At 38.4% G+C, this 144,179-nt stretch overlaps 1 protein-coding gene across 3 annotated transcripts; it reads left to right on the forward strand.

The window, feature by feature from the left end:
* Positions 1–618: 618 nt before the first annotated feature.
* On the forward strand, positions 619–55,088 carry LOC118984192 (zinc finger X-chromosomal protein-like). Of its 3 annotated transcripts, XM_037041963.1 has the most exons (8): positions 622–859; positions 27,162–27,255; positions 35,771–36,337; positions 49,469–49,618; positions 49,801–49,944; positions 50,293–50,433; positions 50,892–51,035; positions 51,526–55,088. In XM_037041963.1, exons 2-8 carry the CDS (start codon positions 27,195–27,197, stop codon positions 52,707–52,709), a joined length of 2,391 nt encoding a protein of 796 aa, XP_036897858.1. In that variant the 5' UTR covers positions 622–859; positions 27,162–27,194; the 3' UTR covers positions 52,710–55,088. The 3 variants fall into 3 exon arrangements, with proteins under 3 accessions (XP_036897860.1, XP_036897859.1, XP_036897858.1); XM_037041965.1 differs by lacking the exon at positions 49,801–49,944 and having other exon boundaries at positions 619–859; XM_037041964.1 differs by lacking the exon at positions 50,892–51,035 and having other exon boundaries at positions 620–859.
* Positions 55,089–144,179: the final 89,091 nt, after the last annotated feature.

The following is a 144,179-nucleotide window of genomic DNA, read 5'->3' on the forward strand; positions in this document are numbered from 1 at the left end:
TGAAGCACAAGCTATATATAACTATACATTAAAATATTTTTACGTTGAACTGTGTGAAAGCACACTGAAATTGCGGTCTTTTCCCCATACAAAACAGGTTCTCTGACATTAGTTTTAAAATCGAAGGGTTGCACAGTTGCTCTAGATTCCCTCCCCTTTGACACATAACCACTTGCACTTGGCAAGCCTACTTTCATTTTATTTCAAAAAATATATATATCTGAAATACATACACACATGACAGCAGGGGACTACCCAGGTTGCTAAATTTATCTTTGCCAGCCACGGGATGAAGGAAACACATTTATTATGAGGGAGCATCCATGGACCTGTAAATAATTTGAACTGGCAACTCGGCCAGGAAGGGGAAGTCAGGTCTCCCGGGAGTGCCCGGGCTGGCCACCGCGGCCCAGAAGAGATGGTACCATGGGCCCAGGACAGCCCAGGCCTAGCGCTGGCTCTATGCTCAGGCGGGGAATGCAACGCGTGTCCGGCAGCGGGCGGGAAAGCAGAGGACTAAAAGACATTTAAAAGAGGTTTTAGCCGGGGGAAACGCCATCGCGGCGAGGCTACTCGGTTTGGAATCGCCAGACCCTAGATAACCCACTGGGCGGAAAGGGTACTTCCAGCTTGCCGCATTTTCCTGGGTCTCTCTGCCGGGCAGTGACGTGACGTGCTGACGGAAGGCCCGGGCCGGGAGTTGTACCTTTTTCTGTCTGCTCTGAGCTCAGCCCCTCCTCTTTCCTTCCTCCCTCCCTCGCCCCTCCCGCCCCGCCAGCCGAAATTCTCCAGGCCCAGGACTGGAGAAAGGGAGGCCTGCAGCATCCAACACCGACATCAACCGCCGGTACCAGGTTTGGTGAGTTGCGGGTGCCGCCGTGGCTGCAGGGCCTAGCGCGCGTGCGGGGGCCTGGTTCTGGCCTAGTCCGCGGCCTGGTAGGCGCTGTTGCCCGATAGGCAGGACGGCTGAGCGCGTGGCGCCGAGGGCCCGAGAAGGCCGCAGTTAGGCCTGGGGAGGAGCTCGGCTTTCCAGAATGGTGGTGGTGTCACGCTTGTAAACGGGAGGGGGTTGGGAAACGGTTGCCTGATGGCTCCGCAGGCCAAAAGGGGCTTTGGCTAGGCGCCGCAGTCGGCCCCACACCGCGCAGCGTCCAGGCCCGGTTGTTTGGCTAAGGCTGCAGGCCTGAGCTGAAGGCCGCAGCCGGCCGAATTTTCGCTATGTAAATATTGGCGAGGGGTGGGGGAAGGATGGGGGACAAAATGGCGACTGCTGGAGGCTTACTGCTGAGGACCATTTATGGGATAGCCGCGCGAGGAAGCCGCCATCTTAAATGCTCTGTCTGAAGAGAAAATTCCGCGACAGCCAATAAGGGGGAGCGGCCTTGGCCGGTGGCGCGCTTCGGGGGCCTCGCGCAGCACACACTGTGTGGGTGCGAAGGGGGCGTGCTTGCTTCAGTGGCTACGCCATTGCCGTTGCAGAGGCGGTGGTGAGCTGCTGCGTCCATCGGCAGCGCCACCTTTCTCCCTGGGTGGCGCCGCCCAGTGACAGCTTGTTGCTTCCCCTGTGTTTTAATGGAGTTGAGGCACCCCCCCAGGTCCTTGCGCCGTCTCTTAGCGAAGAGTTGGGCTCTGGCAGCCAGGGGAAGTTTGGTTCCGCAAAGCAGATGGAACGATAAGGAGTTTCACCTTAATCTAAACAGTGATTCGTGGTTGATAGGGTGCCCCTTGCGCGGTTGTTTTTCAAAAGTTGCCTTCCCAAGTATCTGATTAAAAACAATAGAATTTTATGGAAAGAAGTTACCACCACCCTTGTTTAATAAGGGGGTAAAATCGCATTTGGCAAGGTTGAAAGCATAGGACTATGTGAAGACTAGTTCTTTTTTAACGGAAAAGTTGCATTGACAACCTATATTTATTTACTTTAATGATCATTTACTGAGATAATGGAAATTTTTTTTTTACTCAGATACAGCAAAATGTACATTGTTTACTCGTTAATGAACTTTGGTGCGAGATTTTCTGTCATCTTGAAAAATGTAAGGTACAGCTCTATTCGTTATACTAGTTTAGATTTCGTACTGTTCAACTTAGTAAACTCTTGAGGCCAGAAATGTGGATGCACTACTCGAAAGAAGAGATTCTTAAAGTGTACATCAAGTGGCTTAAAATTGGAAGATCAGGACAGGATTAGATGTTTTTCAAGTTATGTCGTAGTTTGGGAAGGTAAATTGAAAGAAGGCTAAGACTTTGTTGCACGGAGGAGGGAGAAGAGTGGGCATTGTAAGGCTGCATATTCAAAACGCAACAAAAACTTTACTTTGGCTGGAGCACAGACAGGAAAGTAGAAGAAATTTGGCTAGAAAAAAGGCAGATGGTGAAACGAGCAAAGTGATGGAGCACCTGAGCTAAACTTCAGATTCATTTAGCAGTTTTGGTCTGTTGGAACGTTTCACTGTTGACAAACAATTTCATCACTTTTTCGTTACTACAAATATATCAAGAATGCTATATTTCTTGAATGATTCCTTTCCTCTGTTCGCCTGTTCCTTTTTTCTGAACTGAATTCAAACACCAAATAAATCTCAGACGTATTTTTTTTCTCGGTGGACAGAATTTTATTTACCGCGGTTGAAAATTACAAAGATAATTTAGAAAGCAAGTTTGAAAACTAATGAGTAATTCCTAAAAACACAGTAGCTTTCAGTTGGCCTTATGTAAACCTCCTTTTCCCAGGTGAAAATATCTCTCGTGAAAATTTTTTTAAATTAATTTTTAAATTTTTTTTGAGAGATGAAGGCAGGGAGAGAGGCAGAAATGATTCGTTCTTCCATTTATTTAGGCATTCCTTGGTTGATTCTTATATGTACCCTGACTAGGGATCAAATCCACGTCCTTAGTGGATTGGGATTATGCTCTGATCAACTGAGCTGCCTACCTAGAGCATGAAAATAATCTTTTTTATTACTCTTCACTAAGCTAAGCTTTTATAGTTCATTTGTTCCTACACTGTAACAGGTCAATTAGTGATGCCCTAAGAGAGATTCTCATATTTATCACAAAGGGCCATGATTAGAAAAGTTTAAGAAACTGGATCCCAGAAAGCAAACTAGAAGTAAGTTGCTAAAGCAGTTTAGTTGTTGATGTAGTAAGGCTAAACATAAATTGTACAAGTAGTTGCTTTCTATCTTGACAGCTAGAAAGGACATAGAAGAGCTCTAAAGATAGAGTTGTATGCAGTATAGTACAGCAGCAGCAGGTGTTACAGTACAGCAGCAATAGATATTCAATATTAAGAGTAAATTAGACTCGTTTATAATTAAGACAGGTAAGTGTGTAATCTAAAACATTTACATAAAAATGGTCAAATGAAAACTTTTAACTTCTTTTGCTTAAGGGGGTAGGCTTGGATGATCTGGAAAATTGATAAGTAGAGTATTTTATTAGCCTGCTCTCTTGGCTAAATGAGATGTGTGTTTTTTGAATAAGTGCAGCTTGCTTTCTTTTTTTTAAAGTAAAGCGTACCGTGCTTTTTGTAATACTTACTCTCTGACCCTATTAGCATTTGAATTTTCACTAGTCATTTTCATTACTGTCACACACTAGCAATTAATTTCAAACATTATTATTTTTCTTAAACACAACTTTGAAATTTCTCAACCTTGTAATTACTGTTTAACTGAGAAAGATAAATGGCCATGTGATGTAAATACTTGATATTTTTAGCTTTTTCTCTATTTCTGCCTAGACTTTCTTTTTGCTGTAAGAATGCCCTCCTTCCAAGCCCAGCTGCTCTGCCTTTTGCTGTCCTCTGACACTAGTGACTCAGTTTTCCTTCTAAGTATTCATTGTTAATCTAATAATAATTTCATCTGTCTTGTCTTTCTTTTCATCTGTATTATATCTCATTATCTGATTTGTTTCTAAACTTATTTTCTGAATTGTGCAACTAATCTGCTTTTAACAGGTATGTGCCATAAAAATACTTTGGTTCCAGAAACTTAGAGTGTTCTCTAATATGGTTCGTTTTTTCATGATTTCAATGTGAGTACTCCTTTGAGTTCTCTGTCCTTTTTTCTCCAATCTTCTCCCCTGACATCAGTCTCTTACTATGCCAGCTGTGATGTCTTCTAGCATTTCCAGTCACCTACTGAACATTACCAAGATTCTTCTTGATTCCTCAAACTCAATATTGCTGAAATAAATTTATCTGACATATAGTAGGTGATCAATATTTATTGAAAATACTTTCTTTACTAAAGTTTCTAAAACACCTACTTTTTGATTTCTTCCTGTTTGTGGTTCTTTTTTTAAAAAAATATTTTATTTATTTATCTTTAGAGGGGAAGGGAAGGAGAGCAAGAGAGAAATATCAATGTATGGTTACCTCTTGTGCGGCCCCTGCTGGGAACTGGCCTGCAACCCAGGCATATTCCCTGACCGGGAATCGAACCGTGATCGTGTGGTTTGCAGGCCCCGAGCTCAATCCCCTGAGCTACACCAGTTTGGGCTGTTTGTGGTTCTTTTCTGTAGGCTTACTCTTCTGTCACATAGAAGTGATTTACATTATCTTTACTTTAGCATTAAATCTGTTAAGTTTTCACTAAACTTGGAAGATTCTAATTGTAGGCAGTTCTCATTCTGTGTTACCCCTTAGCAAAATGATTTGTCACATGGACATTGTTTCAATTTAAAAAAAAAAATAAATGAGTTGAGATTTATAGGGAGTTCAGTAGCTTTTCAATGAAATTAAGTACCTAAAGTGATACTGTGTTTTTGATAGAGTATATAAATATTAAAGCACACAACATACATTTTGTTATGAAGGAACCAGATAAAAGTAAGCTCAGAAACATCTGCCTTCCATTAACCTCCCCTAATAACAAATGAGGGCAGCCCATAATTATTACCAAGCTATATTTCAAAACATTTTATGAAATACAGATCTCTTATTACACAGCACAACATATAGAGTTACTATGTTATAACCTGCCTCAGTGAAAGAGAAATTTTAAGAGAGCAACATACCAAAGTATCAAAGAAAGAAGGTTTTTTAAAAATAGAGTAACATAATTTACATTAAATTAGTGACACTTAAATTATGAAATGTTTCATAGTTATACAAATACATCTTTTAGAGATGACAAATTATAACATTTTATTTCATTTTTGCTTTGTGTGTTTTTTAATTTAAAGAAATGAAATCCTACAGATGCAGTTAAAGGTTTTTTTACTCCATCCCAATTCTCTTTTTTCCCCTAAAATAACTAGTGTCAGGTTTGTACACCCAGAACTGTTTACAAATAGGTTATCACATTAAATGTGTCATTTTATGTATTTTACACTAAGAGTAGGATTTGGAAATACATCCATCTTATGTGTGCATCTAAATTTGTGGTTTTTAAAATGTGGTTCAAGAGTCCTGGGGTTCTCTTGATGCTTTAGGGTATCTGTGTGGGGAAAACTGTTTTCATAACAATTCTAAGAAGTTATTTATCTTTAGACCTTCATTCTTCCATTAGTATTATAGTGTACCCCATTGAGTTTTTCAATGGGTTAGTGACATGGTGTCAAACGAAATTGGAAGCAAAGTTGAATGCGTGCATTCACCTGGCCTTTAAGCTAGACATTAAAGAGATTGACAGAAATTAATTTTGAAAATAGTTTAATACTATGGTTATACTAAAAATGTTTTAAAATGAGTAAAAACTGTCTTTAAATTAGATAGCTTTAGTTTTATTTTTATAACATATATGTTCAATTTTTTAAAAGATTTTATTCATTTATTTTTAGAGAGAAGAGAAGGGGGGTGGAGAGAAACATCAGTGTGTGGTTGCTTCACGAGCTCACCCTACTGGCAACTTGGCCTGCAACCCAGGCATGTGCCCTGACTGGGAATTGAATGGGTGACCCTATGGTTGGCAGTCTGGCACTCAGTCCACCGAGTCACACTGGCCAGGGCTCAATTTTTTTATATGCACAAATACATATGTTATTTGTGTTAATTTATTGGACCATGATATAAAATATGTTGCTTCTTGCAGGTCAGGGTCAGAAAAGTTAGAACCTCTGCATTACAGTATGCTTCTTGTCAGTGGATAATATTCAAAATGGTAACAGTGTAACTTATGTTGTTAAAATCTTTTTGATATTTTCAAATTAAAGTGTAAAGGGAGTCCTATGTTTCAGGTTTGTCTATTTTGGTTCCATTGTACCATTGCCTATATGTGTACCCTGTTTATAAAACTATAGTTTTACAATTAAAGTTTTAGTATAAATTATCTCCCTTAGAATTGTTTCTCTCTCTTCTTTCGCTTATTTTAGAGTCACTTTTTTCAGTTGGGAGAATTGTTAGAGTTTGTATTTCCATGAAGTCTGTAAGATAATGTGCTTTTAATGAACAAAATATGTCTTATTTCTATAGCCTTTTATGTTTACTAACTGCCATGCTCTATTATGTAATATTTTCTTAGCATAGTGAATAGTAGGTTTAAAAAATTATAATTTCCAGTTATAAATTGCAACAAACTATTGACTTTTGTAGTGATCATGCAACTTTGAATGATTATATGCATAACCATATTTTATATGTTCTGATGTGCACTTCCCTCATATTTTTACATTTCCAAAATCTATGTGTTTTACAATTAATGGGGTCTGAGTATCATTCTTGCCCAGACAGCAGTCATGAGATACATAAATGTGTATCTCACAGCCTGCGGTAATTATGAACTGCTTATTTTTATCATTTCAAATGAGTCATATCCATTATTAGATTACATCTACATGGATTGCTGCTAATACATGTCAAACAGTACATCTGAAGGTAGAATAAATTGCCCTTAGAAAAGTTCAAAGATGTTGAAGTCTTTTCAGAGGCTTTGCAGAATTACTAATCATCATGCAATAAATACTTGCATTACCCAACTTTTCACCAGTTTTAATTTCCTCCTATGAAAACTTCTGTTCCGAATTTACTTCTCTTTAATTTCTACCAATTTGATACTTCCTGACTATATAATGTAAGTCATTGTTTCCTGAGTATGAATGATATGAGGAGAAAAACTTAAAGTTATAAGTAAAAGTATTAATGTATGTTTGGGAGACCAGAATCAGGAAATTGATTGTTGCATACATTTTATCAAGCATATACTTCATTTAAAAATAATGGTAAATAAGCACTGTTTTGAAATTTGCTCAGAAGAGATAACATAAGACTATTTAGGAATCAGGATTTATGAAATATAAATAACGGGAAAATTGTAGTCATTAGTATCTTTTTAAAAAAGATTCCATTCATTCATTCATTCATTCATTCATTCATTTATAGAGAGAAAGGGAAAGAGAAAGAGAGTTAGAGAAACATCAGTGTGTGGTTGCCTCTCACATGGCCCCCACTGGTGACCTGGCCTGCATCCCAGGCATGTTCCCTGACTGGGAATCGAACAGGTGACCCTCTGGTTTGCAGCCTGTGCTCAATCCACTGAGCTACATTAGCCAGGGCAGTCATCAGTATCTTAACAGATAAAGTATTGCTAAACTCTTATATGGATAGTGGTATTATTTTAAAGAATGGAAAATGTTTTTGCATATTTGCTGGATTTCTCATAATCCTTTATTTGCATTACAGCTATAGTTTTTTCCATGGTGCCTTCTCCCAGGAGTCTCATGATCTTAATTTTCAGAGTCAGTATTTTCAAGATGATAACTTTCAGCTCAGGCGTACATTAAACTGAGATTTAGGTAATACTAGGTTTGAGATAAAGTGTTTTCAGGGCTTTTGATAACATAACAGTGGGCTTTGCTCATCTAATCTTTAGACTTGGTTTCTTGATTTATCATGCTTACTTGAGTTTCTGTTCAGCTCATGTCTGGGCATAGTTCTTGCTGTAAATTATTGTCAATTTCATTGAAATTGACTTTAACTGAAGTGCTTTCAGTTAAAGCATCAAACCATAATTTTTCATGTTTATCACAGTTGTGGGTCCTCATTGGAATACAGTCTTTTTAAGAATATGATTTCCTAATTATTGAAGACAGTTGGCATATCTTTCCCAAGAAAGGTTGTTCAAGTAAGGTGGTCATCTTTGCAGTACAGGAAAAATTTTTTCCATATCTTAGTTTTTTTTCAGGTGATGTAGAGGGGAAAATAATTTATTAAGTACACTGTTGAACAATGATTGTTTTGTGCAACTGAAACAAGTATAGGTAGGCATCTATTGTCATATGCCAGACTATATCTTAGAAAATGCATATGATATGAAGTTGAAATTGACTATATTATTTTTTAATCCTCACCTAAGGGTAAATTCATTGATTTTAGAGAGCGAGAAGGTGAGAGTGGGGGTAGGGGCAGAGAGAGTCAGGTCTCAACTGGGTATTGAACCCACAAAATAGGTGTGTGCACTGACCAAGAATTGACCCCATACCTTTTGCTGAATGGGACATTGCTTCAGCCAGCTGAGCCACTGGGCTGAGGTTGACCCTTATTTGGAAGGTTTTCAGTTAGTAGCCAACTTTGCAGAAAGGTCCTAGAGTGCAGCTTGGAAGTTAGTGGTAGATTTTCACTTGATCTCTTTTTTATTTTTCTTTATTGCTAGGATTCAGTGATCTGTGGCTTATTTGGTTGACTCTGTGATATGGTTACTTTTTTTTAAATAAAACCTCAGTGACTCTTTTTTTAAAAATATTTTATTTATTTATCTTTAGAGGGGAAGAGAAAGAGAGAGGAAGGAAACATCAATGTATGGTTGCTCCTCGTGCATCCCCTGCAGGGAACTGGCACCTGTCGGAAACTGGCCTGCAACCCAAGTATGTGCCCTGATGGGGAGTCGAACTGCGATCGTCTGGTTCGCAGGCCTGCGCTCATTCCACTGAGCTACACCAGCCAGGGCTTGGTTACTCTTACAAACCCCAAAGTCCCTGATATCACTAGCTTCTTCCCACGTGTGTAAATATCTGTGTAGTATTGACTTGTATTTATTGATTCTACTTAGAGCAGTGGAATAGGCATAACTCACCTCCCAGTAAATTCCTTGATGTGAAAAGCCATAGAAGTGTTAAAGGAAACATGAAAGGCATGAAGTGTATGTTGGCCATTTAGGCTGCAAAATTGGATGATAGTAGTAATAAGTCTCTTGGGTTAATTTTGGTTCGTATTGTAGAGACCACTAAGTAATAAGGAAGTGATGAAGCATCTGAGCAGAGTGTCGTGATAGAAGTAGTGATTTGGGAGTGTTCGTCTTCCTGAAGATTGCATGAGTGCTTCTCAAAATTGACATCAGTTCTTTCTTATAATAGGGTTCCTTGTCTCTTGGTGTGTGTCTTGAGAATGTGTCCTAAAAAAGCAAGGCCTTTTGACTGAATATTTTCATCCAGAGATCAGGATATGTAGATATTAAATGGTGAAGAAAGAATGAACTAGATTATAGCTCAACTAACAGGGAGGAAAGAAAAAGATAGTGATTTTGCCAAGAGAAGTTGGGTTTTATTCAAATAAAAATAATTCAGCATACAGTCCAGAAGAAGTGATAGAGTTTGTGGATTTTGGAAATTATCTTTTTGAGCATGGTATTTGAAGCTGTGGGAATAAGGAGAAACAAGAAAAGCTGGGTAGATGTACAATCCTGGGCAACACTACAATAAGGGGTGAGAGGGGACAATAGCCTGCAGTGGGAAAAGGTGAGAAGAAAATCAGAATGTTGCTTTAAAAAAAGGGGGTGGAAGGAGAGAATTTCAGAGTTATCTTTTTAAATTCTAAAAGAAAAAGTAAAGATAATTAAAAGATTATTCTGCATGTCTCTCCCCTTTATTGAAATGTTAATGACACATAACGTAAGTTTAAGGTGTCATAATTTATCCCTCTTTTAAATAGAAGTTTGTACTCTTTGACCACGAGCTTCCCTTTTACTCTATCTTCCTGTCCCTGGGAATTATAATCATACTCTCTGTTTCTGTGATTTGGCCTTTTTTAGTATTTGTCTTTCATTTTGATTTATGTTACTTGGAGTAATGACCTCAAGGTCCATCCATGTTGAGCAAGTAGCAGGGTTTCCTTCCCTTTTATGATGAATAATACTCCATTTTATAGATATAAAAGGTTTACATTTTATTTTATAAACATTTTATATAAAATGTTCTATATAAAATAAACATGTATAGTGGAATAATTTATCTTCCATTCTATATGATATATACACATTTTTTATTTAAAAAATTTTTTTTTATTTAATTCTTGTTCAAGTACAGTTTTCTGACTTTTATTCCCAGCCCTGCCCACACCCTCCCGCAGTGTTCCCCACCTACCTTCCATTTCCACCCCCACCCTTAGTTATTGTCCATGTGTCCTTTATACTTGTTCATGTGAGTCCATCCCCTTTTCCCCTATGATTCTCTCCCCTCTCCCCTCTGGACCCTGTCAGCCTGTTCCGTATTTGAGTGCCTTTGGTTACATTTTGCTTGCTTGTTTGTTTTGTTTTTATATTCATGTTAACGGTGATATCATATGGTATTTGTCTTTCACCGCCTGGCTTATTTCACTCAGCATAATGCTTTCCAGCTCCATCCATGATGTTGCAAAGGATAGTAGTTCTTTCTTGATATATACACATATTTTACATAGTGTAAATATATATGTACTTATGTGCATGTATATTTTATTAATGCACACTTGGATTGTTTCCATGTCTGGGCTATTCTAAATAATACTTGGGTAAACATGAAAGTGCACATAATTCTTTGACATAGCAATTTCACTTTTTTAAAAATATATTTCCAGACTGAGATTGTTTGATTATATGGTAGTAGCATTTTTTTTTTTAGTTTTCCATAGAGGCTACAGCAATTGACAGTCATACTAGGGGTGCACACAAGTTTTATTTTCTGCATTTTCCCAACAGTATCATTTCTTGTTTATTTAATTATAGCCTTTTTAATGAATACAGGGGAAATTCTCCTGATATCTCACAGGGAAATTGTGGGTTGCATTTCCCTAATTAATGATATTGAGCAAGTTTTCATGTACCTATTAGCATAGTTTGTCCTAGTTGACAAAATTAATTTCCTTTGCCTATTTATCAGTTGGATTTTTTTCCGTTGAGTTGTATGACTTTATTTATATGTGTTGGGTATTGATCTCACAGATATATCAGATCTATTACTTGAAAATATTTTATTTTGTAGGTTGCCATTTTTACTTTGTTAATGGTTTCCTTTGCTGGTGCAGAAGCCTTTTACTTTGATGTACCCATTTTAAATGTATATTTTATTGATTATGCTTTACAGTTGTCCCAGTTTTTTCCCCCTTTATCCACTCTCTGCCCTGCAGCCTCTCCCACTTGGTGTCCATGGGTCATACATACAAGTACTTTGGCATTTCTTTATTTTTAATTTTTTAAAAAAAATTTAGGGAGGGAGGGGAAGGAGAAAGAGAGGGAGAGAAACATCAGTGTGTGGTTGCCTCTCATATTGCCCCCACTGGGGACCGGGCCTGTAGCCCAGGTGTATGCCCTGACTGGGAATCGAACTGGGACCCTTCGGTTCACAGCCCATGCTCAGTCCAGTGATCTACACCAGTGAGGGTGGCCTCTTTGTTTCTTAACCTCCCCCTGACTATTTTCTACCTACAATTATGCTTCTTATTCCTTATCCTTTCCCCTTGTCCTCTCCTTCTCCCTCTTCCCACTGATAACCCCCAGGTGATCTCCATTTCTGTGAATCAGCTTCTATTCTAGTTGTTTGCTTAGCTTTTGTTTTTTAAGGTTGGTTATTGATAGGAGTTGGTTGTCATTTTACTGTTCATATTGTGTCTTCTTTGTCTTAGATAAGTCCCTTTAATGTTTCATATAATAAGGGCCTGACAATGAGGAATTCCTTTAACTTGACCTTATCCAGGAAGCACTTGATCTGTCCTATCATTCTAAATGAAAGCTTTGTTGGATAGAGTAATCTGAGATGTAGGTGCTTGCCTTCCATGACTTGGAACACTTCTTTCCAGCCTGTTTTTGCCTGCAAGGTTTCTTTTGAGAAATCAGCTGGGAGTCTTATACAATCATTTGTATGTAACTCTTGTTTTCCTTTTGTTGCTTCTAAGATTCCTCCTCTTTAATCTTGGGTAATGTAATTATGATGTGCCTTGGTGTGTTCCTCCTTGGCTCCAAATTTTTTGGGACTCTCTGAGCTTTCTGGACTTCCTGAAAATCTATTTTTATGCCAGATTGGGAAATTTTTCTTCATTATTTGTTCACATAAGTTTTCATTTTCTTGCTCTTGTTCTCTTTCTGGCATCCCTATGATTCAGATGTTGGGATGTTTAAAGTTGTCCCAGAGGTTCCTAAGCCTCTCCTCAATTTTTTGAATTCTATTCCCCTTGTGTTTTTATTTTTTCCTTCTCCAAATTGTTTATTTGAGTCAGGTTTTCCTCCCTTTGCTGTTGGGTCCTGTACATTTTCCTTTATTTCACTTTGTTACAGTTGTCATTTCTTTCTTCATTTTGTGACCAAGCTCAATCATTTTTGTGAGCATCGTGATTTTGTAAGCATTAGTATTTTGAACTCTGCATTGGATAGGTTATCTATTCCTTGTTGTTGAACTCTTTTTTGGAGTTTTGAGTTGTTCTTTTATTTGGGACATATTTCTTTGTCCTGGCACACTTCTTATTTTGTAAGGGGGTGGAGCCTTAGGTATTGGTCAAGGCAGGGCAACCCTCTTGGCTGCATTGTGAGGAGGGGTCAGAGAAGGAACATTGTAGCAGGCTTGCTCTGCTGTAGCCCCACTTTCTAACTAACTCTCCTGTGAGACTGGGAGTTTCTGCTGCCCTTCCAGTGCCCACAGTATTTTACAGCTGGAGATTTTGAATCTAGTGTACCTGCCTCTGCCTTGCTCTTGCCAGATACACCACTTTGCCATGTTGTTGCAGCACCTCTTATTTACTCTATTGCTAGTCTCTGGCCCTCCTACCTGTCTGGGTGAATGTTTAACTGTCTGGTTGTTGGAGTTCAACACAGTTTGATTTTCTGACATTTCTGATTGTTTATTGTTTTTAAATTGGTTGTTACCAATTTAAATCTTTTGATTTTAATCTTTTGATTGTGCGAGGAAGCATAGAGTGTTTCTGCCTATGCCTCCATCTTTGCTGGAACTTTTAATTTTTACCTTTCTTGTTTATGCTTTTTATGTCATCTCAAAAAAAACAGTGCTAAGATTCATATCTGGAGACTTTTTACCTATTACTACTTCTAGGAGTTTTAAGGTTCAGGTCTAGTATTTGTCTTTAATACATTCCAAGTTAATTTTTGTGAATGGTTTTAAGAAACAGAGCCTACTTTTGCTCTTTACCTGTAATTACTCAGTTTTCCCACCACTGGTAAAAGACTCTTCTTTCCACAGTGGTATCCCCATCTTCCTTTTAAAGTCTTATTTGCTTGTGTTATGTATGAGCTTTATTTTATCTGGGCTCTTGATTCTGTTATGGCTCATATAAATTTTAGGATTGTATTTACTATTACTGTGAAAAGTACCACTGAAATTTTTAGTGGGAGTGCCTTAAATCTGTAGATGCCCCTGGTATAGCATTAGCAAAATTAATTCTTCCTACACATGAATAGGATATCTTTTAATTTATTTGTGTCATTTTCGGTTTTTTCAAACTTTTATAGTTTGAAAAAAATTCAAATTATTATTTTATTTTAAATTATAAAATATGATTATTTTTTTTTAAATTATACATTGTTAACAAAGAAATCCAGCTGTTTTTTGTACATTGATAGTGTTTCCTGCAACTCCCCTACATTTGTTTATTAGAGCTGACAGTTTTTTGGTTGAAGTCTGTAGTATGTTAAAATATTAAATTGTGTCATCTAAACATACATTTTTTGCTTTTTAAAAAATCTTATGCCTTTTTTTTCTTGCTGAATTGAACACTCTCTTATTCCAGGAATAAACATATTTAAGGTTTATAATCCTTGTAATTTGCTGCTTGTGAAATTCACTTTGCAAGAATTTTCTTGAGAAATTTGGCATCTGTGTGTATCAGAAATAAATTCCTGGGATGTGTCTTACTTTTCCTTATTTAGCTTTAATATTAGGGTAGTGCTAGCCTTGTAAAATGAGTTTGGCTATGTTCTCTTTATTTTTGGAAGAGTTTGAGGCGTGGCAGTAATTCATCTTCATATTTTTGATAGAACTTATTTATCCAAACTCTCTTGGTCTTGGGCTTTTTTCCTATGTAGGAGGTTTTATTTACTGATCCATTCTCCTGACTCATTATTTGTCTGTTTAAGTACTCTGTTTTGTGATGATTTGTTATTGCTAGGATGTGTGTTTCTAGGGCCATTGGTATTTACTTAAGTTTGTACATTTTGTTGATATTTAGTTGCTTGTAGTAGTTTCTGACATGTTATATTTCTGCAGGAACAGTTTTCAAGTTTACTCATTCTGTTTTGATCATTCGACTCTTTTTTTATTAGTCTGGCTGAAGGCTTGTTAATTTTCTTGCTGTTTTCTGAAAACCAGCTTTTAGGTTTATTGATCTTTTCTGTTGTTTTCTGGTCTTCATTTCTTTCTGCTTTCTTCTTTGCTATTGCCTTCCTTCTGCTAACTTTGGGCTTCGTTTGTTTTTGTTTTTTAGATCCGTGAGACGTAAGGTTGTTTATTTCAGATCTTTCTTTTTTCTCCTAAAAAGGGTGTTTATTATTATAAACTTTTAAAATTGGCTGCTGTTACTTTCAGTGAGTTTTAGGTTGTTTTGTTTTCTTTTTAAAATATTTTGAATTTCCATTTGATTTCTTTGATCAGTTGGTTTTTTGATCCATTGTAGGAGTCACGTTCATACAAATATGTATTATTGACACATTTTAAGCGTTCACCTTTCTTCCTGTTACCAATATTTTATTTTTCATACCATTATTGTCAGAAAGGATACTTGGTATGATTGTATCTTCTTAAATTAACCAAGACTTGATTTCTGGCCTGTGAAACAATTATTGGATGAAAAAATGCTATACTTGTCTGTTAGGTTCATGTAGTCTAACAATATGTATTGGGTTGCCTAAAAATTTTATTTGTAAAAAGATATTTTATTTACTCATTTTTAGAAAGAGGGGAAGAGAGGGCAAAAAAGAGGGAGAGAAACATCAATGTGTGGTTGCATCTCATGTATCCCCAGCTGGGGTCCTGGCCTGCAACCCAGGCATATGCCCTTAGTGGGGATTGAACCAGCGGCCCTTTGATTGGCAGTCCTGCACTGAATTCACAGACCCAAACTAGCGAGGGCTCATTTGATATTTTTCTGTTACATGGCTGTAGTAGCATTTAGTTGTCTTTAACTTCATTCAGAACAATTTTGTTAGATTGTATTGAGAACACTGTCATGCCACCCGCGTTAAAAAAAAGAGAAAAAGGAAAGAAACTTGCCCTGGCTAGTGTAGCTCAGTGGATTGAAAAGGGTTGCCAGTTCAATTCCCAGTGAGGGCACATGCCTGGGTTGCAGGCCATGTCCCCATTAGGGGGACACATGAGAGGCAACCACACGGTAATGTTTCTTTCCCACTCTTATTCCTTCCCTTCCCCTCTCTCTAAAAATAAATAAAATATTTTTAAAAAATAAAATGTGTAAATTAAAAAAAAGAAACTTATACCAATTGGTATAATATTTGTGTAGCCATTTTAATATTGAAGGTGGAAGAAAATAGGCATTTTAAAAAACATATTATGCTTGCTAAAAACCCAACTGAAATGCCAAAAAAGAATCTGTGCAGTGTGTGTAGAAGGTGTTCTCTTTGATTGATTGAATATGCCAATAATTGTTTGCAAAGTATTGTGCTAGAGATTGCTTGCTAAACAGTACTCCATAGTAGGGTATACCAGTGGAAGTTGATCACGGTCAAATCAAAACATTGAGAACAATCAACATTTTGGTACATGGGAAATATCTAACATACTCCAGATATCCAAATCAGTAGTGTTATTGGTTAAGTGTGTTTTTTTACTTTTTGGAGAAAACTCTGAACTATGTATTTGTCTTGCCCAATATTTTAAGTTCAGTGTTGCCTTGTACATAATTTGGGTCTAGGTGATCTCTCAATTGTTGAAAGTAGAATGTTGAAGCCCACTAGTACTATGTTATTGTTTGTACTAGACCCAAATCAACCTTCCTTTCTTCCTTCCTCCCTTCCTTCCCTCCCTTCCTCCTTCCTTCCTTTTTTTTTTTGGTCTTAGTGCTTCTATAATGTAGTAGGGGTTAGAGCTTTAGGTGATCACCAAGGCAGGCCAACCCACGTTGCTGTGTTTAGCCTCTGTATGTGGGGGAGGAGTCTGAGGGAACAGTGCCGCTTGCTTCACTCTCTGCCTGTTTTCAGTGACTTCTCCTGGTACTAAGTCCCCATGTACTCTGGGAGAAGTGCTTCCTGCCTCTAATCCTCTTAAGCCTGAATACCTGATGGGGAGGGGTGCAGCTCCTTGCCTTGCTAGAGAGTGTTGGGGAAAAATCTGGCATCACAGAGATTTCCTGATAAAACTATGAAATCTGCTCTGCTAAGAGTGCTTTCATTCATATGTTAAGGGTTTGAGCAGGAAACCCTAAAACTCTTCCTGACAGACTGACTCGGACTAAGCCCTCAGATTTCTTTGAAATGTTATCTACTGTTTGAACCTTGCTGCCCTGTATTCCTGTGTATTACAACTCAATAAAAGGCCCTGGAGGATTGAGCTCAACACGTTTTTCCCCTGAGAAACTGACCACTGCTCAAGCCTTTTTTCTCTGGGAAACTGGCCACCTCTCATCCCCAAGCAGATCACGTCATGTCTCAGTCATGTTTACTCTAATCCATGGTATACGGGGGCACTTTTGAGGAAAGTTGCCCACACACCTTTCATTTATTCTTCTTGTCTGATCACTGTGGCTAGAACTTCTAATAATATGTGAATAGAAGTGGTGAAAATGGACAGTAGTCATGGTTCCAAGCCTTTGCTTTTCAACACTTGGAATATTTCTTGCCCGTGCCATTTTGGCTTACAGTTTTACCTTTGAAAGATCAGCTGCTACCCTTGGAGCTCCCCTGTGTGTTTCTATTTATTTCTCCCTTGGTGCTTTTATGATTCTCTTTTGGTCTTTAAAATTTGTTATTTTAATTATCATGTGTCTTGGAGTAGACCTCTTTAGGTTCATCTTGATTAGGGCCCTCTGTGTTTCCTGAACGTGCATGGCTTTTCCCTCTCTAGGTTAGGGAACTTTCCTGTCAAACAGGTTTTCTTTCCCTTGCTCCTTTCCTTTCTTGTGTTCTTATGATGAGAATGTATTTTGTCATGTTTCCTGTTGTCCTGCGGTTTCCTATAGCTATCCTCATACTTTTTCATTCTTTTTTCATTTTTGCTCTATTTCGGTATTTCTTTCTACCTTTACTTTGAGCTCACTGATTTGAATCTCTGCTTCATACTTGTAATTTCTCCTAGTGTATATTTTTATTTAATATATTGTATTTTTCATTTCTTCCTCGTTCTTTTTATAGTTTCTCTTTACTTTTTCATGTTGTTTCAGTTGTCACTTAAGGTCCTTCTAGTATCATTGAGATACTTGAGCATCCTTATAACCATTTTTTTGAATCGTGTCTGATAGATTGCTTGTCTTAAGTTCATTTAGTTCATTACTGGGTATTTTTCCATTCCTTTTGATTGGGGTTTTTTTTGTCTCCCCATTTTAGGTGATCTTTTTTGCTTTGTTCTATGTCTTATGGTGCTCTTGCTTGCTTGCCTGCCTTCATGTGGTGGGCTTCCGTGGTAGAAGTTATGTAGGACTCAGTGGTGTAGTCTGTTTGATCTTCGTGTCTGGATCCTCTAGGGTGGCCCTTTCTTCCATTTGTTGGGTCTTTTTTGTTATACTTGAGCTTTTCCAATTGGTGGTTCCTTTGTTGTTGGATTCTCCCATCCAGCGGGCTTACTGGGAGTCACAGCTTTGTCTTGTATGTTGTCATACAAATGTTGGTTAATAAAGAATTATTACCAGACAACCAAATTTATTCCAGCAAAAAGAACCCCCCACTGCATCAGCTATCTTTTTTTTAATTTTAAAAGATTTTATTTCTTTATCTTTAGAGGGGAAGGGAAGGAGAGAGGGAGAGAAACAACAATGTGTGGTTGCCTTTCGTGCGTCTCCTGCTGGGAACTGGCCTGCAGGGAACTGGCCTGCAACCCAGGCATGTGCCCTGACTGAGAATCGAACCGCGATCGTCTGAGTCGCAGGCCCTTGCTCAATCCACTGAGCTACACCAGCCAGGGTCATTGTGGTTTTAATTTGCATCTCTCTGATGGCTAGTGATGCTGAGCATCTTTTCATATGTCTCTGGGCTCTTTGTAAGTCCTCCTTGGAGAACGATCTGTTGAGGTCCTTTGCTCATTTTTTAAGTGGGTTGCTTGTTGTCTTAGAGTGGAGTTGTGTGAGTTCTTTGTATGTTTTAGAGATCAAACCATTGTCTGAGGTATCATTGGCAAATATGTTTTTCCATATGATTGTTTTTTTATTTTAATGATGTTTCCTTTAGCTGTACAGAGCTCTTTATCATGATGAGATCCCATTTGTTTGTTCTTTCCTTTTTGTTCCTTGCTCTAGGGGAGGTATCAGCAATTGGCTATTGAAAATATTGCTGCATGAAGTATTTGAGATTCTCCTGCCCATGTTTTCGTGAAGGACTTTTGTGGTGTCATGACTTACATTTAAGTCTTTTAATTCCCCCACCTTTATTTTATTTTGGTGGATGGTGTAAGTGGGTTCTTGAGTTTCATTTTTTTGCACGTAGCTGTCCAGTTCTCCCAACACCATTTGCTGAAGAGGCTATCTTTACTCCATGTTATGTTGCTGTTCCCTTTGTTGAATATTAATTCACCATAGGTACTTGAGTTTATTTCTTGGCTCTCTGTTCTGTGTCACTGGTCCATATGTCTGTTTTTATGGCAGTACCAGGCTGCTTTGATTACAGTGGTCTTGTGATATAGTTTGATATCAGGTGTTGTGATCCCTTCTATTCTTTCTCAAAACTGCTGTGGCTATTCAGGTTGTTTATGGTTCCATATAAATTTTTGAAATGTTTATTCTATATCTATGAAATATGTCATTGGTACTTTTATAGGGATTGACTTGAGTCTATCATTTGCTTTGGGTTGTATGGACATGCCAGTGATGTTAAATCTCCTAATCTGTGAACAAAATAACAAGAAACAACTAGAACTACCAGAAAATCAAACTGTATGGCAGAATGACAACAAGGGCATTAAACAAGAAACATTGGTCCAGACTGCTAGGAGGGGTGGAGATAGGAAACTTGAGAGGACTAATGGCAAGGCTGTGTCTGGCAGAACTCATGGTCCCACATTTGTGTTTGGATAAGCTGGGGGGAACAACAACTTGGCAGCTAGACAGAAAAGACAACCCAAGTTTCCAGCTTGGGAAACCTAAGCCTCAGAGCTGAGACTGTAAAATTCTGTGGGGGGTTATCAGCAGGAATATCTCCCAGCTTCACATGAGAGTTTGTTGGAGAGACCCATAGGGTCCTAGAGCATATGCAAGCCAACCCACCTGGGTACCATCCACTGTAAGGGCCCAGTTTGCTTGTGGATAGTGACAGAAGTGATTGAAAGCTAGCTGAGAGTCTAGAATGTTGCAGTTCCCCCTCTGATCCGTCCTCCACATATGGCACCACAATGTAGTGAAGTGGGTTGCTTGCCTTGGCCAATACCTAAGACTCTGCCCTGGACAATGTAAGAGTTGCGTGGAGACAGAGAAATTAGGGCCCAAATGAAAGAACAATCAAAACTGCAGAAACAACTAAGTGACGAGCTAATTTATCTAATGCAAAGTTCAAAACACTGGTAGGCAATAAGGATGCTCACAGAAATGATTGAGTATGGACATAAAATAAAGGAAGAAGTTGAAGGCAATAGAAAATGATATAAAGCAAAATATACCAGGGCTCAAATCAATGATTGGGTACAGAAGGAAGAATAATCATTCAAGTGGAACAGAGTAAGGTAACAAGAATTCAGAAAAAATTTGGAGAGGCTTAGGAACCTTTGGGACAATTTTAAACACCCCAAGAACTGAATCATAGGGGTGCCAGAAGGAGATGAGGAAGAGCAAGAAATAGGAAACTTTGCCCTGGCTGGTGTAGCTCAGTGGATTGAGCGTGGGGCCTGTGAACCACACGATCGCAGGTTGATTCCCAGTCAGGGCACATGCCTGGGTTGCAGGCCAGTTCCCGTTTCCCAGCAGGGGACAAATGAGAGGCAATCATACATTGATATTTCTTTCTCTCTCTCTCTCTCTCCTTCCCTTCCCCTCTAAGATAAATAAAATCTAAAAAAAAAAAGAAAGAAAGAAATAGGAAACTTACTTGAACAAGTAATGAAGGAAAATTTTCCCCAATCTGGCAAAAGAGAAAGACTTTCAGGAAGTCAGGGAAGCTCAAAGGGTCCAAAAAAAGTTGGACCCAAGGAGGAACACACCAAGGCAAATTAGAATTACATTAGCCAAGCTCAAAGAGGAGAGAATCTAAAAGCAGCAAGAGAAAAGGAGACAGTGACCTACAAAGGAATTCCCACTAGACTATTACTGGTTTCTTGAAATCAGGCAAGGTGACTTCTTGCAAGAAGTACCTATATCCAAGATGACTATCCAGCAAAGCTTTCATTTAGAATGGCAGGGCAGATAAAGTGCTTCCCAGATAAGGGAAAGTTAAAGGAATTCATCATCACCCAGCCTTTATTTAATGAAATGTTAAATAGACTTACATAAGAAAAAAAGATCAAAACTGTGAACACTAAAATGACAAAAAAATGTATAAGTATGAATAACTGAACTTAAAAGTAAAAACAAGTGACAAACTAAAGAAACCAGTAGAACAGGAACAGAGTCAGAGAAATGGAAATCACATGGAGGGTTATCAGTGGAAAAGGAGTGGGGGACAGTAGGGGGAATGGTACAGGGAATAAGAAGCATAATCACTAGGTAACAAAATAGGTAAGAGGGAGTTAAGAAAAGAAAAGGAAATGGAGAAGCCAAAGAACTTATACGTACAACCCTCGGACATGAATTAATGGACGGGAATGCTGCTGGGAGGGGGATAAAGGCAAGAAAACTTGGGACAAGTGTAATAGCATAATCAATAAAATAATTTTAAGAAGAGAAAGGAAGAAAAGCCACCTACTGAGTGTTAATTTTGCCCAGCTGGTATTCCGGATCTTCCCAGCTCCTGCAGGTTATGGTTTGGTGGGGCTCACCTTTCCTTTCCTGGTAGTTCACCAAGGAAGGTTGCTTTGTCTGAGGTGCTTCGTCTGAGGTTGCCTCGTCTGGGTACCTAATTAAAGGTACCCAGTTTACAGCCCATTGTCCTCAGAGCAATGTGTTATCCACACACTCTACTCTCTGCAGTTGCACTGGGCTGGTGTGATAAAACCACCTTGTTTTGCATCCCTTTGGTCAATTTGGGAGGTGCACTGAGTAGGAGCAAATCTTGCCCATATTCCTTCCTCCTGTTGGCTGGGCAGCTGTGTGCATGAGGTCCCTGCCCAGCGTGCCCGTGCCCTTTTGACGAAAATCTCTGTGGGAGCCACTGCTCCTCAGCCCACTGCCTGGTTTTCCACACATTCCAACTCTCTGGCAAGTCAAAAGTTTATGTCAGTCACAGCCAGTCACCGCCCACCTTTTCTTCCCACACCCGGTGTTGCCATGAACTTTCTGGTGCTCTGGTATTGTACTTCCTGGTAACTGTTGCCCTATCCCGGGCATATGCGCCCAGGACTGTTTTTCCCCAGTGACTGGCATTCAAGTTGCTCCTGGCATTGATCTCTGATTTGCCTGCCTGAGAGGGGAGGACAACTCAGCTGTTCTGTGATGTCACTGCAGTAGCTGCCATTTTTGGCACCACGCTGGGGGACTTTCCCTGTCCATCTATCTATAAAGCCTCCTTAATGCTCAGTTTTAATTGTCCTCTGCATGTTTTGGCTTCCAAACTTCCAAACTTAAGATTCTGTGGGCTGGTCACTTTGTTTTTCAGAAGATCAGTCAAGTGACCCAGTTGGGTGCACAAGCAAGTAGTTTCAGCTCACACCTCCTTTGCTGCCATCTGTTTCTCTCCTCACATTTATGCTTTAGTTGTGATTTACCTTTTTTAAATTTTGTGTACTAACAAATTGTAACTATAGTCACATTACATACTTTTGTTCTTTAACTTACACCATTATCAACATTATAACATTGGATTATGCTGACTGATTATATACTTAGTTACCTTTACCAGTATACTTTATATTTTTGTGTTAGTAATGAGCTATTTTTACTTTAGCATTTATTGTAAAGCAGTTTTAGGGGTGATTAACGTCCTTAGCTTTTGTTTGGAAAATCTTTTTTCTTTTTTAAATTTTTATTTATTGATGTATAGACAGATGGGAAAGAAAAGAGAAAAATATCAACTTGTTGTTCCACTTACTTTAGCATTCGTTGGTTACTTCTTGTATGTACTCTGATAGGGTATGGGCCTTGCAACCTCAGCACTGTGTGTGTAGCACTATTCTTTGCTATCTTGCAGTATTTGAACTGAGAAATCTGTTGCTAGTCCAGTGGTGATGCTGGTGGTGCCCTTATATGTAAGAATTTTTTTTCTTGATGCTGTTAAATTTTTCTTTAATTTTGAGAGTTTTATTATAATGTGTCCTGGAATTGGTTATTTTGGGTTGAAATTGTATAGAGATTTATAACTCATAAACTTGGCTGTCCAAAATTTTCATAGTTTTGGGAAGTTCTTAGTCATCATTACTTTGAACAAAGCCTTCTGCCTTTTCTATCTCCTCTGATTTTGTGCCTTTGGTAATGATTAGGTTATTTCCTTAGTGGTATAGTTCACGTAGCTATCTTTACTTTTTCATTTCTTTTTTCTTTGTTTACCTCTGATTAAATTATATAAAAAGCCCTGTTTCTAACTCACAGTTGCTTCTGCTTGGTTTAGTTCATGACTGAAGTTTTCTATTTCATTTTTACAATTTCATTCCTTGTATTTTACTTCATTTTTATGGTTTTTATCTTTTTTTAAACTTATTTTGTTATATTATTTTCCTGATTTCATTGAATTGTCTTTCTTTATTCTCTTGTAACTCTCTAAAGAAACAAAGTTTCTTTGTTTCTCTTGTTTTTCTTTTAAAAACAATTACTTAAAATTATTTGTAAAAATTTTAAAAATTAAAATTATTTTAAAATTTAATAATTTAAATTATTTAATAATCTTTAATCTTTAATTTTTTTAATTAATTAATTTTTTTAGAGAGGGGAAGGAAGGGAGAAAGAGAGAAACATTAATGTGTGGTTGCCTCTCGGATTTGGCCTGCAACCTAGGCATTGACTGAGAATTAAATTTGCAACCCTTTGGTTTGCAACCTGTACTCAATCCACTTAGCTATGCAAGCCAGGGCTGATTACTTAAAATTCTTAATGGCAAATCACAGAATCTCCATTTCTTTAGTTGCTAGAAAATTACTGTGTTTTTTTGATGCCATTTGTCCTTAATTTGTTTGTATTCTTTGAGTTTTACCATGTTTTTACATTTGAAATCAGTCATCTCTAGTCTTTACTGTTGGGCTTATAGTTACAAGTGCTTCCTGTCAGACCTGGTAGGGATTCTGAGGCTCTCCGAATGTTTCTGTAGAGATGCCTGTTCTACGTATTTTGTCCCCCTTTGCAGGAATTCTTAAGATGGGATGCCTTCTCTCAGCCATGCAAAACTAAACATGAGAGCCTCATGTTTGGTTTCCCGAGACTGTGCTGAATGCTCAAGTGTGTGTGGTTTCACCTAATCCCAGAGTTGGGGAACTCTTGCTGCAGTTGGTATGCAACTGGCCAATGGCCACACCCAGTGCTTCTTGCAGGTTTACTCATGCACAAGGGCACTCACACAAGGTATGAACCACGGGAGATGTGCATGAGTAAACCTGCAAGAAGCACTGGGTGTGGCCATTGGCCAGTTGGGCTGATCATAGGCAAGGCATGGATTTCCTGATGGATTTTCTGATGTGTCGTGAAGCAGTTAATAGGATTTCATCCAAGAACATGGGCTACGATTAACTTGCCCCATATTGTGCCACACACTCAGTAAGAAACAAGGGATGGGAACAGAAAGAAGAGGGCCTCTAAGATAGTATCCTGCATATATATGGGGAAGCTGGGGACTTGAACAATCTCTCATTTTGCTGGGGCAAAGTGAGACTGAATTGTGCTGCCTTGGGGAGGAGTGGTACTGTTCCTCAACTACTCCAATGTGTCCAAATTAATTTATTTTTTTAATTTTTTGCTTAACAGAGTGCTGGAACTTCTCCAGTGGACTCTTGGACTTCTATAGTGGAAGTCCATGGGTGATTGTCTCAATCAGTGTTCTTTGGGGCAAGAACCATAAGGAAAATAGAAAACATTCCTCCATGAGGATATAGATTGAATTTTTATTAGGCTTAGGAGGTTTGTTTTTGTAGAGAAAATTGAAGAAATCTTAAAAATTATTTTTATTTTACTCTTAATTGGGTCATTTTTTTTTAGTTTTATTTAATTATACTTAAGTGGTAAAAGAAGCAAAAAGCCAGAGCATCTGCAGGTGAGGGAGGAAGTGGTGACTATTTAGAGCAAGTACATTTTTCATTTTCTTATGGTTGAAAAATATTAATATTGCCATTATATTAATGGTCATCAAATAAATACTCTTTATTTGGTGTATTGTGAGTAAATGTCATAAAATATGTACTATTTTAAAAATATTTTATTTATTTATTTATTTTTAGAGACAGAGAAAGGGAGGAAGAAAGAGGAAGAGAAAATGCGTGGTTGCCTTTTGCATACCCCCTAATGGGGACCTGGCCCGAAATGCAGAGCACAGGCATGTACCCTGACTGGGAATTGAATTAGTGACCCTTTAGTTCATAGGCCAGCACTCAATCCACTGAGCCACACAAACCAGGGCAAAATATACTCTTAAAAAAAATATATTGGATATGTTTTGGAAGTGACATGACGTAAATTCATTTTTAAAAAAACTTTTTTAATTTTAATTTTTAAAATACATTTTATTGATTATGCTACTACAGTTTTCCCATTTTTTTCTGCTTTTTCTCCTCACTCTGCCACTGCTTTACAATGTAAATTAAATTTTTTTATTTGCATACTTCCACAAGTATTATATAGTTAATACCTGAACATTAAGGCATAAATACCATGACATATGCTAAGAAATATCGTAAATGAAGAACAATAAAGTACTATGGAAATTCAGAGGTGGGAGGGATGATCTATAGCATTTTGTTGTGTTTGTGTGGTGGGGAAGCAGATGAAGAGGATAAATCACATGATAGCAAAGAAGAAACCCATACAGAATTTTTCTATTTTTATTTATACTAGGAGAGAAGCAGAGGTTTGGGTTGTGTTGGGGGGTGGGCAGTAGTGAGGAGGAGAAGATGAGTAAAGGGAAATTAAGAGAATAGGGAGAAGGTAGTTAGGGCCAGATCTTACTGGATTGTAGTCCAAGCTTGAATTTTATTTGGAGTTCAACAGAAAGTCATTAAAATATTTTTAAACAGAGGCTTGATGTTTTAACTCATATTTTAGTAATTTACTGACCTTTACATGTGTTAATATGTACTCAAGATTTGTTTTCATTTAGAGAAGACAAAACATCGGATATGAAAATGGGTATCAATGAAGGAAGGTAAACAGTATAAAAGAAAAAAGAGAGAGGCATGCCATCCACTAAGGTCACCTAGGGTAAGGACCAGGGTTGATAAGAAGGCAGAGGAGGAGAAGGGACAACATGGTTTAGAGCCCAGCAGGAGGGAATGGGCAAGTTAGGGCAGGTATGCTGGTTTTAGAATTGGAATGTAGCTGTAAGAGTTGTACCAAGTTGTTTGGTATTGTACCTAGTTGTTTGGTATCTGAGCCTGGAGTGTTTTAGACTGGGAGAATACTGTTTTGGTACATAAGTTCATTGGTGGTGGGTACTCTGGTTGGTTTATATCAAGATGTCCTCACAGAGGAGACATTGGTATTTGTAGAGTTTAGATAGCTTTAAGAGGGACTGTCTTCATGATTAAGGCCCCAGAAAATGTATTTAATATACTACATTTATTAAAAATTTAACAAGAAGAATATATTTTGAATATTGTGGACAAAAATGATAAACATTTAAGAAGCTATATCTAATAGCACTATTAAAGGTGAATTAAAAAGAGATAAACTGGCTATAGAAAAGGCCCCTTCTTGATTTCTTTATCTGCTTACTTGCTTTGTAGGCATATAATAGAGCTATTATATTCTTTGGATTTTAACTTTTTTTTTAACTGAATTTCTCCTGCTAACTTTAGCCAAATTTGGTGAATAAACTTCAACTTTCATGTTCATCTGTAATTTTTTTATTTACTGGAGGAGGGAGAGAATATTTGCAAGTCTTGCTTAAGGTTTCAGAAATCTTACAGCTAGAACTTTGATCTTGTTGTGTTCAAAGATGAGTGTTCTTTTTACTTGCTTATAGCTGGTACCAATTCAGTTGTGAGTAGAGAATATAAATGTACTTTGAGAATTATTTCTACAGTCCAAAGTTCAGTTAAGGTAGGTTATTGTAAGCTATGCAGAAATCTCAATAGTGTTTACCATTGTTACGAATTTTGAATTTTGACTATTTTATAATTTGTTGGTAGGAAGATTGCAGATTATATTAAATTTAAAATGTAATGAAATCTTGGTGAAATTTTTCTAATAACCTACAAAAGATGTTGAAGTTGAGTTTAAGAGTAATTGGACCACTGATGGAGAGAAGATAAGAGAGGCTGTGGGAGGCTTTTGGTGTGCAAGAAATGTTCTTTATCTTAATCTGAATGATGGTAATGTAAATTTATGTATGTAAATTATTAAAGTACATACTTTCATAAAATTTCATTTTGTGATACTAATCAAAATGATACCGTTGTGGACTTTCTTGTTTTAACTGCTCTATCTTATGAGATAGCTGTCTGTATGTAACTGGAAATCAGTATGTTCTCTTTGATAGGTTTCTGATAAATCAAGAAATTTGAGAATTTTAGAGATGTAAATAGTATGATCACATTTTAAATATGTGACATAAAAAAGTTAATGTTTGCTATACTTTATTCCCTAGTTTAGGAGCTGTGACTAATGAGAATCAGAGACCATGGATGAAGATGAACTTGAATTGCATCCGCAAGAACCAAACACATTTTTTGAAGGAATAGGTATATCTGTTTTGGAAGGGGGGGTCTACTTTCCATCTGCCAAATATGGAGTTGCTTGTCCAGATCATGAATTGCTAGGTATTATATTGATTCGTACTTAAGTGTCTTGTTACCTTGTTAAAATCTCTTAGAATAGTGACACCATCAACGTCAAAGTCTTAACAGTTATCTCCAGTACTTCTTATATTTTGCAGTTACACTACTAAGTCCAGAGAACAGAGAGCATTGATAGAACACTTTGAAAGTGTTTCTTGTTTAGTTCTGCTTGTGTAAGTTTACTATTGTTGCTCAAATAGATTGCCACAATTTTAGTAACCTAAAACAACACCAATTTGTTTAGTTTTGTAGGTTAGAAGTCCGAATGTAGTATGGTTTCACCTATATTCTGGGTTTATAGTTTCACCAAGTCAGAATCAAGATGTTGACAGCTGCATTTCTTTCTAGTTCCTCTGGGGGAGAATCCTCTTTTAAGACATTCAGACTTTTGGCCAAATTTAATTCCTTGTGGTTTTTTTAAAAATACATTTTATTGATTATGCCATTACAGTTGTCCTATTTTCCTCCCTTCATTCCCCTCCACCCTGCACACCCCCTCCCCCACCCTTCCCCCCTTTAGTTTATGTCCATGTGTCACAAAGTCTTTAGCTTCTATGTTTCCCATACTATGCTTGCCTTCCTCCTGTCTATTTTCTACCTATTGTCTATGCTACTTATTCTCTGTACCTTCTCCCCCCTTCTCTTCCTCCCACTCCCCTGTTGCTATCCCTCCATGCGATCTCCATTTCTGTGGTTCTGTTTCTGTTCTAGTTGTTTGCTTAGTTTGCTTTTGTTTTAGGTGTGGTTGTTAATAACTGAGTTGGCTGTCCTTTCACTGTTCATATTTTTTATCTTCTTTTTCTTATATAAGTCCCTTTAGCATTTCATATAATATGGGCTTGATGATGGTGAACTCCTTGGATTTGACCTTATCTGAGAAGTACTTTCTCTGCCCTTCCATTCTAAATGAAAGCTTTGCTGGATAGGGCAATCTTGGCTGTAGGTCTTTGGATTTCATGACTTGGAATACTTCTTTCCAGCCCCTTCTTGCCTGTAAGGTCTCTTTTGAGAAATAAGCTGACATTCTGATGGGAACTCCTTTGTAGGTGACTGTCCCCTTATCTCTTGCTGCTTCTAGGATTCTCTCCGTCATTTTAATCTTGGGTAATGTAATTATGGTGTACCATGGTGTGTTCCTCCTTGGATCCAACTTCTTTGGGACTCTCTGAGCTTCCTGGATTTCCTGGGAGTGTATTTCCGTTGCCAGACTGGGGAAGTTCTCCTTTATTATTTGTTCCAATAAGTTTTCCACTCGTGGCTGTTCCTCTTCTCCTTCTGGTACCTCTATAATTTGGATGTTGGAACATTTAATGATGTCCTGGAGGTTCCTAAGCCTCTCCTCATTTTTTGAATTGTTGTTTCTTCCTTCTTTTGGGTTTGGTTGTTTCTCTCTTCCTCCTGGTCCACTCACTTGATTTGAGTCCCAGTTCCCTTTCCATCACTGTTATTTTCTTGTACATTTCCATTCACTTCAGGTAGTTTAGCCTTCATTTGTTGCTCTAATTTGTGACTAAAATCAACCAGTGAGACTAAAATCAAATCAGTTCTGTGAGCATCCTGATCACCAGTGGTTTGAACTGTGCATGTGAAAGGTTCACTATCTCTTGGTTGCTTAGAAGTATTGGTTCTGGGGCTTTCAGCTATTCTTAAGCCATTGTGTTTTGCTCTGTTTGCACCTGTTACATATGAGGGGCAGAGCCTTAGGTGTTCACCAGGGTGGGGCAACCCAGTCGCTGGGTTGTAACGTTGTATATGGGGGCAGGGTAAGAGAGGGGCAATGGCATGTGTTCCAGTCTTTCTCGGATTTCGTTCCCCTCTGCTGCTTCTCGCAAGCAAATCTGGTCCCCCCTGCTCCCATGCTGGCTCCCAGGTGTGTGGATCTTGCACCTTCGAGGACCCTGTGGGTCTCTCCAACAAACTCTCTGTGAGCCTGGGAGCTTCTCCTGGCACCTCGATCCCAAAAGTTTTCCAACTGTTGCTTTTAGGCTTAAATTTCTGTCGCTGGGGCCCTAGCCTGCATGGTCTGTCTCACTGCTTGCTCCTTTACCTGGTTTATCTGTGTGTTAGTATGTGACTGTGGTCAGCCAGCCGCCTTGTGCCCTCACTGGGTCTGCCCATTGCCACCCCACACCTGGGATCTGCCAGCTGCCACCTGCGCTCCTGGGTCAGTCTGGCCGATTTTTCCTGTTCGACCCCACTCCTCCAGTCACTGACTGACCCAGCCCCTCTTACAAGTCTGGCTGAATGGTTTGTTGTTGTCAGGCTTCCGTACAGTTCAGTTTTTTGTGTTTTGGTTGTGTTTTTTGTTACTAAAACCTTATTGTCTTTAAACTTGGTTGTGTGAGGAGACACAGTGTTTCCACCTACGCCTCCATCTTGGCCAGAAGTTATCTTATTCCTTGTGGTTTTAAGGTAGAGACTCTTGTTTCCTTACTGACTATTAGCAAGTGCCATTTTTGCTTCTAGAGACTGCCCGTATTTCTTGTGACAAAAATGAGTTGAGTCCCTCTCATCCTTCAAATATTTTGGGCCTTCCAATCCATTATATCTTCTTGACTGCCACCAGAAACCCAGTCAAGATAATTCACCTATCTTATATCCATACCTTATGTAGATCTACATGGTTTCTTTTTTCATGTTACATAACATATTTAAAAGGTCTAGGAATTTGGATTTGGCTGTCCTTGAAGGACCATTGTGTCTATCATTGTCTGCACCTGTCTGCACCTACTACTTTTTCCCTAGAAGCTGCTTTCCTGAGGGAGAAAGATTTCCTGAGTAAATACTTCTAATTTTAACTGTTTTTCTCTTGCTGCCATCTGTGGTGGCAGAGAACTTCCTGTTCAGTCCTGCTGTTTTTTAGTAAGTTGTTCCTACAGAATAACTTTTCTTTTCTTAAATTTTACTTAAGCAGCGAGAAGAAACCAGGCCACATCTTCAACGCTGTACTGAAATCTCCTGAGCTAAGTATCCTAGTTCATTGTTGTAATTTATGTCTTCCACATAACTGCAAGATAGTTATGACATCTGCTGCAACCTAACAAGGATATTATTTTTTTCAGTTTATAGTAACATGTTTCTAACTTGCTTTTGTCCTGACTAGCAGTGTTCTTAAAGGGAAAGTCTCTTTTAATAGTCTTTACATGACAATTAGGTATTGTATTAAGCCCTTGTATAATTTCTCTGCTTTGATCATTTTTTCTGAGTTCTCGCTGGCATGAATTGTAAACATTCATATGGCATTTCTCCTAGTGGTCTATTATATTAGAGTATTGACGTGTATCAGCACTCTACTCTTTGGTATGGAATCTGTGTTCATTTCTATTACTATACCAAAAATTTAACAGTCTTAGTTTAAAACGGCAGAATTCTCTGTGTCAGTTTTTTAAAGTATATTTTATTGATTATGTTACCACAGTTTTCCCAGTTTTTTCCCCCCTCTACTCCTCCTCTGCACTGCACCCACCAACCCTCCATCCTTCCCCACATTAGTTCATGTCCACGGGTTGTACATATAAGTTCCTTGTCTTCTCTGTATTCTTAACAGCTCCCATCTATATTATGCCTACCAACTATGCTTCTTATTCCCTGCATGTTCCCCCTCATTATTCCCCTCCCCACTGATAACCCTCCATGTGATCTCCATTTCTCTGATTGTGTTCCTGTTGTAGTTGTTTGCTTAATTTTTCTTTTCATTTTTTTAAGGTTTAGTTGTAGATAGTTGTGAGTTGTCATTTTTTAATGTTCATAGTTTTTGATCTTCTATTTCTTAGGTAAGTCCTTTTATAATAAGGCCTTGGTGATGATGAACTCCTTGTCTTATCTGGGAAGCACTTTATCTCCCTTTACATTCTAAATGACAGCTTTGCTGGATTGAGTCATCTTTGATATAGGTCCTTGCCTTTCAGGACTTTGAATACGTCTTTCTAGCCCCTTTTGCCTATAAGGTTTCTTTTGAAAAATCAGCTGGTAGTCTTATGTGCACTCATTTGTAGGTAACTGTCTGCTTTTCTCTTGCTGCTTTTAAGATTCTTTTTTATATTTAATCTTGGCTAACTTAATGATGATATACCTTGGTATGTTCCCCTTTGGGTCCCCTTGGGACTCTGAATTCCTGAACTTTTTGAAAGCCTTTTTCCTTCACCAGATTGCGAGATTTTTCCTGTATTATTTGCTCAAATAAGTTTTTAATTTCTTGCCCTTGTTCTCTGGCACCCCTATGATTTGGGTGTTGGAACATTTAAAGTTGTCCCAGAGATTTCTAAGCCTCTCCTTATTTTTCTGAATTGCTGTTTCTTCATTCTGTTCCGGTTGTATATTTCTTTCTTTCTTTTATTCCAGATCATTGTATTGAGTCCCAGCTTTTTTTCTCTTCATTGTTGGTTCCTTGTATATTTTTCTTTATTTTACTTTGTGTAACTTTCATTAGTTCCTTCATTTTGCAACTGAGCTCAATCAATTCTGTGACTATCCTGACTACCAGTGTTTTGAACTCTGCATCTTTGATAGGTTGGTTGGCTGTCTTCTCTTTGCTTATTAGCTCTTTCTCTGGAGTTTTGATCTGTTCTTTCATTTGGGCTATATTGCTTTGTCTTGGTGTGCCTGTTAAGTTGTAGGGAGGCGGGGCCTTAAGGGTTCACCCCATTGAGGCAACCCTCTTTTCTGTGTTGTGGCACTGTTTGTGAGTGAGGATTCAGAGAGGGAACAATGTGGCTTGCTTGCTGGATCCTTGCCCCACTTTCCAACAAACTCTGTTGTGTGAGACTGGGAGTTTCCTCTGCCATGCAACTCTGCTGTAGTTTGCAGCTAGGTTATGGTTAGTTTCCCTTTCAGCCGTCTCCTGCCTTGCCGGTACATAGTCCTCTGCCTTGCTTTGCCATGTGTCCTGTCCTCTTTCCTACTCAGCTCACCCAGCTGACCCTCTTGTCCCTCCTACTGGTCTGGTAAATGTTTATTTAACTCCTTGTTTGCCAGAGTTTTGGGCAGTTTAATTTTCTGGCATTTTTGGTTGTTTATTGTTTCTAGATGGGTAATCTTTTTGGTTGTGTGAGGAAGTGAAGGGTTTCTGCCCAAGCCTCCATCTTCTCCAGAACTATGCATCAGGTTTTTTAGATCAAAAAGCTATCTGGGCTGTTTCCTTTGAATTTTTTTTCTAAAGATTTTATTTATTTATCCTTAGAGGAGAAAGGAAGGAGAGAAGGAAAGAAATATCAATGTATGGTTGCCTCTCATGAATCCCCTGCTGGGAACTGGCCTGCAACCCAGGCATGTGCCCTGACTGGGAATTGAACCACGATCATGTGGTTTGCAGGCCCTGGCTCAATCCACTGAGCTACACCAGCCAGCGCTGTTTCCTTTGAATTTAAATGGCTAAATTCAAGGTGTCAGCAGGATGTTGTTCTTGGGACTTGAACCATTAATCTGACTTAAGCCAATTCAAGTAGTTGCTGAATTCATTCAGTTAAGGCCAGGCTCCCCATTTTTTTTCTGGTTGTCGGCTGCATTTCTGGTCATTGTTCATACTAGGTGTTTGTATTCATTCTCATGGTATTCATAACTTAAGCAGTAGTGAATTGAGTCTCCCTCAAACTTAGAAGTATGTTCTTTTCTTTAAGATGAAACTCCCTTAAGGTTTGTACAACTTACTGATATCTGCAAAATCCTCATGGCATAAACCATAATATGAGATATTCACAGTTCCAGTGATTAGGGCATGGATATCTTTCATGGTAACTATGATGAAATGGGTTGGCTAGGAATTCTGCTTTTCATAGAGCTCTTCATGTGGGTCCCTATTACTTGCAGAGGCACTGTTAACCCATTATTAATCTGTAATATTCAGCTATTTTCCTCTAAATTTTTTCATCTGTCATATGATAAAATTCTCATCCTAAACTTACACGTAGATCATATCATTTCTCTATTCTCCACTGCCAAGAGATAAAGTATAAACTCAAGGTCCTCTACTTTTACAAACTTGTTTGTCATAAAGCTTCCCAAAGTGAGCCTTTGCATCATGCAAATGAGATCTGGCCTTAGCCCCCTCAACTGCTCAAGGACAATTGTATTTATAAACTAACAATAGAAAAAAGTATTTGTAATTTCATGATTCTACATAATACTGTAAAATGATTGTACTATATTTTGTATAGAATTGGTTTATTATTTTATAGATATAAGTGAAAATTTCTTACAAGTAAAAATTTTAATGATTTTATTCATTGAGTTTTATGTGATCAAATTGGAATATATATACTTACTGTCTTTTACTGAGAAAGATGAAGATTAGCAGCATGCTTCCTAAATCCTGAGTGAGTGAGTGTGTTGGTGTATGTGGGAGGATAGTCTTACTGGCTCATGTTTGCTAAGGTAAATGCAAAAGTTGTAAGTTTGTCTTCACCTGAGCATTGTGAGTTTTAAAGACAGACTGTAAGTGCTTTGGAAAGAAATTCAGAGTGCTTAATGAGCTTAATCTTGTCACAAGTAAGCTTAGGTCATAGGCTGAGTGGGCTAAGCTCTTGCATTTTAGCCCTCATTGTTAACACTTTAGGCGTTTATTCATCTTTGAGCAAGTCACTTAATCTGCTAGTGCCTTGCCTCCATTTTCAAATGTCCTAATAATACTGAAACCTCTCATAGTTTTTCAGAACACTTCTCATACATTTCCTTCCATTTGATCATCACAATAATCCTGTGAGGTGAGCACAGCAGATATTTATTCCTGTCCTCACTTACCTCACCAGGGAACAAACTCAGAGGTTAAATGACTTGCCCAAGATCACAAAATACATAACTGTCTAAACCCTTGTCTGATTTAGATCTTGTAACCCACTCTCTTGTCACTATGGGCTTCCACATTTATATGTTTAAAATGGAGATTTAAATAATTTCTTTCTTTAAAAAATTACATACTGATTTTTTTTATAGAAAGAAAGGGAAAAAGAGAGAAAGAAACACTATTGTTCCACTTACTTATGTATTCATTGGTTGAATTTGTATATGCCCTGACCGTGAATTGAACTTGCAACCCTGGCTTACCAACTGAGCTACCTGGGCCAGGGCAAAAGGGTCTATTTCTTGATGTGAATTATTAAAGACAAATGATTTTAAAGCATTTTGTAGTTCATAGAAATGAAAGAAAACATTTTCATTATTCTATATGTAATTTAAGTGGGTATCAACTAACTTAAAAAATAATAAACACCTTTCATTATTTTTTGGTCCTTATCAGTAACTTTTGTTTATTGAAGAACTGTGTGTTTCTCTCATTGCCTGACCGTTGACACAGTTATTCAGTTAGGTACCTGGTTAAACTCAGTCACTCTGAGTCTTAACCAGGAGACTAAACAGCTGTAACCAAGATCCCTGATTTGTTTTACCCTGTTTTTTTGTAAGAATATCTGATTTTGGTTTCCACTCACGACATTCATTAAGAGTAGTATTTAAGTGCCACATGCTGTGCAAAAGAACTGTATAATCTTGATGGACTCATTTAATCTCAGTGGGCCCCTATTTATTCCCCCTGACCTTTATTCCTAACTGAAGAGTGAGTAGACTTTATGTTCTGGGGTAACTGCTTGGGGAATTGGAGTTTGGGGAAGTGGGAAGAGCCTGAAGAGAGAGCATAGTATTCTATCTTGGTGACACTGGGACAGGCTCTGCTCCAGCCGGCCTCATCTTTACCACTTTTTAGGAGCTGTGCTTTTATTATTTGTCCATAGAGGTCCTAACTATTTGCCTTTTCTCTTTTCCTCCTTTATTGTGGCTTTCTGTCTCTCTTTAATTTATGTCCCAATCCTTTTATATCCTAATTCTGGTAGTAACTTTTACACTTTCTGTCATATTTATAACTCAGCCATTTTATATCTGAAAGTCAGAGGGTAATTTCTAACTATTCAGTCATTGATAAGGGATATAATGTAGATGGAGTGGTAGATTATATATAAAAACTGAAAGAAACAAGAAATCCAAGAATGATTAAAAAACTGATGTGTTGAAGGAGTTGGGGTAAAAAGGCAATCAAATATGAAAGAAAATGGTTTAAAAGTTTGAATTTGCGTTACTTGATTACTTTTCATCATTTTTTAAGATTTTATGTAGTTTTCTGAGAAGTTTTTATGTTGATGTTCTAATAAATTTTTTTCATGAACAATTGTCTTTAACTGTCCCACATTTACTGATTTTCTGTATTTCTTTACTTCAAAATTGATTAGGGTTGAGTAAAACATAGTCATTGTGTTCAAAATTTCTGTTTTATGAATTAAAAATAGACTCTTTTCCTTTAATCTATTTTAATGCTTAAGAAAACTGAGGATGTAGCTCATTTTCCTGGTATGAACTAAACAACATTTACATCCTTTTAGATAGTCATGAGTGCCTACCTGAAATTTGTCATTTTAATTTTTGTTTTGTTTTTAAGGAACTGATGCTTCACATGTGGATGGTGATCAAATTGTTGTGCAAGTTCAAGAAACTGTTTTTGTTTCAGATGTTGTGGATTCAGATATAAGTGTACATAACTTTGTTCCTGATGATCCAGACTCGGTTGTAATTCAAGATGTTATTGAGGATGTTGTTATTGAAGATGTTCAGTGCTCAGATATCTTAGAAGAAGCAGATATATCTGAAAATGTCATCATTCCTGAGCAAGTGCTTTATTCAGATGTAACCGAAGAAGTTTCTTTAGCACACTGCACAGTCCCAGATGACGTTTTAGCTTCCGACATTACTTCAGCCTCAGTGTCTATGCCAGAACACGTCTTGACAAGTGAATCTGTACATGTGTCTGACATTCGACATATTGAACACGTTCATGATAGTGTAGTAGAAGCAGAAATCATGACTGATCCTCTGACAACCGATGTAGTTTCAGAAGAAGTATTGGTAGCAGATTGTGCCTCTGAAGCAGTCATAGATGCCAGCGGGACCCCTGTGGACCACCACGATGATGATAAAAGCAACTGTGAGGACTACCTTATGATTTCCTGTAAGTCTTGGGGTACAATGATTGTCAAAAGTATTCTTGAAGGCTGACTTTTCTTACTACATCAGAGTGATACTTTCATGACATAATTTAAAATTAAGATAAATCTTGTAAGACTATGAGCATTGTTGTTTTAGTTGGGTCCTGTAAGATGAGCCATAAAAAAGAAAAGTGAAATGGTACAAAGTAAAGAGTTATTCCTATATAAGAATGGAATACTGATGAGAAAGGTAAAGAAATTATGAAGGTGTGATTAGGCTGTTATCTACCTTATGAGAATTACCTCTGAAACTTACAAGGATTTCAGCTTGGAAAAAAGCTTGTTCTTATTATATAGTCAATTCTGTATTTACTGTTTTTCTTCCAGAATGATGTCTGCTTTTTCTTCAAAATAATGATTATATATTTTAAAAAATCAATTAGCTCTTAACTTTGGAATTACACTGTTTCAATGCCTTGAAATAAACAACTATATAGATTTCATATTGATTAGTAATGTAAAATTAGAGGTTTTATATGGTGTTCACTGTTCCTTATGGGATACTGGCTTTCTTGATTGTTTTTAATTTTATATCAATTAGGACATAATTAGAATTTTGTTTAAATAGCAAGTGTCATACTAGTTCCATTAATAAATCCCATAGGTGTCTCTGAGCTTTCTAACAACCATTTTTTAAATATGTTCTCTACAATAATAGGGTTTCAGTTTGTTAGTTGGACCTATCATCTACCTCCTGGTTTAAATAACTTGGTTACTCTAAACTACCAACTTATGGGGCTATTAGTTCTTTGGAATCAAGTTAAATATTTTAGTATCAATTAAAATACACATTTTTAAAGATGAATTTATCTAAAAATAGCAGTGTTTTAGGTATCCTCTTATTGTTGGAAAACTACTTTTGTTAATGTTTATAATTTAAAACCCAATTGGGGAGGATCCTGTCAGTTGGGAAGGATACCCTTTATCCTTCCTCCCCAATTGATAGGTAGAGTGTGGGTAGAGAAATTACGGCCTAATCTGATTTATATATAACAGAGAAAATGGAGAAGCTATTGAGTCATTTTTTTGTTTTTATATTTATACCCACAATTTCATTTATTAGTATTTTTAATTGTTCAGTTACAGTTGTCCCAATTTTTTCCTGTTATTCTCTCCCAACCTACACACTCCCACCTCCCACATCTGTCCTTTCCTACTACCTGCCCCATTGTCTTTGTCCATGGGTCCTTTATACATGTAACTTAAAGACCTTTCTAATAACTTTTTGTGGTGTAAGAAATGGAAATATATCAATTTCTGAAATAATCTTTATTCAACATATAGAACAAAGAATCATATTAATTCTCTTTAGAAATTTTTGTACTTCATTAGATTTTATATACCTAATATTGTTTATAAAATGTTTAGAGCCCATCTTAGTGAATTTCTTCCTTTTAAAGATCTTAAACAAAACAAGATTTAAAGATCTAAAACAAAAAGATTTTATTTTCTACAGTGTTGTCATGTATCTGGACACAAATGCTCATTGTTGCAGCATAATTGTATACAGAGTCTTACAGTCTGCATACTACTGTTGCTTTCAAGTTGATTATATCTTTCTTGAGGACAAAATCTATTACATCTTTTCCAGTTAGGTATATTTTGCATCAAAATATGCATATTTGTATGAATTATTTGTTGAATTAACAAATGTACTATCTTTATAACTGAAGTTCTGTGGACTCCATGCCTCCTGTAGTGCCATGACCAGTTGACATACTAATATGACTTTGGTTATAATGAATATTCAGTGAAAAGAGATTCAGTGAGTGAATAAATTAATGAAGCCCGAACCATCCTATCTGACAAACTCAGGATCAATATAATATATAGTTTGTTTGTTGCATTTGGTAGTTATTAGAATATAGGAGATGGTAAAATACTTACTTCACATACTTTACATTTAAGATAGAAAAGTTTATTCATTTCTTTTTCTATAGGTGATTATTAGATATTGTAATTTATCATTTAAGGTCCCTCCAGGTTTTGTGTGGGGAGGGTCAACTGGTAAAACAGTAAAATTTTGGAGTTTTAATAATTAACAAGATAATGTTTCTGGAGAGTAAATAAGAATATTTTAGCAAAGATATCTTGATTAATTTTTAAAATTTGTCCCGATAAAGTTTAGAAACATATTTTATCAGACTGTAATTTTTTATTACTAGAGCTTATTTAGACCATATTGCAGCAGAAAGACATTTTTACAGGAGACGTTACAAGGCAGTAAAAGGAGATGGAAATTAAATTGTTAAAGTACAAGATAGAAACTGAAAAAGAAAAAAACAACTGTTTGAAGTAAAAGGAAGTGTGGCAACAACAGTACTGTGACTGACTGTAATCAGTCTTTGTGACCAGGCTTTGAAAGTTGCACAATGAAATGGTTAAAGAAAGATATAAACATGATTATGGAGAAATTGATAGGTAAAGAAGATAAATAGGAGATAACATCCCTATGCAGAAAAGAAGAAAACTAACATGGCAAAGTTATGGGAGAAAATTTTATCTGACAATTACTTAAAATCCTCTCATCTGTAGACAAAATCAGAACACTTACAGAAATGGCCAAAATAAGAACTGTGGAAACTAACTTTCAGCATTACAGGGAATCCGTTATTACACACAAAAAATGTTAAATCGTTGTAACAACATTGAGCTTTGTGGCCTTTTAACTGTTCACCTCCACTCCTCCCAGAGATGTGTGAGTGCACCCTCAAACTGATAACCTATTTTACCACGATAAACATTAATATCCTGACAGCTACTAGAGAGGGCACAATGGTGCCAGAACTCCTTCAAGTCCCATTTCAAGAAAATTGTCATAATTTGACCTAATTGTTCTTTGGAATACCTCATTTGTAAGGCTCTCTCCATTTTTATGGAGATTGTGGGTTTGCTAGTGAACAGATCTTTCTCTGGAGTTTTTGGAAAAGATCAGAGATAATTATTGAACATCACTGCTAACTAAGGCCATAGATACACAATTAGGGAAAACAGTAAGTGTTATAAATGTAAAGCTTAGGAATATCTGTGGAATGAGATGTCCATAAGGGGGAGGTTTGAAAAAATGGGATATAGTCTGATGACTCTTGAATATGAAAATTCAGGGGCTGTGCCTATGGTAGGAAGAAACTTGGCAAGAACCTAACCTCAAAACTTTGACTAATCTTGAAGTTCTGCCCAAGCAGGAAGTGAAAGCCAGTGTGAAGTGTAAAATGCCAGGCTAAAATGTGCTTCTTGGCAAAATGGAAGAATTACTTGTTGTGTGGAAATCCCAGTCAGTAGTTGACCATTTCTCTTATTACTCAGTGGGCACACAAACAAAGAAAACAAACTTTATGGAATTAAACAAAAGTTACCACGTGAGCAGGGATGCCAAGCTGAGCATATGGGAGGATCTGATTTCAAGCATTACTATATTATATTTAAGAATCTTTTGTTTTCAACAAAAATTATGAGACAGAGACATATGATATGGCTCACACAGAAACAACATAGTACACAGAAATTCATTCTGAGAATCCCAGATAGTAAATGTGCTAATAAACATTTTTCAAGCAGCTGTTTTAAATTTTGAAATGATTAAAGGAAACCATATGTAAACAGTTAAAGGAAAGTATGAGAATACTGTCTCAAAATTTAAAGAATGTCAATAAGAAATGTGAAAAGAACTGACTAGTAGTTCTGGACTTGAAATTATCTAAGTGAAATCGAAACTTCATCACAGGAACACAAAAAGTGCTTGATCAGACCACAGAAAGAATAAGCAAACTTGAAGGTACATCAGATAATACTATGCAGTCTGAGATGGAAAAAGGTATGAATAAAAACAAATGTTGGTACATTGACCTGAAGAACACTATTAAGCATGCCAACGCACATAGTCCCCAAAGGAGTGGAAGGAAAGGCATCAAAAGACCACTTCAAGGAAAATAAAAGAGTATTTTAAAAATCAATAACTGAAAACCTTGCAAATTTGATAAGAAATACTCATCTACACATATCTTCTGTAAGAAGTTCAGAGAGCATGTTTGTTAAACTATTAAAAGATAAAGAGAAAAAAACCTTGAAACCAAGTCACACAGAAGTGACTTACCACATAAAAGTGATCCTCAAAAAGTGAAGTTGTTTTCTAACTACTTTAGGTGATGGTAGGTGAAAAGAGAATGAAATGATATGTTCAACATGTTGAAGGGAAAAAAAGCCTGTTACCAAGAATTATATGTCCAGGTAGAGCTAAAAAATAAAGAAGTGAAAGTGTTTTCAGGTAAGAAAAAAACTGCATTGATCCATATTGCATTATCACAGACATAGAATTCAAGATAGACATAGAATTCAGAGTCTAGAAATAAGTCCATCATCTGTGGTTGGTTGATTCTTCACAAGGGTGTCAAGACAGGTCAGTGAGGAAAACAGTCTCCTCATCCAGTACGTAATGCTGAAATAACTGGATCTATACATGTAAAGAATGAAGTTGGTTCACCCCCTAAAAATATAAAATAAACCTCAAAACACAATAAAGACTGAAATGTAGGAGTTAAAATTCTAAAATTCAGAAGAAAACATAGCTTTAAGTATTGTTGCAGAGAACTTCAACAGATTTGTAATATTTTTGTTTCAAATACATTGTCAAGAATAAAAAAAATTGAAAAATATTTGTGAAGTATGTATGTAAGGGTCTGAGATATATATGAAGAACCTCTACAAATGAAAAATAAAAAGGCAAACAACACACTTAAAAGTAGGTCAGAGATCATAAGAATAGACATTTTTCCAAAGAAGAAAGGAAGCACATGAAAAATGCACATCATTAGTAGTATAAAAATGTAAATCAAAACTATAATGAGAAATGGGAATTTTAAAAATGGCAAATAACTGTTGTTTCGAAGAACGATGAGACTTTGGAACACTCATAAATTGCTAGTGGGAATAAATTGTGTAGCCACTTAGAAAAATTTGGCAATTTCTGAAAACATTAAACATGGAATTACAGATGCCACTATTCATTTGTGATATTCAACTATTTGCCCAGGAGAATTGAAAGCATGCATTCACACAAGTTTTTACACAAATGCTTATGGCAGCATTATTAATTCTAATACCCACAAAGTGGAAACAACCCTAATGCTCATCAGTTTGTGAATTAGTTTTAAAAATGTGGTATTACCTTACTATGAAATATTATTTGGCCATCAGAAGTGAAGAACTAGTAACAGGCAACATGGATGAACTTTAAAAGTAAGAAATAGCTCCAGCTGGTGTGGCTTAGCTGATTGAGGTCCAGCCTGCAAACCAAAGGATTCCAGTTTGATACCCAGTCAGGGCACATGCCTGAGTTTAAGGCCAGGTCCCCAGTAGGGGACACTTGAGAGGCAGCCACACACTGATGTTTTCTTCTCTTTCTGCCCACATTCCCATCTCTAAAAATTTAAAGAAAAAAAGAAAGTGTGAGAAATACATTGAATGTCTAGAGTTAGGTATATCGGGAAAGAAAAACGGGGTGCCTAATCTAATTGTTGGATAGGCTGGGGAAAGGGGTTAGCTAAAGAAGACAGGTGCTGTTCTAGAATGATAGAAATTTTCTGGAAGTAGGTAGGGATGATGATTGCACAGCTGTAAGTTTCCAAAAATCTACTGAGTTGTACTTCACATTAGTATAAAGGAGTAAGTGTTATGGTATGTGAATTTTATCTCAATATTGAAAAAGAATGATGAATGATCTGAGGCAATTCATTGTTATAAGAAATTGACAATGATAAAGCAACCAAGTCATAATTACAGTTATGTTAGTTAACTTTAAGGATAGTCAGTTATGTGGGCGCTCGTACCAAAATACACAATGACACAGGATAGTGCAGCAATGTATAAAATTTTTGATGAAAGTATATCCTGTTTTACAATAAAAACTTTATTATAAAGTTTATTTATAATAAATAAACACTTTATTTTTTGTTACTAAATTATAGATAATTCTCAGGTATCCAGGACTTTAGAGAGACTAATTTCCAGAGCAAACAATCAATAGAAAGGATGCAAAAATGAAGACATTGGTAAAATGACTGGCAGTACTTTATTTCAAATTAGACCAAACAGCACATTAAGATTAGGTGACATATTGTCTAAAAAATACTAACTGCAAAATATTTCAGATAGCATAATTTATAAGTGGGATTCTTTTTTAATAACAAAAGATGATAGATACTGTCTTTAAATGATTTCAAATGTATTATTTTCAAAATATTGCTTAGATCATCATGCTTTTTTAAAATTTCTTTACTTTTTTTTGATTTTTAAAAATTTTTATTCAATTATTTTTAAGTGCAGTATTCTTTTACTCCATCCCATCCCACCCCACCCCTCCCCGTGCTCCCCCTCCCTCCCATTTCCACCCTCTCAGTTGTTGTCCATGTATCCTTTATATATGTTTCTCTAAATCCCTCCCCTATGTCCCACTTAATGCTCTCTCTTCTGGTCACTGTCAGCCTGTTCTCTGTTTCAGTGTCTTTGGTTATATTTTGCTTGCTTGTTTGTTTTGTTGTTTAGCTTCCTGTTAAAGGTGAGATCATATGGTATTTGTCCGTCAATACCTGGCTTATTTCACTCAGCATAATGCTTTCCAGTTCCATCCATGTTGTTGCAAAAGGTAGGAGCTCCTTCTTTTTTTTTACTGCATAGAATTCCATTGTGTATGTGTACCATAGTTTTTTAATCCATTCATTTACTGCTGCTCCCCTTAGGACCCAGCAATTCCACTGCTAGGATTGTATCCTAAGAACCCTAAAACTCCAATCCCAAAGAACATATGCACCCCAGTGTTCATAGCAGCACAATTTACAATAGCCAAGAGTTGGAAGCAACTTAGGTGCCCATTGTCATGCTTTTTAAAATCTTTTTTTTTTTTTTTTGGATTTATAGATGTTGACTTCAACACCAGCACTTAAACATCTGACATATGAATGTTGAATAGTTTTTTATGCCTGGCATTGTTGTAGACTTTTGGGATCCAACAAAATAAATGCAAGTTCTTTCCCTTCACAAAGACTTCCTTCATGTAGAGGTATAGTTGATTATAGACAAAGGAAAGAAGGCCAAGGATTAAATCCTGAGTTTTGCTACATCAAGTGGTAGAAAAGAGGCACTGGCAAAAGGTTGAGAAGGCATGGACACTATGGTAGGAGGGAACCAAGAGGTTTGGTCACATAATCCAAGTGAGGAAAGTGAGTTACAAAGGGCAGTGAACATCTGTCAAATGCTGCTAGGGCAAGTGAAATGTTTCCTGAGAATTGGGGGTGAATAATGTTGGTGAACATTTTTTTGTGAAGTCATGGGTAAAAGCCAAATGAGAGTTTAGAGAATGTGGAATGAGACAAATCAGAGAAAGCAGTAGTTTGCAGGAGATAGGAATCAAGAAAGCATGGTTTTGTTGTTTTAAGAGGGTGGAGAGAAAGCCTGTTTGTTCATACAGTCTTGTAGAGTCTAGATAAATTAACATCAAAGATAATTGATGAAAGAGGATGTATAATTTAGTGCTTAAGCACAGGAATTGGTTTTAAATAGGAGCACAATTAGGTTGTGGAAACACAGAGTGAAGACAACATTTCTGGATTTAGTTGTTGCTGGGTGGACAGAGTGAAATGTAGTGAATTATCTTTTACAGTGATTTAGTTCTCAGGGAATTGGGAAGTTAACCTCAATTGAGTAGGTTGTATTGGAGTCTTAAGAAAATGTGAAATAGAGTTTTTCAGGTATTTAAAAATGGGACTGTATTATTATGGAGTTTCTTTTCTCAGTTAAGATTTAGTTGCATAAGTAAAAGTATAAAAACTATGTGGTTCTTCAGGTTAAGTGTAATGAAATGAGGGACTAGCATAGGAATTGGAAGAATATACAAGAAAATAGTTACAGTGATCAGCTGTACAATTTAATAGATTTTGTTGGATTTGGTTTAATTTTAAAAAATGCCATAATTTGTATTTACAAAGTTATATTTACTTTCTTCATTTCTTTTACTTGTTTATATACATAAATATCTAATATTTTACATTTAATTGACAGTTCTGGGTGATAGGATTTGAGTACAGTAAGGTGAATCATCTCCACAAAAACTTGTTTTTTAAAGTAAAGTTGACCCTGGCTGGTGTAGCTCAGTGGATTGAGCGCAGGCCTGCGACCCACACGATCATGATTCGATGCCCAGTCAGGGCACATGCCTGGGTTGCAGGCCAGTTCCCAACAGGGGACTCACGAGAGGCAACCATACACTGATATTTCTTTCCTTCTCTCCTTCCCTTCCCCTCTAAAAATAAATAAATAAAATCTAAAAAAAAAAGTAAAGTTGAAGCATAGAAGAATTAAGAATTGCTTAAACATAGGGCATTTTATGTGGTATTTTGGCAGGGAGTGAAAGCGGGAAGTAGTTTGGGAAGTTGCTAGAATGATTTCTGATTTACTTGGTAGGAAAAGAACAATGTGTGAGTATGGTGTCTTGCTGTGTCTGTCTTTGTCTTTGTCTTTGTCAATCTGACTAAGGGTGTTTGGTGGGAAACCTGGGGAGAAGGAAATCAAATATACCTTTTGTTGTGTTCCTGGGATGGCAGTGGTGTATAAAGTAAAAATAGTCTGATTTTCAGAGATTAAACTAAGTGAATGGAGAATCAACCCATATACTTGAGTAGAAACAGTGAGAATGATTAAGAATTTTATGTCTGTGAGATGAAATAGATAAAACATTTCTTATCTTATCATTTGTTTTCTTTTTTGCAAATTACAATGAATTTATTCTAAATCTTAGAGAAATTACGTTTTATATAACTAGTTAAAAATGAAAGTCTGAGTATTAAAATAGGCATCTTTCTCATTCCCTCCCCTAAACTCTTATTTTGGAACTCTTATTTGAGGCAGATCACATACCATCCAAAAGCTTTTATTCTCTTATCTGGGAAAAGTGAGGCAAAATATTTAGAACTATAGCATGTGAAGTATTAGAAGTGCTAAGGTGTAAAAAAAGGTAGGTATTAGAAGCAGTCTTAATTTTCAGAAATTGTGTTTCTCTTTTTAGGAGAGGACACTCTTGTTTGTTATTACTATGTTTCTTTTTAAAGGCAGTTATGCAGAAATCCTCTTACCTGGTGACAATAAGTTCATTCCTGCCTTTTTAAAATATCTGTTTGTAAATTTTAATGGCAGTTTTGACATCTTGTGAGAATGTGAATAGTGACACCTAAAGTTTAAAATTTTTTTAGTAAGTCACTGGTAAAATTTTTTCATTAAGTGATTTTACTAGTTGAATTAATAAGACATTTTTGAAGTGAAGATTTCAAGGTGAGTTGTACTTTTCTCTTGTGGTAGAATAGCTTTGCTTTTCTAGGATAAACATTGTATTTGAGATATTTTTAAAATTAAAATTACCATTAGATAATTTTAAAAACAGAAGTAATTGGAAAGATGTATGACAAGCTGTAGGTAAATAATGCGACATTTTGCAGGATGCAAATTATTAGATTTTCCAGTGCTCAGAAATTTTATTTTATAGTTACTTACATTTCTGGGGACACTTTGTAAAAATATCCTATGTGTAGTAGACACAGCACTTCACATTTTTCAGTACTTGTTTAGGAACACTTTTTATAACGTCAGAAGTAGGCCAGCCCCAGCATATAGTATTAAATCCAGAGATTAGTGTTCTAAAGAATTTATAGACTTGTTTTGGATTTTCATATCTGGTTTGCTAGTAAGATCTTTATCCTGTTAAACAGTCTCAGTTTGACAGTTCAGAGCCACCTTAAGGAAAATATACTTCAGTCAACTATATGTGTTTTTAAAATATTTAACTTTCAAAAAAATGGCTAAATATACATCAGAATAGAATTAGTGACATGATGCCTATTTCTGCCAACAGAATATAAAACACAGTCAAAATAATTTAGATAGTTAAGGTCAAGGTTTAGGAAACATGTATGTAGTTATGTAGGTATTCATGTATTATTTCTAATTTAAAGAATGTAACTATATGAGTTGTAAATCATAAATGAGTTGTAACTGTTTATGATAAATTCTTGATGAGCTGTTAAGCTTTTTGAACCTTGATGCTAATAAGCTTTCTCTATATTAGTTCTTTCTCTTCACTTCTGTGTTTACCAAAGTGTTTGCTGCCTTTTGTGTGTATGCAGTTGAAGCTGCCAGTTAGGATTTCTTCTTACTTTTTGCATTACAAACTCCTGCCTTGCTGTCTACCCCTAAACAACATACCTATGTTCCAAGTTGGTATTTAATTTCTATTGTCTGATTTCAAAAGCAATACTGATTTTACTTTAACTTCATCTTCTCTCCCAGTTTCATCATCTTCTTTTTCTGTCATTGTCTTGATCGAGCAATTCACCATGTCCTCCCTATTGTTCATGTAGACTATGAACATGTAGTCTACATGAACAATGTATTTTTATAATTGAACAATAATCTCTTTGAACTAGCAATCTGTTCTAATTACTGCTTCTTTCCTTACCTTATTAACAACAACAACAAAAACGTTAAGAAGTGTATGCCTTACATAGAATTCTCAACCTGTTTTAGTGTGACACTCACATACAGCCTTTGCAAAAACACTGTTACCAAGAACATCAGTGATGTTTTGTTACTGGCCCATGCGGATGTTCCTTCTTGACTTTATACATGAGTTGCATAATGAGTTTTTCATGTCCGTAAGTAAGATTTCAGGATGCTATTTAGAAATATTTTGTGCTTTTTATTTGGCATAGGTTTGGTCTTGATTCCTGGTAAGAAACTAAATTAGATACAGTGTCACTGTGTTTTTACTTTTTAATGCTGGTTTTTGAAATTCTAAATTCATTTTAAGGTTCTACGTAGGAATCTTCTGTGTATGTCTATATAAGATTGTCGATTTAGACAAATGTAATTTTTGAATATTTTGACATGGCGAGGAGTTTGCAGGTGTATTTTAAAGATGTAAAGTTTTAGGTTTATATAAGCAAGAGTTTAAGCCAAGACAAATAGTAGTCAAAACTATTACCAAAGTGTTGGCTGAGTTGTACTTGAGTCATGAACGTAACTTATCTTTTCTCCAATAATAAAAACCTTCTCTAGTTAGTTACTACCAGCTAATAGCCTCCAGCAACTTAAATCTTGTAGGGTATATATGTTTTTAAAATATCAGAAGTTGATTGTTAGTTGTGACTCACATGAATTAAATTTTAAATTCTGGCTTTGCTAGCTACTGGCTATGTTTGTTATGTCAGATAAGACAGTCATTCAACTTTTTTAAACTCCAGGTTCCTCTGTTGTGTACAGTGTTGGCATGTATTTTGACACTTTTCTCATAGACTTAGTATAACCCGCAAGTAGTAATCAATAAATATTAGCTGTATTGCTGTGGCTGGTGTTGCTCAGTGGATTGAATGCGGGCCTGCGAACCAGAGGATCTCAGTTTGATTCTCAGTCAGAGCACATGCCTGGGTTGCAGGCTGGTTCTCTGCAGGCCAACTCCTAGCAAGGGATGCACTAAAGGCAACCATACATTGATGTTTCTCTCCCTCTTCTTCCCCTCTAAAGATAGATAAATAAATAAATAAACAAACAAATATCTTTAAAAATAAATATTAGCTGTATTATTGTTATTATTACATTTTAAAAATAATTATCTATTATCTGCTTTTCCAGTGAATTACACATCTCGAGTCCAAGACTTTCTCATATTTCTCATATTTGTTATCTCACTACCTAGCCCAGAGTCTGACTTACAGTTGTGATTATTTGTTAAACTGAAAAAAAATGTACAGCCAAAAGGATAATAAAATACATCTATCCATAGGAACATGGAAAAGGGAAAGGAAAGGCTTGATGAGGGTATTCAAGACAAGTAAAATCATGAGTCTTCTTTTCTGATATTTGGTTTTCTCTACTATATGTTTTTGGTATTTTTCTCTCTCAGGCCAGTTGTATCTAGAGTAGGGAGAACATTTCTTCAGTGGTTGTCTGTTATGCTTACCAGTAAATCTAACTTTTGTGGTAAGGTAAATTGTATTGACTAAATTTTCAGTAGTCTTAATTAAACTATATTTTGTGTCAGTGGATGACCATAGTGAATGAAAAAGGTTTCTGTTATGTGGAAATTGTATTTTTGGTGTTTATTCTGATTCAGTCTATTTTTTGGATAATACTTTTTAGTTTAGTTAATTTTTCAAACCCTAAGCATAATGCTGTGTTATACCCTTGGCTACTTTTATAAAGTGTGAAATATAAAATGTTTTATAGTCTCTGAATATCTCCCTTTTCGAATTGTCGTTCTCTATTGGTAAGTAATGGTAGGTTTCTTATTATTTTTCCTGAAAAAAATGTGTGTATATGTAGTTTTGTGTTTAAACAACTTGATGTGTGCTTTTGATGCATACATTAAATATTGCAGTGTAGTTTCTGAAAATAATATTTTTATACTTAAATAAATATAATATAAACAATAAGAAAATATTAAGGAGAAGTAAACATTAGTACTAATAAAATACTTATGTTAAGACCAATATTTCTTAATTTTATTACCAGAATATTTTCCCCAAGATTTTTGAGATCGTAATAATGCTTATACCTAATGAATATAATTATATCTTGGGATAAAATAATCATAATAATTTTATTAACTTTTTTAAACTTTCAATTTTCTATTAAAAGACTATCATGTGTTTTCTTTAAGTAAAGTATCTTTTACTTTACTGTCTCATCCTACTTTTAGAGGACTTTCAAAATATATCCACTACTTTTTTTTTTCCAATTTTTTTTATTTAATTATTTTTCAAGTACAGTTTTCTGTCTATTACTCCCATCCCATCCCACCCCCCATCCTCCCCCCTCCCTCCCATTTTCCACCCTTCTCAGTTGTTGTCCATGTATCCTTTATATAGGTTCCTCTAAATCCCTCCCTTATTTCCCCTGAAATTCCCTCCCCTCTCCCCTCTGTTTCCACTACTTTCTAAATCCAATTTTATATGAGTCGAGTTAGAGATTGTGTTTGTGAAAAGGACTTTTGAAAATGGTAATATTTTGTTTTAGGTATCTGCTATTAATTTATGGTTTGTTTCTTCTCATTTTAGTGGATGGTTCTGGCAAAATAGAGCAGAATGGTTCCTCTGAAATGACCATAGACACAGAGTCAGAAATCAGTTCTTGTAAAGTGGATGGCAATTGCCCTGAAGTCATTAAGGTGTACATTTTCAAAGCTGACCCTGGAGAGGATGACTTAGGTAAGAGAAAACCTTCAGTATGTTATATATACTAATTAAACACCTCAGCCTAAAGATAACTTTTAAAATAGATTTCTAATGTACTTATGTAAATTGTTGGAAGAGGTAATTATTTGTTAAAATGATACCAGTGATAATTAACTTTCCATATGAATTCTTGGAGCTATCATTTTTTGTGCTAGGTGGCACTGTAGACATTGTGGAGAGTGAAACTGAGAATGAGCATAGAGTTGAAGTACTAGACCAGAATAGCAGTATTGGTGTGCCAAGAGAAAAGATGGTTTATATGACTGTCAGTGACTCTCAACAAGAAGATGAAGATTTAAGTAAGTAGGTGGACTTTTTCTGGGAGACTTTTATATTTCTGTATCTTCTTAATTTAAATGCTAGCATATTTGAAGAAAGTAAGAACTATTGTAGGCATATTTTATATTCTTTATGTGAAATTATAAAGAACCTCAGTCACTTTATGTGTATCATATCACTTGAAAAAGAAATTATGGTAGAAGCAAAACAATTATTCAGCAAATCTATAGACTTTGCTCAATGAAAATAATGTTTTAGGTATGTAGTGTTTGAACTTTTTTCTATTTGTTAACAGAACTGAAATAAGAGGTCATGTCTGATGTCTTACAAACTTGGTCCTAAAGTGTCTTACTAATTTTTGTAATTAGCTGTTGCAGAAATCTCTGATGAAGTGTATATGGAAGTGATTGTTGGAGAGGAGGATGCTGCTGTTGCAGCTGTTCATGAACAGCAAATTGATGACAGTGAAATGAAAACTTTCATGCCAGTAGCATGGGCAGCAGCTTATGGTATGTTATACAGCAGCTCAAACTCTTTGAGGTTCTTGAATATAAACTTATAATTGAAAATAGTTTATATAATCTTTAAGAAATAGGAAGTGCTAGTACAGTGAGTTAAGAAAAAGAGGAGGAAACTTACATAGTTTTTTTCCCCATTTAATTTTAACAAGAACTTTATGTCTGTCTTATATAAAACGTACATAGTCTTTCAACCAGCATTTCTATATCTTGATTATAACTGGCCTGTGAGTTTACAATTTGAATCACAGTAAAGTATGTTCATGGGGCAAAATGACGTTAGATTTGAAGGTAGTTATTTCTTACAGTCTTCTCTATATATATGGCCATAAAATCCATTATGTAAATGGAGATTTATCATTCTTGAGTATGATGATCTTACTTTTCATTCCTGTAGTTAATAAGTTAATGAATAATGTATCATTTTATTTTTTAATGCACATTCTTAGGTAATAATAATTCTGATGGAATTGAAAACTATAATGGCACTGCAAGTGCTCTCTTGCACATAGATGAGTCGGCTGGGCTTGGCAGGCTGGCTAAACAAAAACCAAAGAAAAGAAGAAGACTAGATTCCAGGCAGTACCAAACAGGTGAGGGCAGAACTTTCTTTTTTGAATGATTTACATTAGATGTCTAAATTTAGCTTTAAATCTGTATGGTGAAATTGATACAGTCATACTGAATGAAGTTTCTAGACCAGACTCTTGCTTTTTTTTAAGAGATTTTATTTATTTTAGAGAGAGCAAAGGAGGGAGAAATAGAGGAAGAGAAACATCAGTGTGTGTTTGTCTCTTAGCATGCCCCCAACCAGAAACGTGGCCTACAACCTAGGCATGTGCCCTGAGTTGGAATCGGGCCAATGACCCTTTGATTTGCAGGCTCACTCTTAATCTACTTAGCCACAGCAGCCAGGGCTGGACCAGATTTTCTTTATTACTAGATTGCTATATGTTGTTTGTTGAAATAAGGTATGTTAATATAATTTAGGTGCACTTGTCCAGTGATGTGTAGAATATACACTTTATATTCTTGAAGAAATCAGAACAGAACTTGTTCTCTCATGCTTTTTTCTTTTCTTAGCAATAATAATAGGCCCTGATGGACATCCTTTGACTGTCTATCCTTGCATGATTTGTGGGAAAAAGTTTAAATCCAGAGGTTTTTTGAAAAGGCATATGAAAAATCATCCTGAACACCTTACCAAGAAGAAGTACCGCTGTACTGACTGTGATTATACTACCAATAAGAAGATAAGTTTGCACAGCCACCTGGAGAGTCATAAGCTAACTGGCAAGGTAGAGAAAGCCATCGAATGTGATGAATGTGGGAAGCATTTCTCTCACACTGGGGCTTTGTTTACTCACAGAATGGTGCATAAGGAAAAAGGAGCCAACAAAGTGCACAAATGTAAATTCTGTGAATATGAAACAGCTGAACAAGGGTTATTGAATCGCCATCTTTTAGCAGTCCATAGCAAGAACTTTCCTCATATTTGTGTGGAATGTGGTAAAGGTTTTCGTCACCCATCAGAGCTCAGAAAACACATGCGAATCCACACAGGGGAGAAGCCGTACAAATGCCAGTACTGTGAATATCGGTCTGCAGACTCTTCTAACTTAAAAACACACATAAAAACTAAGCATAGTAAAGAGATACCATTTAAGTGTGACATTTGTCTTCTGACTTTTTTAGATACCAAAGAGGTGCAGCAACATGCACTTACTCACCAAGAAACCAAAACACACCAGTGTGCGCATTGTGACCACAAGAGTTCGAACTCAAGTGATTTGAAACGACACATAATTTCAGTTCACACAAAGGACTACCCCCATAAGTGTGACATGTGTGATAAAGGCTTTCACAGGCCTTCAGAACTCAAGAAACATGTGGCTGCCCACAAGGGTAAAAAAATGCACCAGTGTAGACATTGTGACTTTAAGATTGCAGATCCATTTGTTCTGAGTCGCCATATTCTCTCGATTCACACAAAAGATCTTCCCTTTAGGTGTAAGAGGTGTAGAAAGGGATTCAGGCAACAGAATGAGCTTAAAAAGCATGTGAAGACACACAGTGGCAGGAAAGTGTATCAGTGTGAATATTGCGAGTATAGCACGACAGATGCCTCAGGCTTTAAACGGCATGTTATTTCCATTCATACGAAAAACTACCCTCACCGTTGTGAGTACTGCAAGAAAGGGTTCCGAAGACCTTCAGAAAAGAACCAGCACATAATACGGCATCACACAGAAGTGGGCCCACTCTGACATTTCTACAGATGTTTGGAGAGATCCTGTCCTTGAAGTAGAAAATTGATTTTAAAGCCCAGTAGTCTTATTCACATACATTACATTCGTTTATACTTTGTACAAATAAAATATTGCTTCTAGTTGACTTTTTTAAAACATTATGTCATAGGGAATTCTGGTTTTTTTTTTAATGAGGACAAAGTAGCAATGATCAAGTTCTTTTATTTAGATAATTCCTGATCTTACGTTGAATAAATCTCAGAACTTCTAGTATTTATTTAACTATTTACTTTATTCACTTTGGTGGTACTCTTCTCAGACTACTTAAAGATGAGAAATGATAAAATTGGGGACTCTAAAAGTGATTGTTTTATTTCCTTATGAATTGTTTATGTTAGGTATATCTCCTGAGTGGGAGATACTACTCTCAGGTGTAATTATAATATGAAAATCATTTCCTTCTTTTAGTATTTTCAGATCACATGACAATGATGCTACTGAAGAGAACTTTGGTAGACTTTTATTTAATTTTTATTTGGTTTAGCAGACAAAATATGCTTTCTCTGACTGACTTTGTAAGTGTTTACATGCTGTCCATATAACACGCTTAAAAAGTCTTACTGAAATGTTTTGATTACTCCTGTTTTCTTCTGTCTGTATTGCTTTTCTTGGAAATACTTGTGTTCTTCAAATGAGATTTACTGTGAACAAAGTTTTGAAAATTTTGATATAAACTGTGGTCATAGGATTTTTTGCAACTGGATGTGAAAATGTATCCTAATTTAATATGTGCTTCTCTGGTGCTTGTTTTACATATATATACACAATGCCGATTTTGTCAGTAGTGAAAAATATTAAATGTACAACAAATGGGAAGATTCAGGGATATAAGAAAAACCGTTTTTGCAGAATTTCTATTCAGAGAGATTAAAATTCAAGTGTAGCTTCAGAAAGACTCATATTTTTAAAGACTAAAGGTAATCTTTTATTTTGACTAACTTTGGTAATTTGAAAAAAATTATTTCTACATAAAATATGTTCTTAATGATTTTAGTGTCATACCTTCATTACTGGTTTTGAAAAGCTCATGACTATCCAGACGTTAATCTCTTGTTTCTCAATGAGAAGTCTGGAAAAAGATACGTCTTTTTACAAAGTAGGGTGTACTTAGGAAGTAGTGACTTCGTGTACTAGAGAATTGATGCAAATTCTACTTGACAGATTCACCCTGCTTTTTTTGAGCAGTTAGCAGAGTTGAGAAGATTCAACACAGAACTTTTTTTTTAAGAACTTATTTTTTTAGGTGAGAAGGTAAAGGTATAATGTACATATTGAAAAATGTGAGGCTTTATTTGGAATCATCAAGTCTTACACAGTTTTTTCTTTTTATTTGAAAGTTAACATAAACAGTGAGTCATAAATGTAGATGGAAAATTAATTAAAATAGTACTGGGTTTTGTTAATACAGGTTACTTAAATTGGCTAGGACACTTAAGGAGATTTGAAATTTTTATTCTTTCTAATAGCCACAATGCAACTCTATTAAGGTGCTGCCATCTACTGCTGTGATGTGTTTACCTTTTCCCTTAATTTGTGCCACTAATACTCATATTCAGAAGTTATATTTATTGGGTAAGAAATCTAATTATTTGGTGGTTATGAGAACTTATGAAGGCTAGATTAATTTAGTTCTAAATCAGATGTTTTAGACACCTAGTAATTTAAACTACTAAAGCCAACCAAAGCCACAGAAAGGATTTTGGTACCTCTTAAGCTCTTTTGGCTCTCTCATATATCCCCTTTTTAGTATTCATCCATGGTCTTGTTCTTAAAAACTCTTATTTTTATGTGTAATAATTTTTAAAAGATCTCCCAAGAAATTGTTTTCCCTGGAGTAATATAGAAGGAAATGTTTAAATGAAAGTTTACATTTAAAACAAGATAGCTATTTATATTTTTAAAATGTACTTAACAAAACATGTTACATACTTTATTTTCTCACAATCTGAATTCATGCACAATATTTTGTTTTGTTTTTAGCACAGTATTGAAACCTTTAAAAGGTATTTTAAGTATTTGGTCTAGTGAATATAAAGCCTTTAACAAAAAAATTGTAATCATTCTTATTGTTATGTACTGATACTAGTTGTAGGCTATTTTCTTTCTTAAAACAATTTGATTAGCAAAGCTAAGAAATTGGATGTTTCTGTTTAATGTTTTAAAGAGGTCCAGATTTATACAAGAACATAACTTATTGTTATATAGATGTAGCTTGTTAAATATTATGTCTTCCTCTGTACACATTGTAAAATACTTAAATTCATACAGAAAAATATGACACTATTGTAAATGTGTACTTGAAATTAACATGCAAAAATAAAAGTTAGAGTATTTTTATGTAAATCACTGTTCAGTGTATTTGATGCTAGTTAACAATTCAATTTCCCTGATATGTTACTTTATTAGTGTTTTAAGTTTTTAATTCTTTTTCAAGTACTGTTGTTGCCATTTTGCCCCATGACTCACACAATTCACCTACCCCCACTTCCAAAACTCAGTTCTACACCCCATTCACTTTGTGGGCCCCTTATGCATGTTCCTTGACAAACATTCCTTTTTGTTCCGCTTGCTATTCCTGTCTCTCATCCCCTCTAGTTACTGTAGGCTGGTTCTTTGTGGCTCTGGTTCTGTTTTGCTTTCTGGTTTGTTTTGTTGCTTAGGTTCCACTTATAGGTGAGATCATGTGTAATTTTTCTTTCACCACCTGGAGTATTGTACTCAGCATAATGCCCTACAGTTTCATCCATGCTGTCATGAAGGTTAGAAGTTTTCTTTTCTTTTCTTTTCTTTTCTTTTCTTTTCTTTTCTTTTCTTTTCTTTTCTTTTCTTTTCTTTTCTTTCTTTTTCTTTCTTTCGCTGTGTAGTATTAGATTGTGTAAATGTACCACAGTTTCTTGATCCATTTATTTACTAATGGGCACTTAGTAAATAAATGGAAGCACTTTAGAGTGCTTCCAGCAGTTGGCTATTGTAAATTGTGTTGCTATGAACATTAAGGTGCATACATTCTTTTGGATTGGTGTTTATGGATTTTAAGGGTATATTTCCAGCTGTAGAATTTCTGGGTCAACAGGCAGTTCCGTTTTTAGTGTTTTGAGGAAATGCTATACTCTTTTTCTGTAGAGGCTGCATTTGTATTACAGTTTACTGGGGTACCGTTTTCTCCATATCATTGCTAGCACCTGTTTGTTGCTTTGTTTATGATGGCTCTTCTGACTGGTGTGAAATGGTATCTCATTGTGGTTGTAATTTGCATCTCTGTGATGGCTAGTGATACTGAGCATACTTTCATATTATCACTAGGCTCTCTCTGTTTTATGCTTGGAGAAGTGGCAGTTCAGGTGTTTCTCCACTTCTTAATTGGATATCTGGTTTCCTGGAGTGGAGTCATGTTAGTTCTTTATATATTTTGGAGATCAAATATTTGTCTGAGGTTTCACTAGCAAATATTTTCCCCCTATGGTGGGTTACCTTTTGTTTTACTGATGTTTTCTTTAGTTGTGCAGAGGCTTTTTAATTCGATGAAGTCCCATTTGTTTATTCTTTCCTTTATGTCCCTTGTTACGTAGAATATGTGGGGGAAAATAACTGATATGTGAAATACCTGAGATTTTCCTGCCTGTGTTCTTTTCTAGGACTTTAATGGTGTCATGACTTGTATTTTACCCTTTTCTACATCTTGAGTTTATTTTTGTGTATGGTGTAAGTTGGTTGAGTCATCATTTTGCACACAGCTGTCCAGATCTCCCAACACCCTTTGTTGAAGAGGCTATTTTTACTATTCCCCCTTTGGTTGAATATTAATTGACCATAGAGACCTGGGTTCATTTCTGGGCTCCTTATTCTGTTCTATTGATCTATGTGTCTGTTTTATGATAGTGCCTGGCTGTTTTGAACACAGTGCACTTCTAATACAGTTTGATATTAGGTATTGTGATCCTCATACTTTGTTCTTTGGAGTCTTTTACAGTTCCCTGTAAATTTTTGAGGTACTTGTTCTATATCGTTAGTATATAACCTGGATATTTTAACTGGGATTGTGTTGAATCTATAAATTCCTTTTGGGTAGTATGGACATTTTATGATGTTAATTCTTTCAGTCCATGAACTCACTGTGTTCTTCCATTTGTTTGTGTCTTCCTTAATTCCTTTCCTCAGTATTGTGTAGTTTTCTGAGTACAGGTCTTCTACCTCTTTGGTAAAGTTTATTTCTAGGTACCTTATTCTACTTGTTGCTATAGCAAATAGGAGTTTCTCCTGATTTTGGTACTTCTTTGTTGGTGTAAAAATGCCTTCAATTTCTGAATATTGACTCTGTGTCCCACTGTTTTGCCAGATTTACTTACTAAGTTAAGTAGGTTTTGGTGGAGTCTGTAGAATTTTCTATGTATGCTGTCACAAGTAGTGACAGTTTTACTTCCTGCTTTACACTTTGGATGCTTTCTATTTTATTTTCTTGTCTCGTTGCTGTGGTTCAGATTTCCAATACTGTGTTGAATAGAAGTGGTAAAAGTTGACATCCTTGTTTTGTTCTTGATCTTAGTTGGAAAGCTTTTAGTTTTTGCGCATTTAGTACAATGTTTGCTGTAGCTTTCTCATATCTGGCCTTTATTGTGTTGAGGAATGCTCCCTCCACTCCCACTTCAATGAATGTTTTATCATAAATGGGTGCTGTACCTTATCAAATGCCTTTTCTGCATTTTTTGATACAATCGTGATTTTTGTCTTCGCTTTTGTTTGTGATGTATTATGTTTTTTGATTTGTGGATATTGTACCATTCTTGTATCTTTGAGATAAATCCCACTTGATCATGATGTATGGTCTTTTTAATGTATCGCTGGATGTGATTTGCCAATATTGTGTTGAGGATTTTAGCATCTATGTTCATCAGTGATATTGCTCTATAGCTTTCTTTGTTGTGTCTTTATCTGGTTAGGATGATGTTGGCCTCACAATAAGAGATTGGGACTCTTTCCTATTCTTAGATTTTTGTAACAGTCTGAGAAGGATAGGGGTTAGCTCTTTCTTAAATACTTTGTAAAATTCTCCTGTGAAACTGTCCAGTCTAGAGCTTTTGTGCGCTGGGAGCTTTTTTGTTGTTGCCTTGATTTTGTCAGCTGTTATTGGTCTGTTCAGATTTCTGTGTCTTCATTCCGTCTTTGAACATTATATTTTTCTAGAAATTTGTCCATTCACCTAGGTTTTCTAATATCTTGGCATATAGTTCTTCATAGTAATTTCATACAATCCTTTGTATTTCCGTGCTGTCAGTTGCAATCTCTCTTCTTTCATTTCTGATTGTGTTCATTTGGGTCCTCTTTCCTTTTTTCCTTGATGAGTCTGGTTAAAGTCTTGTTGATTTTGTTTATCTTTTTAAAAAACAGCTCCTGCATTTATTAATGCTTAGAATTGTGCTTTTAGTTTCGCGTCATTTAATTCTGCTCTGATCTTTGTTATTTCCTTCCTTCTTCTTGCTCTGGGCTGTCTTTGTTGTTGTTCCTCAAGGTCTTATAGGTGTAGGGTTAGGTTGCTTGTTTGAAATGTTTCTGTCTTTTTTAGGTAGGCCTGTGTCACTATGAACTTCCCTCCTAGGACTGCCTTTCCTGTGTCCAGTAAGTTTTGGATTGCTGTGAGTTCGTTTTCATTGTTTCCAGAAACTTTGATTTCTTTCTTTTTTTTTTAAAGATTTTATTTATTTATTTATTTTTAGAGGGGAAGGAGAGAGGGAGAGAAACATCAATGTATGGTTTGCCTTTTGTGCATCCCCTGCTGGTAGTTAGCCTGCAAGGAACCAGTTTGCAACCCAGGCATGTGCCCTGACTGGGAATTGAACTGCGATTGTCTGGTTCGCAGGCCTGCGCTCAATCCACTGAGCTACGCCAGCCAGGGCTGATTTCTTTCTTGATCTTTTTCTTTACCCACTCATTGTTTAATAGCATGTTATTCAATCTCCATGAATTTGAGTGTTTTGAGTGTTTTCCTTGAGCTTGGTGTAAAGTTTCAGACCCGTATGATTGGAGAAAATGTTTGATGTGATTCCAGTTTTTTTGAATTTGCGGAGGCTTGTTTTGTGTCTGATCATGTGGTCTATCTTTGAAAATGTTCCATGTGCATTTGAAAAGAATGTGTATTTACCTTCTTTGGGATAAAAGACTCTATATATATCAGTTAAGTTTATTTGATCTAGGATGTTATTCAGTGCCACAATATCTTTGTTGATACTTTATTTGGAAGACCCATCGATTTGTAACAGTGGGTTGTTAAAATCCCCAACTATAATTGTGTTGCTGTCAGTATCATTCTTGAAGTTTCTCAACATTTTCCTTATGTATTTGGGTGCTTCTATGTTGGGTGCACATGTGTATGTACAATGTTGGTGTCTTCTTGATGGATTCTCCCCTTGAATATTAATGAAGTGACCTTCTGGGTCTCTTTTTATCACCCTTGTTTTGAAATCTGTTTTGTCAGATAGGAGTAATGCTTCCCTGGCTTTTTTTTCCTGTTCATTTGCTTGGAATATTTTTTCTAACCCTTCATTGTCAGTCTGTGTAAGTCTTTTCTTCTGAGGTGGGTGTGTTATAGATAGTGTATGTATGAGTCATATTTTGTTATCCATTCAGCTATTCTGTGTATTTTGATGAGAGCATTAACCGATTAACATTTAAGGTTATTAATGATAGGTATTTATTCATTTTCCTCCTTTGTACCTATGTTCCTTTCTCTCTTTTTCTTCCTCTGCTCCTTATACTAGTATCTTTATCATATCTTGCAGTGCTGGTTTGGTGGAAATATATTCTTTCAGCCTTTTGTCCTGTAAACTCCTTATTTGGCCTTTTTTTTTTTTTTAACCTAGATGGAACTTTTTTTTTCTTTTTTAAAATTTAATTCTTGTTCAAGTACAGTTTCTCTCTTATATTCCCAGCCCTGCTCCCCTGCCCCCGTGCTCCCCACCTCCCTCCCATTTCTGCCGCCCACCAGAGTTATTGTTCTTGTGTCCTTTATACTTGTTCATGTCAGTCCTTCCCTTTTCCCCTGTGATTCTCTCCCCTATCCCCTCTCGTCCCTGTCAGCCTCTTCTGTATTTCAGTGTCTTTGGTCATATTTTGCTTGCTTGTTTCTTTTGTTGTTTAGATTCCTGTTCACGGTGATATCATATGGTACCGCCTGGCTTATTCTGCTCAGCATAATGCTTTCCAGGTCCATCCATGACGTTGCAAAGGGTAGGATCTCCTTCTTCCTGTCTGCGGCATAGAATTCCATTGTGTAAATGTACCATAGTTTTGTGATCCAGTCATTGACCAATGGGCATCTAGGTTGCTTCCAACTCTTGGCTATTGTAAATTGTGCTGCTATGAACATTGGTGTGCATAGGTTCTCTTGGATTGGTGCTTCAGGGTTCTTAGGATATACTCCTAAGAGTGGAATTGCTGGGTCAAAAGGTGCGTTCATTTTCAGTTTTCTTAGAAAATTCCATACTGTTTTCCATAGTGGTTGTACTAGTCTGCAATCCCACCAACAGTGGACTAGGATCCCATTTTCCCCACAACTTCTCCAGCACTAGTTGTTTGTTGCTTTCTTTATGATGGCCATTCTGATGGGTGTAAAGTGGTATCTCAATATGGTTTTAATTTGCATCTCTCTGATAGTTATTGATATCGAGTATCTTTTCATGTGACTCTGGATCCTCTCTGTGTCCTCCTTGGCGAAGTGTCTGTTAAAGTGCTTTGCCCATTTTTTAATTGGGTTGCTCATATTTGAGTGGAGTCGAGTGAGTTCTTTGTATATTTTGAAGATTAAACCTTTGTCTGAGGTATCATGGTAAATATGTTTTCCCAAACACTTGCTTCTTTTTTTATCTTGATACTGTTTTCCTTAGCCGTGCAGAAGCTTTTAATTTTGATGAGATCCTATTTGCTTATTCTCTCCTTTATGTCCCTTGATCTAGGGGACATATCAGTAAAAATCTTGCTGCGTGGAATATCTGAGATTTTTCTGCCAATGCTGTCCTCTAGGGCTTTCATGGTTTGACGGCTTATACTTAAGTTTTTTATCCACCTTGAATTTATTTTGGTGTATGGTGTAAGTTGGTGCTCAAGTTTCATTTTTTTGCACATAGCTGTCCAGTTCTCCCAACACCATTTGTTGAAGAGCCTCTTTTTAGGCCATTTTATGTTGCTACCCACTTTGCCAAATGTTAATTGACTGTAGAAACGTGGGTTTGTTTCTGGGCTCTCTATTCTGTTCCATTGGTCTATGTGCCTGTTTTTATGCCAGTACCAGGCTGTTTTGATTACAGTGGCCTTGTAACATAGTTTGATGTCAGGTATTGTGATACCTCCTACTTTGTTGTTCTTTCTCAACATTATAGCTGCTATTCTGGGTTGTTTATGGTTCCCTATAAGTTTTTGAAGTGTTTGTTCTATGTTTGTGAAATATTCCATTGGTACTTTAATAGGTATTGCATTGAATCTGTAAATTGCTTTGGGTAGTATAGATATTTTGATGATGTTAATTCTTCCAATCCATGAGCATGGTATATGTTTCCATTTGTTTGTGTCTTCCTTGATTTCTTTCTTCAATGTTGTGTAGTTTTCTGCATATAGGTCTTTTACCTCCTTGGTTAGGTTTATTCCCAAATATTTTTTTTGTTTTTGCTAGGTTGAATGGGATTTTTTTTATTTCTGCTTTCATTGTTTCATTGTTGGTATACAAAAATGCCTTTGATTTTTGGATATTGATTTTATATCCTGCTGTTTTGCCAGATTCATTTATTAGTTAGAGCAGTTTTTTGATAGAGGCTATAGGACTTTTCCATGTACACTATCATGTCATCTCTAAAGAATGCCAGTTTTGTTTTCTCCTTTCCAATTTGTATACCTATTACTTTCTTTTCTTGTTTGATCCCTGTGGCTAGAACTTCTAATACTATATTGAATAGAAGTTGTGAAAGTGGGTACTCTTGTCTTCTTCCTGGTCTTAGTGGGAAATCTTTTAGTTTTTGCCCATCGAGTATGATGCTGGCTGTAGATCTTTAATATATGGCCTTTATTATATCGAGGAATGCTCCTTCTATTTTCATTTTTCTGAGTACCTTTATCATAAGTGGGTGTTGTACCCTATCAAAAGCTTTTTCCCCATCTATGGATATGCCCATGTGGTTTCTCTCTTTGCTTTTGTTTATGTGATGTATTACATCTCCTGATTTACAAATATTGAACCATCCTTGCATCCCTGGGATGAATCCCACTTGGTTGTGGTGTATGATCTTTTTGATGTATTGTTGGATGCGATTTGCAAATATTTTATTGAGGATTTTAGCGTCTGTGTTCATCAGAGATATTGGCCTGAAGTTTTCTTTCTTTGTTGTGTCTCTATGTAGTTTTGGAATTAGGATGATGCTGACTTCATAAAAGAGTTGGGGAGTTTTTCTTCCTTTTGGATTTTTTGAAATAGTCTGTGAAGAATCGGGGTTAGTTCTTCCTTAAAAGCTTTGTAGAATTCTCCTGTGAAACCATCTGGTCCAGGGCTTTTGTGCAATGAGAGTTTTTTGATTACTTCTTCAATTTCATCTACTGTTATTGGCCTGTTCTGGTTTTCTGCTTCTTTATCATTGAGTTTTGGAAGATTATGTTTTTCTAGAAATGTGTCCATTTCACCTAGGTTTTCAAATTTCTTGGCATACAGTTCTTCATAGTAATTTCTTACAATCTCTTCTATTTCTGTGGTATCAGTTGTAATGTCTCCTCTTTCATTTCTGATTGTGTTTATTTGGGTCCACTCTTTTCTTGATGAGCTTACTTAAAGGCTTGTCTATTTTGTTTATGTTTTCCAAAAACCAGCTCCTGGATTCATTGATCCTTCAAATTGTGCTTTTAGTCTCTATGTCATTTAATTCTGCTCTGATCTTGGTTATTTCCTTTGTTCTACTTGTTTCTTCGCTGTATTTGTTGTTGTTTCTCGAGTTCTTGGAGGCGTTGGATTAGGTTGTTTGTTTGAAATGTTTCTATATTCTTTAGGTAAGCCTGTATTGCTATGAACGTCCCTCTCAGGACTGACTTCACTGTGTCCCATAAGTTTTAGGTTGTTGTGAATTCGTTTTCATTTGTTTCATGAAACTTTCTTCCCTAATTTCCGTCTTGACCCTTTCGTTGTTTAATAGCATACCATTCAGTCTCCGTGGTTTTGGGTGTTTTGGGTTTTTTTCTGTGGAGTTAGTTTCCAATTTCAGTCCCTTGTGATCAGAGAAAATGCTTGGTATGATTTCTATTTTTCTGAATTTGTTGAGACTCACTTTTTGTGCTGTCGTGTGCTCTATCTTTGAAAATGTTCCATGTGCATTTGAAAAGAATGTGTATTTAGCTTGTTTGGGATGAGGGCTGTATATATATCAGTTAGGTCCAGTTCATCTAGGGTGTTGTTTAATGCTGGAATATCTTTGTTGATATTTTGTTTGTAAGATCTGTCCATTTTTGTCAGTACGGTGTTAAACTCCCCAAGTATAATTGTGTTGCTATCAATATTTTTCTTGAGGTCCTCTAGGATTTTCTTTATATATTTGGGTGCTCCTATGTTGGGTGCATATATATTTACGGTGTTAATATCTTCTTCGTGCATTCTTCCCTTGAGTATTATGAAGTGACCTTCTGGGTCTCTCTTTATGGCCCTTGTTTTGAAGTCTATTTAGTCTGATATGAGAATTGCTACCTCAGCTTTTTTTTTTTTTTTTGTTCATTTGCTTGGAAAATTTGTTTCTGGTCTTTTTTGTCTGTGATGGTCTTTTGACCTGAGGTGGGTCTCTTGTGGGCAGCATATGTGTGGGTCATACTTTCTTATCCATTCAGCTATTCTGTTTCTTTTAATTTGTGCATTTAATCCATTTACATTTAAAGTTATTATTGAAAGGTAGTTATTCATTGTCATTCATGTACCTGCATTCCTCTTTGTGTCTCTCTTTTCCTTCTTTTCCTTAAAGCAGCCCTTTTAGTAATTCTTGGAGAGCTGGTTTGGTGGAGGCGTATTCTCTTAGACTTCTTTTGTCTTGGAAGCTCTTTATTTGGCCTTCTATCTTGATTGAGAGCCTTGATGGGTAAAGTAGTCTTGGTTGTAGGCCTCTGTTTCTCATTATTTGGAATATTTCTTGCCATTCTCTTCTTGCTTGGAATGTTTCCATTGAGAAGTCAGTAGCCAACCTGATTGGGATCTCCTTGTATTTTACTTCCTTTTTCTCCCGTGCTGCCTTTAGGATTCTCTGTTAGTCTTGGAGTTTTGCCATTTTAATGATGATGTGTCTTGTAGTAGGCCTCTTTGGGTTCCACCTGTTTGGGACTCTTTGTGATTCCTGGATTCGTATGACTTTATCTCTCATGAAACTAGGAAAATTTTTGATTATTACTCTTTCAAGTAGATTTTTCTATCCCTTGTTCTTCCTCTCCTTCTGGTATTTTTATTATTTGGATATTATTTCATTTCATATTTTCTTGCATTTCTCTTAACCCTTCTCATTCTTTCTGATTCTCTTTTTCATTACTTGCTTCTTCTCGGAGATTCTTTCTTCCTTGTCCTCTATCTCGCTTACATGGTCTTCTGCCTCATTGATCCTATTCTTCATACCTTCTAATGTGTTCTTCAGTTCACAAATTGTATTTTTCATTTCCTCTTGGCCTTTGCTGATGGTTTATGTTTCCTTTTTCATGTTGGTATAATTTGCGGAGAGTTCATTTTAGCTCCCCTGCAGTTTTTGGGAGCTCGTTGTAAGCTGTTTGAATTTCCTGATAACCAGTGCTTTGAATTAAATAGCTGATAATTGACTTGCCTGTATTTCATCGAACATTTGTTCTGAGACATCCTCCTTTTTTTTCATTTGGGGATTGTTTGTTTTCTCATTGTTAATGATATTCCTCTTGTTGCCCTCAGCTTCTTAAATTGGTGTGTTCTGGTTCCATGGGTTTATGGTGTGAACTTCTATTGTAGGATATCTGTGAAATTCAGTGGTGCAGTCTCCTGCAGGTATCTTGGTGTTCTCTGCTTCTACCCTCTCCTTTTTTTCTGTTTCCAGCGGGTCAAAACTTTTCTTCTGGTCTCACTAGCTGTAGCAGCCTGAGGGGCTATTAGTGTGGCTTTCCTCGCTTCTCAGTGAACTGAACCGGTCTCACCAGTGTCCTCCCAAGATCTATACTGGCGTCGGTCTCCAGTGCCCTATTGAGAGCAGATTTTTCCCTAGGATTCACAGTCCTGGCCTGGTGTGAGGGTGCGGGCTTCCAGCCAGGCTTTTCTGGTCTTGCAGGCTTGGTCGTGGACCTTTTCCAGTGCTATGGCAGAACGCACAGCTCAAGTGTTAATTGTCTCAAGCTGGCAACCAGGGCCTGGCTCCACGGGTTATCAGAGCTCTCTGGTTTGCTTCCTAATGCCCAACTCGCCTCTCTGCCACTGCAGGCAAACTGATTATCTCCTGGTTTTTTCCAGTCTGTGCCCTGCCAGGTAGGGAGGGTGCTGATGACTGGCTCTCTTCCAGGATTGTTTTTGCCCTCCCTCTGGTTCCAGAGACCAAGGTAGATTGGCCGGGGCCATGGCACAGCCCAGTGGACGGCCTGCAGCCCCTGCGCTGTTCCCTGGTACCTTGTTGATCTGCAGTCCTCTCCTCTCCTCAGCCTCTGGTCATTCAGTGTCTGGTACACTTTCTGGAGTCTTACCTTCCTATATGCTGGGTCCTGTTGGCTATCCACTGCGCTCCTCCACAGGTCAGCTGGTTTTCTCTTTGGTGCATGGGGGGAAACGAAATCCTTTGTCCTACTCCTCTGCCATCTTAAAACACTCATGGCCTTCTGTTTTAATTGGGAGTCTTGCTGGTTATTGTAGTCTTGGTTGCAGGCCTTTGTTTTTCATTACTTGGAATATTTCTTGCCATTACCTTCTGGATTAGAGTGTTTCTGTTGAGAAAACTGCTGCTAGCCTTAAGAGAGCCCCTTTGTATGTTAATTCTTGGTTCTCACCTGTTTTAAAATCTTTCTTTGCTTTAAAACTTGGCATTTTAATTTTTTTCAGGTTAGGCACTTGGGGGTTCATCTTGATTGGTACTCTCTGTGCCCCCTGACCTCGTTCTTTTATTTTCCCTCTCCAGCTGTGGAAGGATTTCTGTGGTTATTCTTTTAAACATGGCTCCTATCCCTTATTCCTTTCTTTTGTTATTCGTATGATTTGAATGTTATTGTGTTTCATGTTATCTTGGTGTTTCTTTCCACCTTGTCTTCTGGCTTACTAATTCGGTGCTTTATACAGCCTGCTTGTAATTCCTTCTGGTGTCTTTTTCATTTAAGAAACTGTATTTTTCATTTCTTTTTGTTTTTTTTTTATAGTTGTTTCTCATTTAGTTCCTTGTAGTTGTCTTTGAGTTCCATGAGCATCCTTGTAACCATTCTTTGGAAATTCTATATATGATAGTTTGCTTACCTCCATTGGTTTAGCTCTTATAGTGGGGAGTCTTGCATTCCTTTTGATTGCAGGTTCTTTTTTGTCTCCCCATTTTAGGTGACTCTTTTTGTTTGTTTCTGAACTTTCTGATGTTTCACTTTGCTAGCTTTTTGTAGGGTGAAATTTCATGATAGGAATTCTGTGAGGTTCAGTGGTATGGTCTCTTTGATATTCTCTTTGATATTCTCTAAAATCCTGTCTGGATTTTCTAGATATTCTTGTCTGGCTTTTCTTTTTTGTGTGTGGGCTCTCTTGTTGAACTTGGGAGTTTTACCCGTTGGTGGTTCCTTTGTTGGTGATGGATGTTTTCCAGAAGGTATACTGTTCTTCACAGTTCCCACCTATGTAATTGTGCAGGGAGAAGGCAAAATGGATTAGGACCGCAGGAGAGAATTCTGGGGGATTTAAAATACCAACATGTGTAGAAGACATAGGAAATCCTTTGGATAAGTACAGTGTTAACTGTGATATTTTACCCAGCTAGCCATTTTTCATAAAATGTGAAAAATAAATGACTGTTATTAGAGGGGGGAAGGAGTATGAGCTGGATCTAGAAATAAGCCCTTGTGCCAAGGTTATATAATGAGAGTAAAGGATAGAAAATAGACATAGCATGCGAAAGAATAGGGTTCACCACAACAGTACTAAAGCTCCGGAAGATGTTGAAATAGGCTACTGGGGAGTGGTGCTGTGTAGTATTATGGTTATATGGAACAACAATTATTTGCAGTAATACTGGAACAACAATAATATGACAAGAAATATATGTGATATTAATAACAACAATAGAAAGTACATGTTTAAGAGTAGAGTGATAGTGGAACACAAGTGAAGTAAAAGAAGGAAAATTAAAATACGATATGAAAGAGCGAACAAGGAAACAGCCGAACAATGCAATTAATCAAACAAAACAAAGAGAACTAAGTGGAAGTTTTCTACAATAACGGAATGAAATTTGTCTCCGTTTCTGAGTTTTTGGGGTTAGCCTTGTGTTCCTTCTTTGGATCTGTCTCTGGACCCTTTGCAACTTCAAGTCTTATTTTCTCACTTGTGGGGAATGGGAAAGCCTCCTGCTGACTTTAAACCCACCAAAAGGGTGTGCTTTTCTTTCTGGGTGCTGCAGGCTTTGCTTTGTAGCGAAGTTCCCTTTGTTCGCTTGTTCCCTTTGTATGGTTTTATGAGGATGGGGCTTGGTCTGGGCTGCTATATTTACAGTTGTCCATCCTTCAGCCCAGGTACTTCATGTGTTACTGGGCCCCCACTGCTCATCTGCACCAGGCTGGTGCCTGTAGCACTAATTAGGAGCAGCTCACACACCACCTTCTCCCTCTTGGCTTCTGTAGGTGCTGTGCACTCCTAAAGTCTCTCTTGGGTGGTTTTGTTCCCCCACAAAGTTAAATCTTTCTGGGGACAGTTAACTCCCTGAGCCCTGCTGCCCTCTTAATGGTCCATGCGGTATGCCTCCTTCTTCTCTTCTCTAGCCAGACATGGTGAGAGGCAGCATTGGTGGGAGAGTTCCTTAAACTGTCACATCAAGCCTTTTTTTTTTGAGTAAAGTTCTCTTGTTTAAGTCTACCGTTTTTAAGAAGTACCCAGCTTTTTACACAATTCAACTTTCTAACCAGACTGAGAATTACCTGGGTCAGAGTCCATTATAGCTCAATTGTTCTTCCTTCTCCAGATGTCCCAGCTCCCCAATTCCTGTTAATGGCCTTGCCAGCATTCAGAGTCCCAGCAGGTGAACACTACCTCTGTGCATCTCCCACTTTGTCTTTATTCCCCTCAGCCTTTTCAAGCATACAGGTCTAGATCCTGGTGCTACTCTGTTGTCTGTGTTTGGTAGGAGAAGGAGCTACTGATTTGGCTGGGCTCCAGGCATCTTGTGACAGGTGGCAGGACAGGTGCTGAGGCAGCTTTAGTCCCCGAGCTGGTCCCACAGCCCTTACAATGCAATCTCCTTATTGTTTTTCAATGTCCTCTACAGTTTTGGCCTCCAAACTTCATATGAGCTGGGATTCCATTGGCTGTTCACTCTGTTCCTCAGAAGATTGGCTAGGTGTTACACCCGTGTATAGGGGTGGAGGGCTCTACCCTTACCTACCTCACTGCCATCTTTCCAACTTGATTTTCTGTTGATTCTGGGTGATAGTTGTTTTGTAATTTGCTTGTAATTTATGCTGTAGTTCAGTGAGGTAATAAGCCGTGTTTACCTCTGCCTTCGTCTTAACCAAAGTGTCTCTGTTAGTTAATTTTTAATGTTTTAGTATCCAGTTCTTGTCCAGTGTACAGAATCACACTCCTAATCTGACTTTTCAAGTCACACAGCCTATATAAACAGAATCATAGCAAAATAAATAAGTAGTCCTTGAATGAATTAGCACAGAGCTTGGTGCAGTTCAGAAGGCTGCTGTTTCCTACCTATGTTAGTTTCATTAGTGAAATGACAGTAAATATATTATCTCATACAGTTGTTGAAGTGATTAAATAAAACTTTTAGAAAAATGTCTGGCAAAGTAGGAACTCAGCAAATGTTCTTAATGGGGAAAAATAGTTCATTTGTCTATAATGGCAAGAGAAATTATTAATAAGCTGGTGGTCCTTCTTCCAAGAATATCAGTCTTGCACATTTGTGCAGCATATTTCAGTTTCAAAGTACTTTGTTATCCATTTAGTCTCTTTCTGTGTACATCATGACTGTCTTGTTAGGTAATTAGGACTTACTGTGTCCATTTTGCTGACAAGAAACATAACTAGATTGGTTAAAACAGTTGCTCCTAACATTTTGTCTGGAACACGTGAAACACATATCTCGACCCTTTGACAGGCATTATATAATTGATATGGAAAGGTATCTCTAGTATTCTTAATGAGAAATATTTAATTCCAAATTTACTATTTACATAAAAAATCCTGTATGTGCCTATTGCATGCATGAAGTTGTCAAAAGCCACATGGGAAAATGTTAGTAGTTAACTGTGGAACTTCAGAAAAGAAGTCTTTAAAATGTGCTCAGATTTATTTTTTACTGAATTTATTGCAGTGATATTGCTTGACAAAATTATATAAATTTCAAGTGTATGATTTTGTAACACATGATTTGCATGTTTTAGTGTGTATTCACCACCCCAAATCAAGTCTCTGACTATCCCCTTGTATTCCCTTTAACCCCCTCTAGCCTCCTCACTCCCAGCAATTACCACAGTGTTGTCCATGAACTTCTCTTTATTTTTTGGTTCAATGCCTTCACTCACCAACTTAGCCCCCTCATCCCTGATAGCTGTGAGCCTTTTCTCTGAGTCTGTCACTATTTTGCTTGTTAGTTCATTTTGTTCATTAAAATCTACAAGTGAATGAAATCCTATGGTTCTTGATTTATTTCACTGAGGAAAACGCTCTGCGGGTCCATCCATGCTATGAATTAATGGACAAGATTTATTTTTCATGACTCAGTAGAATCCCATTGTTACCCACTCATTCCCTGACAGCACTTGGGCTGCTTCCAAAACTTGGCAGTTGTAAATAACACTGCAGTGAACATAGGGGTGCATATATTTTGAATTAGATTTTTTTGTTCAGATAAGTTTCCAGATCCAAAATTATAAAGCAGTTTTATTTTTAATATGTTGAGTTGCCTCCATGTTGACTTCCACAGTGGATGCACCAATCTGTATTCCCACAAATAGTGTATGAGTGTTCCCTTATTCCACATCTTTGCCAGGACTTGTTGATCTACTGATAAAAGCTATTCTGACAGATACTGTGAACCTCATTGTGGTGTTAATTTGGTTTTTCTCTGATTATTAGTGATGTTGAATATTTTTTCTTAATATTTATTGGCTATCTATCTGCCCTCTTTTGAGAAGGGTTTATTAAGGCCTTTTACCCATTGAAAAAAATGGGTTATTTTTATTGGCATTTTATAAATTTTGGATATTAAACCCACATTTAAATGTATTGGTGAATATGTTCTCCATTCAGTATGTCTTTGCATTTTGTTGATTGTTTCTTTGTTTTGCAAAACTTTTTAGTTAGAATCAGTCCTTTTTCTTTTTTATTTCTCTTGTCTTCTGGAGACATCAAAAAACAAATACTGCTGACAAACACACGAAGTTGTAGTTTCTGTGTTCTCTTCTAGAATATGGAGGGTTTTGAGTATGACATTAACAAGTCTTTAATAAGTTTTGAGTTTATTCATGTGTATGGTACAAGTAGATGGTCTAGTTTCATTTATTTTGCATATCTGTCCAATATTTCCAACACCACTTATTGAATAGACAATCTTTATTGTATGTTTCTGCCTCCTTTGTAAAGTGTTAATTGACACATAAAGATGTGGGTGTATTTCTGGGCTCTGTTTTATTGATGTATATGAATGTTTTTAATGCCAGTACCATTCTGTTTTGATTTCTTCAACTTTGTAGTGTAATTTGATATCAAGTTGCATGATTTCTCCAGCTTTGCTTTTTTTCAAGATCACTATTGCCATGTGGGATCTTAGTAGTTCCACACATAAACTTTTAGAACATTTATTTGAGTTCTGTGAAATACACCTTGATATCTTGATAAGAATTGCATTGAATCCATAGATTGCTTAGGGTAGTTAGGATAACATGTTAATGATGTTACTTCTTTCATGAACATGTTACATGCTTGCATTTATTTGTATCTTTTTCATTTTTTTCCCTTCAGCATGTTATAATTTTGCAAGTACAGATCTTTTACATTCTTGGATGAATTTATTCCTAAGTTTCTAGGCAGGTTTTTTTGTTTTGTTTTGTTTTTTGAGAGCTTGTGAATGGATTGTTTTCTTAGTTTCCATTTCTGATGGTTCATTACTGGTGTATTAAAATGCAGCTGATTTCTCAATATTTATTTTGTATCCTGATGCTTTACTGAATGGACTTACCAGTCTCATAATTTTTTGGTGGACTTTTAGGGTACTCTATATACAGTATCATGTGATTTACAAATAATGACAGATATACTTCCTTTTCAATTTGGATGCCCTTTATTTCTTATCTGATTGCTGTGGCAAGGACTTTCAGTATTGTCTTAAATAAATTTGAATAGTGGAAATGGGCATCACTGCCTTCTTTCCAGCCTTAAAGAAAACACTTGAACTTTTTGCCCATTGAAGATGATGATGACTCTGAGTTTGTCATATGTGGCCTTTATTATGTTGAGGTATATTCCCTTTATTCTTACCTCTCTGAGAGTTTTTATTACAAATGGTACTGGATTTTATAAAATGATTTTTAATATGTAATCATGTAAATGATTTCTCCATCTATTTACATGAGCATTTTATCTTTGCTGTGTTTTTATGGTGTGTCACCTATACTGATTTGCGGATATTGTACCTACATTGTATCCCCACAATAAAGTGAAAGTGCCTCCATTGGTATTCACATTGCACGAGGAAGGTTCTCAGCAAGTCATCAGTTCAGAGAAAGGGGTGTTCATCAAACTGATAACCATTTAAACTTGGTGCCACTGCTGGGTGTGAGACCACTTAGCAGATGTGTCTAGGTGTACCAAGTCTAGTTGCCACCATAAAGGGTGCTTGCACACTTTATGTTGGGGTAGGTGTCTTTAAAGAATCATCAAGATGAGACCAGCAGAATTTATTTGTCCCAGATAGACAAAGAGTTAGCGGTATGAAGGAAAGGCTCTAATCTTAGGGTGTGCCTGAAAAAAATTGGCTCTTGATTTAGAACCACGCAACTCAATATGTATTACATTCTGATAGGAGAAGATGGAGCACTGCAAGGTGGAAATGCTAGGAGTTGGAAGGGTAGAGCCAATGAGTGGATTTCCTGTGAGTGGGAGGTGCCATTCAGGCTTTAGAGAGTGCAAGATGTGTGGTCCTCACCACAGAGCCACACCACTCAATCTGTCCAGGATTTTCCCCAATGTTAGCAGACCAAACCTCTAGCATTTGGGTGGGTGTGGTTGCTGAAGCTAGAGACTGGAGGGTGGGTCTGGCAGATCTTCCATGAGGTGGAAATACCAGTCAGGTTCAAGGGAATGTGGAAGAAATGATTCCTTCCCCCAAACCACACAACTTAGAAACTGAAAACCCCCGAGTCTGCTCAGATTTCTACAGCCTAGCCAAGGCAGCTGACTCCTCACCAAGGCGTAAAGTCTGGATGTGGTACAAGAGGGATTCCAGAGGGTGGGCCTATTGCTTTTACCCAGGATAATGCCCTTTAGAAAGAATTGCTTCACCCAAAGGAAAGTGTCTGCAATGTCAGAGAGGGGTTTAGCACATGGATCCTTGGACCTGTTATTCAGCTATCTCTCCATAGCCACAAACTTCAGACTTTCCTTACAATTTACTTCTGTCTAAAGAAGACCTTTTTGAATAGAGGTAATTAGGCAACCCATTTGCTCTTTGATGTAAGGATATAACTTTTTATTGATTTGGGAAATTTTCATCAACTATTGTATTTAGTTGAATGGGCTCTTTGTTCCTTTTTTGCTTTTTTCTTGTTCTGATGCCTGTTATTTTGCTCTTTCTGGAGAAGTCAGATAGCTCTCACAAGTCATTATTTTTTTAATGCTCTAATCTTTTTTTCCCCTCTGCATCATTTCAGTATCAACAATTATTTCTTAAACTTGGCCACCTATTGCCTAAGGTTATGATTTGTTCTTTAGCTCTTTTACTGAATTATCCATCCCCAGAATTTCTGCTTGGTTCTGTTTTTAAGTTTCCATGTCTTTGATAAAGTAGTTATCTAATTTATTGATCTTATTTTTTTTAACTTTTTAAAATTTGGGTACAGTTTTCTGCCTTAATATTACTGATTTTATTTTTGATTTCATTAAATTGCCTATCTGTGTTTTCTTGTATGTGTTGGAGTGTTTTTAAGAACTGCCTCTTTAACTTTTATCTATCTCACATTTCCAGTATGTTTAATTGTGCTTATTTATTTTTTCTCCGAGTGTTTCATTACATTGGTTATTCATGGCATTTGATGGATTTTTTTCTGCATGAGTAGCACTTCTATAGTCAATTGATAAGAAGAAGCATTTCTATTCTCTTCTAGTAATGGTGCTGAAGCCCAAGCTTTTTGGTTCTCTTGCCTGCTCTGGCCATCAGATCTCTTCAGGTGGTAAAACTGTACTATTGTTCTTTGATGATGTGGGTATCTCCTTGTGTTCTTGTTCCCTTAGTTCCAGGTCAGAAATTCTGTGGGTGACTATGGTAAGGTACGGGGTTTCAAATCTGAGAAATCTTAGGGCTATTCACTGCAGCCAGATGCTGCTGGCAGTGGTGGAGTTGAGGTGAGCTAGGAAAGGCTTGTTGCTGCTTTTGTTACTTTGTTTTCCCAGTAATGGTTACTAGTCAACCACAGTGGCCTCCCCTCTGTATCTCTGCCTAACTCTAATATTAGTCATAGAGTGTGATTATTGCTCAGGGGAAGAATGTTTCTGTAGTGCCAGTTTTTGGTTTTGCAGACTCTGCAACTTGACACTCACTACTGCAACTACTTCTGGGGCCTGCTGTAAGCTCTGGGAAGGTGAGAAGAGAGAGTCATGCCCTATGGCTTAGTTTTTCTGTATACAAAGGAAAATGTGGTCACCATTCTTTGTTTTCTACCTGACTAGGTCACTCGTCTTTGTAGCAGCTAGCACTGCCCACTCCTGCAGGAAAGGTTATGGTATGTCTATTCTCTTTCCAGATGACAAAAGTGTCAGTGACACCCTGATTTCTCAGCCTTCTCTGGGCTGAGACCTGCAGTGAGCTTTAGATTGTGAGGTCCCAGCTTCATCCCTGGCACCTTCATCCCATCACACCTTCAACAGTGTGATGGCCAGAGGGGAGGGGGTGATGGCTCAGAGGAGGTGAACAAAAAGTTGGGGAAATGTGAATGTCTATAATAGGGTCGACAATTAAAATGAAGAAACAACAACAACAAAAAACCCTTCCAATCATGCATTGCCTTTAGGGGACCCATTTTAGCTACAAAGACATACAGATTCAAAGTGGAAGGATAGAAAATGATCCCCCAGGCAAAGAGCATCCAGGGAAAAGGAAATGTAGCCATACTTATATCTAACATAGATTTCAAGATAACAAAGGTAACAACGAGGCAAAAGATAGATGTATTAGAAAACTAAAGAGTACATGGAGAAGACATGATACTTTTTCAGTATATATGCATCTAATTAGGAAGCAGCAGTTAATTATGAAATACATAGAGCAGTTAGTAACAGGACCAAAAGGAAAAAAGGACAAAAACACAATCATAGTAGGAAACTTAAATACTCTGTTTACAGCTATGGTATGTTATCCAAACAAGTCAATAAAATATTAGGCTTAAGTGATACATTAAACTAAATAGAAATAATTGACAATTACAAAATATTTCATTCACCCTGGCTGGTGTAGCTCAGTGGGTTGAGCGCGGGCCTGCGAACCAGAGGATCGCGGTTCGATTCCCAGTCAGGGCACATGCCTGGGTTGCAGGCTGGTTCCCTGCAGGCCAACTCCCAGCAGGGGATGCACGAGAGGCAACCATACATTGATGTTTCTCTCCCTCTCCTTCCCCTCTAAGGATAAATAAATAAATAAAATCTTTTAAAAAACAAAAACAAAAATTTCAATCCAGAACACTGGATTATACATTTTTTTCCAGCACACATGGAACAGTCTGAAAACCCTATGTTGGGACCCAAAACTATACTTAACAGTAAAATTATACCAAGATGTATTTCTCCCACAGTGATTTAAAGTTGAAATCAAATCCATCAACATGGAGAATAAACATTAAAAGTCAAAAAATTTAATGATCAAAAGATATGAAAACAAATGAGAATAACAATGTGTCATGTCAAAACCAAAAGTGGCAATAAAATGAAAATTTAGGTGTTTACAGATGTATCTCAAGAAACAAAACTGTTCTAAATTAACTAATGTATCTTAAAAAACTAGAAAAAGAAGAAAAAAGCCCACCTAAAGTAAGGACTGAAATAGATATAATAAAAAATAGAGCAGAATGAAATAAACTAGGCATCAGAGAGATTATGTAAAAAATAATTCAACAAAGTTTGCTTTTTAAAATACTAATAAAATTGAGAAATCTCTGGGTGGACTTACTAAGGAGGGAGCTTTTAGAAAAAGAGTAGACTGAAACCAAATCAGAATTGAAGAATGAAAAGTCACTACAGGTATCACAGAAATACAAAGGATTACACTAGATACTAGGAGTGATGTGCCATCAAATTAAATAACATAGAGGTAAAGGATAAATACCTAACAATATATAACCTTTGTAGACTAACTCATAAGGAAAGGGAAAATCTAAAAAGACCAGTCAACACTGAAGAAACGGACACCATCTAAAACCTTTTCAAAATAAAAATTCAAACCCAAATGGCTACACTATTGAATTCTACCAAATATTCAAACAAAATTTGGTGTCCATTCTCAAACTCTTCCAAGAAAATGAGAGGAGAAGCTTTCTCACATACTTCATGAGACCAGCATTTCCCTGACCTGGCAAGGATAATACAAAGAAAAAAAAAAAAACTATAAACAGGACTTCCGCCAAGATGGAGGTATAGGTGGAAACACTGTGCCTTCTCCCACAACCAAGTTTGAATACAACAAAGGTTTGGAGAACAAAGACACAGCCGAAGAATAGAAAATTGAACTATAAGGAAGTCCGACAACAACTAACTGTACAACCGGGACAGTAAGAGGGGCGGAGCCAGCAATGGAGCAGGGTTGGGGCAGGAAAGATCCCTAGACCTAGGCGTGCAAGTGGCCCAGACCCAGTCAGGGTGTGGGGCAGGTTGACCGCGGTTGCACATTCGCGCACACTGAGACGGACCACGCAGGCCCCAGGGGGCGAGGGTTGACAGTGGTGGCACACTTGCATGCAGTGGGACGAAACACGCAGCCCTGGTGACAGTGGCAGCTGCCGCACCTGTGGGGGCCACGGAGGGAGGCAGCAGATGGGATGCCATTGTTCCTCTTTGACCCCGCCCCCACATACAGTGTCACAACCCAGAGACTCAGTTGCCCTGCTCTGGTGAACACCTAGGGCTCTGCCCCTCATACATAACAGGCTGCGAACAGACCAAAACATGGCTGGAGAAGAACTCAAAGTCCCAGAGCCGATAACTCTCAGTGACCAAGAAATAGCCAGCCTCTCAGAAGCACAATTCAAGACACTATTTATCAGGATGCTCACAGAACTGGTTGATTATAATCACAAATTAGAGGAACATATGAAGGCTAAACTAATTGAAATGAAGGGAGATGTCCAGGAAACCAATAGTGATGGAAAGGAAACTGGGACTCAAATCAATGGAATGGACCAGAAGGAAGAACGAAACATCCAACCAGAAAGGAATGAAGAAATGAGAATTCAAAAAAATGAGGAGAGGCTTAGGAACCTCCAGGCCATCTTTAAACGTTCCAACATCTGGACTATAGGTGTACCGAAGGGGGAAAGAAACAGCCACGAGTGGAAAGCTTATTTGAACAAATAATAAAGGAGAACTTCCCCAGTCTGGCAAAGGAAATGGACTTCCAGGAAATCCAGGAAGCTCAGAGAGTCACAAAGAACTTGGACACAACGAGGAACACACCAAGGCACATCATAATTACATTAGCCAAGATTAAAATGAAGGAGAGAATCCTAGAAGCAGCAAGAGATAAGGGGACAGTCACCTACAAAGGAGTTCCCATCAGACTGTCAGCTGATTTCTCAAAAGAGACCTTACAGGCAAGAAGGGGCTGGGAAGAAGTATTCCAAGTCATGAAAGGCAAGGCCCCACATCCAAGATTGCTTTATCCAGCAAAGCTTTCATTTAGAATGGAAGGGCAGATAAAGTGCTTCCCAGATAAGGTCAAGTTGAAGGAGTTCATCATCACCCAGGCTGTATTATATGAAATGTTACAGGGACTTATCTAAGAAAAAGAAGGAAAAAATGTACAGTAAAATATGACAGCAAAATTACCATTATTAACCACCACACCTAAAAGAAAAACAAAAGCAAACACTAGAACAGGAAGAGAACCCCAGAAATGAAGATCACACAGAGGGTTAGCAACAGGAGAGTGGGAGGAGGAGAGTGGGAAAAGATACAGAGAATAAGTAGTATAGATGATCGGAAATAGATGGGGGAGGGCAAGAATAGTATAGAAAACGTAGAAGGTAAAGAACTTATTACACATGGACATGAACTAAAGGGGGGCAATTAGGGTGGGAGGGGGTGTGCAGAGTAGAAAGCAGTGAAGGGGGAAGGTGGGACAACTGTAATAGCATAATTAATAAAATATATTTTTTAAAAAGCACAATGAGGTGCCATCTCACACTTCATTCACTGCTGGTAGGAATGTAAATTGATACAGCCAGTGTGGAAGTTTAACAAATTAAAAATAGTTACCATATGACCCAACAATCTATTTTCTGAATATGTAACCAGATATTCACGTGATCGGTTGTGAAGTGGAAAGGCAAGATCAGTGCCTAGTGAAAATAATCAGTTCATAATGAGGGAAGTTAGGTGGTGTCACCATGGAACAGATGCTATTGCCCAGGGTACAAATGTGAAGAAATGGAGACGAAGATAAGGACAGCTGGCCATAATGGAGGCTTTTACTGTTGTATGATACATGTATGTACAAAACATGTATTCTCTAACTATCGTAACCTGGCTCCCCTACTACATTTGAAAAGTTGAGAAACAGCAAAAAGTGTATCAGAGCACCCCTGTAAAATGAGTTAAAATTTAATTATCTTGAGGGCTGTAATCACTAGGGATCAAAACCCCTTATCTTGGCTGACTGCTGAGTGGGAAAGAGACAAGTGAAAAGAGTTATGGCAGGCTGTCCCTCTGGGATTCATGTCCAGGCCTCTAGGTGCCTACGATGGGACTTGGAGGATGAAATAGGAAGGACAGCAGTTCTGCCCACGTTGTGGAGGAGAATTTGACTTAGCATCCATGGTTACATTGGGAAGTTTCTACCCATGTCACTAAATAAAAACAGGCAAGAAAGAAGGAAGAGCATGGCTTACTGACATAGTCTCAGGAAGACAAAAGGTGCACTGTGGCAGGCGGCTCTACAGTAGAATCACCTTGGGCAATCTTCCATGCATTTGAAGGGGCATACTCAAATGCACTGGAGCTGTAGCAGGAGAGAGGCTTAACCGTGTGCTGTTTACATTCAGGTGGACAGAAACAAAGTAAATTTAAGTGGAGAGGAGAAAAAGAACTTCTGAGTCTAGAGCTGGGCATCAGGCAATTAAGAGTTCTGATATTATTAAAACTATATAATCTTATTAACTAATGCAACCTCAGTAAATTAAAAAAAACATACATTAAAATGGTGATAGAAAATAATCAATGAAACAAATGGTCCTTTGAAAAGGAAAACTATTGTCAAATCTTTAGGTGACACATCAAGAAAAAAAATGTGTTTAAATAAATAAAAATTAAAGCCAAAAAGGAAATACACAGCTGATGCCAGAGAAAATTAAAGAATATATAAGAAACTCCTCCAGACATTATAATTCAAATTATTTTATAACCTGGGAAAATGCTTAAATTTCTAGAAAACACAAGTTAGCAAAATTGAATAATAAACATATAGAATGTATGATACAAATTGTGATTGTTAGAGAGGTTGAGAAAGTAATTTTTAAAGAGCCTCAGAAGTCCTGGACTAGATGTCTTCCCTGGAAGACTTTCAGGTGGCAAAAGACAAATGTGATCTCACCTATAAGTGGAGCCCAATCAACAAAATGAACAAGCAAGCAAAATAAAAATGGACATTGGAAAAAGGACAAACAGAAGCAAGCAGACAGAAATGGGGAGGGGATAATGCAGGAAAATAGGTGAAGAATCATAAGGAACATACATAAAGAACACATGGAAAAGTCAAAGGGATGTAGGATCGATGGTGTTGGCCATGGGTGGACAGTGGGTAGTTGTGGCAGGAAAATGGAGACAACTGTACTTGAACAATTTTTTTTAAAAAAAGAAAAAAGGACCCAAAGACATAAAACCAGAAATGAAAGGTGATGTGACAACAGGGATACAAATGTTGTAAGACAGTACTATGAACAACTGCTTGGCACCAAATAGGACAACATGGGCATAGTGTATACATTCCTCAAAATACAAAATTCTTTAGAAATGAAACAATGTCTGAAAACCTAAAGAGATTGGAAGCAACGAGAAAAATTGAAGCAACAGTGAATGTATTCTGAGGAAAGAGCTTCACAAAAGTCATGTACTAGATGACTCTACAGGTTATGACAAACATTGAAAAAAACACCACAAAACAAACACTGACTGTCTTGAAAATATTAAAAAATATTTCAAAATACTGAAAAGAAAAAGTCAAGACTTCAAAACTACTTTCACAGGGCTACCATTTTCATAATGCTAAAATGAGATAAAAGCACTACAAAGGGAAAAATGTGTATGCCAATATTTCTCATGAACACAGGTGCTAAGACCATCAAACAAATAGTAGCAAACCTGAGCCAGCAAATCAATGCAAAGATTGTACATGACAACCAAGTAAGGTTTATTTTAGTAATGCAAGATTCGTCCAATATATGCATATCAGTAAGTGAGACACAGCACATGAACAAAAGATCAAAATGACATAATTATAAAATAGATGTACAAGAAGCATTCAGTCACATTAAGCATCCCTTTACAAAATTTTCAGCAAACTGAGAATAGAGAGGTTATTTCTCAGCATAACAAAGGCCATTTATGGAAAATCTACAGCCAACATTATATTCAATAAGTGATGACTAATAGGAATTTCCTTGTAGAAAAAAAATAGCCCTGGCTGATGTAGCTCAGTGGTTTTAGTGCAGGCCTGCAAACCAAAGGCTCACAGGTTTGATTCTCAGCCAGGGCATATGCCTCGGTTTCAGGCCGGTTCCCAGCAGGGGACTGGGAGGCAAGAGGCAACCATACATTGATATTTCTCTCCCTCTCTCCTTCCCTTCTCCTCTAAACATAAATAAATACAATATTTTTAAAAATAAAAATAAATAAATATACATTTAAAAAAGAAGTGTCTTCTTTTGCTACTCTTGTTTGATATAGTACTGGAGGTTGCAACCAAAGTAATTAGACAGGAAAATGATATAGAAGGCATCAGAATTGGAAATGAGAATGTAAATGGCCATTATTTGCCAATGACATAATACTGTACACAGAAACCCTTAAGAACTTCACCAATATACTACTAGATTTGATGAATTTGGCAAAATAGCACCATAAGAAATAAATATACAGAAAAATGATGGCACTTTCATACACCAATAAGTAATGCTCAAGTGAAAGAAACAAGCAAAACTCATTTATGGTAGCAATGACAAAAAATTAAGGTACCTAGAAATAAAGTTAAAGAGGTAAAAGGCCTGTACTCCAAATACTATAAAACATTTAAAACTGAGTAAAAGGAGGCAGGCACATACACGATAAAGTTTACAACATGTTCATGAATTGGAAAAATTAAAATGATTAAAGGTTCCATACTGCCCAGTGCATCCTGTAGATTCCATGCATGCCTTATTAAAATACCAATGATATACAGACTGAGAAAAGTATTTTAAAAAATTTATATAAAAAATATTTGGTATACTATCAGCAGTTTTGAAAAATAAGGAAAAAGCTGAAGGGATGAAAATACCAGACACCGAAGTTTACTACAAATCTGTTGTAATCAAAACTTCCCAATATTGAGCCCTGGCTGGCGTAGCTCAGTGGATTGAGCGCAGGCCTGCGAACCAGACGATCGCGGTTCGATTCCCAGTCAGGGCACATGCTTGGGTTGCAAGCCGGTTCCTTGCAGGCTAACTACCAGCAGGGGATGCACAAAAGGCGACCATACATTGATGTTTCTCTCCCTCTCTCCTTCCCCTCTAAAAATAAATAAATAAATAAAATCTAAAAAAAAAAAAAAGCTTCCCAATATTGGCACAAGAACAGGTATACAGATCAACAAAATGGGACAGCTCGAAAATGACCCACACTTTTAAAAAATATTTTTAACTTTTCTTTTTTTATTGTGGTTCAAGTACAATTGTCTCCATTCCCCCCACCCCACCACTTACCCCACCCCAACCATCTCACACTTTTATTGACAATTGGTATTTGGCAAGGGAAGCAAGAGTACACAATGGAGTCAAAACAATTGCTTTAATAAATGACGTTAAGAAAATTGGATTGATACATGAAAAAAAAAATAGAATAGACCACCAAATTACATTATACAAAAGAATAAATTAAAAATGGTAAAGAAGGAACTGTGTCACAAACCATAAAGTTACTTAAACAAATATAGGCATTTAAGTATCAGATACCTTGTTTAGAATATTTTAGTCAATATGTTGCCTAGGACAATGAAAAAAAGGAAAGTATACATCAAGTCCAAAATTTCTTCAAAGTAAAAGAAACCACCAATGTAATGAAAAGGGAATCCACTGTCTGGGAGAATGTATTTGCTGATGACATAACCGGTAAAGAATAAATTTGCAACATAATAAAGTACTTCTACAACTTACCAGCAAAAGGACAAATAATTCAATTAAAAACTAAGTAAATGACCTGAAATAGACACTTGTCCGGAAAAGACATAGAGATGGCCAGTTGATGTATTTTTCAAAATGCTCACTGTCCCTAATTATCAAATAGATGTGAATTAAAGCCACGAAATAGCACCTCACACCTGCCAGAATGGCAATAATAAATCATCAAACAAGTGCTGGCAAGGATGTGGAGAAAAGAGAATTCCAGTGCATTGTTGTTGGGATTGCAGACTAGTGCAGACATGGAAAAGAGTGTATTGTTCCCTGAAAACACTGAAAGGAACTTACAGATTTTTACAAACATTGAAAATGCAAATGCCTTTTGACATAGAAATCCACTTTGGTTACCATATCCTAAAAATACCGAGACACTAATCAGAAGGAATATATGCACCCCTATATTCCTAGCCACATTGTTTACTGTTCCCAAGATCTGGAAACAACCTAAGTGTTCATTGGTACATCAGTTGGTAAAAAGGCCAAGGTACATTTACATAACAGAATTGTAGGAGCTGTAAAGCAATGGATTTTTACCCTTTGTGACAGCACCTTGAGATTATTATGCTAAACATAATATATGCAAAATATAGTTATATTATGCATATATATTTAGTTGTGTTATTACATACAGTTTATAGATATACTATATGTATATTAAATATAACTATAGTTATATTTAGCATAATATATGCTAAAGTAATAGAGGAAAACAAATATTGCATGATCTCAAATGTATATGGAATCTAAAGAATAAAAAACTGATTACATAAAATGAGAGGCACAGGTGCATGGAACAGACTAACAGATGTTAGAGTGGAAGGTGGTGGGGAAGACCGGAAGAGACTGACAAAAAAACATATATGTCTCTATTCATAACCCTTCACCACATAGAACAGTGTGGTGAAGGCCAAAAGGAAGGGAAAGACCTGGGGAGTGGCTGATGAGGGGGAAATGTGGAGATGTCTGTGATGGAGTCAACAAGAAAAGTATTTTTTTAAAATTAAAATAAAATAGACTTTTCTGCCAAGAGAGAGACATAGATATGCTTTATGTCCTTGCACAACCAAAAGGAAGGATGACCAAGTTAAAAAGAAAGAAGCAACCATAACTCCCAAAAGTTGAACTGTGTGGAAGCCTGACAGTCAAGGACTTAAAGAAGAAATATTCATACAGGCTGGTAGAAGGGGCAGAGATAGGCAGCCAGGATGGAGAGGATATGTGCCAAGTTGGCAGCTAGTGGACCATGTGGTCCCACATCTGAATTCTGATAAAGTCGGGGGAACCACTGTGGGCAATATAGATCATCCAACCCAGGGTTCCAGTGCAGGAATAGAAAGCTTCAAAACCATTGGTTGTAAAAACCTGTGGGTGTTGTGGCAGCAAGAGAAACTGCCAATCTCACAGGAGAGTCCACTGAGGAGGCCTACTACCCAGGAATCAGCACTAGGGAAGCACCTCAAAGGGTCCACTTCACTTTTGGAAAGTAGGGTAAGTAACTGAAGCAGAGCAAGACCCAAGCAAGTGTCACTTCCCTCTCTGAACAACAGCCTACATACAGCACCACAATGCAACAAAGTGGATTGTGCCTGCCTGGTGGACACATAGGGCTCTGCCCCTTACAACATAGCAGGTGTGATGAGACAAAAAAAAATATGGCCCAAATGAAAGAACAGATCAAAACTCCAGGAAAAGAATTAAGCACCAGGAAGATAGCAAACCTATTAGAGTCCAGGTTCAAAAGACTGGTGTTCAGGAAGCTCACAGAAATTACTGAATTCGATCCCAAAATGAAGGAAGCAATTAATGCTATACAAAGTGAAATAGAGGAATGCATAAAGGAAACGGGTGAAGGAATTAAAGCCTGGGCTTAAATCAGTTATTTGAAAGAGGATATAAACCATAAACTGGAATAGAATGAAGAACAGAAGTTCAGAAAAAAAAAATTAGATGCTTGGGGACTTCTAAGGCAACCTTAAATGTTACAACATCAGAATCATAAGGGTGTCAGAAGGAGAAAAGGAAGAGAAGAAATGGAGAAATTGTTTGAAAAGTTAGTAAAGAAAAACTTCCACATTTTGGCAAAAGAAACAGACATAGGAAGCTCAGAGAGTTGGAAAAATTCGAACCAAAGAAGAGCACTCCAAAACACATCATAATTAATTTTCCCTTGATGAAAAGTTTTCCCACCAAGATCAGAAACAAGAAGAGGGTGTCTGCTTCTACCATTTCGATTAAACACAGTATTGGATATTCTGGCCCTAGCATTTAGAGAAGAAAAATATATAAAAGTCATCCAATTTGGAAAGGAGGAAGTGAAGTCATTGTGTGTAGATGAAATTATATGGTAAATAAAAACATTGTATAGATGTCATCAAAAAACTACTTGACCTAATCACTGAATTTGGCACAACAGCAGGATACAAAGTCAATAATGAGAAAACAAAAGCATTTTTATACTCCAACAATGAAATATTAGAAGTCAGAGACAACAATCTCAGTTGCCATAGCAACATGAATAAGAACGTGTCTAGGAGTAAACCTAACCAGAAGATAAAAGACCTGTATTCACAAAACTACACAACACTGAAGAAAGAAATTAAGGAAGACTCAAACAAATGGAAACATGTACTGTGTTAATGGATTGGAGAATTAACACCATCAACATGACCAACAGTATCCAAAGCAATTTTTAGATTCAGTGCAACCCCTACTAAAATACCAATGACTATTTCCCAGACATGGAACAACATTTCAAAAATTTACATGAAACCATAAATGATGCCAAATACCCCTGGCAATTTTAAGAAAGAAGAACAAAGCAGGAGAAATCACAATACCTGATATGGAATTCTATTGCAAGGTGACTGTCATCAAAATAGTCTGGTACTGGCATAAGAACAGACCAATAGAACATAATAGAGAGCCCAGAAATAAACTCATATCTCTATGGTCCATTACTATTTGACAAATGGGTAGAAGAACAAAATGGAGTAAAAAAATGCCTTTTCGACAGGATTTCGAGAGATCTGGACCACTTCACGCAAAATAGTGAAACCTGACCACCAACTTACACCATACACAAAGATAAGTTCAAGATGGATAAAAGACTCAGAAAGGAGCTTAGAGACAATGAGGAAAAAGGTCAGAGACATGGGAATGTGGAAAATAGTTTAAAAACCACAATTTATAAAGTTGGAGAGGAAATAATATTATAAGAGGGATAAAGAATATTTAGTCCTTGAGCTGACTAAAGGAAGGGGAAATGCTTTTGAGAGGATCGATGGAGTAGAAACAGAATAAGGAATAGGAATAAATTGTAGCATGGGGAAACAAAGTTTAGACTTCCAGCCAAGATGGAGGTGTATGTAGACACAGTGTGCCTTCTCACACAAGCAAAAGAAGGACAAAAAATTAAAAACAACAAACAACCAGAACTGCCAGAAAATTGAACTGTATGGAAGTCTGACAACCAAGGAGTTGAAGAAACATTCATCCAAACCAGTAGGAGGGGCAGGGATGGGTAGCCAGATAGAGAGGACTCGTGGCAAGACAGCAGCTGGAAGACCAGATGAGGCAGTGGCTTACAGACTGGGCAGACTGTTTATCTTACATTCACATGCAGATAAATGAGGAGGAGCAACTAGGAAGTGAGACACTGCACAACCGGAGGTTCCAGTACTGGGCAAAGAAGCCTCAAAGCCTCTAACTGAAACACCTGTGCGGGTTGAGGTGGCAGCAAAAGAAACTCCCAGTCTCACAGGAGAGTTTGATGGAGAGACCTACAGAGTCCTAGAATGTACGCAAACCCACCCACATGGGAATCAGTACCAGAAAGGACCAAATTGATTGTGGGGAGCTGGGGAAGTGACTAATAATCAGCAAAGAGTGGAGCAAGTGGCACTCTTCCCTCTTGGACCCCTCCCCCACATACAGTGAAACAACAAATTGACGTGTGTTGCCCCACCTTAGTGAATATTTAAGGCTCCACCCTTAATATGTTACAGCAGCACTGAGACAGGGAAAAAAAAGTCCCAAGTGAAAGAACAGACAAAATTCCAGGAAAAATACAACTGAGTGATGAAGAGAGAGCCAACCTATCAGGTGCACAGTTCAAAACACTGGTTATCAGGATGCTTCAGGAATTCACTGGGTACTTCAACAGCATAAAAAAGACCCAGGTAGCAGTGAAGATTACATTATGTGAAATAAAAATCTACAGGGAACCAACAGTGACAGGAAGGAAACCAGGACTCAAATCAGTGGTTTGAAGGAGAAAGAAGAACAGAATGAAGATACAAAAACTCAAAAATTGAGAGAGACTTAGGAGTCTTCAGGACGTCTTTAAATGTTCCAACATCTGAATAATAGGGGTACCAGAAGGAGAAGAGGAAGAGCAACACGTGGGAAAGTTATTGGAACAAATAGTAAAGGAGAACTTCCCCAACCTGGCAAAGTAAATAGACTTTAAGGAAGTCTGGGAAGCTCAGAGAGTCCCAAAGAAGTTGGACCCAAGGAGGAACACACCAAGGCACGTCATAATTACATTAGCCAAGAATAAAGATAAAGAGAGAACCTTAAAAGCAGCAACAATAAAGGAGACAGTTACCTACAAAGAGTGTCCATAAGACTGTCAGCTGATTTTTCTAAAGAAAGCTTGCACCCAAAAAGGGGCTAAAAAGTATTCAAAGTCATGAAAGGTAAGGCTCTATACCTAACATTACTCTATCCAGCAAAGCTATCATTTAGAATGGAACGGTAATTATGCTTCTCAGGTAAGGTCAAGTTAAAGAAGTTCATCATCAAGCCATTATTATATGAAATGTTAAAGACTTTTATCTAAGAAAAAGAAAATAAAAATATAAACAGTAAAATGACAATAAACTCACAACTATTAACAACTGAACCTAAACAAAAACAAGAACAAAAAGTAAGCAAACAATTAGAACAGGAACAATCACACAAATGGAGATCACATGGAGGGTTATCAGTGGGAGAGAGGGGGAAAAGGTACAGAGAATAAACAGCATAAATGGTAGGTAGAAAATAGACAGGGGGAGGTTAAGAATAGTATAGGAAATGTAGAAACCAAAGAACTTATATGTGACCCATGGATATGAACTAAGGGATGGGTGGGTAATGTGGGTGGGAGAGGTGTGCAAGGCAAGGGAATAAAGAGAGGGAATGGGACAACTGTAATAGCATAATCAATAAAATGTATTTAAAAAATTTTACAACAAAAAAAGGACAGGAAGACAAAATGGAGTAAGATAGGGAACGGTGCAATATGGGATTTGAAATAATAAAAATAACAAAATATGAATACAACTAGTAAAAAAGAAAAGAGTGGTAAACTCATTGGAATGCAACTGAAGCAAAAGAAGAAATATTAAAAGGTTATGTGAAAGGAAAAATAAGTTCTGAAGGAGAGTGAAGTGAAATTCATGTGAACTCCTTAGTGTTCACCTGATTTCCTTGTTCCACCTCTGGTTTTTATGAGTTCAGGATCCCAGAGTGGGTCATCCAACTTCTGGTAACTACCTTTATTATATTCATCTGTCCCTAGAAGGAGCTTTTGTTGCAGTTGAAAGGGTGGGACCCATGGTTTTCCCTGGAAGGCATTGTTCAGTTTTCTGGGAAAATTGTGGATGTGTTCTTCCATTTCCTGCATCACCTGTCTTGCCTGCATCACCTGTCTTGGTCTGTCTCAGATAATTTCCAGTAATGCATGGTTTCTGATTAATTAGCTGTTTGCTTCATCATAGAGGGCAATCTGGAAGTCTGGAAGTCTGGAGCTAACCTTAGTGGGGCTCCCTTCTATGTTACTTTCTTTTTTTGCCTTTTGCCTTTAAGATTCTCTCTTGACTTGAAATTTTTTCATTTCAGTGATGATGTGTCTTGAAGTGAGCTCCTTGGTTTGCTCTTTATTGGGACTCTCTGTGATTCCTGAATTTGTGTGACTTTTTCTCTCTTCAAATTTCAAATGATAGGAAAATTTTCTATCATTACTTTTTGAATCAGAATTTTTATCTTTTGCTCTTCTTCTTCTTGTTCTGGTATTCCTATAGTTCGGATATTATTATGTTTCGTATTGTCTGACATTTTTCTTAATTCCTCTTTGTTTTTTCTGAGCCTCTTTTCCTTTTCCTGCCCTTTCTGTGAGTTTTTTTGAACTTTGTCCTCCAACTCGCTGATCTGATCTTGTGCTTCATTGATCCTGCTTTTGATTCCTTCCATTATATTCTTCAGCTCTGAAATTGTATTCTTCATTTCTTGTTGGCCCTTGCCGATAGTTTCCATTTCCTTTTTCATGTTGATATAGTTTGTTGTGGGTTCATTGTAGCTCTTTTGTAGTTTCTGGTAGCTCATTGTGAGCTCTTTGAACTTCCTGATAACCAGTGCTTTGAATTCAATATGTGATAGCTGACTTGCCTCTCTTTCATGTAGCATTCTTTCTGAGGCCTCCTATTTTCCTTTCATTGGGGAGGTTGTTTGTCTTCCCATTGTTTGTGAGACTCCTCTTGTTAGCTTCATCTTCTTAAATTTATTTTTTTCTCGTCCTGGATTTATGGTGTGAACTTCTGTGGTAGAATACCTGTGAGATTCAGTGGTGTAGTCTCCTTGATCTCCCCAGCTTGCTGGTCTTGGGCTGTGCTTTTTGTTGGCTCTTAGTTTGTCCCTGGGTTTTTGTTTTTCTTGGGTCTTTTTTTATGGGTCCTTCTCATCAGCTGGTGAACTGATGGTCCCTCTGTCCACTACCCATTTTAATTTGCTCTGCTGGTGAGGGTGGGTTGCACTGAAGCTAGTTCTGCTGTGTTTATAGGGTTTTGAGGATTCTTTTGCTCTTGTCCAGTTGTTTGCCCTGGGTAGTTTCTCCACTGTTTAGTTATATTTCCAGATAGGTCTTGGGTTGAAATTTGTGTGGTTTCTACTTCCTCCTTCACCTTCCTCTGTTGTTGTTGGGTTTCCTCTTCCTTTGGGTATCCTGGTGTTTACCACTTCCACCTACTCTTGTGTGTGTGTGTGTGTGTGTGTGTGTGTGTATTCAGCTGGAGGAGAAGGCAAACAGGTTTATGACTGCAGGAGAGTATTTTATAATATTTACAGTAGCAGCCAGTAGAGAAAAGATAGGTGATCCTCTGACTATGTACAGTGATAACTGTAATCTTCAACCCAACTAGCCAGTTTTTAGAAAGGATGGAAAGAAGACAGGGCTCTTATTGGGTAGGGAAGGTTTATGATTTGTATCTAGAAAGGAGGGAGGTCAGATTCTGAAGTAAGGTGAGAATAAAGGGTGGTAAATAGGTGTAGTGTGAGCGAGAATAGAGTTAACCATTACAGGGAGTTAACCATTAACTATAGTTCAGGCAACAATGAAGTGGGCTAAGATCTGGGGTGGGGGGTGTTGAGTAGTATTTACAATAGAATGTAATGACTATTATTTATGATAATATTAGAGCAATAATCACATGACAGAACCTATGATATACCAAGATTGGGGAGTATTGGACCTTCAATAGTGTGCTAACTGGGCAAGGGAAAGGAAAGGACAGTAAATTAGCAATACACTATGATTGAGTGGACAGGGGAAACATGTCAAGTGATACTATATATCCAGCCAAGGTAAAGAAGACTATACAGAGAGAGGAGGAATAAAGAGATACTATTAAATAAAAGATGTAAGAACAATGAAAATATAATGAAAAAGCCCAAATATACAGTAACTTGTAGTTTTTCTGTTATAGCAAAGTGAATTTTTTCTCTCTGTCTTTACTGTTTGGATGCCCCCTCTTTGAGTCCAACTCTGGTCTTTTAGAAGTCGTTTGTCTCACTTGTGGGTGAGGGGGGCGCAAAGAAAGAAAAAAAAAGGCAGCAGAAGGGAGGAAAAAGTAGGTTTGGAAAGAAAGGAAAAAGGAATAAAACAAGAAAGAAGAAGAAGAGAGGGTAACAGTATTGAAAGATAAAACAATAATAAAGTTAAAAACATAAAAGATTATTTAAAAAACAAACAAACAAATAAGAAACCCTCTTGTTGGTTTCCAGCTGGCCAAACCTTCTCTTCTGGTCACACTAGCTGCAGCCATCTGAGGGGTGATTGATGTGGCCTTTCTTCTCAGTTAGCTCAGCCAGTCTCACAAATTCTCTCCCAAGATCTAGAACGGAACCTCTCCCCAGTGCCCCACTGAGAATCAACTTTTTCCAGGATTCACTGCCCTGGCCTGGGGTGTGGGCATGTGCTCCCGGCCAGGCTTCCCTGGTCTGACAGGCCTGGGCATGCACCACCTTTCCCAGTGCTATGGGGGGTGCAAGGACGACTCTCAATTCTCCCAAGCCGGCGACGACAGACTCCATGGGTGATCAAAGCTTTCTAGTTTGCTTTCTGATGCCCGCTCCTCTCTCTGACACTCCAAGCAAACAGATATCTCCTGGCGTTTTTCAAACTGCGCCCAGCCAGGTAGGGAGGGAGCTGATGACTGGTTCTCTCCCAAGGACCTTGCTGCTAGCTCTCAGCTCCCAGAGTCCTCGGCAGACCCTGCACACCCAGCCAAGGCCCAGAGCAAAGGGGAATGCAAGGGTGACTCTCAATTCTCCCAAGCTCCATGAGTGACTGAAGCTCTCATGTTTTGCTTTCTCATGCCCACTCCTCTTTGACTCTCCAAGCAAACAGATCTCTCTTGGTGTTTTCCAAATTGTGTCCTGCAGGGTAGGGGGAAGGGTAGGGAGGGAGCTGATGACTGGTTCCCTCCCAAGGACCTTTCTACCAGCCCTTGGCTCCCAGAGATCAAGATAAACTGGCCTGGGCCCTGGCACCGCCCCACAGAGGGCCTTCAGCCTCCGTGCTGTTCCCTCGGAGCTTATCGACCTGCAGCTGTCTCAACCATGTGGTCATTTAGTGTCCACTCCAGTTTCTGGAATCCTACCTTCCTATATGCTGGGTCACTGTTGGCTATTCGCTGTGCTCCTTCACAGATCAGCTTGGTTTTCCTCCGGTGCTTTGGGAGAAGTGACATCCTTTGTCCTACTCCGCCGCCATCTACCCCACCATTTTTACTTCTCTTATTTTATTAGTATTTTTAAATTTCTCTTCTATCTGTTTAATTTTCTTTGTTTTATTTGTTTGTTTAATTGCATTGTTTGTTTTACTTTTTCTCTCTTTCATAGTATATTTTAAATTTCCCTTCTTACTTCTCCTGTGTTCCAATAGCACACTACTCTATATTGTGTACTTCCTATTCTTGTTATTTACACCTTACACATTCTGCCATATGATGGTTGTTCCTTATTATTATAAATAACTGTTGTTCAATTTAATTCATATAAATAATACAGAGCACCCATCCTTAACACATAATAGAGTTATGGATAACAATATTCTCTCACACAATATGCCTATTTTCTATCCTTTACTTTCACTATATCTCATAATCTGACTTTCCACCAGCTCAGTGTTTCCTGAATTCAAATCACAATACATCCCCCATATAACAAGAGACTCGTCTCTTTTCCACCCTTTTCTAAAAAGTGACTAGTTGGATGACATATCACAGTTAACACTGTACTTATCCAAACGAACTCCTGTCTCTTCTCTGTAGGCTGGTATTTTAAGTCCCATAGAATATACTCCCATCGTCTTAATCCGTTTTGCCTTTCCCCTCCAACTGATCACATAATAGTGTAGGTGATAGCTGTGAACACCAGTACACCTGCTGAAAGAGAGAACCCACCAACAAAGGAACCGCCAACAGGTAATAAGGATGACGCTGAAGGAGTGGGAAGAAGCCACAAAAAAACCTTCATTGAGGACCAATTTTGAATTGGAACAACATGGTGGAGAAATTTCCCAGAACAAACAACCAAACAATAGAAAAAGAGAAGCCTGAAAACCTTGGACAGAGAGAAGAATCAGCTTCAACACAACCTGTCTGCACCTGGCAACAGCATACAAGATGTGGTGGGAATAGTCACCCTCAGTTAATGAGCTGGAGAGAAGGACACACCAAAGAAAGATCCAACAGCAATCAAAACCCAAATACATTCAGAGAGCCAAAATAAACAGCACCCCAAGAGCAGGAAGTTCAGGAGATCAAGGAGACTGCACCACTGAATCTCACAGTTTCCTAACACAAAAGCTTACACAAAATACCCAGGGAGTCAGAACAGATCATTTTAAGAAACAGAAACTAACAAAGAGAGTCTCACTAAAATATGAAGATGAAAAATAAAAACAACCAAAGGAAAGGAGGAATCCTCAGAAAGAATGCTAAATGAAATAGAGGCTAGCCAACTATCAGATACTGAGTTCAAAAGAATAGTTATAAGGAAGCTCAATGAGCTCACAGAAAATAGCCAATAACTACAGAGAACCTATGATGAATTCACTGCAAACTGTATCAGCATGAACAAAGGAAATAAAATATATCAACAAGAGTCAAGAGGAAATGAAAAAACAATTTCTGAACTGAAGAACACAATAGACAAAATCATATGTGTGCTAGATGGAGCAGAGGATCTAATCCATGAGCTACAGGACAAGGTAGGAAAAAACTCCCAGAAAGAGCAAGAAAAGGAAAAACAAACAAACAAACAAAAAGAATGAAGAGGCTTTAAGGGAACTTCAGGACAACATGAAACTGTAATATCTATACAGTAGGGATACCAGAAGGATAGAAAATCTGTTTGGAAAAGTAATTATAGAAAACTTTCCTAGTTCAAGCACAAAATTTAAGAAACACAGAATCTCAATCAAGAGGAACCCGGAAATGACAAAATTCCAAGGCAAAGAGAGAATACTAAAGGCAGCAAGATAAAAACAGAAAGTAATACACAAAGGATCCCCAATAAGGTTAGCTGCTGACTTCTCACTGGAAACATTCCAAGCAAGAAGAGAATGGCAAGAAATATTCCAAGTAATGAGAAACAAAGGCCTGCAACAAAGACTCTCTATCCAGCACGACTCTTAATTAAAATGGAAGGCCAAATAAGGAACTTCCCAAACAAAAGAAGCCTCAATGACTACACCTTCTCCAAACTAGCTCTTCAAGAAATGCTAAAGAGAGTACTTTAAGAACAGGAATTAAAAACGAGAGAGAGAGGAAAACAGGTAAAAAGGAAGGGAAATTGCAATGAATAAGGACCAAAAATAACAACCTTAAATGTAAATGGATTAAATGTTCCAGTGGAAAGACACAGAATAGCTGAATGGATAAGAAGTCATGACCTCATATGCTGCCTATGAGAGACCCACCTCAGAACAAAATACCTAACAGACTGAAAGTGAAGGGATGGAAGAAAAAATATTCCAAGTAAATGGACTGGGAAAAAATTAGGGTAGCAATATTCATAGCAGACAAAATAGACTGCAAAAGAATAGCCATTAAAAGAGACCCAGAAGGTCACTTCATAATACTCAAGGGAAGAATACATTACAAAGAAATAAATAGTGTGTGACAGAAGATGGCAAGGTAGATGAGAATGGAGTTCAGCTGTCCCTGTGCCCAGCTGGAACACCTGGCTGATCATCTGAGGAACAAGTGAAGAGCCAATGAAATCCTAGCTTATATGAAGCTTGGAGGCCTTGCAGGAGACATTGAAAAACAGACAGTGAGAATATTGCCCTGGGATGGTAAGGTCCCTGGGATCTGCACAGGAACCATGGCTGCTGCATCTCTCAGCCCAGCGCCTGCAGCAGGATATGGGGAGGAGAGTTAGATCATCAGCTCCCTCCCCTACCGAGCAGGGAGGGCAGCAGGCTGCAAGAGGGACCAGGATGCTGGAAGTTGCTGGGAGGAATAGAGATGAAGTGGGAGACACACAGAAGCAGTACACATTCACTGAGACTGGATGCTGGCAGCAGAGAAATTGAAGCACCAAGTGACACCTGGAGAAGGGAGGAGTTTGGCTGTGTGGGACCCTGCCTCAGGTAGTCTTCAGACTAGTTGGAAAGTTGGGCCGTGTGAAAAACCATGCACTTGTTAAGAATGGTGGGTAGCTACTTTGTAAGGAACTTTCCAGCAGCGGTTGGCTCACCCTGAGTGTGATTTCACTCTCACACCCAGTGTGATGCTGCACGCAGCCAGTGCCTGAGTGGCCAAGTGTGGAACTGTGCTTCCCAGCTTGTCTCAGTTTGTGCAGCTAAGTGGCTGATTTGAGCCTGGCAGCTGACAGAGGAACTGGCCTGGAAGCCAGGAAACTGAATATTGCAACCCAGACCTGATTCCTATTCTCTCAAAATCATAGGAAGGGAGAAAAACAAAGCCCAGCCCCACTCTTCCTGTGGCATCTAGGAAGACCAGCAGAACTCAGCGAAACGGTTTAAAGTCAGCAGGAGCCTTATTATTATATTTTCTTTTTGGTTCCTCTCTCTTTTGTTTTTCTGTTTTTTTCCTCTCCCAAGTAAGACAGTAAGACATGAAATTAAGAAGGGCCCAGAAACAAATCAAAAGGGGGAGCAAAGGCTAACCCCCAAAACTGAGAAAGTGAGACAAATGTCACTTTCCTATCCCATAGAGCTGGCATTTTATTGTTTATGTGTATCATTATTATCTTTTCATTATTTTACCACTTTTATTTTATTAATATTTTTATTTCTCTTCCTTGTATGTAGTTTTCCTAACTTTATTTGTCTGTTTAATTGCATCGTTTGACTGGTCTTCCTTATTCTCCCTTTATGGTATTTTAATTTTTCTTCTTTCCCTTTCCCTGTGTTTCAATGACACACAACTCTTGATTGGGTACTCTCTATTCTGGTTATCCAAATCATATATTTCTTGTCATAATATTGTTGTTCCAGTACTTTTGTATATAATTGTTCCACACAATTGTACATACTACACAGCAACCCTCCCTGATCTTAGCCCACTTCACTTTATTTATTTTTATTGTTTTTCAAGTAGAGTTTTCTGCCTTTCCCACACCTCTCCCTACCACCCCAGCCCTCCCCATCGTCCTCCCCTCATTTCTGACCCTCTTGTTGTTGTCCATATGTCCTTATAATTGTTCCTGTAAGCCTCCACCATTTTTGCCTTTATACCCTCCACACTCCCTTCTGATCACCATCAGCCTGTTCTCAATTTCAATGTTTGGCTATACTTTGGTTGCTTGTTCATTTTTCTATACTTGGCTAGCTTGTTAATTTTGTTGATTAGGTTTCTGTTAATAGTGAGGTCATATGGTATTTTTCTTTCATCACCTGGCTTATTTCACTTAGCATAGTGCTCTCCAGTTTCATCCATGCTGTTGCAAAGGGTAGGAGCTCCTTCTTTCTTTCTGCTATGTAGAATTCCATTGTGTAAATGTACCGTAGTTTTCTTTAATCTATTTTTTAACTAATAGGCACTTGGATTGCTTCCAGCCCTTGGCTATTGCAAATTGTGCTGCTTTGATCATTGGGGTGCATTATTTCTTTTGGATTGGTGTTTCTGATCTCTTAGAATATACTGCCAGCAGTGGGATCGCCATGTCATAAGGCATTTCCATGTTTAGTTTTCTGAGGAAATTCCACATTGTTTTCCATAGTGCTTGCAAAGCCTGCAATTCCACCAACAGTGCACTAGGGTTCCCTTTTCTCCACACCCTCTCCAACATTTGTTGTTTGTTGCTTTGTTTATGATGGCCATTCTGACCAGTGTGGAGTGGTATCTCATTGTGGTTTTAATTTGCATTTCTCTGATTAGCCCATGCACTTTAATCCTGAGCATTATCATTGTTGTGGTTACTTCTTTTATTTCACAGTAATCCTGCTTGCTGTCTTTTAATCTCACTATACCTCATTATCTAGCCTTGCACAAGCACTCTGTTTCCTAGATTTAGGTCACAATCATCTTCCCCTCTAACAATAGTTTTATCTGTTTCACCTTTTTAAAAAAGTGGCTAGTTGCATGAAATATCAGTTAATGCCAAAGAATTTATTATCTCCTCTTAATTTGCTGGCATTTTAAATCACATAAAATACTCTTTCATTATCTTTATCCCTTTTGCCCACTGCCTGCCACTGATCATGTACAAGAAGAGGTGGGAGCTGCAAACATCAGTATAACTTCTGGAAGAGAAACACCATGAACAAAGAAACCACCAAAGGATAAAAAGCAAAGTAGAACAATAGAGCCCATACACACAGAAGAAAGGGCAATCCTAGATGGTCCAGACAAGGATCAAAGAGACCACACCACTGAACCCTATAGAATTCCTACCATAGAAATTCACTCTATCAAGAAAGCTAGCAAAGCAAAACATCAGTAAGTGCAAAAATGAACAAAAAGAGTCACCTAAAATGCAGAGACAAAAAAGAACATGCAACCAAAAGGAATGCAAGACTCCCCTTAAAAAAAAAAACTAAATAAAACGGAGGTATCAAAACTCAAATACAGAATTCAAATTAATGGTTTTGAAGATGCTCAAGGAACTCACAGACAACTACAAAGAACTGAGTGAGAACTACATCAGCGTGTAAAAGGAAATAGAAACTAGAAAGAAAAAAACAGAAAGAAATGAAAATGAAAATCTTGGAAATAAGAAAACACATTAGAAAGAATTACAAGCAGGCTGGATGAAGCACATGATCCAATCAGTGAGTTGCAGGACAAGATAGAGAAAAACACCAATATAGAATAAGAAAAGTAGAAGAAACTAAGAAAGAATGAATATGTGCTAACACGACTGCAAGACAACATGATATGCAGCAATATTTGCCTAATAGGGATACTAGAAGGAGAAGAAGAAGAGCAAGGGATAGAAAACCTGCTTGAAAAAGTAGGATGGAAAACTTCCCTAAATGGACAAGAGAAAAAGTCACACAAATCCAGGAAACACAGAGAGTCCCAATTAAGAAGAACCCAGAGAGGTCCACTTCAAGACACATCATGGAAATGGCAAAATTCCAAAACAAAGAGAAAATTTTTAAAAAAGATTTTATTTATTTATCTTTAGAGGAGGAGGGGAGAGAGGGAGAGAAACATCAATGAATGGTTGCTTCTTGTGCATCCCCTCCTGGGAACTGGCCTGCAACCCAGGCATGTGCCCTGACTGAGAATCGAACCGCAGTTGTTTGGTTCTCAGGCCCATGCTCAATCCACTGAGCTACACCAGCTGGGCCACAAAGAGAGAATGTTAAAGGCAGCAAGGGAGAAACAAGAAGTAGCATTTAAGGGAGCCCCAATAAGGTTAGCAGCAGACTTTTCAATGGACACAATTGAAGCCTGAGAGAATGGCAAGAAATATTCCAAGGAATGAAAAGCAAAGACCTGCAACCAAGATTATTCTATTCAGCAAGGTTCTCAGTCAAGGTAGAAGGCCAAATAAAGAGCTTCCCAGGCAAAAGAAACCTCAAAGAATATACCTCTATGAAACCAGCTCTGTAAGAGATGATAAAGAGACTGCTTTAAATAAGGAAGGGAAAGACTGGGAGAGAGAAACACAGGTATGAAAAAAATGGCAATGAAAAAGTACCTGTCAACAATGACCCTAAACATAAATAGATTACATGCTCTAATGAAAAGACACAGAATAGTGGAATAAATAAGGAAGCATGACCCACAAGCTGCCTACAAGAGCATGACCCCATATGCTGCCTACAAGAGACCCACCTCAGGGCAAAAGACCTACACAGACTTAAAGTGAAGGGCTGGAAACCAATTTTTCAAGCAAGTGGACAGGAACAAAAAGCTAGGGTAGCAATACTCATATAAAAATAGACTTAAAAAAGGGGGCCATAAAAAGAGACCCAGAGGGTCACTTTGTTATACTCAAGGAAATAATTCATCAGGAAGATATAAACATTGTAAATATATATTCACCTAACATGATGGTACCCAAACACATAAATAAAATCTCAGAGGACTCTAAGAAAGATATTGACAGGAACACAATTATATTACAGAATTTTAACACCCCACTGTCAAAAATGGACAGATCTTCCAAACAAAATATCAGCAAAGATGTGGCATTGAACACTGTCCTAGATGAAATGGACTTAATTCATACATATATAGCCTTTCATCCCAGAGAAGCAAAATACACAATCCTTTCAAATGCACAAGCAACATATTCAAAGAGAGATCATATGATAGGACACAAAACAAGCCTCAACACATTCAGGAAAATCGAAATCAAATCAAACATTTTCTCTGACCACAAGGAACTGAAACTTTAAACCAATCTCATGGAAACCACTAAAAAACACTCAAATTCATGGATATTAAATAATGTTAAACAATGAATGAGTCAAGAATGAGATCAAGGAAGAAATCAAAACGTCTCTGGAAACAAATGAAAATTAACTCACAACAACCCAAAATTTATGGGACACAGTGAAGGCAGTTCTGAGAGGGAAGTTCATAGGATACAGGCGTACAAACACACACACACACACACACACACACACACACACACACACACACACTAGACAAGCTAACCCTACACCTATGAGAATGGGAGGAACAACAATAAAGACAGCCCGGAGCAAGTAAAAGGAAAGAAACAACAAAGATTAGAGCAGAATTAAATAATATGGAGACTAAAAGCACAATTCTAAGGATCAATAAATTCAGGAGATAGTTCTCTGAAAAGATGAACAAAATCAAGAAGCCTTTAAGCAGACTCATGAAGAAAAAGCCAGTCAGAAATGAAATGGGAAAGATAACCACTGATTCCACAGAAATAAAAAGGATTGTAAGAAATTACTATGAACTGCATACCAAGAAACTTGAAAACTTAGGTGAAGTGGACAAATTTTAGGAAAATGTAGCTTCCAAAGTGAATGAAGAGGCAGAAAGTCTGAATGAACCAATAAAAGCTGACAAAACTGAGGCAGTAATCAAAAAACTCCCAACACACAAAAGCCCTGGAGCAGACAATTTCAGAGAATTCTACAAGGCATTTAAGGAAGAATTAGCAATTATCCCTCAAAGACTATTTTTAAAAATCCAAGAAAATGGAAGACTCCCAAACTCTTTATATGAAGCCAGCATCATCCCAATCCCAAAACCAGATAAAGACACAATAAAGAAAGAAAACTTCAGGCCAATATCGATGATGAACATAGACACTAAAATCCTCAACAAAATATTGGCAAATTGCATCCAGCAATACATTAAAAAAATCATGCACCATGATCAAATCATACACTTGTTCCTCAGATGATTCATCCCAGGCATGTAGGAGAGTACAATTTTTGCAAATTAATTAATATACATCACATAAACAAAAACAAAGACAGAAATGACATGACCTTATGAATAGGTGCAGAAAAATCATTTAATATGATACAGAACCAATTTATGATAAAAAAAACACTCAGCAAAGTGAGAGGGAGAACTCTTCAACTTGAAAATGCTGTTTAAGAGACTACAGCCAACATCATACTAACGGGGCAAAAACTTAGAGCTTTTCACTAAGATCAGAAACACATGTATGTCTGCAATCACCACTACTATTCAATACAGAACTGGACATCCTAGCCACAGCATTTAGATAAGAAAATGGAGTAAAAGGCATTCCAATTGGAAAGGACTGAAGGCAACTTTGTCTCTGGTTCCTCCAGTGCTCTGAAGTAGGGACTAAAGACACTATTAATTCTCAGTGTCCTGTGGGGTTCTGAAAGATGGAGCTAATACACCATTCAGTCTCAGCTTGTTGCAGTGCTTCAGTGGAGGGTCTGAAGGCAGCTTTTTCCCCCTAGAATTCTGCAGAACTGTAGTACAAGGACTTAAGACTCCATGTGTTGTAGCAGCCTCAGGCTCTCATGGAATGACTGATAAAATTATGTGGTCTCTGGCATGTTTAGTGTTATGACAGAAGGACAGAATGCACCTTGATCTCACACCTTTCTAATACTCTGATGAAGTAAGAAAAGTACCATTTAGTTTCATCCTCTTGTATCACTCTGCTCACAGTACAACAGAAACCATTGGTTCTCCAGTTCCTCCAACACTCTGACTGAAGTGCTAAAGGTACGAAACTTTTTTTCAGCCTCCTGCCTCTCTGTGTATAAGACTGAGGAGAATATTAGTTTTCAGAATCCTGTAGCACTCTGACATGGGAATGAAATCAACAATGAAATCTCAGAATCCTGGAATGCTCTGAGTGAGGGTTTTGAGAATCATTTTGGTCTCAGCCTCAGTAAGCATTCTAATGGAGAGGCTGAAGGCACAGTTGGATCTCAGCCTTATCCAGGGCTCTCATGAAGAGATTGAAGACTATGTTGTATCACTACCTCTTGTAGCACTGGCATTAAGGTATTGAAGACACCATTGGTTATCAGACTCTCGAGGCACTCTGTATGAGAGACTGAAGTTATCATGGGTTCAAAGCCTCTTGCAGCACTCCAATGAAGACTGAAGTCAACATTCTGTCTCAGGACAGTGGAGCGCTCTGATCGAAAGTCTGAAGACTGTCAGTCCTCAGCCTACTGGAGTCCTCTGAGGGAGGGGCTGAAGATAAAAGCCCCTCTGAGGGAGGGGCTTTTTGGTCAAAGCCTACTACAGCATTCTGACTGATGAACTAAGACAGTGTGGGCTGGTAGCCTTGTGATGAAGGGGATACTGCTGTGTCCATTAGGTCTAAGCCTCCTGCAGAACTCTGTATGAGAGCCTGAAGTCATCATTGGTTTTCAGACTCATTGACACCCCTGATGAGACATTGAAGTCACAGTGCTGTCTCAAGATCCTGGAGCACTCCAATTAAGGGTCTAAATACTCCATCTTCTCTTAGCTTCTTGTAATACTTTGTGTCAGGACTGAAATCACTGTTTTGTCTCAGCAGCCTGTAGTGGTTTGACAACGGCACAGAACACAGCTTCTTGTCTCAGCCTCCTGCAGAATTTTGATGGAGTGACTGAAGGCACAGTTGGATCAACCCTCCTTCAGTGCTATGATTGCTGGTCTGTAATCGTTCGGTCTCATCTTCCTGCAACAATCTGACTCAGGTACTGAAGACAGCTTTTGTTCAACCCCAGGCAGCATTCTATGGATGGAACTGAAAGTCACATTCAGTATTAGCCTCTTGTAGTGCCCTCATTTCTGCATATAAATGGTTTTGGTATTCAATTTTCTGTAATGCTCTGACAGACAATGAAGGTACCAATGTTTTTCCGTCTCCTGCAGCACTTGTATACCACTGAACACTATTGGTTCTTTTCACCCTGAAGTGCACTGATGAGCAAGAGAAGGCATTTTGTCTTGCTCTCTGCAGCATTCTGATGTACAGAAATAGGAATGCAAGTGGTCTTATCTTCATGCACTGCTCTGCTAAAGAGACTGAGACATCCTGTAGTCTCTTCCTCCTGCTCACGTTATTAGAGGAGTGGAGACATAGTTGTACCTCAGACTCTGCAGGGTTGTCATGCAGGGACTGAAGTCTGTTGGACCTCAGCCTCCTGCTGTGCCCTAATGGAGGGATGAAGGCACCATTTGTTGTCAGATTTATGTAGCACTGTGATGAACAGACAAACGATACCATGGGTCTTAGTCTCCTGTGCAATGTTTTGATGGAGGGACTGACAGCACAGTTGGCTCAAGCCTCCTCCAGGACCCTTAGACTAAAGCTGTCATTGGGTCTCAGCTTCCTTAGACACTTTGACTAAGGTAATAAATGCAAATTTTATTTTTAGCCTCCTGCATTTCTCTGTATGAAAGATGAAGACAGTATTGGTTCTCAGCTTCTGTAGTGTGCTCATGAGAGACTGAAGTGACCACTCTGACTCAGGATCTCAGAGTGTTCTGATTGAGGATCTAAAGACTCTCCGTTCTCTTCCTCCTGCGGCCGATGGAAGAATTGAAGGCACAGTAGGCTCAGGCCTCCTACAGCACTCGAGTCCTCCAGCCTCCTCTAACACACCTCCAGCATCCTGAAGACTAGCAGTTCATAGCCTCCTGCAAGACTAAATGAGGGGAGGGGGGAGGAGAAAGATGGCGGCAGAGTAGGACAAAGGATTTCGCTTCCCTCCACGCACTGGAGAAGGACCTGGCTGATCTGCGGAGGAGCGCAGCAGATGCCCAACAGGGACCCAGCATATAAGAAGGCAGGACTCCAGAGAGTGTTACGGACACTGGGTGACCAGAGGTTGAGGAGAGGAGATGACCACGGATCAACAAGGTACAAGGGAGCAGCGCGGAGGTGGTGGCAGGCCCTCCACCAGGCCATGCCAGGGCCCTGGCCGGCTGCCCAGTCTCTGAGAGGTGAGGGTGGGCAACACCAACTCTGGGAGAGAACTGGTCACCAGCAACCCCCGCATCTAGCAGGGCGTAGATTGGAAAACACCATAAGAGATCAGTTTGCCAGTAGTGGCAGAGAGAGGAGTAAGCATTTGGAAGCAAACCAGAAAGCTCTGATAACCCGTGGAGTCAGGTTGCCTGCCTGGGAGAACTGAGAGTTGCCCAAGCATTCCCTTTCCAGAGCATTCCCTGCTTCACGAGGCCTCTGCCGGTTCTTGAAGAGTCTCAGGGAGCCTCGGGCTGCTGGCAGGACCTCTGGAATTGAGTCAGTTGCCAGCTCCATACCTACTCAGCCGGCGCAGACTGGGAAGTACCAGGAATCAAGTGGTGGCTGTCGGCTTGGGTAACTGTGTCGTCTGCACCTCCTGGGCCCGGCAGGGCCCGCGCCGGCCCACAGCTCGAACAACAACCAGTCCCTGAGCGCGCCCCTGGCTTGAGCAACTGCCAGTCGCCTGTGCCAGCTGCCAGTCGCCTGTGCCACATGGGGCCTGTGCCAGCCTTCAGCCTGGGTGAGCCCTGGGGCGTGGGACCTGCACCAGCTCTCGAACAGTCTCGGGGAGTCTCGGGCTGCTGGCAGGACCTCTGGAATTGAGTCAGTTGCCAGCTCCATCCCTACTCAGCCAGCGCAGACAGGGAAACACAGGGAGTCAGGCTGTGGCCATTGGTTTGGGAAAATTGTGAGTTGCCCTGTGTGTTCAGCCACAGCAGAGGGAAAGGCAAGCACCCAAGCCTACGAGAACAGGAAAGCCTGGCTGGGAGCGCGCACCCTAACGCCAGACCAGGGCTGGAAAGCCTGGAAGAAAATCCGCTCTCAGTAGGGCACGGGAGAGCAGAGCCAATATCGATCTTGGGAGGACACTGGCGAGATCAGTAGAGTTCATCAAGATGTGAGAAAGGCCACACTAATAGCCCCTTAAGCTGCTGCAGCTAGTGAGACCAGAAGAAAAGGTTTGACCAGCTGGAAACCAACAAGAGGAGTAGGTGGAAGCAGAGAACACCAAGATATCTACAGGAGACTGCACCACTGAATTTCACAGCTATCCTACCTCAGAAGTTCACACCATAAACTCAGAGAACCAGAGCAGATCAATTTAAGAAGCTGAGGCTAACAAGAAGAGCATCACAAACAATGGGAAGACAAAGAAACAATCTCCAAATGCAAGAAAAGGAGGAAGTTTCAGAAAGAATGTTAGATGAAATAGAGGCAAGTCAACTATCAGATATTGAATTTTAAGCACTGGTTATCAGGAAATTCAAAGAGCTTACAACAAGCTACCAGAAACTACAGGGGAGCTGCAATGAACTCTCCTTAAACTATACCAACATGAAAAAGGAAATGGAAACCATCAGCAAAGGCTAAGAGGAAATGAAGAATACAATTTGTGAACTGAAGAACACAGTAGAAGGTATGAAGAGTAGGATTGATGAGGCGGAAGACTGCATAAGCAAACTCAAAGACAGGGTGAGAAGAATCTCCCAGATGGACCAGGTAATGGAAAAGAAAATCAGAAAAATGAGGAGAGTCTCAGAGAAATGCAAGATAATATAAAACATAATAATATCCGAATAATAGGAATACTGGAAGGAGAGGAAGAAGAAAAAGGGATAGAAAACCTAGTTGAAAGACTAATAATGGAAAATTTTCCTAAGTTGAGGAGAGAGAAAGTCACACGAATCCAGGAATCACAGAGAGTCCCAGGCAGGTGGAATCCCAAGAGGCCTACTGCAAGACACATCATCATTAGAATGGCAAAACTCCAAGACAAAGAGAGAACCCTAAAGGCAGCAAGGGAGAAAAAAGAAGGAACATACAAGTGATTCCCAATAAGGTTGGATACTGACTTCTCAATGGAAACATTCCAAGCAAGAAGAGAATGGCAGGAAATATCCCAAGTAATGAGAAACAGAGGCCTACAAGCAAGGCTACTTTATCCAGCAAGGCTCTCAATCAAGAAAGAAGGCCAAATAAAGAGCTTCCAAAAAAAAAAAAAAAAGAAGTCTAAAAGAATATACCTCCACCAAACCAGCTCTACAAGAATTACTAAAAGGGCTGCTTTAAGGAAAGGAAGGAAAAGAGAGAGATGGAGAGGACACAGGTACACAAATGGCAATGAATACGTACCTTTCAATAGTAACCTTAAATGTAAATGGATTAAATGCACCAATTAAAGGATAAAGAACAGCTGAATGGTTAAGACAGCATGATCCACACATATGCTGCATACAAGACATGCACCTCAGGTCAAAAGACCACCACAGACTAAAAGTGAAAGGATGGAAACAAATTTTCCAAGCAAATGGACAAGAAAAAAAAGCCGAAGTAGCAATTCTCATATCAGAATAAATAGACTTCAAAAACAGGGCCATAAAGAGAGACCCAGAAGGTCATTTCATATTACTGAATGGAAGAATCCATGAAGAAGACATTAACACCATAAATACATATGCACCCAACATAGGAGCACCCAAATATATAAAAAAAATCCTAGAGGACCTCAAGAAAGATATTGAGAGCAACACAATTATAGAAGGGGATTTTAACACCCCACTGTCAAAAATGGACAGATCTTCCAGACAAAAGATCAGCAAAGATATAGCTGCACTAAACAACATCCTAGATGAAATGGACTTGACTGATATATATAGAGCCCTTCATCCCAAAGAAGCTAAACACACATTCTTTTCAAATGCACATGGAACATTTTCAAAGATAGATGACATGGTAGGACACAAAATGAGACTCAAAAATTCAAGAAAGTTGAAATCATACCAAGCATTTTCTCTCATCAGAAGGGACTGAAATTGGAAACCAAACCCACAGGAAAAAAACCAAAGCACCCAAAATCATGGAGACTGAATAGTATGCTACTAAACAATGCAAGGGTCAAGACTGAACTTAGGAAAGAAATCAGAAAGCTTCTGGAAACAAAGGAAAATGAACTCACAACAACCCAAAACCTATGGGACACAGTGAAGGCAGTCCTGAGAGGGAAGTTCATAGCAGTACAGGCCTACCTAAAGAAGATAGAAGCATATCAAACAAACAACCTAACCCGACGCCTGGAAGAACTCGAAGAACAACAACAAAGACAGCCCAGAGCAAGTAGAAGGAAGGAAATAACCAAGATCAGAGCAGAATTAAATGACATAAAGACTAGAAGCACAATTCGAAGGATCAATGAATCCAGGAGTTGGTTTTTTGAAAAGATAAACAAAATAGATAAACTTTTAAGTAGGCTTATCAACAACAAAAAAGAGAGAGCCTTACCTTTGGTCCCAGGCCTGGCGGTGAAGGTCCGGCATACAGCAGCCCCTCTTCAGAGAACCAATGAGGGAGGCGAGGAGAAATATGGAACACCTCTGGAGAAAGGGGAAGATGGCTGGGGAGTAGGACAAAGGATTTCGCTTCCCTTCATGCAAGGGAGAAAATCCAGGCTGCTCTGCAGAGGAGCACAGGGACCCAGCATATGGGACAGCAGGACCCCAGAAAGTATAGCGGACCAGAGGTTGAGGAGAGGAGAAGGACCTCAGATCAACAAGGTATGCAGAACAGTGCAGAGGCTGCAAGCCATCCGCCTGGCAGCACCAGGTCCCTGGCAGGGCCGCCTTGATCTCTGAGAGCCAAGGGAGGGCAAAAACAACAACCCCGGGAGAGAACTAGTCACTGGCATCCTCTCTAACCAGCAGGGCACAGATTGGAAAACACCAGGAGAGATTGGTTTGCCTGTAGTGGCAGAGAGAGGAGTGGGTATTGGGAAGCAAACTGGAGAGCTCTGATAACCCATGGGGTCAGGCTGTGGTTGCCAGTTTGGGGAACTGAGGGGCCCCAGCATTCCCAGCAGCATGAGCTGGCGCTCCCACAGTCTTGGGGAGCTTCGGGATACTGTCAGTGCCCCTGGAAGAGCACCAGTCACCAGCTCCCTCCCTACCCAGACAGGCGCAGACTGAGAAGCATCAGAAGTCCAGTGTGGTTACCAGCTTGAAGGTCTAGGAGTCCTGTGAATTCCCAGGGGTGCGCATTTCTGGTGGTGCACATTCCCGATAGCAGGGGACTCCAGCCAGCACTCACACAGCCTCGGGGAGCTGTGGGCTACTGGCAGGCCCCTGACAGAGCGTCAGTGGGGAACTGAGAGCTCGGGACTTGGGCTGACACTCCCGAAGTCTCAGGGTGCTGCAGGCTGCTGGCAGGGCCCCTGGAAGAGTGCCAGTTGCCAGCTCCATCCCTATCGAGCTGGCTCAGACTGAGAAGCACTGGGAGTGCTGCCGGCTTGGAAGAATTGTGAGTTTCCCAGTGTGTGCAGCCACAGCACTGGGAAAGGTCCAAGCCCAAGCCTGTGAGACCAGGAAAGGCTGGCTGGGAGTGCGTGCCCTCAGGCCAGGCCAGAGCTGGGGAGCCTGGGGAAAAACCTGCTCTCATCAGGGCACGGGGCAGCGGCACCATTCTGGATCTTGGGAGGACACTGGCGAGACCAGCTAAGTTGACTGAGAGGAGAGAAAGGCCACACTAATAGCCCCTCAGGCTGCTGCAGCTAGGGAGACCATAAGAAAAGGTTTGACCAGCTGGAAACCACAAAGAAGAGTAGGTGGAAGTGAAGAACATCAAGATACCTGCAGGAGACTGTACCACTGAATCTCACAGGCATCTTACCACAGAAGTTCACACCATAAACCCAGGAAACCAGAACAGATCACTTTAAGAAGCTGGAGCCAACAAGAAGAGCAACACAAACAATGGGATGACAAAGAAACCATCCCCAAATAAAAGAAAAGGAGGGAGTCTCAGAAAGAATGTTAGATGAAATAGAGGCAAGCCAACTATCAGATATTGAATTCAAAGTACTGGTTATTAGGAAATTCAAAGAGCTTACTACGAGCTACCAGAAACTACAGGGGAGCTACAGTGAGCTCTCTGCAAACTACACCAACATGAGAAAGGAAATAGAAACCATTAGTAAAGTCCAAGAGGAAATGAAGAATACAATTTCTGAACTGAAGAACGCAGTAGCAGGAATGAAGAATAGAATCAATATGGCGGAAGATCGCGTAAGTGAGATAGAAGACAGGATAGAAAGAATCTCCCAGACAGACCAAATAATGGAAAAGAGAATCAGAAAAAATGAGGAGAGTCTAAGAGAAATGCAAGACAACATGAAACGTAATAATATCCAAATAATAGGAATACCAGAAGGAGATGAAGAAGAACAAGGGATAGAAAACCTACCTGAAAGAGCTGTAACGGAAAATTTTCCTAAGTTGAGGAGAGAGAAAGTCACATGGATTCAACACTCGCAGAGTCCCAATAGGGTGGAACTGAAAGAGGCCTACTGCAAGACACATCATCATTAAAATGGCAAAAATCCAAGACAAAGAGAGAATCCTAAAGGGAGCAAGGGAGAAAAGGGAAGTAATGTACAAGTGGGTCCCAATAAGTTTGGCTACTGACTTCTCAATGGAAACATTCCAAGCAAGAAGAGAATGGCAGGAAATATCCCAAGTAATGAGAAACAGAGGCCTACAACCAAGGCTATTGTACCCAGCAAGGCTCTCAATCAAGATAGAAGGCCAAGTAAAGAGCTTCCAAGAAAAAAGAAGTCTAAAAGAATATGCCTCCACCAAACCAGCTCTACAAGAATTACTAAAAGGACTGTTTTAGGAAAGGAAGGAAAAGAGAGAGGCGGAGAGGAACACAGGTACACAAATGGCAATGAATAAGTACCTTTCAATAGTAACCTTAAATGTAAATGGATTAAATGCACATATTAAAAGACAGAATAGCTGAATGGATGAGAAAGCATGACCCACACATCCGCTGCCTACGAGAGACCCACCTCAGGTCAAAAGACCACCACAGACTAAAAGTGAAAGGATGGAAACAAATTTTCCAAGCAAATGGACAAGAAAAAAAAGCCGAGGTAGCAATTCTCATATCAGACTAAATAGACTTCCAAAAAAGGGCCATAAAGAGGGACACAGAAGGTCTCTTGATAATACTCAAGGGAAGAATCCACGAAGAAGACATTAACATCGTAAATATATATGCACCCAACATAGAAGCACCGAAATATATAAAGAAAACCCTAGAGGACCTCAAGAAAGATATTGAGAGCAACACAATTATAGTAGGGGATTTTAACACCCAACTGTCAAAAATGGAAAGATCTTCCAAGCAAAATATCAACAAAGATATTGCAGCATTAAATGACACCCTAAACGAAATGGACCTAATTGATATATATAGAGCCCTCCATCCCAAAGAAAGCTAAATACACTTTCTTTTCAAATGCACATAGAACATGTTCAAAGATCGACCACATGATAGGACACAAAACGAGTCTCAATGAATTCAGGAAAATAGAAATCATACCAAGCATTTTCTCTGATCACAAGTTACTGAAATTGGAAATCAACCCCACAGGAAAAAACCGAAACACCCAAAAGCATGGAGACTGAATGGTATGCTATTAAACAAGGAATGGCTCAAGATTGAAATTAGGGAAGAAATCAGAAAGCTTCTGGAAACAAAGGAAAATGAACTCACAACAACACAAAACTTATGGGACACAGTGAAGGCAGTCCTGAGAGGGAAGTTCATAGCAATAACAGCTACCTTAAGAAGGTAGAAAAAATTCAAAGAAACAACCTAACCTGACGACATCTGCAAGAACTCTAGGGACAACAACAAAGACAGCCCAGAGAAAGTAGAAGAAAGGAAATAACCAAGATTAGAGCAGAATTAAATGACATAGAGACTAAAAGCACAATTTGAAGGATCAATGAATCCAGGAGTTGGTTTTTGAAAAGATAAACAAAATAGAGAAACCTTTAAGTAGGCTCATCAAGAAAAGAAGAGAGAGGACCCAAATAAATACAATCAGAAATGAAAGAGGAGAGATTACAACTGACACCACAGAACTAGAAGGGGTTGTAAGAAATTATTATGCAGAACTGTATGCCAATAAATTTGAAAACCTAGGTGAAATAGACACATTTCTAGAAAAGTATAATCTTCCAAAACTCGATGAACAAGAAGCAGAAAACCTGAAGAGGCCAATAACAGCAAATGAAATTGAAGCAGTAATCAAAAGCTCCCATCACAAAAAAGCCCTGGACCAGATGGTTTCACGGGAGACTTCTACAAAGCTTTTAAGGAAGAGCTAACCCCTATTGTTCACAGACTGTTCCAAAAAAATACAAAAAGAGGGAAAACTCCCCAACTCTTTTTATGAAGGCAGCATCACCCTAATTCCAAAGCCAGATAGAGACACAACAAAGAAAGAAAATTACAGGCCAATATCACCGATGAACATAGACGCTAAAAATCCTCAATAAAATATTAGCAAATCACATCCAACAATACATGAAAAAGATCACATACCACGACCACTGGGATTCATCCCAGGGATGAAGTATGGTTCCACATAGGCAAATCAATAAATGTAATTCACGATATAAAGAAAAGCAAAGACAAAAATCACATCGTCATATCAATAGATGGGAAAAAGCTTTTGATAAGGTTCAACACCCATTTATGATAAAGTTATTCAGAAAAATGGGAATAGAGGGAGCATTCCTCAACATAATAAAGGCCATATATGAAAGACCTACAACCAACATCATACTCAATGGGTAAAAACTAAAAGCTTTTCCACTAAGATCAGGAACAAGACAAGATTGCCCACTTTCACCACTTCTATTCAATATAGTATTAGAAGTTCTAGCCACAGTGATCAGACAAGAAAAGGAAATAAAAGCTATCCAAATCGGAAAGGAAGAAACAAAACTGGCATTGTTTGCAGATGACATAATAGTGTACATGGAAAGTCCTATAGCCTCTACCAAATAACTGCTTGAAGTAATAAATGAATTTGGCAAAACAGCGGGATACAAAGTCAATATCCAGAAGTCAAAGGCATTTTTTGTATACCCACAATGAATCAGCAGAAGCAGAAATGAAGAAAAAAATCCCATTTGATATAGCAAAAACTAAAATAAAATATCTGAGAATAAACCTAACCAAGGAGGTAAAAGACCTGTATGCAGAAAACTACACAACACTGAAGAGAGAAGTCAGGTTAGACACAATTAAATGGAAACATATACCGTGTTCATGGATTGGAGTAATTAACATCATCAAAATGTCCATACTACCCAAAGCAATTTACAGATTCAATGCAATACCTATTAAAGTACCAATGGCATATTTCACAGACATAGAACAAACACTTCAAAAATGTATATGGAACCATAAAAGACCCCGAATAGCAGCTGCAATTTTGAGAAAGTTGAACAAAGTAGGAGAGATCACAATACCTGGTATCAAACTGTATTACAAGGCCACTGTAGTTAAAACAGCATGGTACTGGCACAAAAACAGGCACATAGACCAATGGAATAGAACAGAGAGCCCAGAAATAAACTCAACTCTCTACAGTCAATTAATATTTGACAAAGGGGGCAGTGACATGAAATGGAAAGAGACAGCCTTTTCAACAATTGGTGTTGGGAGAACTGGACAGCTACATGCAAAAAAATGAAACTTGAGCACCAACTTATACCATACACCAAAATTAATTCATGGTGGATAAAAGACTTAAATATAAGCGGTGACACCATTAAAGCCCTAGAGGAGAGTATTGGCAGGAAAATATCAGATATTCCACGCAGCAATATTTTTACTGATACGTCCCCTAGAGCAAAGGATATAAAGGAAAGAATAAACAAATGGAATCTCATCAATATTAAAAGCTTCTGCATGGCTAAGGAAAACAGTATCAAGATACAACGAGAAGCAACTGTTTGGGAAAACATATTTCCCAATGATACCTTAGACAAAGGTTTAATCTTCAAAATATACAAAGAACTCATTCAACTGCACTCAGAGAAGAGAAGCAACCCGATTAAAAAATGGATAAAGGACTTGAACAGACACTTCTCCAAGGAGAACATCCAGAGGATCCAGTGACATATGAAACGATGCTCGATATTGCTAGCTATCAGAGAGATGCAAATTAAAACCACAATGATATACCACTTAACACCAGTCAGAATGGCTATCATAAACAAAGAAACAACAAGTGCTGGAGAGGTTGTGGGGAAAAGGGGACCCTAGTTCACTGTTGGTGGGATTGCAGACTGGTGCAACCACTATGGAAATCACTATGGAATTTTCTAAAAAGACTAAAAATGAACGTGCCTTTTGACCCAGCAGTTCCACTATTAGGAGTGTATCCTAAGGACTCTGAAACACCAATCCAAAAGAACCTATGCACCCCGATGTTCATAGCAGCACAATTCACGATAGCCAAGACTTGGAAGCAACCTAGATGCCCATTGGTAAATGACTGGATCAGAAAACTATGGTACATTTACACAATGGAATTCTATGCTGCAGAAAGGAAGCAGGAGCTCGTACCTTTTGCAACACCATGGATGGAACTGGAGCACATTATATTGAGTGAAATAAGCCAGGCAGTGAAAGACAACTGCATATGACCTCACCTTTAACAGGAATCTAGACAACAAAACAAGCAAGCAAGCAAAATATGACCAATGACATTCAAATAGTGAATAGGGTGACAGGGTCTAGAGAGAAGAGGGGAGAGAATCATTGGATAATCATTGGAGAATCATTTCCCCTGTGGAAAAGGGGAGGGACTCGCATGAATACGTATAATGGAAATAGGGAGAATAATTAAGGTGGGGGTAGAAATGAGAGGGAGTTGGGGAGCACGGTGGTGGGCAGGGCAGGCAATATAAAACAGAAAACTGTACTTGAATAAGAATTAAATTAAAAAGAAAAGACTAAATGAGGGACTGAAGGCACCATTTGTTTAATCTGTATTTTTGGTTGGAGAAATAGGACACTTGGTCAGTTCTCAGCCTAGTACAGTGCTCTGTTGGAAGAACTGGGAAACCCTTGGTTCTCAGCCTTTTGCAACACTGTAGTGGAGGCATAGAAGAGAACTAATGGTCTCAACTTTAGTTGCACTCTGATGAAGGTACTGACATGATATTGGGTCTTAGAGCCCTGCTGCACTCAGGCACAGGAACTAAGACACCATTGAGACACCATCGTCTCATCTTTGTGCAGCGCTCGTGTGAAGAGACTGAGGTTACCACTTCCTCACAGCCTCCAGCATGCTTTGTTGAAGAAATTAAAGACAATTTTGCTCTTAGCCTCTTGCAGTACTCATATGTGGGTGCTGAAGGTATTGAGTGTCAGCCACCAGCACCACTATGACAGAGGGACTGCAGACAATTTTGTGTTTCACCCACAGATGTGTTCTGATAGAGGAACTGAATAGAGGGTCATTGTGTTTCTGGCATCTGAAGACATTGACTGAAGAATGAAGTCACGATTGTATTTCAGTCTCCTGTAGCTCTCGAAAGGTGGGAATAGAGTCAAATTTGTATCTGAGATCTTGTAGCAGTGTGGAGGAGGGCCCCAAAACTAGAGTTTGGCTTCATCTTCCTTTTGTGCACTGATGGAATGCACTGTAGACAATATTGGATCTCATCCTCCTGTAGGGTGTTGATGAAGATACCAAAGATAGAGTTGTGTCTCAACCTCCTGCAAAGTTCTGATCAATGGATTAAAGAGTACATTGGTCTCAGCCTCCTGCATTACTCTAATGAAGAGACTGTAAAAAAAAAACACTGTTGGATCTCAGCTTTCTTCAGCAGTTGGTATAAAGGTATGAAGGAACTGTTAGTTTCAGCCTTCTGCATTGCTCTGTGAGTGATTGAAGACAGATTATGAGGTATACGTAATCTTCTGCAAAACAGACTGAAGTCAGTGTTGTGTCTTAGCTTCCTATAGTGACCAGATGGTGGGATTGCTGATTCTCAGAGTCCTGCATACCTCTTTTGGAAGAATTTGAGACACCATTTGTTCTCAGTCTCCTGCAATTCTCTAATAAAGGGACAGAAGTACTTTTTGGCCTTAGACTTCTTTATCACCACAATGGAGGGACTGGAGACACTATTGTGTCTAATATTTCTCTATTACTCTGACAGAGGGACAGAGTGAAGCCTTGGGTCTCAGAGTTTTCTGAACTCAGATAAAAGAACTTAAAACACCATTGGGTCTCAGCCTTCTGTAGCCCTCTCATTGCTTGACTGTAAATGCCTTTGGTGCTCAGCTTCCTGCAACGCGCACCTGAATCTTCAGCCTTCTGCAATGCCCTGTGTGCCCTACTGAAGGGACTGATGGTACCAATTTTTCTTAGAGTCAAACAAACTGTAATGGACTGACTGAATACACTATTGGTTTTAGTTTCCTGTGGCACTCTGACAAGAGACTGAAGGCACGATCTAGTCTCCCACTCCTGAAGCACTGTGACTTTGGGACTAATTCCTGTTTAGGTCTCAGCCTCAGGCACTCTCTGTTGGAGGAACTGTAGAAACCATGAGGCTTATTCTTATGCATTGTGCTGATGGAGTAACTAAGGGTATATTTGTATTTCTGCATCCTGCAGCACTCAAAGGGAAATGTGGAAGACAACATTGAGTCTCAGTATCCTGCAGCTCTGTTACAGGGACTGAAGACAAGTTTGGGTCTCATTTACTTGGAGTGCTGTGATAGAGAGACTGAAGGCTTCTTTTGGTCTCAGTCCCCTGCAGCATGTGATGGAGGACTAAAGACACTGGCGGATCATAGTCTACAGTGCTCCGATAGAGGGACTGAAGACACCATTTGTCACAGCCTCCTGTAGCATTCTTATGGTGGGACTGAAGTCATCCTCAGTTTCACCTAAGGCAGCACTCTGATGGAGGGACTCAGACAATTTGGCCTTAGTTTCTTTCAGTGTACTGATAGAGGACTGAAGGCAGTGATATGTTTCAGCCCCCAGTAGCACTCTGAGAGAAGGACTCAGTACATATTTTCTCTAAGCTTCCTGAAACATTGGGATTGAGACAATGAATATGTTTTTGCCTTTCAGCCTCCTGCAGGGCTTTATGAAAGACTGAAATAATCATTCATTCTCAGTCTCTTGTAGTCGCTCTAACGAATGACTAAAGTCACTAGTGGTATCAGACTTCTGAAGCACTGTTGTTGAGGAACTGAAAATATCACTGAGTAGCAGCTTCCTGTAGTGCTCTGACAGAGGTACTGAGGATTCCATCAGGTCTCAGCCTCATACAGGACTGTGAATAATGGTCTAAGACTAGATGTGTCTCAGCTCCTGAAGCACTCTTGTGGAGGGGCTGAAGTCACAACTGGTTCTCAGCCACCAGCATGCTCTGTTGGAGGGTCTGTAGATACCATTAGGGCTCATCCTTATTCAGAACACTGATGGAGGGACTAAGGACACATTTGCGTACAAATTCCTACAGCATTAGATGGATGAAATACAATATTAATTCACAGCCTCCTGCAATAATCTGTTCGAGTGGTTGAAGACTAGTTTGCATCTTAGCCTCCAGCAGTGCTCAGAGGTATGGACTGAAGAGAAGATTTGTCTCAGTATCTGCAGTGCTCTTATGAAAGGTCTGAAAGACTACATTGGGTTTCAGCCCACAGCAGCACTGTAACAGAAGGACTGAACACCATTGTGTTACCACCCTCTACAGTGCAGGGATTAATGGTCTGAATACATCTCTGGGTCTCTGCCTTCTGCAGCACTCTGATTGAGTGATGAAGGTACAATTTTGTCTCAGCTTCCTGTAGTTCTCTGATGGAGGGACTGAACACAGCTTTGATTCTCTTCCTCCTGAAGCTCATTGATGGAGGGGGAGATACACTGTTATTACTCAGCTTGCTGCAGTACCCTGAATGATGAGTGAAATACTGTTTTGTCTGTTTCCTGCAGCATTCTAACAGGGGACTGAAGGCACCATTCTGTTTCTGTCTCCATTGCTCTGAAAGAGTGACTGAAGACACCATTGTGTCACAACCTCCTGCAGTGCTGTGTTGGAAAGACTTAATATACCTGGGTCTCAGCCTCCTGCAATGCTTTAGAAAGGTACTGACTTACTGTTGCCTCTCATCTTCTTCTACCACTCTTTGTGGACTCAATCCACCATTGGTTCCCAGGTTCCTGCCACAATCTTTTGATGAGGGATCTAGACAACATTAGGGCAGCCTACTGAAGCATTCTAAAGGATAGACTAAAAAACAATGTTTTGTCTTAGACTCCAACAGCTCTGTGATGGAGGGACTGAAGACACTGTAGGTCTCAGTCTCCTGTACCACTCTGACAGAGGGACTCAACACAGGTCTCAGCCTCCTTTAGAATGCTGATGGAGGCACTGAAGCCACTGCTCAGTCTCAGCATGCTGAGGTACTCTTACAGATAGATAATTGAAGACACTGTGGTCTCAGTGTCCTGCAGAGTCCTGAAAAAGGAACTGTAGACATCATTGTGTCTCTGTCTCCTGCAGGACTCAGACGTTGGGTCCATAGGCACTACTGGGTCTCAGCTCCCTGCAGTGCTGTGGTGGAGGGACAGGAGATAACATTGGGTCACAGCCTCAAGCAGTGTTGGTATTGAGGGACTGAAGACATATTTGTTTCTAGCTTCTTGCAATGTTCTTTTGGAGGAAATGAAAATAACTTTGGTTTGCAGCTTTCTGCAGCTTACTGGTGGAGGGAATGGAGACAATTTTAGTCTCAGCATCTTCCAGCACTCTGATGAAAAGTGTAAGGATACCATTGGGTATCAGTTCCCTGCATCATTCCAACCTATGGAATGTAGACATCAATGGGTCTATGCCCCCTATACTACTCTGATGCCTGTGTTACAGACATCAATGGGTCTCAGCCTCCTGCAGTGTACCGGTGAAGTCCTGAAGACACCATTGTGTCTGATTCTTTCAGCTCTGTGATGTGGGGACTAAAAGCTGCATTTGGCATCATATTCTTTCAGTGCTATGATGGAGAGACTGAAGACTGTGTTGGATCAAACTCCTGCAGTACTCTGTCAGAGGTTCTGAAAAAAAAAACTTAAAATAACAGCCTCTTGCAGTGCTGTGATTAAAGAACTGTAGGCACTGCTGGGTCTCAGCCTCTTGCAATGTTCTAATGAACATGAAGGCAGAATTGGGTCTTACCTTTCTCTAGTGTTCTGATGGAGGGACTAAAGACATCAGTGTGAATCAGGTTCTTGCAGCACCCTCTCAGAGGTACCTAAGTTATGACTGGGCCCCATTCTAAATCAGTGAGCTAATGAAAGGACTGAAGTCACTAGTGGTCTTAGGCTTCTGCAGCACTATGATGGAGGGTCTGAAGACACCATGGGTCTCAGGCCTCCTGCAGTGCTATAAGGGAGGGACTGAAGGCATTCTTTGGGCTTTCTCTCATGTAGTGCTCTGACCAAGCACTGAATGCGGATTTATACATTGGCTTTCTCCACCACTCTTATGGAGGGACTGAAAGCACCATTGGTCCTTGGGGTAGTGCAGGAATGTGATGGAGGGACTGAAGAAACCATTTGGTATCCACCTGTCAGCCTGTTCCACCACTCTGATCTCTGCACTATAGATAGCATTGTGTCTCAGCTTCCTGCACAACGCTGACTGAGGGAATGAAGGCATCATTGGCTTTTAGCCTCCTGCAGGACTCTTTGAGACTGAAGTCTGTGGGGGTGACTTTCCCTGCAAGTTCCCTCATCCACCACGGATGAAAGTAAACACTACCAAGACATGATCTGCTTGGGAAGGAGAGGTGGCCGATTCCTCAAAGGGGGAGGGCCTTGAGCAGTGGCCAGTTTCTGAGGGGAAAAAAAGGCCTTGAGCCCCTTCCTCCAAAGGCTTTTATTGGGTTGTAATGTACAGGAATACAGGTCAGCAAGGATAAAACAGTAGACAATATTTCAAAGAAATCTGAGGGCTTAGTCTGAGTTTGAGTCTGTCAGGAAGGAGGTTTTGCAGAAACTTTAGGAGTCCTGCTCAGACCCTTAACATATGAATGAGAGCACTCCTAGCAGAGCAAGTTTCACAGGTTTTTCAGGAATTCTTTGTTATGCCAGATTTCCCTCCCAGGATCTGCTCTGGGAAGGCAAGGAGCTGCACCCCTCCCCATCAGGTATTCAGGATTAAGTGGATTAGAGCCAGGGAGCACTACTCCCAGAGGACATGGGGACTTGGGTTAGTCACATAGCCTTGGGGCAAGGGTCCATTGCTCACTCTTTGTTGCAGCCCCCTGAGTCCTTCCATGAAGGTCTCCCAAGTGATTGTGTCTCTTAGTTTGCTTAGTTTGCTCCCCACTGTGAGGAGACTTGCCCACCATCAACATAGATTATGCTTTGGGAGCAGGGAGAAGAAACTGAGGCAGCATTTGCTACCAGAGACAAGTTTTTTCTCCTGTGGCTCGAATTCCAGAGGTCACTCGCTTATCCTTAGCCACGTGGGTGGAGTAGTGTTAGAATTCCTGAAACCAGGCAGAGCGGCCCACAACAGAAGTCAACAATGGTTTGCAACATCTTGCACCTGTCTGATGTGGGACTGAAATAACCATACATATCACTTGATGCTTGGAAGGACTGAAGACTCCATCAAGTCTCAGCCTCTTACAGAGTTGTTTTAGAAGGATTGAAACAACTTCGAGTCTCAGCTCCTTCAGCGCTGTGACAGAAGAACTGAAGGTACTATTGTGTCTCTGCTTCCTGCAGTGCTCTGATGGATGGAAGAGAGACAGATGGATCTCAGCCTCGTGCAGGATGGAATAACTGATAAGCATGTTGGGTTACATCTGCCTGCAGTGCTGGATTTTAGGGACTGAATTCATCTTATGTCTTAGCCGCCTACAGCACACTGATGGAGGGACTGGAGACAATACAGTGTCTCAGCCTCTTATAGAATTATGGCTGAGGGATGAATACACCACTGTGTCTCAGTTTCCTATAGCCCTCTAGTGGAGAAACTGAATAGACCGTAAGATTTCAGCATCCTGGAGCACTCTGATAGAAAGAATGAAGATGGCTTTGGGTGTCCATCTCCTGCAGCGTTCTGATGAAGCACTGAAGACTCATTGGGTTTCTGGATCCTTAAAGACCTCTGACAGAGGGATTGAAGACAGAATTTCATCACAGCCTCCTGAATCACTGTGGTAGAAAGAGTGGTCATTGTTTGTCCTCAGGCTTCTGCTCTCTGATGTATGGAATGTAGACATTACTGGGTCTCATTCTACTGCAGCACGCTGACGGAGGTACTAAATATTCAGTTGGGTCTTGACTTCTTTCAGGGTTGGTTATAAAAGAGGGACTAAAGACTTCACTGAGTGTGAGGTCCAGTAGCATTCTAATGAGGCAAAGGTGACACCATTGCGTCTCAGCCTCCTTCACCATTTGGTCTGAGGCGATGATGACACCACTGGTTCCCAACCACTTGCATTACTTTGATGGAGGAACTGAATCCAATGTTGGTCTCAGATGCTCACAGCATTTTCATGGGGGATTTTAAGGTACCCGGGCCACGGTCTACTGCAATACTTCAACAAAGTGACTGAAGTCATTGTTAAGTATAAGCTTCTTCCAGTGGTGGAACGAGGGATAGAAGACATCGTGTTTTCTCAGGATTCCACCGTGCTCTGTAGAGGGACTGAAGGCACTGCTGGTTTTCAGATGCGTGCACCACTCTGACTGAGGGGTGAAGGTGCTGATGTGTCTCTGCCTCCTACAGCTCTCTGATGGAGGGCTAGAAGACACTTGTGTCTCTTGCTCTGGCAACACTCTGATGGAGTGAATGGAGACATCATTGTGTCTCAGCATTCTGTAGTGTTCTCACAGATACACTCACTCACATACCTCACTCCATTTCCAGCATTCTCTCCGTTGTCTTCACTTTTTCTTTGTTGTCAGCATTTTCTTTGTTCTTTTACCAGTGGAAATAGTTTTTGAAGAAAATTTTCTTCATCTGAATCATTATTCTGTTTCCTCTTTTGCTAAGACCTTATTGTGTTCAAACATAAACAATTTTTATGGACATAAGGAATTTCCCTTCTTTCCTTTGCTGTTGGCAATGATATTACAATTGTATAATGGTGTAGTATTTAGAGTAAATTTAAGTGCTTATTCTCCATAGTCTAATATGTATACAGGTCATGAAGTATTACAGTGGAATCCAATTTCTTCTTAGTTGTTGTGGTATAGGTGTACATGATCCAATTTACTAAAGTTTATCCATGTGGGCTCCTTTCAGGAGTGACAACAGAAAGTCTGGTGGCTCAGAACTGCAAATTCAAAACATTTATCAAAACAACCCATAGACAATGGGGAACCATCTAAACAAAACTTGGATCCAGGTATCCATTATTCCAAATGAGGGTTCACAAACAACTCTTAACACCGTATCTTCTGCCAAACACATTGCCACAAGTAGTCCTAAAAATACTCAAATATCATGATGCCCGACTGACAGGAACAGGCTATCAACTGATACTGCATTTAGTTCCAACTGGACCAAGTGTCAGAAAGCCGAAGTGCATAAAACCCAAGGGCTACAAAATCTGACTAAAACAAAGGCAAAGGGGCAGAGATACTCTGCCAACCAGTACTCCAAGTGGTCCTAAATGAACGTAAGTGGCAAAAGCCAAGCAGCAGGGATAGCCTTACAAAAGGTAGCACAAATTGTTCCAACTGGACCCAAGTAGCACAAAACCACGTTGGAGGAATAGAAAATCCCAAATATGTGATACAGTCTGATTTAGTCAGTAGTGGAGTTTGTCTTGGATTCTCCTTTAAAACTTATTTCCTTCTGTAAGCCAAGAATTTCAGGCAAAAGTCACCTACAGACAAGCACAGGAAAATTCCCAGAGGAAAGCTCTTTGCACATACAGGGAAATCTCCACTGTTGAATTCCAGGTTTGGCTTGCTACAAGCAGTTATGACCTGAGTCTGGGCCCTTTGGAATTTACTGAAATCCACATAGTTCCAACAAAGCAGCCAAAAACTAACCAAACAGTGTCTAAGCAGCCTGCAGCAATAAAACCTAAACTCATGGGACAGTTGCTGTTCCCTCAAAGAGAGGTTTTTATTTAGGTGCCACGTTACTGTAAAGAATGATAGACTCATCTCAATTCAAAGACCATCTCCTTTACTCATTTGGTGCCTATGTGAAGGTTGCCAAAGGAGAAAGTTTGAGACAGTTGTAATAATATAAATAATAAGAATAAAATTTAAAGTAATACAATTAAAAATATCAAATATTCTTTTTATGTCCCATTTATGTTAAATGATAGATATTGCAGGCTAATAGCAGCAAGTAAAGAATGGCCTTATAGGTACACTAAAACTAATAAATTGTTTTCTTTTTAAAATTATTTTATTATTCACGTAAATATAATTTTATGTCAGGATTTAGTATGTCTAACTGCCACACACTTGGAAAGTCTACAAAAGAGCAAATTTAATTCTGCTTTTGAAGAGGAGAGCCTCTAAAAAACAATATGCTTTGAAAACATTATTAAGTATTTTATAAAGTTGTGTTATTGCTGTTCAATTAGAGTTGTCTTCATTTCCTCCCCTCCACTGCCCCCTACTCCAGCCAAATCCATACCCTCCCTTGATTCCACCCTCCCCCTGGTTTTGTTCCTGAAAACTCTTCCCCCAAGTTTTTCCTCCCCATCCCCTCTGATTATTGTTAGATTGTTCTTAATGTCAATGTTTCTGGTTATATTTTGTTTACTCTTTTCTTTTGTTGATTATGTTCCAGTTAAAGGTGAGATCATATGGTATTTGCCCTCACCGCCTGGCTTATTTCACTAGCACAATGCTCATTCCGTCACAAAAAGTAGGAACTCCTTCTTTCTCTCTGCTCCATTGAATTCCATTGTGTAAATGAGCCAAAGTTTTTTGATCCACTCATTTTAGACAAAATAGAGTTTAAAAGAATCCATAAAAGAGGCTTATAATGCCACTTCATAATACTCAAGAGAAGAATTCATCACCAAGACATAAACATTGTAAATATATATGCACCCAGCAAAGGAGCACACAAATACATAAAGAAAATATAGGAGGACTTCAACAAAGATATTGACAGCAACACAATTATAGTAGGGGCTTTTAACACCCCAGTGTCAACAATGGATAGATCTTCCAAACAAAATATCAACAAAGACATTGCAGCACTGAAAAAAGTCCTAGATCAAATGAACTTAACGGATATAGATATAGAGCCTTTCAAAGATGCAAAGTGTGCATTCTTTTCAAATGCACATGGAACATTTTCAAAGATATGCTGCATAATAGGACACAAAAGAAGCCTCAATAAATTCAAGGAAATTGAAATCATATCAAACATTTACTCTGACCATAGGGGCTGATGCTGGAAACCAACATCAAGGGGAAAAAGCCAAAATACTAAAACTCATGGATATTGAATAGCATGCTATTAAACAAAGAATGAGTCAGGAAAGAGATTAGAAAAGAATGGAATGTTTTATGAAAACAAATGAAAATGAACTCACAATAACCCAAAACTTATGAGCCACACCAAAGACAGTCCTGAGAGGAAAGTTTATAGTAATACAGGCCTACCTAAAAAACATAGAAACATTTCAAATAACAATATAACCCTGTGTGTACAAGAACTTGAGGAACAACAACAAATACTTCCCAGAGCAAATAGAAGGAAGGACATTATGAAGATCAGAGTAGAATTAACTTACATAGTGACTAAAAGCATAATTCTAAGCATCAATGGATCCAGGAGCTGGTTCTTAAAAAAGATACACAAAATCTACAAGCCTTTAAGAAGGCTCATCAAGAAAAAAAGAGAGAGGGCCCAAATAAACACAATCAGTAATGAAAGAGGAGAGATTACAACTGATACCACAGAGATACAAAGGATTTTAAGAAGTTATTATGAAGAACTGTATGCCAAAAAATTTGAAAACCTAGGTGAAATGGACAAATTTCTAGAAAAATATAATCTTCCAAAACTTAATGAAGTAGAAAGCCTGAACAGACCAATAACAGCAGATGAAATTGAAGCAGTAGTCAAAAAAGTTGCAACACACAAAAGCCCTGTACCAAATGGTTTCACAGGAATTTTCTCCAAAGCATTCAAGGAAGACCTAACCCCAACATTCACAGACAATTCCAAAAAAAAATTCAAGAAAATAGAAGACCCCCAAACAGTTTTTATGAGGCCAGCATTATTGTCATTTAAATACCAGATAAAGATACAACAAAGAAAGAAAACTTCAGGCCAATATCGCTGATGAACATAGGTGCTAAAATCCTCAACAAAATATTGGCAAACTGCATCTAACAATACGCAAAAAAGATCATGTGTCATGATCAAGTGGGATTCATCCCAGAGATGTAAGGATGACAAAACATTCACAAATCAATAAACATAATACATCACATAAACAAAAACAAATGTAAAAAATATATGATCATATTAATTGATAAAATACAGCACCATTTATGATAAAAAATACTAAGCAAACTGGGAATAGAGGGAGCATTCCTCAACATAATAAAGGCCATATATGAGAGACCTATAGCTAACATCATACTCAATGGACTAAAAATAGAAAAGTTCTCACTATGATCAGAAACAAGACAAGGTTGTCTACTTTCACCACTTCTACTCTACATAGTAGTGGAAATTCTAGCCACAGCAATCAGACAATAAAAAAAAGTTATCCAAACTGAAAAAGAGAAAACAAAAATGTCACTGTTTGCAGATGACATGATAGTGTGCCTAGAGAACCGTATAGATCCCACCAAAAAACTGCGTGACCTAAATGAATTTGGCAAAACAGTGAGATATAAAGTCAATATCCAGAAACCAAAGGCATTATTGTACACTGACGATGAAATGTCAGAAGGAGAAATCAGAAAAAAATTTCATTTGATATAGCAACAGGTAAAATAAAATACCTAGGAATAAACCTAACCAAGGAGGTAAAACAACTGTTCTCAGAAAACTACACAGTATTGAAGAAAAAAATCAAAGAAGACACAAACAAATTGAAACACATACTATGTTCATGGATTGGAAGAATTAGCATCATCAAACTGTCCAAACTACCCAAAGTAATTTACAGATTCAGTACAATAACTATTTAAGCACCAAAGGCATATTTCACAGACATAGAACAAACACTTCAAAATTTATATGGAACCATAAAAGACCCCAAAATAGCAGCTGCAATTGTGAGAAAGAAGAGCACAGTAGGAGGGATCACAATACCTGATATCAAATTATTACAAGGCCACTGTAATCAAAACAGCCTGGTACTGGCATAAAAACAGGCACATAGACAAATGGAACAGAATAGAGAGCCCAGAAATGAACCCAACTCTCTACAGTCAATTAATATTTGACAAAGGGAGCAGCAACATAAAATGAACTAAAAAGTGCCTTTTCAAAAATGGGGTTGGGAGAACTGGACAGCTATGTGCAAAACAATGAAACTCGAGCACCAACTTACACCATACACCAAAATAAATTCAAGATTGATAAAATACTTAAATATATGACGTGACACCATTAAACTCCTAGAGGAGAACATTGGCAAGAAAATATCAGATATTTCATGCAGCAACTTTTTTTTACTGATATGTCCTCTAGAGCAAGAGACACGAAGGAAAGAATAAACAAATGATATCTCCTTAAAATAAAAAAAAACACTTCTGCACAGCTAAAGAAAACAATATTGAAATAAAAGGAGAACTAACTATATGTAAAACATTTTTGCAAGCGATACCTCAGACAAGGGTTTAATCTCCAAAATATGCAAGGAACTTACACAACTCCACACTAAGAAGACAAGCAATCTAATTAAAAAGTGGGCAAAGAAGTTGTACAGACACTTTTCCAAGGAGGACATATAGTGGATCCAGAGTAACATGAAAAGATGCTCAATATTGCTAGCTATAAGAGAGAGGCAAATTAAAACCACATTACGATACCCTTTCACATGGGTCAGAATGGCCATCATAAACAAAGTGACAAACAACGTGTTTGAGAGGTTGTTGAAAAAAGGGGACCCTCGTTCACTGTTGGTGGGATTGCAGACTGGTACAACCACTATGGAAAACAGTATGGAATTTTCTCAGAAAACTAAAAGTGGATCTGCCTTTTGACCCAGCAATTCCACTGCTAGGATTATATCCTAAGAACCCTGAAACACCAATTTAAAAGAACATATGCACTCCAATGTTCATAGCAGCACAATTTACAATAGCCAAGTGCTGGAAGCAACATAGGTGCCCATCAGTAAATGAATGGATCCAAAAACTATGGTACATTTACACAATAAAATTCTATGCAGCAGAAAGAACGAAGCAGCTCTACTTTCTTCTGAGAGTGAAGTTGTGTAAATTCCTTTGCAACAGCATGGATTGAGCTAGAAAACATAAGGGTTTATGGAACAAGTATAAAGGACACATGGAGAAAAACTGAGGCATATGGAAATGGGAGGGAGGTGGGGAGCACTGGGGGCATGAGTTGTGATTGGAGTAAAAAACAGAAAATGTGCTTGAACAACACTTGAAATAAATAAGTTAAACAAAAAGACCAACAATTTAAGCATTTATTGATCCAGGAACTGGTGATTTGAAACAATATACAAAGTGAAAAATCTTTAAGCAAACTCATCAACTACAGGAGAGAGAGCACCCAAATTAAATAAAATCAGAAATGAAAGATGAGAGATTACAATTGAAGCACAGAAATACAAAGTATTGTAAGAAATTGCTACTAACAGCTGTATGCCAAGAAATTTGAAAACCTAAGTGAAAGGGACAAATTTCTAGAAAAATATAATTTTACAAAACTGAATGAAGAAGAAGCAGAAAGTCTGAGGAGACCAATAACACAGTGAAATGGAAACAGTAGTGAAAAATTTCTGTCACACCAAAGCCCTGGACCAGATGGTTGTACAAGATAATTCTTCCAAAAATTTAAGAAAGAGCTAACCCATAAACTTCTCAGACTATTAAAAAAAAAAACCCCAAGCGGTAGGAAGACTGCCAAACTCTTTATGAAGCCAGTAGCATCCTAATTCTGAATCCAGATGAAGACACAACCAAGAAAGCAAACTATAGGCCAATATTATTGATGAACATGGTTGCAAAAATTCTCAACAAAATATTGGCAAACTGTATTCAGTAATATATTAAAGAGGTCATATACCATGATCGAGTTGGATTCATCCCTGGGAAACAAGGATGGTAGAACATTCACAAATCAAGAAACACAATACAAACAAAAGGAATAATACACAAACAAGAGGAAAGACAAAAATCACAGGATCATATCAATAGATGTGGGGAAAGTATTTGATAAGGTACAGCATCCATTTATAAGACACTCAGAAAAGTGGGGGTAGGTGGAATATTCCTCAGCATGATAAAGGGCATATATGAGAAATCTACAGGCAACATCATACTCCATGAGTTTTAGGCAAAAGCTAAAAGCTTTCCTACCAAATTCAGGAACAACACAAAGATGTCTGCTTTCACCACTTCTATTCGAAGTGGTATTGGAATTTCTAGCACAGTAATGAGAAAGAGAAATATATGGCATCCAAATTGGAAAGGAGGAAGTAAAACTGTAATTGTTTGTGGTGATGTGCTAGTGTACATAGAAAACCTTATAGATCACCAAAAAATATTCAACCTAATAAGGAAATTTGACAAAACAGCAGATTCAAAGTCAATATTCAAAAATCAAAGGCATTTTTATACACCTACAAGAAAAGATCATAATTAAAGCTAAAGAAAATATCCCATTTGCTATAGCAACAAGAAAAGTAAAGTACCTGGAAACGTACCTTACCTAAGTGCTGAAAGATTTGCATGCAGAAAACTATAGAACACTAAAGAAAGAAATTGAGAAATGTGCAAGTAAATTGAAGCATATATTGCATTCACGGATCAGAAGAAACAACATCATCTAATTGTTTATATTACCAAAAGCAATTTATAAATTCAATGAAATCCCTATTAAAATACCAATGACACATTTTGCAGATATAAACTAAACATATTTCACAGGTATATATGAACCATAAATGACTTCGAATAGCCTTAGCATTTGTGAAAAAAGAGCAAAGAAGTAGAAATCACAATACTTGACATCAAACTATATTACAAGGCCACTGTAATCAAAACGGTATGGTACTGGCACAGGACCTGACCTACACACCAGTGGAACATAATGCAAAGCCTCTAAACACAAATAAATAAACCAGAAATAAACCCAAGTCTCTATGGTTGATAATTATTCAATAAAGGGAATGGAAGCATAAAATGGAGTGCAAATAACCTCTTTAACAAATGGTGTTGGAAGATCTGGACAACTACATGCAAAAAAAAAGACAATTAACCACCAAATTTCACCATACACAGAAATAAATTCAAGGTGTATAAAAGAGTTAAATGTAAGTTGTGACACCTTAAAAGTCCTAGAGCAGAACATAGGCAGGAAAATCTCTGATATTCCACATAGCAATATTTTCAGCAATATGTTCCTTAGAGCAAGAGACATAAAGAACAGAATAAACAAATGGGACCTTATCAAAATAAAAAGCTTCTGCACAATTAAAGAAAACAGTACTAAAATCAAAATGAACCAACCACATGGGAAAGAATATTTGCACATGATTCCTTGGACAAGGATCTGATCTCCAAAACATATACAGAAGTCACATGAGTCCACTCCAGGAAAACAACCTAATTAAAAAATGGGCAATGGACTTAAAGAGATACTTCTCTCATGAGGACAGAGGGCCCAGAGATATATGAAAAGTTGATTAGCATTCCGACCCATCAGAGAGATGCAAATAAAAACCGCAGTGATATACCATTTCACACCATTGAGAATGACCATCATAAAGAACTCAAATACAAGTGTTTGAGTCATTATGGAGAAAAAAGAACCCTAGTGCACTGTTGGTGGGAATGCAGATTAGTGCAGGCTCTGTGCAAAACAGTATGGATTTTACTCAGAAAACTGAAACTGTAACTGCTTTTGACTCAGCAATACCACTGTTAGGGTTTATACCCTAACAATGCCTGAAACACCCATTCAAAAAATTAATGCACCCCAATGCTCATAGCAGCACAATTTATGATAGCCATGTGCTGGAGGAAACCTGGGTGCCTATCAATAAATGAGTGCATCAAGGAACTGTGGTACCCCTACATAATGGAACATTATGCAGCAGAAAGCAAGAGCTCCTCACAATTGATACAGCATGAATGGTTCTGGAAAGCATTATGGTAAGTGAAACAAGCCAAGTGGTGAAAAGGAAATACCATGTGATTGTTCATATAAGTGGAATCTAGTTAAATAAACCAGCAAGGGAAATACAACCAGAGACATTGAAATAAAGAACAATATGACAGCAAGCAGAGCGGAGGAGGGAGAGGGATAATGGGTGAGTGCGATAAAGGAACATATATGAAGGACACATGGACAAAGCCAAAGGGTATGGGTTTAAGGGTGAGAAACAGTGATGGGTATGAAGTGGGTGTGGTGGGGTGAACATGGAGCCAATTAGAGAAAGAAATGGTATGTATCCCCAAACACTTGATGTTGAACTGGATCCAAATGTTTACCTTGGCAAAAAAAAAAGTAAATAAAATAAAAATTATTTATTTTGGGTAGCAGTACGTTACTTTTAAGAGTCCTTCCAGAAACAATGAATAAGTATCCTCATATTTTAAAAAACACTAAATCAAGTAAGTTCCCTGGGCTCAAACTTTTCTTCATATTATTTTATTGAAATTTATATTATCTATCTTGAAATAAAATATGCTGCTGTCTTTGTTCCCAAATAAAAGGGGAGTTTGGCCTTATTTATATCTCAGATGGTTACTCATCTGAGATGGGACAGGATACCATAGATATAACCCATAAGAAATGCTTCATTATCATTTGATAAGGACATGAACAAAGTAATAATCAAGGCAGGACCACTTTAGTCCACTCTCCTGTCTGTACAGCCAAAGATCATATTTATTAATATTTACTATAAGAAGAAACACAAGGAACAAGTGGAGATCTTTCTACCCACCAGTTGAGAAATAACAGAAAGGCTTTTTTTTTTTTTAAAGAGAACCAGATCAGAAGTCTTGCAGTGTAAATGTGGCATCCTAGCCTGAAGGGTCAGAGATACGTGCAAAGTAAGAGAGTGGAAATTTGAGACAAATCACAACAGGCTGGTCTATGCAATGAAGCAATGTGAAAAGGCACATGGAAACTGAGTCACGTGAAGCCCAACAGTGAATGAAGTGGAGTGGTGACCTGTTGCAAGATTTACAACAATGAAGGATGCCTTTGGGGTGCAGGGGACCAGAATAGACTGAGACAGAAGAGACATCATTTAGCATCTAATTTAGCCACACAAAATGGAAACTCTTGAATGTAGTAAGGGCTTTCCTGTCTTTTCCTCACTAGTATAGCCAAACACTCAATACACCAGTCTCTCAGGACTTCCTGGCCATGCACTGAACATGTCTGGGAATGTAGTACTGGGCACTTTGGTATGACTGACCTGCACACTTCACAGACATATTTACAGTATACAGTGGCATTCTGAACACTCCATTTTTTGCCACCTTGCATTATTCCAAGTGAGAACTCCATGCATACAGGTGGGGCCATGGAAAAGCTACAAGCAAGCAAATGGACTTTGTAGAAAGACTAGTTATAAATAGATAGAAAACAGATATATATCTTTTCACTTGTCTAGAGTCATAGAATCAGATTTTACATTTTCAGATCAGAGAACCTGGGCTTCATTTTCATCTCCTGAAATTTGTTGGAGCTATTTTGTTTTTTCTTTGTGAAGTGTGGGTTGAGTTATAGGCAGGGTGAGAATCTAGTCTGGTTTCTGAAAAGAAAAGCTTCTCTTGCTCTTAGTTGAGAAAATTTAGAATCTTGGACCTTTGAGGATGCTTAACCAGAGGGGAGAGAATTTCAGGGGAAAAGAAGAAGGATTCACAGGAACTAGTATAAAAGACACATTGAGAACAACTAAGGGGGGTGGAAATGGAAGGAATGTGGGGAGTACTGGGGGTAGGTACTGGGAGTAGGCTGAGATGGGAGTTAAAGATAGAAAACTGTACTTGAACAATAATTAAATAAAAAATGCTTAAAAATGGGTAAAGGACTTGAACAGACACTTCTCCAAGGAGGACATACAGAGGATCCAGAGACACATGAAAAAATGCTCAATATCGCTAGCTATCATCTAGAAAGATGCAAATTAAAACCGCAATGAGATATCACTTAACACGAGTCAGAATGGCCATCATAAACAAAGCAACAAACAACAAATGCTGGAGAGGTTGTGGGAAAGGGGACCCTAGTTCAGTCTTGGTGGGACTGCAGACTTGTACAACAACCATGGAAAAAAATATGAAATTTTCTAAGAAAGCTAAAAATGAATATGCCTTTTGACCCAGCAATTCCACTGTTAGGAGTATATCCTAAGAACCCTGAAGCACCAATCCAAAAGAACCTCTGACCCCAATGTTCATAGCAGCACAATTTACAATAGCCAAAATTTGGAAGCAACCTAGGTTCCCATCAGTAAATGGATGGATCCAAAAACTATGGTACATTTACACAATACAATTCTATGCAGCAGAAAGAAAGAAGGAGCTACTTTCCTTTGCAACAGCATGGATGGAAGTGGAAAATATTATCTGAGTGAAATAAGGCGGGTGGTGCCGCTGCCCTCGGCAGCAAGGGTGGTCGCGAGGTGAGGTGAGGGACTTAAAGAATGGAGAGGACGATGAGCTCTGCTGGCAAATGGCAAATTTATTCAAGGAACTGCTGGCTTATATGCAGAACTGCAGTGGCCTGAGAACAATGCTGTTTTACAAAAGTTTGTACACTCCTGAAGGCTATCAAGAGGGCAAGATGTTCTCATATCCTGAGAACATGAGCCCAAAGATAACAGTGTCCTCATGACTATCACTTCCTTGGAACATGACGCATATGCCAAGATCTTGTTCTTTCCTTCAAGGCTGAGAAGGAGAAGGTCCGGAAGATGTCAAGATACCCGCCGGCTCCCGGGACCAGAAACCAAGTCCTGCCACCATTTTCACAGTGGGGGCTCTGTCCTTGGTCCCCTGCAGCCTGGCGGGATCCCACATCTCCCCCTTTTTTATTTTATATATCGAACCGGCTCCACATTCTTCGTCATGTCCAGCTTATGTTTTTTGAGGTCTACATACAAGCCACCGATTTGTTTGATAAAAAACCGAATAATGCAAGGTATACACAACAAAAGCAAAGTAACGAAAATACCAAAACCTATCCAACTATAAAGAACATGTCCAAAAGGGGGAAACTGCTTAGATAAAGCGGACAAGAAATTCTGAGCATCTCGAGCAATATCTATGTTTAAAGGAGGAGCATTTATCAAATCTTGAATCTCTTTATGTAACGTAATAAGGTCTAAGGATGAATTGCAATTATGCCAAATTCCTAACAAATGGTTGCGAACCTTTTCCCATGGAAACTTAGTTGAATTATAGGGAAAAGGGGTAACACATATATGGGAAAACATGAAATGACATCTTAAAGAAGATCGAACCTCAAGTGATTTTAACTCTTCTCCAACAATTCTAACAGTATCATACAAGGCGTTCAATTTCTGTTCTACTTTTCGGTCCCAGTCTTCCTGGGTCTGGAAGGCAACAGAGACATTATGTGCTAGTTCGTTAACAAAGTCTGCTGTTTGTACACTTTCAGTTAGGGCAACAGCAGCTGTAGTTGCTGTCGCAATGAGGGCAATCAAGGTGGTAATTCCTGCAATAAGCGTCCCTATAAATCTTTTTGATCGGGCTAAAATCAAATCGTTAGTAGCCTTAATAATAGCATACCCTGGATCATTAAACCAGGGGATGGTAAGGTTAACAGGTAGAAAGGTGAAGGCAGGTTGCTTAATAACAGCAAATGATGTAACATTCATTGATGCATTTAAACAATTGGTTAGGAAGCAGTTATGACAGCTTAAGTTATACTTTTGATCATATATAAGTTGAACATTTCCGGCTACAAAAGCATATGGATCTGGAACGCAAGCAATAATTGAAACATTTTTCTGAGTCCCCGAAACATTCATAGCGTCCTGGTCTCCAAGGTGAACCCATTGAACATCTCTTTTAGCTACAGTGACATATTGAAGGGCAGCAACCGCTTTCCATAACATATTTTGAAATGTACGGTTATTTCTAGTCCATATACCATACAGCAAGTTCATTGGTCTGAATGTTGTGGGGCGGTAATCACTCCAGTCACAAAGCCCTTGATCACAGATGGTATAGTTGAGATGGCACATTCTCCAAGCAGGTCCCAATTGACTTGGGGATGGTGTTTTCTGCTTGCACAATGGGATATCAGGTGGGGGATCTCCTGGTCCTACAATGGTAGTTGAGACATTTCGTCGTAGGTATAGTAAGTCCACTCCCCAGTGAGTCCCGTTAGTGAAATTCCCATCCCAATCAGCATATCTAGAGATAAGAGTGCAGTTATTATTGTCTAATGAAAAACAGATGGGCAAAGTAGTAGATAATCCTGTGTAGTTATAAAGCGTAGATATTGGGATAACATGTCCTATAGAAGGAGGTCCTAAAACTTTAGTATTGTTAACATAAACAGGAACAAAGTCATTATCGTTCCAGGTCACAGGATGCATCATTGGAGGATTAGGGACAAAAGCCCAATATTCCTCAGTCTTCACTTGAATCCTCAGCATCCACAAAAGGCTCAGCAAAATCGCCAGACGTTGGCGTCTTCTCCGAGCTCGCTCCGGGTGGCTGAGGCGAGGCTGCATCGTCAAGCGTGCTAGCCGTCCCCGCAGCCGGTTCGTTTTGCTTCTGGGCATGTCGGACACAACGTTCAGGAAGCCAACGAGGGGCTTCTGCGTCTGTTGGAAAAACACAAACATGCCCCCTGCCCCAAACTAAAACTGGGTCAGGTCCATGACGAGAGCCATCTATGGGGTCTCTCCAATAAACCAACGGGTAATGTCGCATACGCGGCCCCCAATGCCGATCAGCCGCGGAGCATCCTTCTGCATCCAAAGTTAAAAAGTTAAGAACAAATAAGGAATGTGACACTAACAGTTTAGGAGAATGAGGATCATACCATCTCCCCCCTTTTAATTTAGAGAACTGATGTTTGAGGGAAAGATGAGTACGTTCAATGATACCTTGTCCTTGTGGGTTGTGAGGTATACCTGTTTTATGTAAAATCTGAAATGAAGCACAAAAAGAAGCGAAACTTTTACTAGTATACGCTGGGGCATTATCTGTCTTCAAGACCTTAGGAACTCCAAGGATTGAAAAACAAAAGAGAAGGTGAGTAATAACATTGCGTACATTTTCACCTGTGAGAGGAGAAGCGCAGATAAAATGAGAACAGGTATCAACGGTGACATGTAAGTAACGTAATCGTCCAAACGCTGGGCAGTGGGTAACGTCCATCTGCCAAAGATCATTGGGTTTAAGACCACGAGGGTTGATACCATAATGAGGCACGGGGAGAAGCTGAGCGCACGTAGAACATGATTTAACAATTTGACGGGCAGCTTCTCGGGTGAGACGGAATTGATAACGAAGAGAGCGAGCAGATTGATGATGCAGGGCATGAGAAGATGTAGCCTTTTGCTCCTGTGAAAGGAAAATTTGCGTAAAAGTATCTGCAGTTTGATTACCATGGGCAAGGGGTCCAGGAAGGGAGGAATGTCCTCGAATGTGACCAATGAAACAGGGAAACTGTCGTTTCTGTAAAAGTTGTTGAATATCTGAGAAAAGCTGAGAAATCGTATGATTAGAGGTATGAATTAAAGGAACAGTTTCTAAAACAGCCATAGCTCGAACAACATATTGGCTATCTGTGTAAAGATTAAATGGTTGATTATATAGGGCAAGAGCTTGGCTGACAGCAAACAGTTCCACTTCTTGAGCTGAAACATAAGGGGTGGTCCAGATGAGAGGCTTGGTAGGAGTAAGTAGAACAGCACGTCCATTAGAAGATCCATCTGTGAATAGGGTAAAGGAAGTTGATAAAGGTTCAGAAGTGACAATGTTAGGAAAAATAAATCGTGCAGTATGGGCAAATTGTAAAATTTTATCAGCGGGCAGATGATGAGAGATGGTTCCAGCAAAACCTTCAAAGGCAAGAGCAAAAATGTCGTTAAAGTTAAGAAGCCAGTTAAGTTGTTCAGCGGTATAAGGTATAACAATAACAGTGGGATCATGTCCTAAAACTTGGAGAGAGATTTTGCGCCCTTGCTGGATGCGTTCTGCTACCAGAGAGGGATAGGGACTCAAAACTTTCTTTGGAGTAGACGATCCATGGATCCATTGCAATACACCTTCTTGATATAAAACTCCTGTTGGGGTTAAGGTAGTAGGAAGAATAATCAAGGACCACGGTCGTGAAATATCACAATATGTGAGTTGAGCTGTTAATAAAGCATTTTCTACAGACTGTAAAGCCTTCTTTGCTTCTGGAGTCATGGATCTAGGAGACGAGGGATTAGGGTCTCCTAAAAGAAGATTAAACAAGGGTTTTAAGTCACCAGTAGATAATTTAAGTGAAGGGCGGATCCAATTGAGTTCCCCTAGAAAGGTTTGAAAATCATGTAAAGTTTTTAATTGAGAAGTATCAATGGTTAGTTTCTGCGGAGAGAAGGAAGAGGGTTTTAATGAATACCCTAGGTAAGAAAATGGATAGGTATTTTGTACCTTATCAGTAGCGATCTGCAATCCTGATTGGGATAAGGCTTGTTGTATATGCTGGAAAGTTGAATACAAATAAGACTCGCTTTCATGAGCTAATAGAATGTCATCCATGTAATGGATGATTAATGCAAGAGGAAACTGATCTCGAGTTTGTTGAATAGCTTGTTGCACAAACTTTTGACATAGGGACTTGAACCCTGGACCCTCAGATTAAAAGTCTGATGCTCTTCTGACTGAGCTATCCAGGCTCGTAATCTCGCCACTGCTGGCCTTGGTTTTGGCGTAAGACAATAGGGAAAATTTGAGGGGTAGAGGAAAATCCTTCTACGAATTCACCCTCCTGAAACGCTCGCCGCATCGCCATTTGTAATGGGGATGCACTTACATCATTAGGAGGTGGACCTGGGCGATATCCCACTTGAGCCATTAATGGAGTGGTAGGATTTTTAGGAAATAGAGGATTTTCAAAAGGAGGGTTTATGGGGACTGCATCCTGAACTGGTTCCTCCTTAGTTTCATAAGTCTGCTTTTTTAAAGCCTGAAGAAGATGAAGGAGGTCTTTAAAATTAAAATCCAGTTCTGTCTCCTTTGGATTCTCATTTACTTTCTTTATATTAAGAAAAGCCCCATGGGAGGCGTCACAGGCGGCTGCTTGATCTGCTAGATCTCCCCAATCTACTTCATCGGGGCCTGGCAGCCCTGACTTATCGGCCTCTACCTTAAGATCTGGTTTTTCATACCGTGGCGCCTCCCAAGTTGGAGGAGGCAGATCAGTTGGCAGTGGAGGTGAGCGAGAAAGATCCTCTGCCAAACGAGTGGCTCACAAACTGCCACGAGTCCCACGTTCCCATTTTTCAAGCTCAGAATCTCCCCTAAGACAATCTCTAACTAATGTCCATAAAGAAAATGCATCAACAGGGATTTTCTCTGGACCATGAGCACGGTAGTGTTCACGAATACGTTCTCCTACCTTTTTCCAAGTTTCCATATTAATAGTACCTTCTTCCGGGAACCAAGGGCAAACTTGTTGAATAAAATCTACAAAACAATGTATTTGACTCTTAGAGGTAGTAATGCCTCGCCCCTTCAATAAGGAGCAGAGAACTTTTTCAAAAAGTCCCTGATCTGATGAGTGGGAAATTCCCATGATTAACAACTCTCCAACACCGCTCCCTGCTACTTTTACTTTTAACTCACCGGGTCCCGTAGCAGCGGTCCTCTCGGGCTCCTCTATCCTTGCGATTAGGACTCTGCTGGTCCCCCCTGACCCCCTGTTTCCGGGTCCCTGTTCTTCGGGCGCCACTCTGCCACCGCCCCCGGCAGCAAGGGTGGTTGCGAGGTGAGGTGAGGGACTTAAAGAATGGAGAGGACGATGAGCTCTGCTGGCAAATGGCAAATTTATTCAAGGAACTGCTGGCTTATATGCAGAACTGCAGTGGCCTGAGAACAATGCTGTTTTACAAAAGTTTGTACACTCCCGAAGGCTATCAAGAGGGCAAGATGTTCTCATATTCTGAGAACATGAGCCCAAAGATAACAGTGTCCTCATGACTATCACTTCCTTGGAACATGACGCATATGCCAAGATCTTGTTCTTTCCTTCAAGGCTGAGAAGGAGAAGGTCCGGAAGATGTCAAGATACCCGCCGGCTCCCGGGACCAGAAACCAAGTCCTGCCACCATTTTCACAGTGGGGGCTCTGTCCTTGGTCCCCTGCAGCCTGGCGGGCTCCCACAAGGTGGTGAAAGAAAAATACCATATGATCTCACTTCTAATGGGAAGCTAAACAACAAAACAAAGAAGCAAGTAAAATATAACCAAAGACACTGCCAGGGACCAGAGGGAAGAGGGGAGAGAATTTCAGGGGGAAAGGGGCAGGATTCACAGGAACAAGTATAAAGGAAACATGGACAACAACTAAGGGGGGTGGAAATGGGAGGGAGGTGGGGAGCACTGGGGGTGGGTGGGATGGGAGTAAAAGATGGAAAACTGTACTTGAATGATCATTAAATAAAAAAAAGACAAAGAACATTGCCCATGCCACTATCACAGGGGAATGGAAATAGCAATCATGTTTATATAAGTAAAACAGCCTATCTTATCATACTAACAGAAACAGTGTTCCCAGCGTGTGGATTCTGTTATGCTATTCTTACTTTTCTGATATACCAATAAGTCTCTCTGTTTCTAAAAAAATTTTAGAGGGGGACACAAACCACATGGTGACAGACTGAAAGCAGTACACAGTCTCTGCTCCTTTTTGTCAATATCATGGCTTTACCTTCAGTCAAGAATTTTGCAGAAGCTGCTGAAATAGGTTGTGAGCCCTTGATTTCAGAACACATTTTCTTTTAAAACTTGTGCAAATGTTTATATAGCATCAATGCAAGACTTCTGAAGTGAAAAACTCTGGTCATCAACTTCTCACATTTACACAGTTGTTCTCTCAGTTGAAAAAAATGTTTTCTATCTTGTCATAGTTCTTGGGTACACATTTTTAAAATAGTCATTTATAGTATAATATGTAGTACACCCTGGTCAGTATTTAGTTTTTTCAAAGAAATACCTTTTACTTGATTTGATTATTTGCAATATTGAAATTTTTATTCAAATAGCTTTGTAAGACTCACCGACTCCAGTAATAGTCATTTAATACTCTCTAGAAAGATTCAGTATATAAAACATTAAGAAAGAACAGAATTTTGAATGCTGCCTTTCAAAGAAATAATGGTTTCAAGATGATATGCATTTCAATGTTAATATGAACTGCCAACAAAGGCTTTAGTGATTAAACATACATTTGTTGATGTATTTTTGATATTTTTAAGGTTTATTTTATTCTTTTTTGAGAGAAAGGGAAAAGAAGGGAGAAAGGAACATCAGTGAGAAGAGAGAGGAGAGAGAGGGAGAGAGAGGCACTGATCATTTTGCCTTTTGCACACTACAAATCAGGGGCTGAGTGAACAACCTGGGTATGTTCCCTGACTGGGAAATTAACCTGCAATCTTTCAATCATGGGATGGTGCCTAACACACTGAGCCATGCCTGTCAGGGCTCAATGACATTATCTATCATTCTGCAAATATGGGAGGCTATTCTGCCTGAAGAAATTTCATGTAGCCATGGACACAGCATTCATGAATCATGAGTGGTCACAGACCATTCTTCTGACATATAACTGGATGGAGCCCAGCCAATATTGATGCATGGTGCTGCCTGCTGATCTGCAACAGTAGTTGCCTTCCATCTTCCAAGGTTAGTAATTGAGAGATGGGGCAAAGACACTGTATATGTACCTCATTATACACAAGTGGGTCATGCATGTGTGTTCCTTCTTGTCATGTTTCCTCTTCTTGCTATCTCACCTGTTGCAAAAAGTGCTACAGTTTTTCCTCTGAGAAGCTCTTTTCATAACATAAACAACATGGTTGGGGAGGCAAGAGAACATTTCTGAATTCCAGATTTTAGTGCCTTACATGATAAATAGAGATGGGATGTGGGCCAAAGTGGCCAGACCTGGCATGGCCAGGTTACATCCACTAAGCATGACCTATGACAGTTTCATCTCACCATACCTGGAAGGAGGACATGGCACTTACCTGGTTGTGGAACTATTTAGCCACCATGAAGACAGCCTGGTTTTCAGAGCAGTAACTGCTGGCAGGAAGAGAACATCACTTTAATTTTGTTTGGAGAAATACCATTTCTGAGGTCCATCTGAGGTTTTCATTCTTGGATGTGTACACATGGAATTTATGGAAGAGTCTGTACTTGAGATATTTATTTAGAAGTGAACAGTATGTGGGTATTGATTGAAGTCCCATGAGTAAGAGAGCCAGCGATTACTTTGGGGTGGACAGTTAAATGTCATCAGAAACACACAGAAAGAGAGAAATCTGATGATTGTGAAAGAACATTAAGGCTGGTTAGTGGGCATGAGAATGTAAAAAAATAAACAAACACTAAAAAAATACAATGATAATTGTTATATGAAGTCAATAAATATTTGTTGAATGCTTGATTGACTTTCTCAGAGTTGAAAATGTGTTGTTGTTAGATTTCACAAAGGTTATTTTCTCACAAAGTTTCAGGGTGGAAATAGGATTTGTAGAAGTTTTAGTAAAAACCCTGAAGATGTTGCATACATATTTTCTGGGAACTCAAAGTGGCCCACAACATGGCAAGGAATATGCACATATAATGAAGGACCTTTAGATGTGGCACAGACACTGGATTATCCTGCTGGGCCTTAAAAATATTACTAACATCTTTATAATATAAGCATGGTTCATATACTATATGGTGTACACTACTACTAACAGAAATAAAATTAGTAAAGTCTGTTTTTATGGCCTCCAAAGGACTGGTTTTCTGCCTTTAAAAAAAAGATTTTATTTATTTATTTATTTATTTATTTATTTATTTATTTATTTAGCTTTAGAGGGGAAAGAGAGAGAGAGACAAACATCAATGTATGGTTGCCTTTCGTGTTTGCCTGCTGGGAACTGGCCTGCAACCTAGGCATGTGCCCTGACTGGGAATCGAATTGAGATCCCCTGGTTCCTTTTTTTTTTTGCTAAACTTGGCAACATGCTGTATTCTGTTAAACAGAGATAAAAATGCTCTCTGCCTTAGCTTCATCATCTAGTAGAAAAGACAGGAACATATAAAGATAATTACTTCTGTTTTAAGCTAGAGTTAGCTGAAGGAAAGAAGCAGGCATTTGGTACTTTGGGCCCTTTAATAGGGATACAGATCTCTTCAGTGAATTTAAGAAAAGACTTTATCTTATTTCAACACTCAGTTATTACTGTACTTAGCATAGGCTCACACTGTATTATGTGATAATTGCCTTTACTGTACTGCACCAAAGGCTTCCTGGGACACAGCTCTGTGATTGGGAAGGTTTACTGATTAAAGAATATGTTGAAAGGAGCCCCAGTCAACTAAAACACAGAGTGACTGTGTCCGTGAGTGTGACTACCCAGAGCTCTGGAACCATCTTGCTTGCAGCCCCAGTGCTCACCAGGATATCTGCTGCAGGTTGGGGATCACCTGTACCTTTGCAAAACTGGCAAACCCAGATGAAAACAGACAGGCTAAGGCAGACAAACAGGGTATTGCTTGTGCCTACTAATTCTGCTTCTTATTCCCTGCATGCCAATCCTAATTCTCCCCTACAACATCCCTGCTCAAAACTCTCCATATAACCACCACTTCTGTGATTCCATTCCTATTCTCCCTGTTAGCTTGGCTTGTTTTTGCGTTTTTAAAATTCAGTTGTTGATAGTTGGAAGTTTTTTGTCATTTTATTTTCGGAGCTTTGATCTTCCCTTTCTTAGATAAGTACCTTTAATATTTCATATAATAAGGTTATGGTGATGATGAACTCCTTTAACTTGATCTTATGTAGGAAACACATTATCTGCCCTTCCATTCTAAATGGAATGATAAAAAAACCTAAATGATAGTTTTGCTGGATAGAATAATGCTGGATGTAGGTCCTTGCTTTTCACGACTTTGAGTATTTCTTTCCAGCCCCTCGTTGTCTGTGAGTTTTCTTTTGAGAAGTCAGTTGATAGTCTTATGTGAATATTTTTTTTTTAGTTTATTTATCTATCTTTAGAGGGATAGGGAAGGAGAGGAGAGAAATATCAATGTATGGTTGTCTCTCGTAAGTCCCCTGCTGGGAACTGGCCCACAACCCAGGCATGTGCCCTGATTGGGAATTGAACCATGATACTATGGTTCATAGGCCCACACTCAATCCACTGAGCTACATCAGCCAGGGCTTATCTGAATATTTTAGTAGATAATTGTCTCCTTTTCCCTTGCTGCTTTTAAAACTATCTGCTTATCTTTAATCTTCTGTAATTTAATTATGATGTCCTTTGATGTGTTTATTCTTGAATCCAACTAATTTGGAACTCTGTGAGCTTCCTGGACTTGCATGTCTAGCTTCTTTACCAGATTGGAAATTTCTTCTTAATTATTTTATTTTTATTATTTTTGAATAGACATTTTAAATTGTTGTTCAAGTACAGTTTTCTGCCTTTCTCCCAGACATTTACCCACCACCCCAGACTCTGTTAACACCCTGCCTTGTTGTTGTCCACATGTTCTTTTTTATTGTTCCAGCAAACTCTTCACCCTTTTCTAAAATTTTTATTTAACTCTTGTTCAAGTACAGTTTTCTTCCTTGTACTCCCAGCCCTGGACCCCCAGTGCTCCCCACCACCCTCCCAGCTCTGCCCCCCACCTTAGTTATTGTCCATGTGTCCTTTATACTTGTACATATGAGTCCTTCCCCTTTTCCCCTGTAGTTCTCTCTCTTATCCCCTCTAGACCCTGTCAGCACCTTCTCTATCACAGTATCTTTGGTTACATTTTGCTTGCTTGTTTCTTTTGTTGTTTAGAATACTGTTAAAGGTGATATAATATAGTATTTGTCTTTCACCACCTGGCTTATTTCGCTCAGCATAATGCTTTTCAGTTCCATCCATGATGTTGCAAAGGATAGTAGTTCCTTCTTCCTTTCTGCACCACAGAATTCCATTGTGTAAATGTACCATAGTTTTTTGATCCAGTCATTTACCAATGGGCATCTAGGTTGCTTTCAAGTCTTGGCTATCGTGAATTGTGCTGCTATGAACATCGGGGTGCATAGGTTCTTTTGGACTGGTGTTTCAGAGTTCTTAGGATATACTCCTAAGACTGTAATTGCTGGGTCAAAAGGCACATTCATTTTGAGTTTTCTTAGAAAGTTCCATGCTGTTTTTCATAGTGGTTGTACCAGTCTGCAATCCCACCAACAGTGAACTATAGTCCCCCTTTCCCCACAACCTCTCAAGCACTTGTTGTTTCTTTGTTTATGATAGCCATTCTGACTGGTGTAAAGTGGTATCTCATTGTGGTTTTAATTTGCATCTATCTGATAGCTAGCAATATCTAGCATCTTTTCATGTGTCTCTGCATCCTCTGTATGTCCTCCTTGGAGAATTGTCTGTTCAAGTCCTTTGCCCATATTTTAATTGAGTTGCTTGTCTTCTTTGAGTGGAGTCGAGTGAGTTCTTTGTATATTTTGGAGATTAAACCTTTGTCTGAGGTATCATTGGCAAATATGTTTTCCCAAACAGTTGCTTCTCTCTTTATCTTGATACTGTTTTCCTTGGGCATGCAGAAGCTTTTAAGTTTGATTAGATCCCATTTGTTTATTCTTTCCTTTATGTCTCTTGCTCTGGGGGGACATATCAGTAAAAATCTTGCTGCGTGTAATATCTGATATTTTCCTGCCAATACTCTCCTCTAGGGCTTTAATGGTTTGACAGCTTATATTTAAGTCTTTTATCCACCTTGAATTAATTTTGGTGTATGGTGTAAGTATTAGAAGGTCTTGGTGCTCGAGTTTCATTTTTTATTTGCATGTAGCTGTCCAGTTCTCCCAACACCATTTGTTGAAGAGGCTATCTTTACCCCATTTTATGTTATTGCCACCTTTGTCGAATATTAATTGACTGTAGAGAGTTGAGTTTATTTCTGGGCTCTCTGTTCTATTCCATTCATCTATGTGCCTGTTTTTATGCCAGTACCATGCTGTTTTAACTACAGTGGCCTTGTAATACAGTTTGATATCAGGTATTGTGATCTCTCCTACTTTGTTCTTCTTTCTCAAGATTACGGCTGCTATTTGGGGTCTTTTATGGTTCCATATACATTTTTGAAGTGTTTGTTCTATGTCTGTGAAATATGCCATTGGTACTTTAATAGATATTGCATTGAATCTGTAAATTGCTTTGGGTAGTATGGATATTTTGATGATATTAATTCTTCCAACCCATGGACACAGTATATGTTTCCATTTGTTCATGTCTTCCTTGATTTCTGTCTTCAGTGTTCTATAGTTTTCTGCATACAGGTCATTTACCACCTTGGTCAGGTTTATTCCAAGATATTTTATTTTATTTTTTTTTTGCTATATGAAATGGATTTTTTTCCTGATTTCTGCTTCTTCTGTTTCATTGTTGGTATACAAAGATGCATTTTATTTCTGGATATTGACTTTGTGACTTGCTGTCTTGCCAAATTCATTTATTAGTTCAAGCAGTTATTCAGTAGAGGCTATAGGACTTTCCATGTACAGTATCATGTCATCTGCAAACAATGTCAGTTTTGTTTCCTCCTTTCTGATTTGGATGTCTTTTTATTTCCTTTTCTTCTCTGATCACTGTGGTTAGAACTTCTAATACTATATTGAATAGAAGTGGTGAAAGTGGGCAACCTTGTTTTGATCCTGATCTTAGTGGGAAAGCTTTTAGTTTTTGCCCATTGAGTATGATATTGGCTGTACGTCTTTCAGATATGGCCTTTATTATGTTAAGAAATGCTCCCTCTATCCCCATTTTTCTGAGTACCTTTATCATAAATGGGTATTGTACCTTATCAAAAGCTTTTTCTTCATCTATTGATATGATCATGTGGTTTTTGTGTTTGCTTTTGTTTATGTGGTGTATTACATTTACTGATTAATGAATATTGAACGAGACTTGCATCCCTGGGATGAATCCCACTTGGTTGTGGTGTATGAACTTTTGATGTATTGTTGGATGTGATTTGCCAATATTTTATTGAGGATTTTAGCATCTATCTTCATCAGAGATATTGGCCTGAAGTTTTCTTTCTTTGTTGTGTCTCTATCTGGCTTTGGAATTAGGGTGATGCTGGCTTCATAAAAAGAGTTGGGAAGTTTTCCTTCCTTTTGTATTTTTTGGAATAGTCTGTGAAGAATAGGGGTTAGCTCTTCCTTCAGAGCTCTGTAGAATTCTCCCGTGAAACCATCTGGTCCAGGGCTTTTGTGTGATGGAAGTTTTTTGATTACTTCTACAATTTCATCTGCTCTTATCGGCCTGTTAATACTTTCTGTTTCTTTTTCATTGAGTTTTGGAAGATTATATTTTTCTAGAAATGTGTCCATTTCACCTAGGTTTTCAAATTTATTGGCATACAGATCTTCATAGTAATTTCTTACAATCCCTTCTATTCTGTGCTATCAGTTGTAATCTCTCCTCTTTCATTTCTGATTGTGTTTATTTGGGTCCTCTCTCTTTTTTTCTTGATGAGCCTACTTAAAGGTTTGTCTGTTTTGTTTATCTTTTCAAAAACCAACTCCTGGATTCATTGATCCTTAGAACTGTGCTTTTAGTCTTTATGTCATTTAGTTCTGTTCTGATCTTGGTTATTTCCTTTCTTCTACTTTCTCTGGGCTGTCTTTATTGTTGTTCCTTGAGTTCTTGCAGATGTCGGGTTAGGTTGTTTCTTTGCATTTTTTCTACCTTCTTTAGGTATCCATTATTGCTATGAACTTCCCTCTCAGGACTGCCTTCAATGTGTCCCATAAGTTTTGGGTTGTTGTGTATTCATTTTCATTAGTTTCAAGAAGTTTTTTTGATTTCTTCCCTAATTTCAATCTGAGCCATTCCTTGTTTAATAGCATACCATTCAGTCTCAATGTTTTTGGGGGTTTTAGGTTTTTTCCTGTGGGGTTGATTTCCAATTTCAGTCCCTTGTAATCACAGAAGATGCTTGGTATGATTTCTATTTTCCTGAATTCATTGAGACTCGTTTTGTGTCCTATCATATGATCTATCTTTGAACATGTTCCATGTGCATTTGAAAAGAAAGTGTATTTAGCTTCTTTGAGATGGAGGGCTATATATATATCAATTAGGTCCATTTCATCTAGGGTGTTGTTTAGTGCAGCTATATCTTTGTTGATATTTTGTTTGGAAGATCTGTCCATTTTTGACAGTGGGGTGTTAAAGTCCCCTACTATAATTGTGTTGTTGTCAATATCTTTCTTGAGGTCCTCTAGGGTTTTCTTTATATATTTCGGTGCTTCTATGTTGGGTGCATATATATTTACGATGTTAATGTCTTCTTCGTGGATTCTCTCCTTGAGTATTATGAAGTGACCTTCTGGATCTCTCTTTATGGCCCTTTTTTGGAAGTCTATTTTGTCTGATATGAGAATTGCTACCTCGGCTTATTTTTCTTGTCCATTTGCTTGGAAAATTTGTTTCCATCCTTTCACTTTTAATCTGTGATGGTATTTTTGACCTGAAGTGGGTCTCTTGTAGGCAGCATATATGTGGGTCATGCTTTCTTAACCATTCAGCTATTCTATATCTTTTAATTGGTGCATTTAATCCATTTACATTTCAGGTTATTATTGAAAGGTACTTATTCATTGCCATTTGTGTACCTGTGTCCTCTCCATCTCTCTCTTTTTTTTCCTTTCCTAAAACAGTCCTTTTAGTAATTCTTGTAGAGCTGGTTTGGTGGAGGCGTATTCTTTTAGACTTCTTTTTTCTTGGAAGCTCTTTATTTGGCCTTCTATCTTGATTGAGAGCCTTGCTGGATAAAGTAGCCTTGGTTGTAGGCCTCTGTTTCTCATTACTTGGAATATTTCCTGCCATTCTCTTCTTGCTTGGAATGTTTCCATTGAGAAGTCAGTAT

Source organism: Sturnira hondurensis, unplaced genomic scaffold (genome assembly GCF_014824575.4).
Source record: "Sturnira hondurensis isolate 20B ecotype Veracruz unplaced genomic scaffold, ASM1482457v3 Scaffold0003440, whole genome shotgun sequence".
Lineage (NCBI taxonomy): Eukaryota > Metazoa > Chordata > Mammalia > Chiroptera > Phyllostomidae > Sturnira > Sturnira hondurensis.

Bases quoted from the DNA above. Each gene is read 5' to 3' on its own strand.
- LOC118984192 (XM_037041963.1), top strand. From the start codon at position 27,195: ATGGATGAAGATGAACTTGAATTGCATCCGCAAGAACCAAACACATTT. The intron at 27,256-35,770 runs GTATATCTGTTT...TTTGTTTTTAAG, and splicing joins CACATTTTTTGAAGGAATAG to GAACTGATGCTTCACATGTG. The intron at 49,619-49,800 runs GTAAGAGAAAAC...TTTTTGTGCTAG, and splicing joins CCCTGGAGAGGATGACTTAG to GTGGCACTGTAGACATTGTG.